The sequence below is a fragment of the Schistocerca piceifrons genome, chromosome 4 (genome assembly GCF_021461385.2).
Source record: "Schistocerca piceifrons isolate TAMUIC-IGC-003096 chromosome 4, iqSchPice1.1, whole genome shotgun sequence".
NCBI classification, from domain to species: Eukaryota; Metazoa; Arthropoda; class Insecta; order Orthoptera; family Acrididae; genus Schistocerca; species Schistocerca piceifrons.
This window is the reverse complement of record NC_060141.1, coordinates 711784437-711898683: the sequence shown is the minus strand read 5'-3', so window position 1 is coordinate 711898683 and position 114247 is coordinate 711784437. Positions and strand designations below refer to the sequence as shown.

Genomic DNA, 114247 nt, shown 5'->3' with positions numbered 1-114247 from the left:
CATGTAAGATTCCACCCCCTTTTTCTAATCAGAATGTTGTTAAGTTCTTCCAATTTTCTTCTTGTTTCATCTTCCACACTTCTTAAACAGTTCTTTAATGTATTCTCTGCTACTGTTTGGTACCCATTTCAGCTTTAAGAAAGTATACGATATGGATAGTAACACACATCCTCTGCTTTTGGTTCCTCTAATTTACAGAATCTCTCAAAACGCCTATCAAGACTTCCTTTAATAAATCCTATGAACACGCAACAATATGTAGTGTTATACTTTTGTTAGCTTCTTAGCACTCTCATCAGTTTTGGCAGAAGACATCCATAGTAGGCACCTTAATCCCTTCTAAATCCTTTTATGTCTTCTTTAGGCTGGTAATTTCGGATGCTGTTGTTCCTAAAGCAGTGTTTAATTACTTTTCACTAATTCCTCATTTAGGTGAGTGGACATTTGTGTGACCAACTACTTGTCATGTTCAGTCAAGGTATTATTTATTTGAGATGTCAGCACTGCATCTCTCTCATCTCAGTTGTAGGTTTTGAACAGACTACATATTCATTAAGAAATTATATTTCAGTATCATTAAAAGCTGCTGATTCGAGTTTCCTTAAAGTTTCATTATGAGTATCCTCGACTGTGGGTAGATCTTGAATGCAATTATATGAACTCAGCTGATGTCTGTTTTGCATTTAATTAATACACCTTAAATAATACATTTTAACCTGAATACATTTCACTGTGGTGTTTCTGTGTAGGTTGTTCTTTGTGTCAGATGCAGCCTAATAGTGACATCTCCCACACATAAGAGAGACTACAGTGTGTCCAATCCTCGGCGAACTTTATTTAGTGGGACTTGCAGAAAGGAGGGTGGGTGAGAGCACAGTGACATCTGCTGGGGGGGGGGGGGGGCGGGGGGGGGGGGGGGGGGCTTGTGGTGAGACAAACAGCAGCTCGTGAAACTCTCAGGCAGATCACCTGCTATGACAGAAATATCACGAGACATGAAATCACAGGCAACTTCCAAGCAAACTTTGGTGCTCAAGCTCAATATGGATTACAGTTCGCATGTGGAAAGAAGTCCCCCTCAGGCTGATAGGCAGATGCAGGATGAAGGGAAGTGTGAGGAAGCACGTTTACTCATGTACTGCCAACTTACATATGCATGTGCCTCATAGTGATCAACAGCTGTGGTATATATTAGACATGGAAGCAACAACTGTCCATGAAAACACTTTATTCAACTGTTGTCTTCAAACGTGGTACTAATTTGTAACACAGACTGTAAAACTAAATTAAAGCTGCTGTAATTCAACACAATGAGTAGAAGAAGAGCTGCTATTAAAGGGCCACTACCATCAGTCTGACTTCAGCATCACTTGAAAACCAAAGACAATCAACACCAAATGTTCCACACAGAGCCAACAGGGCACACAAAGAACTAGGGGGCAAGGTGATTTCTTTTCGTGTATGAGCTGTAGACAGACAATACCTAAGAGTGCTATAATACTGAGCTTCAGAAACTTTTATGGTACATTAAGCAGTTCATAAAATGTAGACTTCCAAGCAACAACAGGTACTCCAGATGATGTAAATTAAAAATTTTTAATATCACTTTACAAGTTACCAAACAAAAGTCGATTATGTTGGAATTTTATTTTAGATTAGATTAACAGATGTAAGTATATAATGTTGTTTAACAAGCTGACATTTACTTAAAAACAACATAACAATAATGTTTTAATTATATTTCATTTATTTAGATCCAACAAATAAAGAAAACTGAACAAAATCACTTAGGAAACAAACTATCTCCACAGTCAAATCATCGTCTGTGCTTACAATGTAGTGTTGGATAGACATTTTTAGTACAACAAAAGCAGCAAAATGATCAATGGCCAATAAAAACTATCAATAACAATCTTACCGAAGAACAGAAAAAGCAACTTTACAAGTACATAGATATAGACACTGTTTACAAAGGTATAGTTGTCACTGTCACATTTAATGAAATTTGTGTTGCTCTTGAGTAAACTCATGATCTCACAAATATGCAATAGTGATCCCACTCCCTCCTTCCTTCCTTCCTTCACTTTATTTTGAGACCACTAGTCATTGTCAGATGATTTAGGTATGTTTTAAATTAAACAAACAATAATGATAAATGTATACTGTGAACTCAAGTCTTACTGCTATTTCTAACAGTTACAGTCATGGTCTCATTCAACAGGCAGGTGCATAATACACCATCTGTATTTGCTGTGGAACTATTTTTGTTCAAACAAATGACTCATTAAATGGGAAACATGAAATTTAAAAAAAATCATTAAGAGTAGCATTTTATATTTTACAAATACAAAATATCTATAGTTTAAGCATTTTAAATAAAATAGAAAATGCTTTTTGCAAAATAGAGACAGGTATTTTGCATTTTGTATCTGCATTTCAAATATACATGTTTCACATAATTCACATCTCTGGCACCATCTTATGCATTCCCTCCTTCCTACTGTTCACCTTGAGCCCTTGGTGCCAGAGCATAGTCCACTTGTGAAGTGGGGAGGTAAGTACACAGCCAGGAACTGAACCAGTATATGCTCGTCAAGCCAAGATTGGATGCCACTTTAGGTCGCAGCATTTGCTGTAAATGAATGCACAGAGATTTATACTTGCTGGTCTCCAGCTGTTAAACCCTCTCACAACAAGACAGCTCCCCCACCAGAGTAGTCACAGAGCTCATGAACACTCACCAAGATAGTTGGGCAGTGGAGTTGCCAAACCTACGGTTTTCTTTGAACTGCTACAACCGCCACTAGATCATCTGGAATCTATAAAGAAAAGTGGGACTGCAGCCAGACACATGGTACTTGAATACAGATAACAAAACCAGCGAATTTATTTGAGTCTACCAGCATTTATTCTTTTTAATACATGCTACCAGTTTCAACACCACATGGTATCATCTTCAGGCTCTAGATTAATCTACTATGTACAACCATTTTCATATGCATTGAACAGAATTGTACGCAGTGGGCTTGTCATTGCCAGGGAAGATATGGAATCCAGTTAATTTTGGCCCACTGCATTCAGAAATACTCATGTGCTATTGTTTATGGTGCTTAACCAGTGAAGATAACATTACAATAAACAACTAACAAGAGAAACAAGAATGCTTCTGTCTCCATTTTCTCTACAGGAGAAATAACAGGAGATCCAGGAACTGGAGCTTACATGATAGAAATACAAAACACCAACTGCTCATGAGGTAATTGTCCCCCTTTCAAAACTCTGGCATACATTAACAACTTAGTAATGACCCCACATACAATTTCAAAATGTTTCCTGTGTGTTAGTAACCAGGCCACAGGATGTCTACATGAATTTGAAACTTTTTTCGTTGGTATACAAATTCAATATCGGACTGACTCTGCTTTCTGTCTTTCTTGCAGTCACACTGCACATTAAATCATACAAGCCGATTCTATCAAAACCCCCTTATTAAGTCCATATAATTCCAAATAATTTTACCACATCTCTCCAGAAATTTACAGATTACTCTAATTCCTGAGGCCATGTTGTATACAAATTGTAGTTTCATAAACCTTGAGGATTGTTAAGGAATAACACTTTTGGTTGAGGAAGACATTTTATTTTCAATTTTAAAAGCAAAATCTTTAACTAACACAAACTAATAAACACAGAAGATTGAGAATCAGTTGTTTTTCTCATTAGATTGTTTATTGGAACGAGCACCAAGGTGTTGCAGGACTTATTAGTGGATTACAAAAGAATCAGTGCCATACCTCTTACACCTCTCAGTACAAAATACAAAAACAGTCTTGACACTACACATATCACCACCATAATTTCATGAGCAAAATTATTACGTAACATTACATTCAATTTTTTAAATTTGAGGATACCATTCACTTCTTAATTAATGATAGTAACTTTTGAATCATGACACCAATTCCATCATGTATTTCATGGAATTTTCCATTGTACATAAAAGCAGGCGTTGTTACTATCAAATTCTTCTCATCAACACAGGCATCAGTAACATTCTGAAACAGAAGGATTCAAGTATGCCACATGACAAATTTTAAATTGAGAGTAGTTAGCAATACAAAATACAAAATGAATCGCAATGCAAGCACTGCATAAAATTTTTAAAAATAAATATGAGAGAGAGAGAGAGAGAGAGAGAGAGAGAGAGAGAGAGAGAGAGAGAGAGAGGAGTAGGAGGAGAAGAAGGTAGGTTTATCAACATGTTACCAGTTGCCTCTCCTTTTGTAGTTGGCAATGTATACCTCATTTAATTCATGGTCAATTTTGGATTTTCTGCATTTTGTGTAGTTTGCAAAGATGGCTACTTTCGTGCTGCGCGCAAGCAAGATGAAAACAAGAAACATTGGACTGTTTTGGTTTGAAGTATCCATCTTGTCATTTTAGTAACACAACAATTAGTACTAGTCAGTTTATGCTAATTATTCAGTGTGTGGGCATGAGATTTTATTTCAAAGTATATTTTCAATTTGTGTTATGACAAAGATAAATAAACATGGAAACATGGATTCCACACATGATAGTGTATTTGAAAATAAGATCAATTGTAGTACCCATAGTACTGATCTGACTGTGGCAGAATCCAATGCTCAAAAAGCTAATATGCAGGCACAATCAATTAAAAGTGTTGAGCAAATACCTCCTCCTGTCGTAGAGCCCTTTTCTGTATTATTCAATAAAATTAATTGCTTCACACAAATACAATTCTTGATGAGAGAGATGCAGTGCTGACATCTCAAATAAATAACACCTTGACTGAACATGACAAGTAGTTGGTCACACAAATGTCCACTCATCTAAATGAGGAATTAGTGAAAAGTAATTAAACACTGGTTTAGGAACAACAGCATCCGAAATTACCAGCCTAAAGAAGACATAAAAGGATTTACCTGATTCCATTTCCAAATGTGGAAACAATACAATCAGCACAGAAGACAATGGAAGATATGATGCGTGAATTAACGCAATGTGTCTACAGCCTGTCCATAGAAACAGAAGTAGTAGTGTTGAAAACCAGGCTAGATGGGCAAAGTTAAAAATTAAATACTGAATTCGCCCAGTGTCTTGAGCAGAAAGACAAAATGCTCACCGATAAAATTAATTTAGAGTGGAAAGGCCCAATACAATGTGCTGGGACTACCAAAGCCACAGAGAACTGTATACATTATGAACAATTTGAAAAGGCTTTTCTTGCTAAGTACTAGTCAGTGGGCATATAAGAACACCTTAGAAAACTGGTCTTCAGCCCATAAATTCACAACCCAAAACAGGATGGACTTGGGAAGTATTTCAACACATACATTAATTTAATGAGATATTGGGACAAGCTGGTTGCACACGAAGATGTATTACACGTCTTGAAGGCAAAGTTACCTGTGCACATAAGGGAAAGTTAATAACAGTCCCTGATTTTGACATTTAAAACTTTTTGTGACTGCTCGATACCACAGACCTAATGTAAGAAGATGAGAAAAGCAGCACTGGCAACAATGGCTCATAGTCAGCAAATAAGAATGGATACTGCCACAATAATAGCTATAACGGGAGGTCACGGAGTAACGGCAGCACATTGCAAACCAGTCACAAAAGTCAGAATGGCAACAATGGTAGTCCACAAAGTGGGCAGACATTCTTTCAGAGGCAGAGACAAAATAATAAGCAGTACCATCCCTGTTATCACAATAATCAAAATGGGAACTGACAAAACAAAAATAGGAATTAAGGCCACAATAATCACTGGTCACAAAATAATCAAGAGCGAGGTATGCTGGGAAACCAAAATAGGAGTAACTATAAACAGAATGTCCAGATAGTAGAGATGGTTGAAGCGCCACAGACGACAAAGTCCGGGGCGTCAAACTAAATGTGACTGTATCAAGTTCCCTGATGCCAGTCGTGGGATGGAAAGGGGGGGGGGGGGGGGGGGGCGGGCATAGTTTGAAAGAATGGATAAACATGCTCCAATATAACAATGAAACTGACATCCATCAAGAGTTATTTAATGAGGTAGACAATAGTACGGGGTGTTCAAAAAGTCTCTCCACAGTGCCATATGATTGTTCACCTGCCTGGGTTACTTCCCTTCACGTGGACACTCCCAGCATTTCACTTTTTCATTTATCTCAGCCATAAATGAATATTCAATAAATTAATAACTTTTATTTCACCGAGTTTCATTTCGGTACATTCACTGTAGCATCCGGCACACACGGCTACCAATCATACGGCACTACGGAGAAACTTTCTGAACACCCCATATTAAAAGTCCCTCAGAATACATACAAGCAGTTGTGGGAGGTATTCTCACGACATTGATTTTAGACACTGGTGCAAGTGTAAACATGATAGAAGCTAATTTCTTTAGAAAAATATAAAAGTCTATACAGATTCTGACTTTGCCAGTTCAAAACTGTGTGGTATCTGGTGCTACTGGTGCCAGAAGCCAGACTGTTACATTGCAGGAACGGATAGGTGTAGAATTCGAGAACGGAGCGGATCAATGCATGTTTCTCATCGTAAAAAATTTAACTGTGTCCTGTCTCGTAGCCACGGAATACATGTGGGAACACGACGCAAAGATCGACTTCCCGCATGGGAAATGCCATGTAAAGGTAGGAGGTAAGGAGTTTGTTTTGAATCTGATAAAGACAAAAGCAAAACACAGCAGACTATGCCCAGGAATACAAGTTAAAATTATTAAGAATAGAGTACTCTGAGTGCAAGACCATTCACAGTACATGAAGCTTGCTTCTGAACTAAAGAACAGCGGGTAGAACGAAACAGATTCTTCACTCATACAATGCAAATCCAATGAAGTGAAACCTTATCAGATGAACAGAAAATGTAATTATGTACGTTACTGGAGAAATACATCCAGGTATTTTCATTAAAGCCTGGTGTGATTACCGTATTAACTCGAATCTAAGCCGCACTCGAATCTAAGGTGCACCTGAAAAATGAGACTCGAAATCAAGGAAAAAAAATTTCCCCAAATCTAAGCCGCACCTGAAATTTGAGACTCGAAATTCAAGGGGAGAGAAAAGTTTTAGGCCGCACCTCCAAATCGAAAGAAAGTTGGTCCGTTGTAATATGAGACACAATTTAGGTCGAATGAATGACGATCCAGCTACAGTAGCTTGGTTCGAGTCGTAAGCTTACCAGGTAGCCATTGCTATGCGTCAGGCGCTCCATCCGTATTTATACGGGTACCTTTCCTTTTTCACGTGCTTCGTCTGGTTTGAATTGATTGCTTATTTTTCTTTGATCTGATAAGTGCCGTTCTCTTTGTTATAAGTGTTTACGTCACTCTAAGCTGAAAATGCATTACTGTACTGTGTCGTGCATTGTTTGTCGCATTCTGATTATGAATATTTACGACCTGTCACCGCTCGCTACACGGCTTGCTTTTGTGTGTGCTACCGCTGCTTAAAAAAAAAAAAAAAAAAAAAGGAGAGGAATCATCTCATTAGTGAAACAATGGCAAGAGAATGCTATTTGTTGTTACTTGCACTGATGCTTTCTTTGATAATGATCAACAGCACCAAATAACAGACTGTGTATGATAGATGTTCTGAACGAGAGTTTAGCGAAAATTTTTCTCTGTTTGAAAATCTTTGCAGACGCCTCTTTAGTACATTACATTCTGCACAAAAATTAGTCATCTTAGATTTAAAAATCTAGTCAATTGCCGTGCTTCATTTCTGACTGTATCACTATTAGGCATAAGAATAATACGAATATAAACATGACATGCTATGTATATTCTTCCGCGTTTGCTGTTGTCTCACTCTAGTTTCGTAGTTTAATAAGCAGACAGGATTTAAATGAGATAGCAGCAGCAAAGAATACATGGCAAAATGTTTATATTCATATTATTCTTATGGTGAAGAGAATACTGCATGTGATTCACAATTCATAAAAGTTCCTATTAGCAACCATCTCTTCTCACAGGTAGGAAAAAGTTCAGAATGTAGAGTTGGCCATATTGACAAACATCCCAAACAGTCTTGCCAGTCGGATTTTTGTAGTACATTGAAATGCTGCTACTTTCGAAGATGAACAATACGGAATTTGTATTTACTTCGTTGGATAATGTATGAAAATGCAGTGGTCGAAACTCGGGGCGGAGAAAAAATCTCTTCTTCCACTTTTTTTTTTTTTTAATTTATTTACTGACACAGCGGTTTTGGCACCAGTATTTATCTTTGTGCCTGTGTAGCGCTACATATATTCGACAGCAGAAGTTAGTTGTGGCGGCACCTACCAACATTTTTCAGAACTTCCACTTACTTTGCACTCGATTCTAAGCCGCAGGCGGTTTTTTGGATTACAAAAACCGGAAAAAAAAGTGCGGCTCAGATTCGAGTAAATACAGTATGGATTATGTTTACCAGATGGAATTCGTACCACATAAAACTTACTGTCAAGCAACCTATTCAGTGCCGTAGTCCAAAAACGAGGCTGTCAAACAGGAGCTCCAGAAGATGATACAGTGTCGTGTTATAGAGCCTTCACTTTTAACATAGAGCAGCCCATTATTAGCTGTGGGTAAGGCAGGCAGAGGGCTGCGCCTTGTTCTTGATGAACGATCTATCAACAAAATAACTGTTCTGGCAAGAACCAGGCCAGACGTTTTCGAGGAGCAGCTACAGGAATTCCACAGAGTTTGGTATCTGTCTTCGATAGACCTCTGCTATTCATACTGGCAAATGGCCCTCTCAGAAGAGTCGCAGAAATACACCGCTTTTATCTTTGCCAAAAGATCTTATCAATTTCGAGTGCTTTCCTTCAATCTGAATGTCAGTGCCAGAGTATTTATTTCAGCACTCGAAACAGTTTAGGACCCAAACTGCTAGACCAGGTCACGCTAAATGTGGATGACTTGCTAATCACAACAGCTACCTGGCAGGTACACCTGTGCTTGTTAGACAGGGTGCTCAGTAAGTTTTCAGAGTACAGAGTTACTGCCAACTTGGACAAATCTAAATTCGCAAGGAACCAGATCAAATTTCTTGGGCACATCATTTCACAGTCAGGAATTTTGCGTGACCCTGAAACGATTAGGGCCATAGAAAATTTTCCGCCTTGTTTAACTAAGAAGCAGTTAAAGACGTTTATCGGCCACGCTTCTTTCTTCAGAAAGCTCGTTCCTGATTAGTCTACAAACAATACTGATTAGCTGAAATTATGGAGAAAGAATGTGGTATGGCACTGGTCTGACAAATGTCTGGAGGCATTTAACAGAATTAAAAAGACACTGGTAAAGTAGAATGTCTTTCACTACCCAAACATGCAGAAGAACTTCTGCACTGTGACAGACGCGTCATTCTGGTTTGAGGGTGTGCCTGTTTCAGGAAGACGATGGCGAGGGGAAATACGAAATTAACGTGATTAGTTTTGCAAGCCACGTACTCATGGAATGTGAAAGATCATATTCAACCACAGAATTAGAGGCATTAGCCATGATTTGGTTCTTTAAAAAGTTCAACTACTATATTCATGGTAAACATATCAAAGTGTATTGTGACCGTCAAGCCTTGAGCTTTCTGCTGACGTGTAAGTTGTTACACCAGCGACTGGCCAAATGGACTCTCCTGTTACAGGAGTATGATTATGAAGTAGTCCATGTCAGTGGCAAGGACAATGTGGTATTGGAAGCTCTATGCAGAATTCTGCAAGATCTGCCAGGAGTATTCAGATCTTATAAAACAGATGTCACATTGCAAGGTACTTTTAATGAGAGATCCAATGCATAAACAGTATCATCTAAAAACGTGCAGAAATATATACACTACAGGATGCAGATACAAAATGGGCAAAAGTAAAGCACATGCTCACAGAACAGCCTAATCATTAGTTGTCACAGTACTATCAGGTGTGCAATAATGTATTGGTCCACATTCACAAGGAAGAGAGAGAGTAAAATACTCAGTCGGATGACTTATTTTCAAAATATGTGTGATTGTATGCCACCTAAATCTGCCACTGCAGCACCCATAATCAAACATATCAAGGAAGAGTATATTCCAAGATCCAGATAACCGGATGCCATATTATCCGATAACACACTAAATTTCACTGGCAGAAAATGGAAAAGTTTTTTGCCAGGAAATGGCATCAAGCAGATACGTAACTTTCATCACGAATCAAATCCTACTGAATAGATTTTTTGAGAATTCAACTGCTTCATTAGAATGTATGCAACTCTCAAGTTAACCAAATGGGTTGAATCTGTTACGTCATTTCAGCAAGTGGTAAACAATCTGCCACACAATTCCATACAGCAAACGCCAGCCTCGCTCACGTTTGATACGACAGAGAGAAATGAGGGAATGAATCCTTTTCCCCAGTTTACGGAGAGTAAATTGTCATGTGAGGGAAGAATTACGCAAGCTTTGGTTGCACTTAGTTCAGCAGCTGCTGTGAGAAAAACAACTTATGATAAGAAACTGGGAAAGATGCAAGAATTCAAAATTGGAGATAAAAATCTTGTTGAGAACACAACCTAAATCTTCTCGTTTACTAAGCAAAAACAAGAAATGGCAACTAATGTACACTGGTCCATGTAAGATTATCCAAATACCTCATGAAGGAAGTTACCTATTGGCCTATCCTGAATCACTGAAAGTTAAAGGACTTTATCACCAAAAGAATCTGAAATATTTGCACAGACGCCAAAGTATTTTGCCTTTCATATTTTTTCTACCACTGTGTATGGAAAATGTATACACTCCTTGAAGTTTTATGCTGAATCTGTCATACTATTAAAATCTATTGAACAAGGAAGAACATATACTAGTGTACCAAAACTAACTTACATAAATATTAACAATGATATGAAGTCTAGAAGTTTGGCAAGTTTATAATGGAAGATGATTGTGTATAGATCATTTAAAGTATAGGATAAGGGAAAGTGATAAACAAAAGCCAAATGAGAACTGAAGTTATGTTCTTATAATCTGCTGCCCAGTACAAACAAACACATTAACTGTTACACGCTACTAACTGTATAGTGTCCAGTGTAACTAGTTATCTTGCGGTAAGCATTTTTTTCAAATTTAATTTCTATATAATAAATATGTGATAAGCTTATACACTGAATACTACTAAGTAAAGGGCAATTAGTTAAACCTGGTGGTGAACTGTATGAAAACAGTACATTCTCTGGTCACACACGTGCCTATATAGGGTGAAACTAAATTGAGCTGATCATTTATTGAAAGGAAGATATACAAGCCATGCAATAAATATAATCAAACTGTAAATGTTAGTACAAAAGTAGCATGACAGATGGCATTTCTAGTTGATAAGTCAAGCAGAAGCTAGTACAAGATGCTACTGGATTGATATTTTATTTTGTATGTGAATATTTATGTGTATGTCAATCACTTACTTATCTATTTCATGTGAGTTGATATGAATTCTATTTTAAATTAGATAATTGCTATGCAAAGGTATACTGGCACAATTTGCTCTTTGCTGATCCGTATCTAGAATTATTTAATGGGTATATGGTAACATGATGATAATATAGGTAATGATACTCAACCTGTGAAATATAAAAATAGGGAAGTAGAATTTTATGACAAACAAAGCTAACATACCAAAAACACATGAGTGACACATTATTCGCGTAAAGTACGCCACTTGTTAATTAATTTGTATAAGAAGTAAATGCGATCCAGGGAATGAATAAACTTGTGTGAATAAGAGTGTTTTTATAATTGAAGAGTGCGATGTGAACAGTTTATATGTCAAAGTCACCGTTGCAAACTGCCCACCAGCCTGTGCAGTGAGAAGTCCTGTGCACATAATTTGTCTTCGATGTGTACATGCACATTGACACATTTATCTGCACACAAAAGTTACTTAGTGAACTTAAAGACATTACTGCACTGGCGAGTTAATGAACAAGTAAACAACCATCTCATCAATAAACAAACACCGCGTGAAAGCACGAATAATTGCTGCCACACACAAACTTTGCAATTATACACTGAGTGAATCTTTTTTTTTTTATGTAACAATTCTAAGCAGTGACTCTGCAGAGACGTCCTTGAAATGCCTGTGGTGAACACTAAAAAGTATAAACGAGTACTGTTTGTTGTTGAACTCAGCGGACAAGAATTCGAATGTTTGTTTTAAAGTATGCCATGATCTATACACAGTGGTGCCAAATACCAACTAGTAAACAATAAAGTTCCCTAAATATAGATCTGGATCACAAGAACAATACACACGAAAGACAACAATGAAAGTGAACTCTGCTGTACTAATCAAATTTTTCCCTACGGCAGCTCTGCGATATTTAACTAATTTTTGTAGAGCTGATAGAGTTTTGCTTTGATTTTCGTGTGTCAACGGCCACAGCCGGTTGTCATGTATGAAGCAAGCGGGGACGGGGCTGTGGTCAACTGCCAGAGCCATTTGCATGCGTTCCAGCTACAATGGGTGTGCACCTGGGCAGCAGGTTCCCTGGAATCTGCCGCCAGAGGTCACCGCGGGAGCCAACAGTTCTGCTCCTCAATAGAGTGCACCAAATTGCGAAAGTGTTGTGATGTATCAATCAGACGCGCCACTCATCAAACTCAGAAAGAACTTAGGTCGGTAATATTGTATTTCTGTATATTTACTGAAAGTTTATAAACATTTTCTACAAAGATAAATGTTGCTGTTGTTGTGGTCTTAAGCCCTGAGACTGGTTTGATGCAGCTCCTCCATGCTACTCTATCCTGTGCAAGCTTCTTCATCTCCCAGTACCTACTGCAACCTACATCCTTCTGAATCTGCTTAGTGTATTCATCTCTTGGTCTCCGTCTATGATTTTTACCCTCCACGCTGCCCTCTAATACTAAATTGGTGATCCCTTGATGCCTCAGAACATGTCCTACAAACCGATCCCTTCTTCTGGTCAAGTTGTGCCACAAACTTCTCTTCTCCCCAATCCTATTCAATACTTCCTCATTAGTTATGTGATCTACCCATCTAATCTTCAGCATTCTTCTGTAGCACCACATTTCGAAAGCTTCTATTCTCTTCTTGTCCATACTAGTTATCGTCCATATTTCACTTCCATACAAGGCTACACTCCATACAAATACTTTCAGAAATGACTTCCTGACACTTAAATCTATACTCGATGTTAACAAATTTCTCTTCCTCAGAAACACTTTCCTTGCCATTGCCAGTCTACATTTTATATCCTCTCTACTTCGACCATCATCAGTTATTTTGCTCCCCAAATAGCAAAACTCCTTTACTACTTTAAGTGTCATTTCCTAATCTAATTCCTCATCATCACCCGACTTAATTCGACTACATTCCATTATCCTTGTTTTGCTTTTGTTGATGTTCACCTTATATCCTCCCTTCAAGACACTGCCCATTCCATTCGACTGCTCTTCAAAGTCCTTTGCTGTCTCTCACAGAATTACAATCTCATCGGCAAACCTCAAAGTTTTTCTTTCTTCTCTATGGATTTTAATACCTACTCCGAATTTTTCTTTTCTTTCCTTTACTGCTTGCTCAATATACAGATTGAATAACATCAGGGAGGGGCTACAACCCTGTCTTACTCCCTTCCCAACCACTGCTTCCCTTTCATGTCCCTTGACTCTTATAACTGACATCTGGTTTCCGTACAAATTGTAAATAGCATTTCGTTCTTTTGAAACAGAGTATTCCAGTCAACATTGTCAAAAGCTTTCTCTAAGTCTACAAATGCTAGAAACGTAGGTTTGCCTTTCCTTAATCTTTCTTCTAAGATAAGCCGTAAGGTCAGTATTGCCTCACATGCTCCAGTATTTCTACGGAATCCAAACTGATCTTCCCCGAGGTCGGCTTCTACTAGTCTTTCCATTCATCTGTAAGGAATTCGTGTTAGTATTCTGCAGCGGTGACTTATTAAACTGATAGTTCGGTAATTTTCACATCTGTCAACACCTGCTTTCTTTGGGATTGGAATTATTACATTCTTCTTGAAGTCTGAGGGTATTTCGCCTGATTCATACATCTTGCTCACCAGATGGTAGAGTTTTGTCAGGACTGGCTCTCCCAAGGCCGTCAGTAGTTCCAATGGAATGTTGTCTACTCCGGGGGCCTTGTTTCGACTCAGGTCTTTTAGTGCTCTGTCAAACTCTTCACGCAGTATCCTATCTCCCATTTCATCTTCGTCTACGTCCCCTTTCATTTCCATAATATTGCCCTCAAGTACATCGCCCTTGTATAGACCCTCTATATACTCCTTCCACCTTTCTGATTTCCCTTCTTTGCTTAGAACTGGGTTTCCATCTGAGCTCTTTATGTTCATACAAGTGGTTCTCTTATCTCCAAAGGTCTCTTTAATTTTCTTGTAGGCAGTATCTATCTTACCCCTAGTGAGATAAGCCTCTACATCCTTACATTTGTCCTCTAACCATCCCCGCTTAGCCATTTTGCACTTCCTGTCGATCTCATTTTTGAGACGTTTGTATTCCTTTTTGCCTGCTTCATTTACTGCATGTTTATATTGTCTCCTTTTATCAATTAAATTCAATATTTCTTCTGTTACCCAAGGATTTCTGCTAGCCCTCATCTTTTTACCTACTTCATCCTCTGCTGCCTTCACTACTTCATCCCTCAAAGCTACCCATTCTTCTTCTACTGTATTTCTTTCCCTCATTCCTGTCAGATAAATGTATTTAAACAAATTTTAAGAAACAAGTACACAAAGACAATAAAGTGTAAACTGTATGTAATGAAAATTTTGCTCTAAAGGAACTGCCAAGTGGACAGTGTATTCTGTTTATGATTCTGTTGGAACACGATGTTTATTTACTCCTCAGTAACACTATGATACTAACCTTACCACAGCTGAACCCCCTGTTCTGTATTTCTAGAGATAAAATAAGAAACAAGCGCTCAATTTTAATTTTAACAGTGAACAGCCTCTGTTGCACCGTTTACCTAGAATTTACCTAGGTTTCAGTCGGGATACTGGAACAGTACAGCACTCGTGGCTGCCGCGTCGCGGTCGTGAAGTGGGGCCGAGGCAGTGCCAGATAAGTTTTACTATCTGACGATAATTTATGGATTTGTAGTTTTAGCTTGACGATGTCCACTATGGAAAAATAATAGATGGTGTTATTCTGAAGAAGGTTGGGTTAAACTAACTGAAACCCAGGTAAATTCTAGGTAAACAGCGCAACTGAGGCTGTTCATTATTAAAATTAATATTTATACAGTTGCTGACAGGGCTGCGAAATGTTGAAGATATTTAAACAAGTGTTCAACGAGGCACTGAAATGTTGCTTTTTGATTAATAAACAGAATATGCCCCAATCGTTTGATTAAGGCTAAAATACATTAAGACTAAATTTTCTCTATGTAAATAAATCTGTAAAATAAGGAGAACAGGTCATGATTTAATGTAGGAAATGCATTTTTGTGCTGTTCCTATAAAGAATATTCCACAAACATTGCCCTGTAAAACAAGTTGAAGACAGCTGCTAATTACAATTGCCTTGTTTGAATTAAGAACCTACTTTCCTTTTCCATTAATGCCACATCTCAATTTATTATGTTGCATTTTAGAACTTTAGGAATTTTGCCCATTTCCACATCATTCCTCTTTCCCTTATGCCATGCCTGCCACAATGGACCCATGCCCCATCTTCCTGCACCAGTTCAGGAAAGTATTCCTTTCTCTAGCTAGAACCTAGTCTCACATCATGTTTCTTAAATGCTGCCTAAATCATTTACTCACCCCAATGACTAAATGTAAAAATTCCTTTCTCTGTTTTCCACCCCTCCTTCCAAAATGGCCTTCACCTTTTCAGATTCTGCCACTCCCTGGCCCTCAGAAACCTGGTTTGCAAAAACACATCTTCATGACACCTCTGTTCCCTCTGTGAGCTACAACAACTGTGCAATCCCTACTACACATATCACATCTCTGAAACTGAATCCCTTGCACTCCAGCATTCCAGATACTACTTCCATACATAATCCAACCTGATGACATTCTACTGCAACCTCAAGGCATCACTATCCTACCCACAGTATTTCTCCTTGTCAACCCCTCATTGTATCCAAACCATACCTAGCTGACCTTTTCAGCTTGCCACATCCCTCAAAACTCCCTACCAACTCCCCACCAAGTCCAGAGCCAAAACATTCCCACAACACTATTAACCAAAACCTTCAGCCCACAGAAGTCTTAGTCCTACCCAAAGGCCTCACCTTTAGCCATACACCCAAATTAAACCACGCTTGACTTGACAAAGACCTACTCCCCGTTCCCTGCAATGGGAACACTTCTTTGAAACCAATCTCTCCAACCAACGCCAACCTAATCCCAATACTTAACACCAAGTCTCCTAGTTCATGCCACCATCCAACTGTGAACCACCTCCCCCTCTCCCTGCCACCTAACCACCCACTGGGTCACCCTCCAGGAATTCCTTACCTCCATCTTGTCCTCACCATCCTCAGAACTTCAACTTTTCAGCAGGAGGAGGGACACCGTATACAACCTCAAAACAAATCCTGACATAACCATCCTACCTACAAAGGTTCCACCACTGTTGTTATGAATCCCAGGGACTGCCTGGCAGAAGGCCTCTGCCAATTACCTGACTACTCCATATATAAACTCTGCCAGAATGATCCCATCCCACAAGTCCAACATAACCTCGAATCCCTGCTGAAAGCCTTAGGCTGTCTCCAAAACCTCTCCCCTGAATCCATTTGCCTCCTCACCCTTATAACATCTCACATCCCACCTTTTACAAGTGCCCCAAAATCCACAAACCCAACAATTCTGGACACCATTGTGACTGGTTATTGTGCACTCACTGCAAGAATTTTGGCCCTCACTGACCAACAACTCCAACCAACTGCCCATAAACTAGCTTTCCACATCAAAGACACCAACCTCTTCCTTCACCAACCCTCCACCATGCCCACCCATTTAACTCCTGGACCCCTGCTCATCACTGTTGGTGCCATCGCCCTGCACACCAACATCCCTCATGCCCATGGTCTTACCACTATTGAATGCTAACTTCCCCAACATCCTTCAGACTAGGCACCTACTACTTCATTCCTCATAACCTTAATAACTATATCCTAACTCACAACTACTTTTCCTTTGAGGGGATGTATACTAACAAATCAACAGCACACCCATGGGCACCCACCTGGCACCCTCCTATGTCAACTTCTTTATTGGCCATTTAGAGAAGACATTCCTAGCCTCCCAAATCACCAAATCCGTAGTCTGTTTTGGGTTCCTTGATGAAATCATGATCTGGACTCAGGGCCAGCACATCCTACCTTCATTCATTCTCTCCCATCCACTTCACCTTGTCCTCCTCAACCCAGCATGTCACCTTCCTGGACGTTGACCACCTCTTCTCTGATGGCTCCATTCACACCTTTGTCCATATTAAACCTACCAACCACCAAAAGTATCTGCATTTTGACAGCTGTCATCCCTTCCACACCAAAAAATCCCTCCCATATCGCCTGGCCAGGAGGTGTTTTTTTTTTTAGGGTGCAAAACTGCTATGGTCATTATAGCGCCCAGTCTGTGACTTAGGAAAAGGTAAAAAACAAAAATGGAAACCAGCAGCAATGGGAGCGAAACTAAAAAAATTGGAGAAACTAAAAGCAGAAGGAAAGCTTAAAAAACCACTACAGAAAGGGGTTGGTTGTCCCCAAAAAGAGCTTCAAATGACTGATGTCATCTCACTGGCACTAATAAACTCGAGAACGCGATCGGCTGAGCATGTGTCATCTGCTGAAACGGACGATATTTCAGGCGACAGCTGTAGACGGGCGCGTAACGGAGTAAAATAGGGGCACTCAAGTAAAAGGTGTCTTACCGTCCACAGCTGAGAGCAGTGGGGACAGAGTGGGGTAGGATCGCCGCTTAAAAGGTGTCAATGGCTAAAAAGACAGTGCCCTATCCAGAGTCTAGTTAAAATTACCACCTCCCAACGACGCGTTCGGGAGGAAGAGGTCCAAGCACAGGGAAGAGATTTCATGTCCCGCAATTTATTATGGGGAAGTGTCAACCAATGTGCATGCCATAAAAGAACGACACGACGACATAAAACACTCCGTAGATCGGCGAAGGGAATCGTGCGAATAGCTGGCCGAAGAAGAGAGACTGCAGCCTTGGCCGCTATATCGGCCGTCTCATTTCCACAGATACCAACGTGTCCTGGGATCCAGATGAACGCCACCGAGATGCCCCCCAAGTGGTGCAAGTGTAGGCAGTCCTGAATCCGGTGGACCAGAGGGTGGACAGGGTAGAGAGCTTGGAGACTGAGGAGAGAGCTGAGAGAATCTGAACAGATAACATACTGTATCCGCTGATGGCGACGGATGTATTGGACAGCCTGGAGAACAGCGTAAAGCTCCACAGTATAAACCAAACACTGGTCGGGAAGCCGAAATCGATTTGGGGTGTCGCCAACAATATAGGCACTCCCCACACCAAATGATGTTTTTGAGCCATCAGTGTAAATAAATGTGGCTTCCTTCATTTGTGCACATAGAGCAGAAAATGCCCGACGATAAACAAGTGAAGGGGTACCATCCTTGGGAAACTGACAACGGTCACGGAGCAGGCAGGTCTGGGGACGGAGCCAAGGCGGTGCTGTACCCCAAGTTGTCAAGAAAGTTTTAGGAAAGCGGAAGGAAAGAGAATGGAGCAGTTGACGGAAGCGGACTCCCGGTGGTAGTAGGGAGGAAGGGCGGCTTGCATACCCTAAATCCAAGGGGGCGTCGAAAAAAATGTCATGGGCCGGATTAGCAGGCATGGAAGACAAATGGCTAGCGTAACGACTTAGAAGGACAGCTCGCCGATTGGACAGTGGAGGTTCAGCAGTCTCAGCATAAAGGCTTTCCACAGGGCTGGTGTAAAAATCTCCAGACACTAAACTTAATCCACGGTGGTGGATAGAGTCGAGACGCCGAAGAATAGACGGCCGAGCAGAGGAGTAGACTATGCTTCCATAATCCAATTTCGAGCGCACTAAGGCGCGATAGAGGCGGAGAAGGACCACTCGGTCCGCTCCCCAGGAGGTACCATTCAGGACACGGAGGGTGTTGAGGGATCGCAGACAGCGAGCCGAAAGATAGGAAACGTGGGAGGACCAGCACAGTTTTCTGTGAAACATAAGACCCAAGAATTTAGCGACGTCCGAAAATGGAAGGTTGACAGGTCCTAGATGTAAGGAAGGTGGAAGAAACTCCGTACGACGCCAAAAATTAACACAAACGGTCTTACTGGGAGAAAAGCGGAAGCCTGTTTCGATGCTCCACGAGTGGAGGCGATCGAGACAGTCTTGAAGACGTCATTCAAGAATGCTGGTCCGTTGAGAGCTGTAGTAGATCGCAAAATCGTCCACAAAGAGGGAGCCCGAGACATTAGGAAGGAGACAATCCATAATTGGATTTATGGCAATGGCAAACAGTACAACACTTAGCACGGAGCCCTGGGGTACCCCGTTTTCTTGGGAGAAAGTACGGGAGAGATTAGTGTTCACCCGCACTTTAAATGTGCGCTCTGCCATAAATTCGCGAAGAAAAAGGGGCAACCGACCGCGAAAGCCCCAAGAGAACAGTGTGCAGAGGATGCCTGTCCTCCAACAGGTATCGTATGCTCTCTCCAGATCAAAAAATATTGCTACTCTCTGGCGTTTCCGGAGAAAATTGTTCATGATACAAGTGGAGAGAGCAACAATATGGCCAACTGCAGAACGATGCTTTCGGAAACCGCATTGGGCAGGTGTTAAGAGACTGCGGAACTCCAGCCACCAAGCTAAACGTCAATTCACCATACGCTCCAAAACCTTACATACACTAATCGTGAGAGAAATGGGGCGATAGCTAGAGGGGAGATGTTTGTCTTTTCCAGGTTTCGGAACAGGAACGACGATAGCTTCCCGCCGTCGTCTGGGAAAAGTACTGTCGGTCCAAATTCGATTATAAAGGCGAAGGAGGTAATGCAGACTATGGTATGATAAATGCAGCAACATTTGGATGTGGATACCATCCGGTTCCGGGGCGGAGGAGCGAGAAGAAGAGAGTGCATGTTGGAGTTCCCGCATGGAGAAAACAGTATTGTAGCTTTCGCGATTTTGAGAGGAGAAAGCAAGATGTCGCACTTCTGCTGCACGTTTCTTCAGGAGAAACTCTGGCGGGTAATTTGAAGAGCTTGAAATGTCAGCAAAGTGTTGACCCAATGAGTTAGAAATTGCAACGGGGTCCACTAATGTATCATGCGCGACAGTGAGCCCAGAGACCGGGGAGAAACTAGGCGCGCCTGGTAACCGTCGAATCCGACTCCAAACTTCCGAGGAGGGAGTGAAGGTGTTAAATGAGCTAGTAAAGAAGTCCCAGCTTGCCTTCTTGCTATCGCAGATGACGCGACGGCACCGCGCACGGAACTGCTTATAGCGGATACAGTTGGCCAAAGTAGGATGGTGTCTGAAAACGCGAAGAGCACGTCGCCGCTCACGTATTGCGTCACGGCATGCCTCGTTCCACCAAGGAACTGGGGGGCGCCGGGGCAATTCGGAGGTGCGAGGTATTGAACGTTCCGCAGCTGTAAGAATAACCTCTGTAATATGAGTGACCTCATCGTCGACGCTAGGAAAGTGACGTTCATCGAATGTCGCTAGAGACGAAAAAAAGTGTCCAATCGGCTTGGGCAAACTTCCAGCATCTCAGGCGCATATATGGCAGTTGTGGCTGCAATCTAAGGACACATGGAAAGTGGTCACTTGAGTGTGTATCAGCAAGGGCGAACCATTTGAAGCGCCGAGATAGCGGAACAGTACCGACCGAAAGGTCCAAATGAGAGAAATTTGTCGTGGAGGCAGACAAAAATGTAGGGTCCCCAGTGTTGAGGCAAACAAGATCCGCTTGGTGGAAGACGTCTAGCAATAGTGAGCCACGCGGACAAGGATGTGGAGATCCCCAAAGCGGGTGGTGGGCATTGAAGTCCCCAACCAGCAAATAGGGGGGTGGAAGCTAACCAAGAAGATGAAGGAGATCAGCTCGTGCCATTGGTGTGGACGATGGAATGTATACAGTACAAAGAGAGAAGGTGTATCCAGAAAAGGGAAAGACGGACAGCGACTGTTTGGAAGGAAGTGTTTAAGGGGATTGGGTGATAATGAAGAGTATTATGGAGAAGAATCATGAGTCCTCCATGTGCTGGAGTGCCTTCAACAGAGGGGAGATCAAATCGTACTGACTGAAAATGGGGGAAAACAAAGCGGTCGTGGGGACGCAGCTTTGTTTCCTGAAGACAGAAGATGACCGGCGAGTAGGATCGTAAGAGGATCGTCAATTCATCCCGATTGGCTCGAATGCCGCAGATATTCCAATGGATAATGGACATAGGGTGGACAGAAAATGGAAGAATGTGATCAAGGTTGCCGTCAACTCAACGACTGCTCAGAGCTTGCGACCGACAGCGTGGAATGGCACTCAGCCGAAGGCAGAAGATACTGATCCATAGGTTGTTCAGGAGCAGCTCCTGCCACCAGCGATCGACCGGTTGATCGGCCGCCAGCAGTGCGCCTCGGCGACACAGAAGACGGACGAGGGCGGTTACCGGCAGGTGGTGCTGTAGATGAGACACGCCGTGGCGGAGAAGGAGAGGAACTGGGTTTCTTATTAGCCTTCTTGGAAACATGAAGTTTAGATGCAGGAGGAACCGATGGTTGTGAAGTTGGGGTACATAAAAAATCTTCATGAGTATGCTCTTTTTTGGAAGTCCGGGTGTCTGACTTTTGGGATCGAGATTTAGCAGAACCCGATGAAGGGTGAGCCATAGAGTGAGCAAGCGAAAGTGTGGAGGTCGAACGGGCGATCTTCGCACTGGCCGATCTGACGACCGTGTCACTACAGGTGAGATCACAAGTCTGCGTGGCCGCCTCCTTTGTTGGCCGAGGAGAGGCAAGGACAGTGCTGCATTTTCCTGTCTGGGGCACAGTGGGCTTTGGACTGGCGAATAATTTTCGAGCAGCAAAGGTCAATACCTTTTCCTTCACTCTGATTTCCTGAATGAGCTTATCGTCTTTAAAAATGGGGCAATCTCGAGAGGAGGCAGTGTGGTCACCCATACAATTGAGGCAACGAGGGGATGGAGGTGGACAAGCACCCTCATGGGCATCCTTGCCACACGTAACACATTTGGCTGGGTTGGAACAGGACTGGCTGGTATGATTGAACCACTGACACCGATAGCAACGTGTAGGGTTTGGGACGTAGGGGCGAACGGAAATTATCTCATAGCCCGCTTTTATGTTTGATGGGAGTTGAACTCTGTCAAATGTCAAGAAGACAGTATGGGCTGGAACGATGTTCATGTCAACCCTTTTCATGACTATGAACAGCCGTTACGCCCTGGTCAGACAGGTAGTGTTGAATTTCCTCGTCAGACAATCCATCGAGGGAGCGTGTATAAACGACTCCACGTGAGGAATTTAAAGTGCAGTGCGCTTCCACCCGGACAGGGAAGGTGTGGAGCAGTGACGTACGCAGCAATTTTTGTGCCTGGAGGGCACTGACTGTTTCTAACAACAAGGTGCCGTTTCTTAATCGGGAACAAGACTTTAAAGGACCTGCAATTGCGTCGACACCTTTCTGAATAATGAAAGGGTTGACCTTAAAGAAGTCGTGACCTACGTCAGACCGAGAAACAACAAGGAACTGTGGCAACGATGGAAGAACTGTCTGTGGCTGAGACTCAGTGAACTTACGCTTGTGAGCAGACATAGTGGAAGATGAGGAAACCATTGCGGAAGAATCCCCCATGATTACCGGCGTCTCTGATGGCGCGCTCCTCCCTTATGGGGGCCCTCTCTGAGGGCACTCCTGCCTTACGTGATTGTTCACACCTCAGGTCACATCTCCCGAGAAACGGATGGAAGGACTAATCGGCACTTTCGGAAGGTATCAGCTCGGGTAATCACTCCTCCCTGGGTCTGGCCGTTATCAGGGGGTACGTACGTGTCCTACCTGTCTACCCGGGGCGGGGAATTACGCGTTACCCCTTACCGGCTATGCATGAAAATGCATGGGTCGGCCTTCAGACACGCGCAGGGAGGAAAAAAGAGAAAGGGAAAAACAAAGAATGGGAAAGGAAAGAAGAGAGGTCTCAAACGCCGCAGCGGAGAAAAGGGTAAAGAGAAGAGGTGAGTAAAAGAAAGAGGTGAGTAAAAGAAAGAGGTGAGTAAAAGAAAGAGGTGAGTAAAAGAAAGAGGTGAGTAAAAGAAAGAGGTGAGTAAAAGAAAGAGGTGAGTAAAAGAAAGAGGTGAGTAAAAGAAAGAGGTGAGTAAAAGAAAGAGGTGAGTAAAAGAAAGAGGTGAGTAAAAGAAAGAGGTGAGTAAAAGAAAGAGGTGAGTAAAAGAAAGAGGTGAGTAAAAGAAAGAGGTGAGTAAAAGAAAGAGGTGAGTAAAAGAAAGAGGTGAGTAAAAGAAAGAGGTGAGTAAAAGAAAGAGGTGAGTAAAAGAAAGAGGTGAGTAAAAGAAAGAGGTGAGTAAAAGAAAGAGGTGAGTAAAAGAAAGAGGTGAGTAAAAGAAAGAGGTGAGTAAAAGAAAGAGGTGAGTAAAAGAAAGAGGTGAGTAAAAGAAAGAGGTGAGTAAAAGAAAGAGGTGAGTAAAAGAAAGAGGTGAGTAAAAGAAAGAGGTGAGTAAAAGAAAGAGGTGAGTAAAAGAAAGAGGTGAGTAAAAGAAAGAGGTGAGTAAAAGAAAGAGGTGAGTAAAAGAAAGAGGTGAGTAAAAGAAAGAGGTGAGTAAAAGAAAGAGGTGAGTAAAAGAAAGAGGTGAGTAAAAGAAAGAGGTGAGTAAAAGAAAGAGGTGAGTAAAAGAAAGAGGTGAGTAAAAGAAAGAGGTGAGTAAAAGAAAGAGGTGAGTAAAAGAAAGAGGTGAGTAAAAGAAAGAGGTGAGTAAAAGAAAGAGGTGAGTAAAAGAAAGAGGTGAGTAAAAGAAAGAGGTGAGTAAAAGAAAGAGGTGAGTAAAAGAAAGAGGTGAGTAAAAGAAAGAGGTGAGTAAAAGAAAGAGGTGAGTAAAAGAAAGAGGTGAGTAAAAGAAAGAGGTGAGTAAAAGAAAGAGGTGAGTAAAAGAAAGAGGTGAGTAAAAGAAAGAGGTGAGTAAAAGAAAGAGGTGAGTAAAAGAAAGAGGTGAGTAAAAGAAAGAGGTGAGTAAAAGAAAGAGGTGAGTAAAAGAAAGAGGTGAGTAAAAGAAAGAGGTGAGTAAAAGAAAGAGGTGAGTAAAAGAAAGAGGTGAGTAAAAGAAAGAGGTGAGTAAAAGAAAGAGGTGAGTAAAAGAAAGAGGTGAGTAAAAGAAAGAGGTGAGTAAAAGAAAGAGGTGAGTAAAAGAAAGAGGTGAGTAAAAGAAAGAGGTGAGTAAAAGAAAGAGGTGAGTAAAAGAAAGAGGTGAGTAAAAGAAAGAGGTGAGTAAAAGAAAGAGGTGAGTAAAAGAAAGAGGTGAGTAAAAGAAAGAGGTGAGTAAAAGAAAGAGGTGAGTAAAAGAAAGAGGTGAGTAAAAGAAAGAGGTGAGTAAAAGAAAGAGGTGAGTAAAAGAAAGAGGTGAGTAAAAGAAAGAGGTGAGTAAAAGAAAGAGGTGAGTAAAAGAAAGAGGTGAGTAAAAGAAAGAGGTGAGTAAAAGAAAGAGGTGAGTAAAAGAAAGAGGTGAGTAAAAGAAAGAGGTGAGTAAAAGAAAGAGGTGAGTAAAAGAAAGAGGTGAGTAAAAGAAAGAGGTGAGTAAAAGAAAGAGGTGAGTAAAAGAAAGAGGTGAGTAAAAGAAAGAGGTGAGTAAAAGAAAGAGGTGAGTAAAAGAAAGAGGTGAGTAAAAGAAAGAGGTGAGTAAAAGAAAGAGGTGAGTAAAAGAAAGAGGTGAGTAAAAGAAAGAGGTGAGTAAAAGAAAGAGGTGAGTAAAAGAAAGAGGTGAGTAAAAGAAAGAGGTGAGTAAAAGAAAGAGGTGAGTAAAAGAAAGAGGTGAGTAAAAGAAAGAGGTGAGTAAAAGAAAGAGGTGAGTAAAAGAAAGAGGTGAGTAAAAGAAAGAGGTGAGTAAAAGAAAGAGGTGAGTAAAAGAAAGAGGTGAGTAAAAGAAAGAGGTGAGTAAAAGAAAGAGGTGAGTAAAAGAAAGAGGTGAGTAAAAGAAAGAGGTGAGTAAAAGAAAGAGGTAAGTAAAAGAAAGAGGTAAGTAAAAGAAAGAGGTAAGTAAAAGAAAGAGGTAAGTAAAAGAAAGAGGTAAGTAAAAGAAAGAGGTAAGTAAAAGAAAGAGGTAAGTAAAAGAAAGAGGTAAGTAAAAGAAAGAGGTAAGTAAAAGAAAGAGGTAAGTAAAAGAAAGAGGTAAGTAAAAGAAAGAGGTAAGTAAAAGAAAGAGGTAAGTAAAAGAAAGAGGTAAGTAAAAGAAAGAGGTAAGGAAAAGAAAGAGGTAAGGAAAAGAGGTAAGGAAAAGAGGTAAGGAAAAGAGGTAAGGAAAAGAGGTAAGGAAAAGAGGTAAGGAAAAGAGGTAAGGAAAAGAGGTAAGGAAAAGAGGTAAGGAAAAGAGGTAAGGAAAAGAGGTAAGGAAAAGAGGTAAGGAAAAGAGGTAAGGAAAAGAGGTAAGGAAAAGAGGTAAGGAAAAGAGGTAAGGACAAAGGAAGGATGAAGACGTGCAAGCAGAGAAAGTGAAGAATGTGTTACATTTTCGAGCATCCGTCTCCGGACGTAGGCACAAAACATACTCCCAGAGGGGGAGAAAGGGAAGGAAAGAGCTGGAGGTGAGGGGAGGGGGCGCGAAGATGGGGGATAGTGAAGGATGCGGAAAAGGAAGGTATGCAGCCCAGAAAGGAAGGAGGGCCACATTAGCTTGGGGTCCCGTGCTCGCTACGCATGTATCCACCACAAAAGAGTTGCGGACCCCCTGGGGGGAGGCCAGGTGGTGATGGTGTATCTCCAGTGACAAGAACTTCCTTGCCCAGTATGCTAAGGGTCTCACTTAATCCTTCACTGGGACACTATCTCCAGGCCTATTCCACAAACAGATGCCTTGTGCCATTTCTCCTCACACTCCCTATCCTTTCAACACCCCCAAGAACCCACCACACAGGAGTGCCCCTTCTTTCTTCCAATGCCACCCTGGACTGGAACAACTGAACCACATCCTTCACCAGGGCTTTGTTATGTATCATGCCATGAAATGAGGGACCTCCTGCCCAATGTCCTACTCATACCTCCTACAGTGGTCTTCTGTCAACCAACCAACCTCCAGAACACCCTAGTCCATCCCTATGACACTCCCAATCCCAAACATTGGCCACAAGGATCATATCCCTGTGGAAGACCCAGGTGCAAGACCTGCCCAATCCACCCACCCAGCCTTTCCTATCCCAGTCCTGCAGTATGCTTATCATACCCCCATCAGAGGCCAGACCACCTGTAAAAGCAGCCATGTCATTTACCAGCTCTGCTGCACTCATTGTACAGCTTTTTATATTGATGTGACTAGCAACCAGCTGTTCACCAGGATGAATGGCCACTGACAATGGTGGCCAAGAGCAAAGTAGACAGCCCTACAGCACAACATGCAACTGAATGTAACATGCTTAATTTCAAAGACTGCTTCACTACCCAAGCCATATGGATCCTCCCATCGACCACCAGCTTTTCTGGACTGCGCAGATAGGACTTATCCTTACAATGCATTCTCCACTCCAAAAATTATTCAGGCATCAATCTATTTTAACATAAAAACCCCATACCCTCCACCCAACAGTTTCCATCGCCTTCTATCCTAGAACCACCTCCCTATTCTCATTTCCCACCACTTTGTGTGCCACCCTCTGCCTATGTACCTGCCCATCTTCCCTACATCTACATTTATATTCTGAAAACCACCAGGAGGTGCATGGCAGAGGGTACATCCCATTGTACCAGTTATTAAGGTTTCTTCCCATACCATTCACATATGGAGCGTGAGAAGAATGATTGATTTAATGCCTCTGCGTGTGTGTGTGTGTGTGTGTGGGGGGGGGGGGGGGGGGGAAGGGGGGGGGCAGGTAATTATTGTAATGTTATCCTCAAGATCCACATGTGAGTGATACTTACGGGGCTGTAGTACATCCCTAGAGTAACCACTTAAAGCCAGTTCTTGAAACATTGTTCAAAGACTTTCCCAGGATAGTTTACGTCTGTCTTCAAGAGACTGCCTGTTCATTTCCTTCGGTATCTATGTGACACACACTCATGGAGTAAACAAATCTCTGACCATTCATGCTGCCTTTCTCTGTATGAGTTCAACATCCTCTTTTACTCCTAGCTGGTGCAGGCTCGACACACTTGAGCAATATTCTAGGACCAGTCACACGAGTGATTTGTAAGCAACCTCTTTTGTAGACTGATTGCACTTCTCCAGTACTCTACCAATAAGCCAAAGTGTACCACCTGCTTTACCCTTGAGTGAGCTTATGTGATCATTCCATTTCATTCCCCTACAAAGTGTTACACCTTGGTATTTGTATGAGTTGGCCAATCCCAACAGCGACTCTCTGATGATATACTCACTACGTTTTTTCATTTTGTGAAGTGCAAAATTTTACATTTCTGAACATTTAGAGCAAGTTGCCAATCTCTGCACCATGTTGAAGTCCTATCAAGATCTGACTAAATATTTATCAGCTTCCCTCACATAGTAAATCATTACAGACATCTGCATTATCTACAAAAAGCCTGATTTGACGATTAGTGTAGTCTGCAATGTCATTAATGTACAACATGAATAGTAAGGGTCCCACCACACTTCCCTGGGGCAAACCGAAGTCACTTCTACATCTGACCATGACTCTCCATTCAAGACAACATGCTGTGTCCTCCCTACCAAAAAGTCCTCAATCCAGTCACAAATTTCACTTGATACCCCATATGAATGTTCTTTTGACGATAAGTATAGGTGCGTTACTGAGTCGAATGCTTTTCAGAAATCAAGCAACACCTGGTTGACTTGATCCAAAGCATTCAGTATGTCATGTGAGAAAAGTGCAAGTTGGGTTTCACATTATTCATGTTTTCAAAATCAATCCTGGCTGGCACTGAGGAAGTCATTATGCTCAAGATATCTCATTATGCTTGAGCTCAGAATGTGTTCTAAAATCCTACAACAAATTGATGTCAAGGATACTGGATGGTAATTCTGTGGATCACTTCCACTACCCTTCTTGTAGACAGGTGTGACTGACTTTTTCCAACAACTGGCCATAGTGTTTTATTCAAGGAATCTAACATAGGTTATGGTTAGAACGGGCTAACTCAGCTGCAAATTGGGGCCTGGAGCTTCTCTCTTCCTCTGTCCACTTCCCCCTCCCCCTTCCTCATCTTCCTACCCTACAGCCTCCCGATGCTGGATCTGTTGGCAGTCTAATCCCTGCACACTCCACAAGAAATCTCTCTTCTCTCCAAGATACAGTACCCAAAAAATTCATTATAATCTAGTTCTTGGTAGATCAAACAGTCCAAGGGTTACTGCTGATTCATAGTGTCTGACAGGCACAATGCTTCGGCAATCAGTTATGTCCCATCAGCAGGTGTGCTGATGAGCTGATCTCCTGGGGGCACAGGGAATGGCAGTCTTCCTTCTGTCTGAGTCTCCATAATTAATTTTATGTTGAAATGAATGGAATTAAGATGTGTGAGGAAGTAATGAAGTTTGTCCCTTTAATGAGGAAAGCTGATGAATGTGTCCACATAATGGAAAAAAAAAACAAGTGGGTTTCCATTTGGATGTTGTCAGGGCTTCAAGGAAGAACTGCTCCATATATAAATTTGCAACTATAGTCAAGAATGGGCTGCCAGTTGGGATTTCCCTCCATGGAAGGGACAAACTCCACGACTTTTTTGCGTATCTGAATTCCATTCATTCTAACACCAAGTAACTATGGAGACAGGGGTAGAAGGGAGACTACAGTACCTTGACATTGTGGCCAGGACAGGAGCTGACAGCACCCCGGGCCATGGTGTTCTTTGGAAGAAAATGCACAGTGACCTACACTCTCAAGAGACAGATGCCACCAGGCTGTGCAGAGAATGGGATACTAAAAGCTCTACTACACAAAGAAAGCATCATCTTAACATGCAGAGAATCTACCCCAGGATTTTTTTTGTTTTGTTTTAGGGCACAAGAACAACTAGGGTCATGCGCATCCATGTCAGAACCACCGAACATGAAGATGAAAAAGGAGTTAAAAATGACTACACATTAAGCCCAATCGACAGAAGGAAAGAGAGCTATAAACATGGACATGGAGGAAGGACAATAAAATACTCCATAGAGACAATGGACATTCTGAACTAAAGAATAAATTTCCTTCACCATATTGCTACAAAGGATAAAAAGTAAAATGTGGTTAACAGCCCAAGTGTCATTCGCTAAACTGGCCAATAACTCAGACAGCAAACATAAATGAGACCATAATTGGTTAAATAAAGGCATTCCATCAAAAAATGGCAAACTGTCAATGGTTGAGGGCCATTAGCACAAAGTCGTGGGAGATCACCACTTAACAAACGATGATGGCTAAAAAGACAGTATCTAATACGCAACCTAGCTACAATGATCTTGCGGCAAGAAGGCCGAGAGGTGGTCGGCCAAGCCACTGGGAGAGATTTATTTCTGCAGAACTTGTTCCCATGAAGGAAAAACCAGTGGTGATGCCAAAGTGATGCCACCTGCTGATGGAGGGCAACACAGATCATCTGAGGGAATGAAAGAACTAGCGGGCTAAGATTCAAGGACTGCAGCCTTGGCATCAGCGGCCTCATTGCCCATCAGACCAGCGTGACCAGGGACCCATACAAATATCACAGTGACTCCATCCAGAGTGAGCAAGTGAAAGCTTTCCTGGACCCATTGGGCTAAGGTATGGACAGTGTACAGCACACAGGCTCTGAAGGGAACTGAGAGATTCGGAGCAAATGACACAATTTAAAACCCTGTGTCACTGGATGTACTGCATGGTCTGATACAGGGCAACGAGATCTGCTGTAAATACTGAGCAGTGATCCGGAAGCCGATACCGAAAAGTGTCGGAATCAATGATGAAGGCACATCCAACACCACAGTTAGTCCATGAGCCATCAGTGTACACAAAGGCAAAATCGCGAAGTACCCTAGGAAAGTTGAGAAATCCCAGAAATTGGAACACCTTGGAATTAGTTACTTGACAGGGTACATTAGGAACTCTCTGCACTTTTCTGCTACAGCACAACCTGTGGAGATGGATGAAAGCACAGAACGAGTCAGCCACTGCTTTTCTACCGTACTCTGGCACACTATTGGGAAAAATTGGGTGCATACTGAAAAACCACCAGTAACAACTGCCTTTGGCCTAGCCAATAAAACAAGGGCAGTATTTAAGAATGCCAAAGACGATCTTGGTTTACAGAGGGCTGGGGTATATCAGATTAAGTGCCAATGTGGCAAGACATTGAACAAACAGTGTACACCATCTCAGATTGATTCTGAGATACCAGTAGCATACTTGAGTAATGTGTCTCAACAAGTCAGTAGTTGCAGAGCAGTATTTGTCCGAGACTCATGCAATGGAATACGAATATACCAGGATTCTAGCAAAAACTTAGAAATACTGGGACAGCATCATTACAGCATCTATAATCTCAACAAGGCCTGGAAATCAGCATTGAGTCTAATTAAGAAGATACTAAGCAAACAACTTTCCATTGGCCATGACACATGGAACAACTACACCAATGCCACTACAAATGGGGCACGTCACTGGGCTTTGCCGCCACAGGTGTAGATACATGTCCTCAGTTGTGGACCACCTACAGAAAGACTCAGGGGACTTTAAAGAGGTCGTTTCATCAGGGCACCTGATGATGGAGACCAATCACTGAAATATTGTGGCGGTTTGGCACTATGAACCAGCAGTTACCTGCGGACTGTTCGCTCAACACATACAATGGGAGAAACTGAGAAATTAATCTTCGGTGATTTAAAGAACAGGTTGCGCATTTCAGAGAACCTTAAAATTTGTACCATTTTCATCTCATTGTCTCCAAAACTATAGGTCAGATCTGCAGATAATAAGACCTGCACGTAATAACTCTTCTCTGCCCTCTTCTCTGAAATGAGAACACTATCAGTTGAATTGTAGCTTACTGCGGTCTGTACACCCTACCGCAGCACAATGGAGTGTCCTCTCACCAGAACAAGAAGCTAAGCATTATCCAACTTTATCTCATCAACAGATGATTGAGAGAGACTTTATTTCATGTTTCAAAGTGGGTATGACATGATCAAGTAATTGACTTTACCAGTCATCATTAATTTTGTCACTTCCAACCACTTTGCTCCCTCCAAACGGATTTTTATGTATCTTAACAGACATGAGTGATCATGTAAGGGACAGAGCCAGTGGATTTTTCTGAACACTTTCCTTGGCTGTCACATCCACTAATTTGTTTCCATGGAATCCCATTAAGCTCCAATGCCCAACAGAGTGATACATTATTCTCCAACCTTCAATGGTGAAAAAGGCTGTTCTGGGTGTTCTGACTGGGTACAAGTATACATTGAACTGCACTTTGTCAGGGCAGATGAAAACTCTCTCAGCACACATGTCATATCTGTCCCAGTGTTCTTGAGACAGCGTGTAACTTTGAACCAAACACTAGATGTTTAGTTGGCTCCATAAGTAAATCCTGCAGGCACATTCAGCCACTGGAATCCCACAAATAATGATCACTGCATGGAACTCCTTACTGTGGATGTTATACTACTAATGCCAGTGGCAAATATATTAACACTTCCTTGAAGGACATCTTACATGTTTAGAGTTAAAAGCAAGACCAACAATCTCCACAACATTTTTCACAACATATGTTTATCTCTCAAGCCTAAAACAAAAACAATGACACTTTACTGATACATCAAAATACATACTGAAAATTTTAAGAAAGACATGCTCATAGAGGACTATATGCTAAATTTGAGAGCTATATTCCTCAGATCACATGGATAATAACCTCAACTTCGCTCGCAAAATTATCATCATGAAATTACATACCTTAAATTCAATATTGGCACCCATTGCCTTTGCAGCATCAATTGCTCCAGCATGTGGCCAGCTGCCCTTGCCGTCATCTGATCACAGAAAATAAGAGAGGCAAACATTCACAATTAGTACTGATGATTCTAAGCAACCCACAACTGTTTCATAACATTGCAGTTTTATCAGCGTATCGACTGAAAAGAAAACTGTGAAGGTATGGCACAATGTTTTGCAGCTAAAAATTTAAATGCACACTAGCAAATCGAACACACTTGCTTCTTCACAGGGCTTCATTGGCATAAAAATACGTAAATAAAATGATGATCTGTAACAAGTTAAACGGAATTAACACATGCAAATTTTGGAAAATGGGGAGCTTACCTTGTTTTCCTAATGTTACTGTAACACCTTTCAGAACTTTTGCAGCAAGGACAGGAGCTATGCAGCACAAAGCAATTGGCTTCTTTGCCTTGTGGAAATCCTGAAGTACTCTTGCCACATCTGGATTTACACTGCAGTCTGCTCCTTTCACAGCAAAGTCACATCTGGGTAAGAAGTGAAGAAGCGATTTATAACATTGCACTAAAATTGAACTCACCTCTAGAAAATTTACAAAACAGTGGACATTAAAAGAAACATGTGAACTGTGTTGCAAACACTCCCATTATGATGCCACAGATACACAACACTGAGCACATGAAAAATTCAAACATAACTGCTAACACACAGCATGAGAAGGAATAAATTACACAAATAAATAACAGAGTGAACATCAAACTGCTTCCTTGTGACTTGTTACTGTAAAATCAGGCATTAATATCAACTATGCAGAGCAGACATTCTCAATCTTTTTTAGAGGTGGAACCCTTTTGGAACACTTAGTATGTTACAGATCCCTGAAATAAACACATTATACTCTACTGACATCTACAACAATATACAAAACTACACAATACACAAAATAACAATGTACTGATTTCACTGTAGATTGATAAAATTGCTTTTATTTAATGAGAAGAACTAAGATTTATTTTTTTATTTTTTAACCAATTGTTTAATGTCAGGCTCGAAAGAAGAGAGGAGAAGATACATGTAAGGTTCACCATTCTGTCTACTGCGGTATTTTGTTTTGCAGATGCACATGCTGAGAATCCTGTTTCAAGCAAGATGTTGTTGGAAACAGTAGAAGAACAGTCACAGCCTGTGTGACAAATTGTGAACATTCACAACAAATCCTGCACCAGAAATCATCAAGTGATATTGTTTTGAACAATTATCCCATGCTTGAATCTGATGCTATTTCTACAAATTATTCATAAGTTTGACATACTTTCTGATTTCTGTAAATTTGACACAAAATGGTTCTGAACCTATGCCTTCATTTTCAGTTTTGTATTCTGATCTTCAAGAAAACATGCCTCAAAAGTTGTGTACAGATCACAGAGACACTGGACCAATTATTCAAATATTTCATTTAGTAATTCTGCTGTCTCACCCATCAACCTTCCAGTGTTAAAAAGTTTTCTAGTTCTCTCTTGCCAACACAAACGATCCAAAAAATTTAATTTTGTTAAGGTTGTTAACTTGTTATCAGTATTGAAAACTGCTGTTTATTCCTATTAAAGACAGATTTACCTCATTAATTTTTCCAAACGTTGTGGTTGTTGTGGTCTTCAGTCCTGAGACTGGTTTGATGCAGCTCTCCATGCTACTCTACCCTGGGCAAGCTGCTTCATCTCCCAGTACATACTGCAGCCTACATCCTTCTAAATCTGCTTAGTGTATTCATCTCTTGGTCTCCCTCTACGATTTTTACCCTCCACACTACCCTCCAATACTAAATTGGTGATCCCTTGATGCCTCAGAACATGTCCTACCAACCGATCCCTTCTTCTAGTCAAGTTGTGCCACAAACTCCTCTTCTCCCAATTCTATTCAATACCTCCTCATTAGTTATGTGATCTACCCATCTAATCTTCAGCATTCATCTGTAGCACCACATTTCGAAAGCTTCTATTCTCTTCTTGTCCAAACTATTTATCGTCACTTCCATACATGGCTACACTCCATACAAATACTTTCAGAAACTACTTCCTGCCACTTAAATCTATACTTGATGTTAACTAATTCCTCTTATTCAAAAACGCTTTCCTTGCCTTTGCCAGTCTACATTTTATATCCTCTCTACTTCGACCATCATCAGTTATTTTGCTCCCAAAATAGCAAAACTCCTTTACTACTTTAAGTGTCCCATTTCCTAATCTAATTCCCACAGCATCACCCGATTTAATTCGACTACATTCCATTATCCTCACTTTGCTTTTGTTGATGTTCATCTTATATCCTCCTTTCAAGACACTGTCCATTCCATTCGACTGTTCTTCCAAGTCCTTTGCTGTCTCTCACAGAATTACAATCTCATCGGCGAACCTCAAAGTTTTTATTTCTTCTCCATGGATTTTAATTCCTACTCCGAATTTTTCTTTTGTTTCCTTTACTGCTTGCTCAATATACAGATTGAATAACATCGGAGAGAGGCTACAACCCTGTCTCACTCCCTTCCCAACCACTGCTTCCCTTTCATGTCCCTCGACTCTCATAACTGACATCTGGTTTCTGTACAAATTGTAAACAGCATTTCGCTCCCTGTATTTTACCCCTGCCACCTTCAGAATTTGAAAGAGAGTATTCCAGTCAACATTGTCAAAAGCTTTCTCTAAGTCTACAAATGGCAGAAACGTAGTTTTGCCTTTCCTTAATCTAGTTTCTAAAATATGTCGTAGGGTCAGTATTGCCTCACGTGTTCCAACATTTCTACGGAATCCAAACTGATCTTCCCCGAGGTCAGCTTCTACCAGTTTTTCCATTCGTCTCTACAGAATTTGCGTTAGTATTTTGCAGCCATGACTTATTAAACTGATAGTTCGATATTTTTCACATCTGTCAACACCTGCTTTCTTTGGGATTGGAATTATTATATTCTTCTTGAAGTCTGAGGGTATTTCGCCTGTCTCATACATTTTACTCACCAGATGGTAGAGTTTTGTCAGGACTGGCTCTCCCAAGGCTGTCAGTAGTTCCAATGGAATGTTGTCTACTCCCGTCGCCTTGTTTCGACTTAAGTCTATCAGTGCTCTGTCAAACTCTTCACGCAGTATTATATCTCCCATTTCATCTTGATCTACATCCTCTTCCATTTCCATAATATTGCCCTGAAGTACATCGCCCTTGTATAGACCCTCTATACATTCCTCCTACCTTTCTGCTTTCCCTTCTTTGCTTAGAACTGGGTTTCCATCTGAGCTCTTGATGTTCATACAAGTGGTTCTCTTATCTCCAGAGGTCTCTCTAATTTTCCTGTAGGCAGTATCTATCCTACCCCTAGTGAGATAAGCCTCTACATCCTTACATTTGTCCTCTAGCCATCGCTGCTTAGCCATTTTGCACTTCCTGTCGATCTCATTTTTGAGACGTTTGTATTCCTTTTTGCCTGCTTCATTTACTGCATTTTTATATTTTCTCCTTTCATCAATTAAATTCAATATTTCTTCTGTTACCCAAGGATTTCTACTAGCCCTCGTCTTTTTACCTACTTGATCCTCTGCTGCCTTCACTGCTTCATCCCTCAAAGCTACCCATTCTTCTTCTACTGTATTTCTTTCCCCCATTCCTGTCAATTGTTCCCTTATACTCTCCCTGAAACTCTGTACAACCTCTGGTTTAGACAGTTTATCCAGGCCCCATCTCCTTAAATTGCCACCTTTCTGCAGTTTCTTCATTTTTTATCTACAGTTATTTTTCCAAATATATATATATATATGTGTGTGAAAAAGCTAGTCTAAGCAACCAAGCCACATTGTTCACATGGTCTTCTACATTAAAAGAAATTCAGTCATAAAAAATTTTAATTCAACTCTTAGTTTAAAGTGTCTTGTTAAAGTTTTACCTGAAGACAAACATATAAGCTGTGTAGAGCAGACATGCTTTATGCCTGCTCCCATAATCTTCACACAATAACAAAAATAATCAGCACTGAGGAGGGCAAGAATTAACGTAACTGATTTTTTTTTTTTTTTTTTTTTTTTTTTTTTTTTTTTTTTTTTTACAGCTTCATTAAGAACACGTTTAGATTTGGCAGAATCATCTTTATTGCTCAAGTGCTTATCTATGCAGGGTACAATGGCTGGAACTACAGTTTGGTATTTTATTTTTTATTAGTGACACTATTCCTAGTGTTTTACCAGTCACTGTCTTGGCCCCACCTGTACCAATACCAATGCAATTATTTCAGTTGAGATGATTTATTTCAAAAAATGGTTTATCATGTTAAAAATTTCTTTTCAGTGGTGGTAGTTGGCTGTGATGGACACATGTGCAAGCAAGTAAGTCATTTGTACTCAGCTTTAGGTAAATCACGTGGCAGACTTAGGTTATTTGGAATCTAGCTATAGCGCACGTCATTTATGACGTGCGCTATAGCCGAGTTTAGGTTCATTCTGCGCATCTGACATCACAAAACACAGTCAGCCAATGAACAGAGAATGACGTTGCCAGAGCTCGACTGCAGTGCAGAGCATGGACGAGTGTCTTCAGTTTTAGAAACGTTCAGTCATAAATAAATTAATTGAACAAAAGCAATGTCTTGATAGCAGACTTTCTTTTACAGAAAGTTTGGAAAAAGCATTCTTTATACCAACTGCTTCATATTCTATTAATTAATTAAACCAAACAAGCAATAAGCCTCCTAATTCAGGCGATAGCAAGGAAAGGTGTTTGTATCATTCTCACTAACTGCTTTTTCGCAATAAAGAACAGCGGTAATTGTTATTTCCTATTGTATTTCGACGAAACGTGAGTAATTCATAGTCATACCAACAGTGTTTGTCGGTATTTTGTGTGATATTTTAAAGTCCTCCAGGAGATGCATTGAATGAAGAGCTGCGTTAGTGTAATGGTTAAAGTGTATGGCTCCTAAACGAAAGGTGCCGAGTTCAAACATTGTTCGGTGCTTAATATTTTCTTTATTTAAAAACAATATCGTAAGTGTCTTACTTCATGAATTTTATTCGTTTGAAAGTAATTTTTTGAAATTTCTAGTGGCAACTAAAATCGACCATATGGAAAGTATACGCTATGTACTTTTACCTCTGCAAACTCTTCAAAACTTCGTGCAATGGTTTACTACATCTAATGCTGCACAATAACTGTGTTGAACATCAAAACAAAATTAAGTCATTTATGGGGGAAGGTATCAGTCAAGAAGATGTGTAAAAATCAAATTTTTGGGCCAAATAGTTTTTATGAAATCGAATGATAAAGTGTATCAAAGCAGTCGAAACACCATGTGTCTACACAGGCGAGTAATGCAAATGATGACAAAATCACGCACATCGCGGAATGCGGGGAGCACGTCTCTGTAGCAGCGAATGGGTGCGGCTGTGGTGGCTTTACTTCATAAACTGCGTGCTCCCCCCTAAATGTAAGTTTGCGAACTATACTATGGTGCTGCTTCTCTTGGCGCGTACAACTGGAAACGCAGCAATCTCCCGCGTCTGGGCGGGCATGCGCGAACCGCCAAGATAAAAGAATTGAACTATAGTCTACTAGGAAATTGTGAACCAAACTTTTGGGCAACCCATATTAGAATGTTGCCCAAGTGTGGAGGACCGATACCAAATAGGACTGACAGGAGATATTTAACATATACTAAACAGAATAGCATCAATGGTGGCAGGTTTTTCTGATCCAGACTAGCAATTTTTGTGAATAGAGGCCTGCAATCCGGCTAAAGTTTTCTTAGAAAATCTCAGTCACCATAATTAAGTGAGGAATCTAAGAATATGCTATTGCCTCCTGTCTATCATACCCTCTGGGACTACAAAGACCGAGATCAGACAAATTACCATGTAGTGGTATTGTGTTTAAAAGGTTTAATCTCACCTCAGCTACAAATAGGCCAGACCTTATCAACAATGTCAGTATAGAAACCGGTATTAGCAATTGTGATGTCGTAGCAACTATGATCAGACAAGAAGGCTTGGAGACTGTTTCTGCTAGACAGAGCAGATAATCAGTTATTAGCATCTCGCTTAGAAAGTGGATCAGCAGTCAATCAGTTCCAGTATGATGGATGACAGGAATTGTGAGCAAATCTGAAGCAGATTGTAAATCGTGGTCTGGCAAGTTGTGTGTCTAGGAAGTGGACAAAGGAAGAAAAAGACCCACTATGGTTTAATAATGAAATTCAAAGGATGCTGAGGAAGCACAGGTTGTTGTCCTCTTTGGTCAAAAGGGAATGCACAAATAATGACAAGCAAAGTTTAGTAGAGATTCGTGCACCTATCTAAAGATCTATGCATGAAGCATAGTCACACCTTACGAAAAGATTTGGCAGAGAACCTGAGAAAATTCGGTGTTACGTAAAATTGCTATATGGGTCTAAGGATTCCATTCAGTCCCTTGTTGACCAATCTCGTGTGGCAGTTGAAGACAGCAAAACAAATGTCAAAGTATTAGATTTAAATGAGTGCCAAAAGTATTAAATTTTACGTTCAAGAAATCGTTCACATGGGAAAATCATACAAACATACCATCATTTGACCATTGGACAGACTCTCACATGGACAATATAGTAATAAGTGTCACCGGCATAGAGAAACAACTGAAAGAGTTGAAAGCAAATAAATCGGCAGGTCCGGATGGAATCCCAGTTTGATATTACGAAGAGTACTCCACAGCTTTGGCCTCTTACCTAGCTTGCTGTTATCTTGAATCTCTTGCTTAGCACAAAATCCTGAGTGATTGGAAAAAAGCACAGGTGACTCCAGTATATAAGAAGGGTAAAACCACAGATTCGCAAAATTTTAGATCAATATTCCTAATTTCTGTTTTCTGCCAAATCCTTGAACCTATCCTCAATTTGAAGAAAATAAACTTTCTTGAGACTGAGAAGCTTATATCCATGAATCGATATGGTTTTAGAAACCTTTGCTCATGCGAAACTCAGCTTGCTCTTTTCTCACATGATATACTGAGAACAATGGATGATGGGCAGCAGGCAGATTCCATATTTTTAGATTTCCAGAAAGCATTTGACATGGTACCTTATTGCAGGCTGTTAATGAAGGTACACACATATGGAATAAGTTCACAAATACACAAGTGGCTCGAAGACTTCTTAAATAATGGAACCCAGTATGCTGTCATCGACAGCGAGTGTTTATCAGAGACAAGGGTCTCATCAAGAGTGCCCCGGGGAAGTGTGATAGGGCTGTTGCTGTTTACTATATACAGAAATGATTTGGCTGACCTGCTGGGCAGCAGTCTGCAGTTGTTTTGCTGATGAGGCCATGGTGTACAGTACGGTATCAAAGTTGAGTGACTTTAGGAAGATACCAGATGACAGGCAAAAATTTCCAGTTGGCCTGATGAATCACAGCTAGCCCAAAATATGGAAAAATGTAAATGTGGATGAGGAGGAGGATCGAACCTGTAGTGTTCAGGTACAGTATTAATAGTATCCTGCTTGACACAGTCAAGCTGTTTGAATATCTGGGCATAAAGTTGCAAAGCAATATAAGATGGAACAAGCATGTGAGAATTATGGTAGGGAAGGCGAATGGTTGACTTCAGTTTATTGGAAGAATTTTAGGGAAGAGTGGTTTCACCTGTAAGGGAGACCACTGGTGTGACCTATTCATGAGTACTGCTCAAGTGTTTGTGGTCTGTACCAGGTCGCATTGAAGGCAGACAACAAAGCAATTCAAAAGCGGTCTGCTAGATTCGTTACCAGTAAGTTTGAACAACACATGAATGTTATGGAGATGCTTCATGAACTCAAATGAGAATCCCTGGAGGGAAGGCGACATTCTTTTCAAGATACACTTTTGATAAAATTTAGAAAACCAGTTTTCGAAGCTGACTGCCGAACAATTCTACTGCTGCCAACATACATTGCACGTAAAGACCACAAAGATAAGATACGAGAAATTAGGGGTTGGGTTGATTTGGAGGAGGAAACCAAACTGCAATGTCATCAGTCTCATCTGATTAGGAAAGGATGGGGAAGGAAGTTGGCCGTGCCCTTTCAAAGGAACCGTCCTGGCATTTGCCTGAAGCGATTTAGGGAAATCATGGAAAACCTAAATCAGGATGGCCGGACGGGGGATTGAATCGTCATCGTCCTGAATGCGAGTCCAGTGTGCTAACCACTGTGGCACCTCACTCGGTGAGAAATTAGGGCTCACATGGAGGCATACGGACACACACTTTCCCTCACTCTATTTGCAAGTGGAACAGGAAAGGGAATGACTAGTAATGGTAGAGGGTATCCCCAACCATATACCATACAGTGGCTCGTGGAGTATCGATGTAAATGATGTGTACAAAGCCATTTGAGCAGTCCTCCTTTCCACACCCCATTTGCTAACGGCATGGAAAGGAACACTAATACATGGTACTATGGAAGATTCCTTCTATCATGAACTTCACAGTGGTTTGCAGAGTATGGGTGTAGATATAAAAATGTGAAATCTTACTCTAAGTTGCTTTCCGGTGAAGAGAGAGATCCAACGGTGATTCACAGAAGATCACTAAATAGCACTATGAGAAATGCTCACGCAATACAGAGCACAAGAGAGAACTAAAAAGGTTAAGACAATTTTTTCTTGTTTTCAGAAAAAACATTTTTGCCAAACAATTTTAACAAGTGGCAGATGCTTACTGGCTTCACAGCCACATCATTTATCTGCAAATATGCTTCTCAAATCTCTAACTGTAATGCACCCTACAGTAAATTGTAATCTGGAGACAAAGTGGATACAAATTAGCAAAAATTTTTCAGATCCTTGTACCTGAAGTGGAATTAATGTCTGTTTGCTAGAGAGAGACCCATGAATATAAGACAGTGCCAAATATTCTCAGCTTTCTGGGGAAACACTCAGTAACTAGTCGTAGACACAGATTTCATTTCACTCTACAGAAGCTTTGTTTGGATTTCTGTTCTAAGCTGACATAGCTTTGAACTTTATAACCACCCTCAACCGAAGTGTCAAACATTATTTACTTACAAGTTCTTTGCTGCACCAAATCCACCAGGGAAGACTACAGCTGATGCAGAATCTACAGTAAGTTCTGACAATGGCTTAACAGGGCCACGGGCAATTCTGGCCGATTCACTCAGAACACTCCTGTTCTCTCCATCAACTGGAGACCCCTGAAGAAGATAAAATGTTCACAAAAAATAATAGTAGCCTACTTCATACTTGGAGGTTGTCACAAAATATAATCACAAATTCATATCAGCACTGTTCTGAAGAGAATTACACTATCACAGAAAAAAAACCTGAAGAAAAACGACTATTTGCAACTAAATTGACCACACAGATCACAAAAACAAATCCAAAAATTTCTAACTTTCAATGTGTGTGTGTGTGTGTGTGTGTGTGTGTGTGTGTGTGTGTGTGTGTGTGGTGGCAGAAGTAGGTGTATTGCTAAGGCATCTTCAAATCACTGGAAGATTACCACTTATGGTGAAATTAGACAGTTAAACAACAGAGAATTAAAAAAAGGAGTGGAATGCTCTGATGAGAGGCATCTAAACAACAGAGAATTAAAAAAGGGAGTGGAATGCTCTGATGAGATATTTATTAAGGTGAACTAGAACAGTTGCATCTAGTTTATGAAGTGTAATTACCTTGATCAGCAGACATTAATTTTTTATCATCATCATAAAATTAAATTAAACAATGGAAAACCCAGGATAGAATGTAACAGTATGATGAAAAGGACAGCTGTTACTCACCATATAGCAGAGATGCTGAATCACAGATAGGCAACACAAAAAGACTGTCACAAAATAAGCTTTCAGTGGACAAGGCTTTTGTCAGTGTGTTTTTGAAAAAGCCCTTGTTGGCCGAAAGCTTATTTTGTGACAGTCTTTTTGTTGTGCCTATCTGTGACTCAGTATCTCCGCTATATGGTGAGTAGCAACTATCCTTTTCATAAAATTAAATTAAATTGATACTTTGCAGTAATGTTGGGGTTTTATTGCCAGCTTTGTAACTTCAATCACAAAATCATTAGTAGGAGATTATTCTCGAAGTCATCAAAATTAAGCTTAAAAGTTGTCTGCCTAGGCACTGCAAACTCATTTTTGATCCATTATGCAGTCTGTATGAAGTAAGTGTTATGCAGTGTAAATTCTGACAAGTTTAATACACATATTTCCTAGGAATTCAAATGTGTTGCATGATACTTGGTTTGCAATAAGATGACACAAAATACTGTTGCTTCTTGCGTCCAGACAGTTTTGCCACTGTTTTTTATCCCTACAAACAGAAAGATTAGAATACATTTCAGTCAACTTTGAACATACAACAAAATCAATGAACCACTTGTAGAGCCCAGTAGTTTTATTCCTGGTCTTTGCATAAAATAAGACAAAGCCACTGAGGCTAATTAATAATTATTTTTGAGAGAGAGTAATGCGTTGAAGAATATAACTATTTTCCATGTTGTTGAACACAGGAACAATATCAAAGTCAATATTTATAAAAAGAGATGGCATAGCACTAGAACAAAACCAAAGAATAAACACATCGTAAATAACATTCTTCACAGAATAAACACCAAAGTCCACTGTGTGATTTCGTTGTGTCACCAGGTGGTTCCTACACAGTCCCCCCTTTGTAGAGCAGAGCTCCGGGCACAAGGATACTTTTATTTTATAATTCTGCCTGCCCTAGAGTGCTTCTCTGAGAACGGTGGGTCTTCCGGTGTGGTTTCCTGCTTCTGGCTTGGCGTGATGAGCTCTGTGGGCAACACCTCTTCCTCATATTGTGTAGGTGGCGGTTCTTCACTGGTGTCTTGATTTTGTTCTTCAGCTGGTGGCCACATGTGCGCCGGTTTAACTATCTCAATGGAAACTGTTTGTTGTTTCCCATCATGATTTATCTGCAGCGTATGTTCATCTCTCCCAAGTACTTTATACGGTCCAGTATATGGTGGCTGAAGAGGTGTTCGTACAGCATCTGTCCTCAGCCACGCATAAGGGTAATCATTAAGCTGCTTGTGAACAAATAGCATGTCGGTCCCATGTCGAGAACCAGGTGTTGGTCTGCTGTGTCACGTGGTTGCGGACTGGTTGTAAGATGTAAGGCATGTCACCCACTGTCGCTTCCGTCAGTCCAATGAAAAATTCTGCCGGTAGCCTAAGGCTCTCTCCGTAAACCAGTTCGGCCATGGATGCACCTAGGTATGATTTGCAGGCAGTTCGGAGACCTAGCAGCACCACTGGCAACGATGAAGTCCAGCTGTCCTTAAGGCACAACAATGCTGTCTTTAATGTCCTGTGCCACCACTCAACCATGCCATTGCTCGCTGGGTGATAAGTGGTGGTGTGGCGATGGTGGAATCACAGAGCTTGGCTAATTGTTGGAATAAAGTGGATTCAAACTGTTATCCTTGATTAGTTGTCACGAATAGTGAACATCCAAAATGGGAGATCCAAGAAGCCAAAAATACTTGAGCTACCGTCTCTGCTGAAATGTCCAATAGTGGAGAAGCTTCTGCCCATCTTGTATACCGATCCACCGATGTCAACAAATACTCGTAGCCTTCCGAAAGTGGTAGATGGCCCACAATGTCCAAATGAACGTGGGAGAACCTCTTTGTTACTGGGGGAAAATCTCCAACTGCTTTACGTACATGCTGTCCAATCTTGTTCCTTTGGCACAGCACTCATGTTGTTACCCAACCATGGCAATCCTTCCTTATACCTGGTCGGACAAAACATTCCAAGAGTCGTTTGATAGCTGCTCTGCTACCCAGATGACTGAGTCCATGTATGCTGTCGAAAACCTCTTCGTAGTTGCCTTGGGACGAAAGGCCTGGGTTTGTTCGTAGCTACGTCGCACCATATCTTCACATTCGCATCCACCAGCTGGATTAATTTTAACTGAAGTCTGGTTGTTACGTCCTGTAAGTACTATTGGAGTTCTGCATCATTAGCTTATGCTGCGGCTAATTTATCATAGTCTATGGTTTGTGAAATAACTGAGACCCACGACAGTAAATCAGCGACTATGTTTTCAACTCCCTTGATATGCTTGATATCTGTAGTAAATTGATTGATGTGTTCTAAGTGGCGAAATTGACGTGGAGAACAGTTATCCTGCGACTTACTGAATGCAATTTATGGTCGGTGTACACAGTAAATACCCTTGCCTCTACATACGGCTAAAGTACTGGATAGCTTCATATATCGCTAACTGTTCTCTGTCGTATGCACTCCATTTCCTTTGTGGTTCTGTAATTTTTCGTGAAGAAAAGCCCAAAGGCTGCCATTTGTCGTTTACTTTCTGGTGCAGTGCAGCTCCCAACGTGTCTTGGCTGGCATTGACTACTACTGGCAGAGGTGCTTTTGGTACCGGATGAGGAATAAGTGCGGCTTTTCGTTAAGTCTGCCTTTATGTGTTGAAATGCTCTCTCCATGTCCATGTTCCATTGCTCATTTGCCATTTGCATTTTTACCTACGAGAGCGTCTGTCAAGGGCGCTTGTACCGGTGCAGCTCACAGCAAATGCTGTCTATAGAAATTTACCACGCCTAAAAATTTTCCGAGTTGATAGTAAGTCTCAGGGTGGATCATAGTCTCTATTACTGCTACCTTGTCCTCTCACGGGCGTATGCCCTCCATCGAAACTTCATACCCTAGGAAAGTCACTTGCCATTTTCGCAGTTCACGTTTTGCTTTGTTGACTATTACTCTGTACTGGTTTATGTGGGTGAACACTGTGGACAGTTGCTTCTTGTGTGCTGCTTCTTGTGTGCTTCTGCCGTCGATGAGATTAATATGTCATCAAGATACGTGAAGCATCCTATCAACCCGCGCAACACTTCATCAATAAATCGTTGCCATGTTTGAGCTGCGTTCTTTAACCCAAAAGGGCATTTGTTTGTTGACGCCCGTATGCTGAGTCTTCGGTACGGCTGCTATCACTTCTGACGCTTCTTCCCCATTAAAGATTGCCATGCAAGCCATCTGTGGATTGCCTAGGGCCGCATGGACTTTGTCTGCTACCTCCAAGAGGTTCTGCATGTTGTCTTTCCCACGAATTACTAGTGCGGCTTTTACTGTGCTTGATAATCGATCTAGCTAAATGTGTTTGAGCGTCACATCTGACAATTCTACTGCATTGACAATATCATGCAAATGCTTCCAAAATTCTGATGGTGTGCTGTCCCCTACATCTTCTTGTTTAAGCACCTGGCATATGCGTTGATTTAACAGTTTATGCATTCTGATGAGTAAAACATTTTTCAGTGTTGCGTATGGTCATTGTGCTGGAGGTCGGAGTACTACATCTTCTGCTGCAGTTGCTGCTCTAGCATCCAGCACATTCACCGTTATCGCTAACTTCATCTGCTCATCATGGATCTTGCTTTGGGCAAACGTGAGCTCAATCATTGCAGACCATAGCAGCAGTTTGTCCGGTAGGAACTTTGGTGTTCAAATTTTTACGTGCTGCATGTTTTCCATCGGGCTGTTGGTTTGTACGACCGCACGTGTGTTTGACATTGGAGTAATAGGCGTCTCCAATGCTAACTTCAGTGCTTCAAGTGGTTCATGTATCTGTTCTTGAAGGTTCACGAGCTGCATCTCTGCATTCCTCCATGAGCTTTCTGAAGTTGCTGAATTCTCTTGTTTGTACATCGTAATTTTCTTTATGTTCAGTGTTTTGGGTCACCAGTAAAGCCACTGAGGCGAATTAATAGTTATTTTCGAGAGAGTACTGCATTCAAGAATATAACTATTTTTGCATGTCATTGAACACAGGAACAATACCAAAGCCAATATATACAAAAAGAGATGACATAGTGCTAGAACAAAACCAAAGAATAAACACATCGTAAATAACTTTCTTCACAGAATAAACACCAAAGTCCACTGTGTGATTTCGTTGTCACCAGGAGGTTCGTACAAGACCTTATGAAAAGTTTTGGAAAGGTCGTGAATATGATTAGGAATGTAATTTTGAATCTATGTACAAACCTTGTACATCTAAATGTAGGAAAAATAAACGAGAAAAGGAGGAGGGACAGTTACTGATTTTCAGATAAGCAAGCTGTTCAAGGATAAAAATCTCTATGACACTGTTGTAAGTGGTGTTAAGTTAGCTTGTATGTCCTTTTTTTCCAGTTTTCACCTGTTTCCTTCAATTCATGATAGCAAGAAACTTAAGACATAATGGAAATAATTATTCTGTAATTTGAGAGACTGAGATGTACCTTGTACTCTAAGTTGCACTTCTTAGACAGTAAAAATGTTGGTTGTCAGTCTCTCATTATGCTAGAAATACACTTAAAAATGTGAAATGAGAAAATGGGAATTGTCACTTCCAGGGTCTGTGACCACCTTGTTGTGGTTAAAAATTTGGATGACAGACATCTGACTTAGATGATTAAAACTGAGATAAAACCTAGGCAGCTAAAAAACTATCTGGTCGTTGAAGGACGCGCCAAGAAGGTTATCACTGCCAGTACTACTAAGATGGGATGAGAAAATGAAGACTACATGGACTAGAGTGTCAATTATCTTCTACCAATGTAACTGGATAGATAAAAATTCTACTCAACAGAAAGTGGTGGGAGAAGACATATAAAAAAAAAAATGCTTCTTGTATGCAAGTTTTCAGAGCCAGTGTTTCCTCCTTCCAGCAGAAGGGTTGAAGGAGAAGGAAGAGGGGTGAAGGAAAAGGACTGGAGACTTCTGGTAAGACTCCCTTAACCCGGGGTTCTGGGTAACTTTTCCACACTCTAACCCTTTTCCTAAACATCTCCAGTCCTTTTTCTTCACCCCTCTTCCTTCCCCTTCAGCCTTTCTGCTGCAAGAATGAGCCAATGGCTCCAAAAGCTTGCAAATTAGAACCTTTTTTTATATGTGTGTTCTCCTGCCGCCACTTGGTGAGTAGATTTTTTATCTACCAAATTACATTACATTGTCAAAAATTGTGTATTTTCATAATTATCTTAAACTATTCGATAAATAAAATATACACACAAAAATTTAAAAATGAACAAGAGTTCAGAGGGAGAAAGTAGCTGGAAATCACTAACGGCACATACCACAGTGCGAGGTACTCCCCCCCACTTCCATTCCAATGCAAAACATTGAGGTGAATTAAATTTTATTATAAAACGCACTTTTCTCCCAAAAAGTATGACTCTTACCGTATTTTGAAATGAACTCCCTGACAAATTAGCTAAAAAACTGACCACATGGGACTAACTTGGAGTACGGGTCTCAGCCCTATGATTTCTACTGTGACGTCAGGTTTTGAAAACCTGTGATTTGAAATGGCAGGCTACCACGATCTCAACAAGCTGAGGACACTCGAGGTGACTGCAGAGGCATGGAATACTTCTCTCCAAGCCTCTTGGAAAGATGCCACCATGTTGTGGCAGCTATGTACATCAGATTTAACTATGAGTTCCCTTTATATCAAGAAGACTTCCCTAATACAGCTGTGGTAGTCTTCTTAGGCTCGCCCACATTTTCACAGCGAGTGCCCCGCTGGCTGATCTGAGACGAGCTGTTGCCTTGTCTCCCTCCCTAGCCCGTATACTTGCAGATGATGGGATAGCAGCTACTGTATTTACTCGAACCTAAGCCGCACTTTTTTCCGGTTTTTGTAATCCAAAAAACCGCCTGCGGTTTAGAATTGACACTCGAAATAAAAATTCCCAAATCTAAGCCGCACCTGAAATTTGAGGACTCGAAATTCAAGGGGAGAGAAAAGATTTAGGCCGCACCTCCAAATCGAAACAAAGTTGGTCCATTGTAATATGAGACACAATATAGGTAGAATGAAAGGCTATACAGCTACAGTAGTTTGGTTCGAGACATAATCTTAGCAGTTAAGCTTTACCAGGTAGCCATTGCTATGCATCAGGCGCTCCGTCCGTATTTATACGAGTACCCTTCCTTTTTCACGTGCTTCGTCTGGTTTGAATCGATTGCTTATTTTGTTTTGATCTGATAAGTGCCGTTTTCTTTGTTATAGGTGTTTACGTCACTCTAAGCTGAAATGCATTACTGTACTGTGTCATGCATTGTTTGTCGCACTCTGATAGTGCATGTTTGCAGCCTGTCGCCGCTCGCAGCATGGCTTGCTTTTTTGAGCGCTACCGCCGCTTTTTAAAAAAAAAAAAAAAAAAAAAGAAAGAAGAAGAAGAAGAAGAAGAAGAAGAAAGAGAGAGAGAGAGAGAGAGAGAGAGAGAGAGAGAGAGAGAGAGAGAGAGAGAGAGGAATCGTCTCATTAGCGAAACAATGGCAAGAGATTGCTATTTGTTGTTACTTACACTGCTGCTTTCTTTGATAATGACCAACAAGAACCAATAACAGACTGCGTATGATACAACATGTTCTGAACGAGAGTTAGGTGAAAATTTTTCTCCGTTTGAAAATCTTTGCGGCGGCTTCTTTAGTACATCAAATTCTGCACAAAAATTTGTCATCTTAGATTTAAAAATCTAGTCAGTTGTCGTGCTTCATTTCTGACTGTATCACTATTAGGCATAAGAATAATACGAATGTAAACATGACACGATACGTATATTCTTCCGCATTTGCTGTTGTCTCACTCTAGTTTCGTAGTTTAATAGGCAGACTTGATTTAAATGAGATAGCAGCAAACATGAAAGAATACATGGCAAAATGTTTATATTCATATTATTCTTATGGTGAAGAGAATGCTGCATGTGATTCATATTTCATCAGGTTCCTATTAGCAACCATCTCTTCTCACAGGTAGGAAAAAATTCAGAACGTAGAGTTGGCCATTTGACAAACATCCCTAACAGTCTTGGCAGTCGGATTTTCGTAGTACATTGAAATTCTGCTACATTCTAAGATGAACAATACGGAATTTGTATTTACTTCGTTGGATAATGTATGAAAATTCAGTGATTGAAACTCGGGGCGGAGAAAAAAAATCTCGTCTTCCACTTTATTTTGTTCTTTAATTTATTTACTGACGCAGAGGTTTTGGCACCAGTATTTATCTTTGTGCCTACAAAGCATGCCTGTGTAGCGCTACATATATTCGACGGCAGAAGTTAGTTGTGGCGGCACCTACGAACATTTTTTCTGAACTTCCGCTTGCTTTGCACTCGATTCTAAGCCGCAGGCGGTTTTTTGGATTACAAAAACCGGAAAAAAGTGCAGCTTAGATTCGAGTAAATACAGTAGCTGCTATCCCATCATCTACAAGTATACGGGCTAGGGAGGGAGACAAGGCAACAGCTCGTCTCAGATCAGCCAGCGGGGCACTCGCTGTGAAAATGTGGGCGAGCCTAAGAAGACTACCACAGCTGTATTAGGGAAGTCTTCTTGATATAAAGGGAACTCATAGTTAAATCTGATGTACATAGCTGCCACAACATGGTGGCATCTTTCCAAGAGGCTTGGAGAGAAGTATTCCATGCCTCTGCAGTCACCTCGAGTGTCCTCAGCTTGTTGAGATCGTGGTAGCCTGCCATTTCAAATCACAGGTTTTCAAAACCTGACGTCACAGTAGAAATCATAGGTCTGAGACCCGTACTCCAAGTCAGTCCCATGTGGTCAGTTTTTTAGCTAATTTGTCACGGAGTTCATTTCTTAAAATGCCCATGTGTCTCAGTGTTCAGAGGAATGTTACAGTGGAGTCGGAACTGTGAAGGTCAACTAACAGGTCTTGAATGTTAGTGGCCAATGCGTTTATGGGTTAGCACTAAGATATCCTTTTAAGTAGCTCATGGAGTTTCTGTAAACCAAGAAGTCAGTGGTGAGAGCTTTAATGTACTGCAAAGCCCATGATATGGTGACCAACTCTGCAGGGTATACACTGCATCCACTTGGCAGAAAATACTTCTTGTGGCCCATTATGTCCACAAAAGCTTAGTCAAAAATATCTACTTTCAATTCATCTTTGTAGATGAACGTCGAATTTGGCTAGTCACGTATAACTGAATGGAATAGGTGTTTGAGAACGGTAGAATCAGAATTTTCCTCAGTGCTACAGGCGAGGTCCAACCAAATTATAGGACTGGGCAGACACCAGGACAGCATGCTGAGAGGAAACTACATACCCAGACTGGAAGGGACAGCTGGGCTTCCGACTGGTTCGATGCAGCCCACCACGAGTTCCTCTCCTGCACTAACCTTTTTATCTCTCAGTAGCAATGGCAATATACATCCTCAATTATTTGCTGGATGCATTACAGTCTCTGTCTTCACCTACACTTTTCACCCTCTTACAGCTCCCTCTAGTACCATGAAAGTTATTCCGTGATATCTGAACAGATACCCCATCATCCCTGTCCCCCCTCCTTGTCAGTGTTTTCTATATATTCCACTCCTCGCCAATTCTGCAGAGAACCTCCTCACATCTTACATTATCAGTCCACCTAATGTTCAAGAGTCTTCTGTAGCACCACATCCCAAATGCTTCAAATCTCTTCTGTTGAAATTTTTCCACAGCTCATCTTCGACTACAAATACAATGCTGTGCTCTAAGGATACACAATCTCAGAAATTTCTCCCTCAAATTAAAGCCTATGATTGATACTAGTAGACTTCTTTTGGCCAGGAATTGGTTTCTGCCAGTGCTACTCTGCTTATGTCCTCCTAGCTCCATCTGTCATGGGTTACTTTGCTTTCTAGGTGGCAGAATTCTTTAACTTCATTTACTTCCTGATCACCAATTTGGACATTTAGTTTTTGCTGTTCTCACTTCTGATACTTCTTATTACTTTTGTGTTTCTTTCATTTACTCTCAATCCTTATTCTGTACTCACTAGACTGTTCATTCCATTCAAGAGAGACTATTATTCTTCTTCATTGTCACTAAAGATAGCAACATAAGCAGCAAATATCATTGGCATCCTTTCACCTCCCATTTAAATCCCACTTTTGAACCTTTCTTTTATTTCTTTCATTGCTTGTTTGATGTACAGATTGAACAGTAATGGCAGAAGACTACATCCTTGTCTTACTCCATTTTTAATCCAAGCACTTTGTTCTTGGTCTTGCACTCTTATTGTCCCCACTTGGTTCTTGTACATATTGTACATTGCCTATCTTTCCGTATTACTTGCTACTATTTTTCTCAGAATTGCAAACATCCTGCACCATTTTACACTGTTAAGCACTTTTTCCAGGTCAACAAATCCTACAAATGTGTCTTGATATTTCTTCAGTCTTACTTTCATTATCAACAGCAATGTCAGAACGGTCTCTCTTGTGCCTTCACCTTACCGAAAGTAACAAGTATAACTGATCGCCTAACAGACCCTCAGTTGTCTTTTCCATTCTTCTGCATATTATTCTTGTCAGCAACTTTGATGCATGAGAGATTAAACTGATTGTGCAATAATTGTTGCTTTGTCGTTTCTTGCAATCTTTGAAATTGTGAGGATAGCATTTTTCTGAAAGTCTGATGGTATATTACCCATCTCATACATAGTTCGCTAAGAGTTACTAGCATCTGGCCCTTAGTGGGGGGATATCAGCTTCTGTCAGGAAGTTGTCTACAGGGCTCACATGAAAGGCTCCATCTGCCAATCATACACCACCGTGGTGGAGGGTCTAACAAGCTCAGTACCAATGGTGCTGCAGGCCCCTAGGCAACATACACAGTCCTGGAGGGATAGATTCAAAGCATTGTAGAATCACTGAAGGACTCTGCTGTCTGTACAGCAGGAGGTGCTGCTGACAAATCTGAGGGTATCAAGTTTCCTCAAGCAGTTTCCTTGAGCTTGCATACAATTGGTAACCACATAACTTAATGTCAAGTAAGAGGGCCAAAACTTTGAAAGTTTCAACAACTAGTTGCTGAAGTAAAATTCTGGGTGTGGTTGCATACTCCTGAGTTGACAAAAGTGTGCGACATGAATTTTAATGGGAGAAAATTGATATCCATGATCCAGGGTCCTGTTGTGCACCTTCTTTGTGGTCTTCTGAAGTAGGCTCTCTGTGATTCACAATGGTTTGGTTTGTTTTGTTTTGTTTTACGGTGCAAAAACAACTAGGCTCATACATGCCCATGCCAGAATTGTAGAACATGAAGATGAAGAAAGGAGTTAAAAATGACTACACATTAATCCCATGTGACGGGACAGAAGACAGCTAAAAACAGGGATGTAGAGATGGTCTATAAAATACGGAGGTCATGAACTAAAAATTAGATGGCCTTCAGCATATTGATATGACACATACAAAGTAAAATGCTGTCGACAGCCCACGTATCATTTGCTAAAACGGCCGATAAGGAAATAGTGGGCTGTCAAAGGTTCAGCACAATGAGCACAAAGTGGTGGGGGAACAGCACTTAACAAATGGTGATGGCTAGAAAGACAGTGTCTGATACTCAACCTAGCTAAAATGATGATCTCACAGTGAGAGGGACAAGAGGTCCTGCAAGATGCTGGGAGAGGCTTAATAATCCAGAGCTTGTTCTCTAGAAGGGAGGTCCTCAGGTGATGCCAAAGTGACTCCTCCTGCTGACAGAAGGCAACACAGATATCATTGGGAGGGAATGTAAGAACATGCAGGCTGAGGTACGAGGACTGCAGCCTTGGCACAACGTCAGCGGCCTCATTTTCTGTCACACAGACATGACCGGGAACACACACAAAATGTCACAGTGGCGCCATCAAGAGTGAGCAAGTGACAATTTTCCTGGACCTGTTGCACTAAGGGATGGGTGGTGTACAGCACACAGAGGCTTTGAAGGGCATTGAGAGAGTCAGAGTAGATGATGCAATTGAAAAGCCTGTGTCGCCGGATGCATTGCCTGGTAATACAGGGCAAAGAACTCTGCTGTAAATTCTGAGCAGTGTCCCGGAAGTCAATACTGAAAAACATCGGTGCTAATGATGGCACACCCAACACCATGGTCAGTCAGAGAGCCATCAGTGTACACAAAGGTACTATCGCAAAGTTCCGTGCAAACTTCGTGAAAATGAAGGTGATAGAGCGAGGCTGGAGTAGTGTCCTTAGGAAGCAAATGAAGGTCAAGGTGAGCATGGTCACCACACGAAACCAAGGTGGTGAAGGGTTCACACCCACCAGGGAAGTTGCAGGTAGTGTGAAGTTAAGCTGCCAGAGCAAGAGCTGAAAGCAAACTCCAGGAGGTAACAGAAGAGGGACATGCCCCATACTGTCACTCAAAGGAGTCATCGAAGAAGGAGGCATAGGATGGGTGGACATGTATGGCAGACAAATGGCATGCATATCTGCTGAGGAAAAAGTCCCTGTGATAGGACAGCAGTGGTTTGGCAGTTTCTGCATACAGACTCTCAACTAGGGTAGTGTGAAAGGAATCAGTGTCCAAGTAGATGCTGTGTTGGTGGATAGTATTGAGACAGCATAGGAATGTCTGATGTGCAGATGCATAAACAAATCACCCGTAGTCTAGTTTCGAATAGACAAGGGACCAGTACAAATGGAGGAAGGTGGTTCGGTCTGCTACCCAGGAAGTAGGATTGTGGACACGTAAGACACTGAGGGACCACATACAGGGGGCTGCCAGATAAGACGCATGGGAGGATCAAGAAAATTTCTTATCGGGCATGAGCCCCAGAAATTTTGCAGTTTCAATGAATGGGAGAGCAACAGGCCCAAGATGTCAATGTGGTGAAAGAAAACAATTGCACCCTCAGATATCCATACAAGAGTTTTGTCAATGGAAAAACGAAACCCACTGTTGATGCTCCATGAGTGAAGACAATCGAGATATCGCTGAAGACGCCACTCAATGTGACAAACCCATGGAGAACTGCAACAGATGGCTAAATTGTCAATGAAAAAAGAGCCAGAGATGCCCCGGGGGAGACAAGCCATTATAGGGCTAATGGCGATAGCAAAGAGGATGACGCTCAGGACGGAACCCTGAAGCACGGTTTTCCTACAAAGGGTGTCCGACAAGGCAGAACTCACACATACCTTGAAAACTCGGTCTTTTAAAAATTCCTGAAGGAAATGGGGCATGTGGCCATGGAAGCCTCACGTGTAGAAGTACAGAGAATACCAGTCCCCCCAGTGTCATAGGTTTTTTCCAACTCTAAAGACATGGCCACAGTTTGGGATTTCTGCAAGAAGCCATTCATGACATGGGTGGACAAATTGCGGTGATGTGTTGGGGGAGGGAGGGGGGAGTCAAAACAGACCAAGAAGAAATGCGAGAGCTCGAAGTGGCTGCGAGAACGCAATTTTGTTTCTGGGAAGCAGAGAACAAGAAGACGCTGTGATTTGAGGAGCGGCCGTAAGGCCATGAACGTTCCATTGGAGGAGAGTTATAACGAGGTAGGGGGAGGAAGGAAAAAAATGAAAGGTTGTCACCTCAGCGGCTGCTGAGTGCCGGCCTTCGAAGACTCACTGCAACAGGGCACAGAGACTTTAGGATCTTGCTTCATGAGATCTACAGAGGCATCGGCATTCCATTTCTGTTGATCTGCGGAGTCCAAGGCAGAAAAACAGCTGGCGGTGTGCATCGGTGACATGGAGGTCGGCTGGCTGAAGATATCATGGGGCGACACTGTCGAAGATAATCTCCAAGTCAGCGAAGGAGAAGTCCATTTGCCTTTGTTTGATTTCTTGGAGACTTTTCTGTTGGCAAAGGGAGACTCAGATGTTTGTTGGCTGGAGGGACGTAGGAACTTTTTGTGGAAGAATTCCTTCTGTCCTTTCTGGCCTGCCAGTTGTGTAGCAGGTGACTACACCCTGGGAGGCACATGTTTGGTAGCTTGTTGCACAGCTAGACGAGGAAACGACTATGCTACCATGACAATGGGCAATTTCACAACCGCAGTGCTGAATTTGAGATCACATGTCTGTGTGGCCATGTCCTTCATGGAGTGAGATGTAGCAAGAACAGTAAAGTAAATGCCAGACAGTAGAACGCAGGGTTTGCGACTAGCCAATAACTTGTGAGCAACTGGGCAAGGTACTTTGTCCTTTACCTTTGCCCTGGACAGCCCGCTCATCAAGATACAAAGGACAATCTCAAGAGGAGATGGCATGGTCACCATTGCAGCTCATACAGCAGAGAGGAGGAGGAGGAGGAGGAGGAGGCAGACAATCGCCCTTGTGCAATGACATCCTGGTCAGACAGATACATTAGGATCTCTGTCTCAATCAGACCATCGAGCAGCCTAGTGTAAATAACATCACAGGAAGAATTCAGAGCAGGATTTCACAGGGCCAGCAATTACATCAATTTCTCAATAAGAAATAGATTTACTGTTGCAAAGGATTGACTGTCTTCAGTAAGTGAAACCACAAGGAACTGTGGTGCAGCTGGGAGGGTCTTTGAATCGGGACCTTCATTCCGTTTACACTTGGTAGACAATGACTGCCAACAGAATGATTGGCTCATTGCAAGAAAATCCCCATGATTGCCAGTGTCTCTGATGGTGCACTCCTTTCAATTGCCCTCCCCCTTCTGAGGGGTGCTCACCTGCCTTAGGTGATTGTTCACACCTCAGGTCACACCTCCCAAACACCTGACAGAGGGTCCAATTGGCAGTTTTGGAAGGTGGCAGCTCAGGCAATTACCCCTCCCTGAGCCTGGCCTGCACCAGGGGGTACATGCAAACCCTACCTGTCAACCCGGGACTGGGAATTACACGTTACTCAGTCAACTGTTATGCATCAGACATGTGAGCCAGCCTTCAAGAGTGCACAGGGAGGAAGAAGAAAAAGAGGAACCTCAAGCGCCAACATGTAGGAAGGATAGGAGAAGGTGAACAAAAAAAGAAAAAGTAACAAAAAATAATGGTGAGACTGCTCTGATTTCAGCATCTGAAAATGCAGAACACATTCCGAAAAACACCCAGGCATGTTCCCCAAGGGGAGGGAAAAAGAATAGCAAGAGGATAGATATGCAGCACAGAAGGGAAGAGATGCTGCAAAGGTTGGAGCCCCATGGTAGCCAAGCATGAACCTGCCAAAGAGTAGCAAGCTTCCTGGGGGGAAAGGGGGGGGGGGGGGGGAGGGTTCACAATGGGGGGAGAACTGAAATACAGGTGAATATTATTATCTACATCAATGACAGTTAGACCACCATGGGTCAAACTGCAGTCATTGTGCAACTGACAGCAGTTATGCTAAGAACCAATCCCTGACCGACCCCAGATACCTGTACTGTTAGTTGCTGAGGGTTGAACCTATCCAGACCTAGACTCACAGGGATAGGAAATTCTGGATAAAAGTGGGTAGAGAGCAGAAGCTCCACTCGTGCAGTGCATCCAAGGTGTGAGGGAGTCAAGTCATACCATATGCCTTCTATAGGAAAAAGAACACAACAATCAATTGTCAGTGATTCACAAAACCATCACACACTGCAGATTACAGACTAATCAGTTGGTCTATGAAGAACTGGAATGCCAAAAAGTCACTTTGAAATTGCAATATACATTCTCTGGTTTTCATGACCAACACAGTTATTGGTTGAAAACTCCTCTGAATAATTTGCACAGCATCTTTATTAAAGAGATTGGTCAATAATTATTCAAAATTTGAGGGTCTTTTCCCCATTTTAGGATACAAATAATAATACCATCCCACCAGACGGAGGGAAACCCCCCCTTTCCTCACCAAATATGATTGATAAACCAGAGGATGTTTGTCATCCGGAGATTGATAAGATGCTTATGCATTTGGTTGTGGATTTCGGCAAACTCTGCCACAAAAGATTCAGCAATGCCCACATGAATAGTACAGATGTTGAAATTGAGGAAGATGCCAGGAACTACAGTTGCCAGCTGGTGGCCCAAATGCGGTGGAGTTACGTCCATCCTTGACACAGTGGAGTGTATAATCCCATAGATGATACATACTGTTCCCAACACTCCTCCTCTCTCTTTTTTATTAAATATTGTTCCCTCGTTCAAAGTCTCTTGAATGCTTTTAAATGTTCTGTAGCAGGATGGCACTTATGTTGGTGAAATGCTCTGCGACACTGACAGCTACAGCTAATTCTTCAGACCACCTTGGCACCGATGCTCATCAGAAAGAGCCTAACAATAGAGTTTCACTGCTTCGGCAACAAATATAATTGTGTGTATAGCATCTTTTACAACTTGTTCTGTATCCTTCCCTCGAATGCTTTCAAAAATTACTTTGGAGGTGAAAGCTTGCCAGTTGGATTTCCAAAGTGACCAACATGGTGCATGTTCCATTTGTCAATTGTCTGCTACATGGTGCCTACTGGTTGAATGCCTGCCAGAGGAGATAGACCTCTATAGCTAACAGAGAACGCTGCAACCACACTGCGCTCACATGACAAGTGCGCCACCATCTCACCACGCGAGTGCACTGGCCAACACTGTTCCGCGCACGGCAGCCACATGGTGCACAGCCAGTCAGTTCAATGCTCACACCTGATACCTATGGATCAACCTTCACTGTACTATAAGTGTAGGATAACTACCTAGCGTGTTACCTAGTTACTCTCTCTCTGGTTGCACCTTTGATTTGTCTATCTGATGCTCTTGATTTTGTTGTCATTGTTGTGGCGACTGCTTTACATGGAGCCTCATTGTCCTAGGATTGTTTGTCCTTGTCCTGGTCTGTTGTCCTGTCTATAGTCCACCTGTCACATTTCATTCTCAGTATTGTTGGCTTGGGTTACTCTTTCACAGCAGCTCTCCCACCTGGCGACTCCCTCTGTTTCTGCATTCATCGATGTGCGCACCAACATCTGGCTACCGCAGACATAGCAGATGGGTCACAAAAGAGAGTGATAGGAAGGTGGTCACTGTCACAGAGGTCATCATGGATGGACCACTGGATTAAGGGTGAAATGCTTGGGCTGCAGACTGTAGTATCTATGGCCGAGTATGCTCCATGGACCATAATCAATTGTGTTGCAGCCCCAGTGTTAAGGAGGCAGACTTCCAGTTCTGAAATTAACTGCACTATTACTTGCTGCCTGCTAGACGTGGTTTGACTGCCCTGCAGAGGGTTGTGGGCACTGATGATCCCCAGTGGGAGCAAGTGTGGAGGCAGCTGTTCCACAAGCTCCACGAGCTAATGATATGGAATAGATCTGCCTTGAGTGGGCAGATATTACATACTCTTACCGAAACTGACTGGTTGTCTTGAATTGCCACAGTTTCTAATGCAATGGTTAACAACACATGCTCACTTAAAGTGTAAGAGCTTGTGAGTGTGCTCATAAAAGTTACTGCCAACAAAGATGGATTTTGATGTAAACTGGATACATAACAGGTATCTTGTTCATACTCAAAGATGACAAAATAGAACATTTACGAAAATAACAAATGTTATCCACATCAAATGCACCAACCAGTAACAGAACATAGCTTATAAAGATAATAGTGGAAAAACTGTGGCATTTGCATGTGCTTTTCAGCAGATACTGGTAACAGTGTCATGTGGGTGTTTGAGTTGGATACTACACTTGCCACGACCTCTGTGATTCTGTAATTTACTTGCCCGTGTACCAAAATTACTTTGCACGGTTTATATTTCTTACGCCATTTAAGGTGTTACGTTAGATAATAATTCATTGAAAGTGTAGGGTTGAAGAAAATTAAAGCAATTGGTTCTGTACAGTTTATTTGGATAGAACATGAACTAAAAATAATACAATGATACGTAACATGACCTCTAAGCCTATATATGTACGCTTATTTGTGAGTTTCTTTAAGTAGCTTAAGATTATTCTTTCTGATTAATGAGACAGAGGTATCATTTTTCCTATGTACAAATGCTTTGGATTTTTTGCAAACAAAAAGCAACAACTCTTACACATTACTAATTTGGCACAGTCATTCATGAGTAAGCAAACCATGTTGCTTCTCACCCCGTATGTGCTTTCAATAACACACTTACCAAAATTATGTCTAAAACTCTAAGCACAAACATTGGGGAAAAGCATTTTGTTTGAGTCATGTCTCTTCCACTGTAAATGTAAGTTGACAACTTCATGCTCATTATTATATGTTGCCAGAGCCAATTCACATTTTTTATGTTCCAACCCACTGAATGCCCAGCCCATAATATAATTCCTGGCATTTGTTTCAACAGGCCTACCTTCATTGATACTGTTATCAGCATACAGAGATAAATAAACATTGTCTTCAGCAGGCAAATCACACACAGATGCAATGAAAGGCAGTTTTTTCAGTTCATTAATTTTACTAGGAATGCTGCTGCTTCTACCTCCTATTTACTGTTTTGAGGAGGAGTTGCTGTTTGCAGTAATAATAGCCATATATAGCACATGTACTCCGCTTCCAACCATTTCATAGTTCTATAAAGTAAGGGGACGCATCAGATAAGCCTTCTGTGTCTCAATGTAAATCAGCTGTTCACTCCCAGTTTTAGTTTCCAGCTCAAGCTGGTAGAAGATGCTTGGGATAACTGTCATACATTTTAGGGACGAGTTTCCATAGTTAAGTTTATAAGCTATTTGGTAACAGTACCTTCATTTTCAAAAGTGTCAGCCGTTTCCATAACAAATGGGTCCTCACCTATAGCCCTTAGAAGCAGGAGTTAAAGAATGTGCTGATATACCGGCTACAACCTCTATGAACAGGAAATTTCCTGTCTGCTTAATCCACAAGCAGACTCCACTGTTTCTTCTTCAAGTAACCTCCCTGTATCCGGAGATGAGGTACATCCAATGCAGAATCCTATCCTCAGCTCTCAAAGCGCTGTTGTGTTGCCCACCCAAACTATATAACATCCTAGACCGTCTATCAGTCTTGCTCCCAATTCCTTACACCTCAAACGTCAATCTCTTGTGGTTGACCCACATGCAAAGCTTGTCCAATGTAGCTGCATAAACTGGAATTCATATGATATTTACGTTTATTATTAGCTACAAACACAGAGGAAGCATTATTATTTGTAGAAATTTCCATTTAAACTTTTTGTCACCTATTAATTACAACACTTATGTAAGTAACTTTATGAATTCTGCTGGGTCTTAAATCACAACTGCTGAAGTAACATGACCACCAGCCTTGGCCACAGGAAGCTCTACAGTTCTCTCACTTTTAATTAAAACATCTAAATTCATATGTAACCAAGACTCTGGCACCTGACTGCTTGGTATTAGTTCTGAGAAACAATGAAACAGTGAAACTAACTCGGTATACATGCCAATAGAAATAAGGTATTTGGTAAATAAGCAGACCCTGACTACATTTAAGGTTCATTTAGATGATGGCAACTAGTTTGAGAATATTCAATTGATAAGAAAGTTTATGACTTCTAGTTACTCTCTCCACTATTGTTAATAAGCCCAGAGAAAAATACAACTAGATTCAATGAAGTGTGTGATTGAGAGATGGTGATAAGAGTGTTTGATTAGTGTTTCATTTCTGCTGCAGAAGTCAGGCTCTGATGTAATAACAAAATGTTCAACAATGTAGGAAAAGGTAGACTGCTACTTACTGTAAAGACGACATGTTAAGTTGCAGATGGTCACAATTTTGACACTTCATAAGTGAAAAGGGATTCAGCCAGGTCTTAAAAGAAATGGAAAGTAAAAAGAATGATTCTACAATAATCACATCTGAAAACAAGATTAAGCCATGCAGAAGACATAATAGTGTGTGTAACAGCAACAGACAGGATGTAGTCATCTGCATGATACACAGTGTGATACTTTCCTTAATGGTAAGGTACAGGAAATAAAGAGGACCAATACTCATAACATAGCCACTGGCAATAAGTATTTTGTGCAAAATAATACAGAGACACTAAGTCCATTCAGTTTTAGACTGATTAAAGTGCTAGATGAATCTAATATGTTGAAAGATATTTACAGCTTCAGTAGTAATATTTATGGATTGAATACACCAATGTTAAAATCATTTCATCTAGCAGGACTAATGACACATGTACGCCCTACATGGTTGACTTACCTTCTGATGGTCAATGACATGCATCTGCTTTACATCAGGAGCATACACGATAGGTTCAGCCCCTTTCCTTGTAATATGGGCCAGTACAGCAGTTGCTTCATGGATTTCTGAGCCATCATAGACACCACAACCAGACAAGACCTGCACAAAAGTTCACCACAGTGCTGATCTAGTTTGTACAACAGAACCTCTTAAAGATAAATAAAAGGAATGTAAACTGTGTTCCAGAATTTACAAGACAAAATTCAGATATTTTTTTTAATTACTGCCCCGAGGTTGGTAACTTTTTAGGGGCTGATGATTTGCTTGAAATGGACAGGTACTAAGACAGAAAGCAAACAAATGGTAAATTTCTGGACAAATATAAGTCAAGATTTTAAAACCATTACATTAAAATAAAAATACAACTAATTATGACTGTGGTATATAAATTTTTATTTGCAGCTTTTCATCCCAGAAACAAACACAGAAAGAAAAATATATTGACAGAGGTATATTTTCAGGCATTTACTGATTATCCTCCACATAAATAAAGCAAATGATATGTTGAGAGCACAGCAATTACGTACATGTAGTTCATGAATTGTGAAAAGCACCTGGCTCTGTACTATGCCAAACACTAATTAATGAGAGTACAATCACATGGGGTTTCAAACAGAATTTATGACTGGACCGAGGATTTTTTGACAAGTAGAATGCAGCATATGTTGGATGTAAAATTATCGGCAGACATAGAAGTAAATTCAGATGTGCCTCTGGGTAGTATATGGAAACACTTGCTATTCATGGTGTCTATTACTGCCCTTGGCGAGAATATTAATAACAACTTCAGACTGTTTGCAGATGCAGTTATTGCTAACAAAGTGCTATCAAAAAAAGCTACACGAATATTCAGTCCAATCTTGATAAGATTAAGTGGTGCAAAGATTGAGAATTTGCTTTGTATGTCAAGAAATTTAAAACTTTGCACTTACCAAAATGAAAAAAAATGGTATCCTATGACCACAACAATATCTATGAGCCACAGCTGGAATCAGTCAACAAATACCTGGTATAACAATCTGAGGACATGGAATAGAACAAAAACATAGGCTCAATTGTAAGTGAATCAGGTGCCGCACTTCAGTATATAGGGAGATTGCTTAGGAAACACTTGTACAGCTCATCCCATAATTTTCCTCAATATTCAAGTGTGGGGAACCCATACAAAAACAGGACTACTAATGGGTACTGACTCAGCTAATACAGATATGTCAGCATGTTTTCAAATGGTGAGAAGTGGCATAATCACTGTTCCAAAAATGGATGATGATGACAATAATAATAATAAACCCCGTGGAGGCCCGGGAAAAGAATAGGCCTCCGGTATGTTCTGCCAGTCGTAAAAGGCGACAAAAAGAACAAACCACTAATAGGGCTAACCCCCCTTTTAGTGTGATTACTTGGTTCAGGACAGAACTAAAGAAGCCTCGGACAAGCGCCGTCATGGTCGGGGACGACGCTTGAACCCTATGCCCGCCCACAATGGTAACGACACTGCTAGCCAACTGGAAAATGATTTAAATCCAAATAGAGGTGTTTTGCAGGATATGCTTCCTGCAACCACCCTAGAAGGAAAACAAAGACAGAGGATGAGATGGTCAGATGAAGTTAATCGACACCTCATGTTCTGTTATTACCAAGCAACAAACCTAGGAACCAACACAACTGGATACAGATCACAAATATACACAACATTTATTACCAGATACCCAGAATTAAAATTTTTAACAGAACAATGACTAGCTGATCAGATCCGTGTAATAATAAAAAATAACAGGATACCCCAGTCAGAATTAGAAAACATCAAACAACAAGTACAACAAATACTGGAACAAAATTATGTGCAATCAGAAGAAGAAGAAAATACAGTAATGGACTCAAACATCCCAGAGAAAACAAACAAAGAACAAAACACGTCAATTACACAATCATAGGAAAACGAAATCTTAAGACAGCCACCAGAACAAGCACAAATAGAACACAAAGTGACACACATATTAGATATAGAAGAGAAATTTCAGCTGACATATATAGAATACAAAGACACAAATACAGACATTAGACCAATCTTGCATAGACCACCAAATAACCCACAAGTCGAAACAACAATAACAACTATCAACACAATCATACACAACAAAATAAATGAAAATACAACTATGGAAGAGTTACAACTACTGGTTTATGTAGGAGCACTCACTACACTAAATATACACACTAGGCAGAGATCAGAACCAACCAACACACAGAAGAAACCCACAAAACCAGCATGGCAACACAGGCTACAGATCAGAATAGAAAAACTGAGAAAAGACATCGGACAGCTAACACAATTTATAAGAAATGAAATATCAGACAAAAAACGAAAAAGATTAGGTAAAATCTCACAACAAGAAGCAACAGAGCAATTAGATGAAAAGAAGCAGAAATTACAAGCATTGGCCAAACGACTTAGAAGGTACAAAAAAAGTGAAAATAGAAGGAAACAAAACCAAACATTCAACACAAACCAAAAGAGATTTTACCAAACAATAGATAACACACACATTAAAATAGACAATCCACCAAACATAACAGACATGGAACACTTCTGGAGCAACATATGGTCAAACCCGGTACAACATAACAGGCATGCACGGTGGATACAAGCAGAAACAGACTCATACAAGATGACACCACAAATGCCTGAAGTGATAATTTTGCAACATGAAGTCACCCGAGCAATTAATTCTATGCACAATTGGAAAGCCCCTGGAAATGATAAAACAGCAAAATTCTGGCTAAAGAAGTTCACCTCAACACATTCACATCTAACTAAATTATTTAACAGTTACATTGCACACCCATACACATTCCCTGATACACTTGCACATGGAATAACTTATCTGAAACCTAAAGATCAAGCAGACACAGCAAACCTAGCTAAATGTCGCCCCATAACATGCCTACCAACAATCTACAAAATATTAACTTCAGTCATTACACAGAAATTAATGACACATACAACACAGAACAAAATTATAAATGAAGAACAAAAAGGCTGCTGCAAAGGAGCACGAAGATGTAAAGAGCAACTGATAATAGATGCAGAGGTGACATATCAAGCTAAAACTAAACAAAGGTCGCTACACTACGCATACACTGATTACCAAAAAGCTTTTGATAGTGTACCCCGCTCACGGTTACTACAGATATTGGAAATATACAAAGTAGATCCTAAATTGATACAGTTCCTAAACATAGTAATGAAAAACTGGAAAACCACACTTAATATCCAAACAAATTCAGATAATATCACATCACAGCCAATACAGATTAAGCGTGGAATATACCAAGGAGACTCATTAAGTCCTTTCTGGTTCTGTCTTGCTCTGAACCCACTATCCAACATGCTAAATAATACAAACTATGGATATAATATTACTGGAACATACCCACACAAAATCGCACATTTGCTATACATGGATGATCTAAAACTACTGGCAGCAACCAATCAACAACTCAACCAATTACTAAAGATAACAGAAGTGTTCAGCAATGATATAAATATGGCTTTTGGAACAGACAAATGTAAGAAAAATAGCACAGTGAAGGGAAAACACACTAAACAAGAAGATTACATATTGAATAACCACAGTGACTCCATAGAAGCGATGGAAAAAACAGATGCCTATAAATATCTAGGATACAGACAAAAAATAGGAATAGATAATACAAATATTAAAGAAGAACTAAAAGAAAAATATAGACAAAGACTAACAAAAATACTGAAAACAGAATTGACAGCAAGAAACAAGACAAAAGCTATAAATACTTATGCTATACCAATATTGACCTACTCATTTGGAGTAGTGAAATGGAGCAACACAGACCTAGAAGCACTCAATACACTTACACGCTCACAAATATAGAATACATCACGTACATTCAGCAACAGAAAGATTCACATTAAGCAGAAAGGAAGGAGGAAGGGGATTCATAGACATAAAAAACCTACATTATGGACAGGTAGACAATTTAAGAAAATTCTTTCTAGAACGAGCAGAAACTAGCAAAATACACAAAGCAATCACTCATATAAATACATCGGCTACACCACTGCAATTTCATAACCACTTCTACAACCCTTTAGATCACATAACATCAACATATACGAAGAAAGTAAATTGGAAAACGAAAACACTACATGGCAAGCACCCATATCATCTAACACAGCCACACATCGATCAAGACGCATCCAACACATGGCTAAGAAAAGGCAATATATACAGTGAGACGGAAGGATTCATGATTGCAATACAGTCTCAAACAATAAACACCAGATATTACAGCAAGCATATTATTAAAGATCCCAATACCACAACAGATAAATGCAGACTTTGCAAACAACAAATAGAAACAGTAGATCACATCACAAGTGGATGTACAATACTAGCAAATACAGAATACCCCAGAAGACATGACAATGTAGCAAAAATAATACATCAACAACTTGCCATAAAACATAAACTAATAAAACAACACGTTCCCACATACAAGTATGCACCACAAAATGTACTGGAGAATGATGAATACAAATTATACTGGAACAGAACCATTACAACAGATAAAACAACACCACATAACAAACCTGACATCATACTCGCCAATAAAAAGAAGAAATTAACACAACTAATCAAAATATCCATACCCAATACAACAAATATACAGGAGAAAAAATTGAAAGATACATCCAACTGGCTGAGGAAGTCAAGGACATGTGGCATCAGGATAAAGTTGACGTTATACCGATTATACTATCAACTACAGGAGTCATACACATAATATCCACCAGTACATCAATGCAATACAGCTACATCCAAACGTATATATACAACTACAAAAATCCATAATTATTGATACGTGTTCAATAACCCAAAAGTTCCTAAATACAATGTAACATATACCATACAGTTAAAAGGAAGTCACGCTTGATGAAGGTCCGCGTCACTTTCCATTTTTAACCAGACCTAAGGTCTGAGAAAAATAGAAATAATAATAATAATAATAATAATAATAATAATAATAACAATAACAATAATAACAACAACAATAATTTGCAATGCAACCATGGAATAAATCACTACCACAAAACAAAATGGTAATTAGTTTGAATGAGTGAAGTGACTCAGTGGTTAACACACTGCACTCTCATTCTGGAGGGCAACTGTTCAAATTCCCGTCTGGCCTTCAAGATTACAATGGTTTGCCTAAACTGCTTAAATCAAATGCAGGGATGGTTTCTGCTGCCAATATCCTTCCCCCAATTCAAGCATTTGTTACATCTCTAACCACCTCGTCACTAGGATGTTAAACCCTAATCTTCCTTTTAATTTGTTTAGTACTTATCTAATTCACGCCAGAAAATTGACGCCATCTGCTTCACTATTCCACTCCAGAATTTGAATCAGATTTATGAAGATTTGTAATGATAGCACCCATAAGAGTGCCCCTGCTAATTTCTCATCATTTATCTTCTGCTTTATGTCCCTTCAGTTTGTCCTTGCAGAGACTGAGAATTTGCTTTAAATGTTAATAAATGTACAAATTTGCAATAACAAAATGAGAATGCGTCTAAGATGTTCCTGTTTGCTTTGTAGGATCAGCTGAACTTACTTGGCTTTGTCTCATAATATAATGGTGTGGAATGTGATATCACACAAACACTAACAGAAATCAACAACAACACTGACAATATTTCTCTTGTGAGTGTATCAGTTCTTTTGAAATGTTTGTTACTGTGACAAGACTGATCTGTTGTACACACTGAGGTCTAGGGTAAGCCGGACTGTGACACTTTGGTTGAACGCTGGTGAAGCCTTATCAAAAACTTAAGTTAATCCACTATTTTAAACGTGTTTTTCTCCATTACATAATTTTACCTTTACCCATGTCAATTCAAGTGAGACTGTAATGACATACGACATATGACATGTCATATGGTATAATATTCTGCAGCATTGCAACAAAGGCGAAAAAAGTATTTATTCTACAGAAGCAAGCAATATGACTATTCTACATTTAATTTACATCCAAATTCCTGAAACCACAAAAGTGCATGGCAGAGGGTGTTTTCTATCAAATACCATGCATTGGGGTTTCCTCCTGTTCCATTCAAAGTACGGAACCTCCATGCACAACATAAATATAGGGGGGCACTCGTCACACCAAATAGAAGTTTATTGTATAGATACAACTGAAAACAGATGTCCAGCACTCCTTGTTTCCTCAGTCCAGTCACAAAAAGATATTTTAATATTCTAGAAGAACTTATTTTCATCAAAAAGCATCAGTGTCAAATGCTTTTTGAAAGTAAAGAAATAGTGCCTCTACCTGACTGTCTTGATACACGTCTTTCCGGATACTGTGTGTGGAAAGAGAGTTGGGCTTTGCCTGAAAAGATTACAATCCATGCTGGTTGACATGAAGAAGACAAATTCTGTTTGAGATGTCATGTTTTAGGTCAGAATATGTTATAAGAACCCAAAAAAGACTGATGTCTTTGCAATTTTATGAGAGCTTTTTTGAGTCACTTCTACTACCCTTCTTGCAGATGGATGTGATCTGTGCTTTCTTCAAGCAATTGAATACACATTTTTTTGGGTGATCTATGTTATATTATGACCTAAAGAGGGGCTAACTCAGTTTCAAATTTTGTATTACTTCTGACGGTCATTCAATTGATCCACGTGCAGTTTCCGTTTCACTACCACTAACATCAATGTCTATATCATACACCTTTGCATGGTGTGAGAATTAGAGTTGGGTAGTACTTCCCTTATCTTCCTTTGTGGAGGAAGATTTGGAAAAAGAGTTTAGGTACTTTTGCATTTGATTTGATACATTAACTTTCAATTTCTGTTTCCATGACTGTAAATTATGTGTCCCATTAATGTATCTTCGACTTACTGATAGCATAGCTTGCCACCACATTCTTCTTAAAAAAAACACATTGTTTTACCTATAATAACTGAGGTTGAGCTCTTTGGCTATAGATTAAATTACTGGAAGGGATACAGAACTCAGATGCATCACATAGCTTTATTCATGGAAATACAGGTTTTGGATTTTCATTGATCAATTGTACTCGCTAACTGATGCCGGGTGAAAACCAGAAATACATCTCAGCCTAAATAAAAGCTAAATAAACAGTGGTTGGTGGCTATACTTCTTCAAGTAATAAAAAATATTACTGATGATGATGTCACTCGTTAAAAAGTGAATCAGCTTTAGCATTTATTTATTTATTTAGCTTTATTCATCCAATGCTCATCTCACAATGATATAGGACTTGTGAAGCTCATCATGCTTTATGAGAATAGAAAAAGGTATCAAGTGATGTCATGAATTATAGTTTAAGTGTTATGTAGTTGTCTCAATTCATATAATCATTTTGTGAGTAATTATCAAGATCGCATAGGAGAGACTGGAATTGCGTCTGTTGGGTCATGTTATGAAGATCTTGGTAAATCATTTTCATAAATGGTTTCAAATTTTGAGTAAGAAGATATTGCTGGGTTAGCCACAAACACAAGGGTTGTGGGTCTAAAAAATTAATTCTGGGACTCATTTTTCTGTGAGCCAAATTACAAGGAATCTGCCACCTACAAGCAGAGGCTTGTCTGCATGCTGGCAACAGTGCTCCCAACCCCTTATACCCCTGGTCACAGCGATTTGTCAATAGGCAAGATGGTTTACTCGACATACATAGTGCAATTTTTCTAAATGAATAAAAACCTTAGTACTTACCACAGCAATGGTCTTGGATGAAGCAGCAGATGAAAACGCTGCAGTACATCCGTACTGCTGGAAAACTAGCTTATTGACGTTTGGTACTATGAAACGCAGCATGTTTCTCCCGTGTCCTACAAATGCGATCTTGTGTAAATACAGTATCATATGAAAATGTATGACTGCTTCACATTTAAATATACTGTTTTAATGATCACCATCCACACACATCTGTCTAAACATTTTAAGATAATATTTACATAAGGCATGTAAACTATGATGTGCAATTTAATTTAATGAATGGTTATCACATTATGTTAATCCTTTTTCCGTAGATCATGAATATGACATTTCGTATTGATGGGTATGTGTTTAACATAAAGTTATACTTCTTATCTAAAAATTCATGAATTGAGTAGGAGTTGTCATTCATAAATTCTTTTAATTTGATTTTAAATGACGATTGGCTGTCTGTCAGATTTTTAATGCTATTTGGTAAATGACCAAAGACTTTTGTGGCAGCATAATTCACCCCATTCTGTGCCAAAGTCAGATTTAATCCAGAATAGTCAAGATCATCCTTTGTTCCAAGTGTTTTACTGTTGTTTTTGAACTGGGATGGGTTATTAATAACAAATTTCATAAGCGAATGTATGTATTGCGAAGATACTGTGAATAACCCAGGTTCTTTAAGCTGATGTCTGCAAGGTGTTCTCAGGTGGACTCCAGCTATTGTTCTGATTACATGCTTCTGTGCAATGAATACTTTCTCTCTTCATGATGAATTACCCCAAATAAGATGCCATATGAATGCAATGAATGAAAAATAGGCATAGTAGGGTAATTTACTGATATTTGTAACACCAAAATTTGCAACAACACTAACAGTGTAAGTAGCTGAACCTAACCGTTTCAGCAGTCATCAGTGTGTTCCTTTCAGTTCAGTTTCTCATCAATGCACACACCCAAAAATTTTGAATATTCTGCCTTAGCAACAGACTTCTGTTTACACTTTAATGTCTGTATTTATAAATGGCGGTGGGCCACTTACTGTACAGACCTGTATATACTGTGTTTTCTCCAAATTTAGTGGAAGTCCACCTGCAAACAACTACTTAAAAATTTTCTGAAAGATATTATTTAAAATTTCCTCAGTTAATTCTTGTTTTTGTTGGGTGTGATTGCTATACTAGTATCATCAGCAAAAAGCATTAGCTTTTCATCTGTGTTAAAAAAAATGAACCGGAGGCATAATTACAGAAACCAGTACCTGTATGTAACACGTATTGACCCTGGCTGTTGAGACACTTGTCCCACTGTGTCACAACGCAGTGAATCCCTGTCTCATAAAATGGCTGGGGCTGCAGTGTTAACCAGTTCTGCACGTACAGCTGAACGTCGTCACCTGATGTGAATCGTTTGCCCCTCACAACCTTTTTAAGAGGGCCAAAAGTGGCGTAATCACAGGGAGAGAGGTCCGGACTCTATGGAGGGTAGCTGAGAACCTTCCATTTGAATTTCTGCAGGAGTGTCGTGACTCTGTTGGCCATATGAGGTGTTGCATTGTTGCAGAGCAAAATGACCCAACGGGTGAGATTGCCTGGTCGTTTTGATTTGATCGCTCGGTGACGGGTGGTCAAGGTTTGCGAGTAATGCTGGGCATTCACTTGTCCTGTGCTGCAGGAAGTGAATCAGAAGGGGGCCATCTTGGTCAAAGAAGAACGTCAGCATAACCTTTCCTGCACTCATGTGGACGACTACGTCTAGCAGTACAGGCGGAACTGGTTAACATCGCAGCCTCGGAAATTTTATGAGACAGCCATTCACCGCCTTGTGTCACAGTGGGACAAGTGTCTCAACAGCCATGTCAAAACTTCTAACGTACAGGTACTGGTTTCTGTAATTATGCCTCTGGCTCATTTCTTTTTGAACATCCCTTATATTAAAGACAATATGGGACCCAAGACTGAACCCTGTGGGACACCTTCTTGATACCTCCCAATTAGAGAATTCCGATTTTTTGCAGACCATCTGCACTGTTCATTTCAACGTTGTCCGTTCTTCCAATTAAATATGAATTAAGCCATTGGTGCACTGTCCCATTCATACCACAATACTTATCTAGAAGAATTTCATGAGACAGTCAAAAAGCCTTTGAAAACCCACAAAATATTGCAATGGGTGATGTTTGGTTATTCAGAGCATTTAATATTTCATAGGTGACAGTCTTTTCTATTAAAAAGCCTTTCTGAAAACCAAACTGACATTTTGTTAATACTTTCTTTTTCCAAATATGTGAAGCTACTTCTTAATGCATTACTTTTTAAATAATTTTGGATAAAGCAGTCAGAAATGAGATTGGGTGGTAGTTGCTAGCATCAGATCCATTCCCTTTTTTATACAATGGTTTTAACAATAGAACATTTCAGTTTATCTGGAAAAATGCACTGTTTCAGTGAGCTACTGTATATGTAGGTGAGAATCATCCTTATCTGTTGTGAACAAGCTTTTAGTACTCTGTTGGAAATGCCATCTATTCCATGTGAGCTTTTGCTTTTGAGTGAATACTATTCTCCTAATTCACTAGAAGAGGTGGGGGTGAGTTTCTGTTGTATTTTCTCTACAACACTTAAAAAATGATTATTAAAATATTTTATATTTCTCATTTTTTGTTAGTAAATTTTTCATTGAGTTTGATAAAATACAGTCTTCCTGTGCTCTGGGTTGCCCTGTTTCCCTTTTAAAGATACATCAAATTCTTTTAATTTCACTGTCAGAGATGCTAATTTCAGACACAATACACATACTTCTGGATTTTAATTGTTAATTGAATGCACTACTTTGGAGGACTGTTTTGCGTTATTGTATGGCACTATGTCATATACTGTAACCAGTTGTGCATCATGATCAGACTGACCATTCTTAACAGGGAAAGTTTAAATTTTGTTAAATTTATCTTGGTCTATAAAAACATTATCTATCAGTGTGCTGCTTTCCCGTACAAGCCAAGTAGGAAAATCAACAACTGACATGAAATTGAAAGAAATAAGTAATTTTCCGAGGTCAAGCTTTCTATCAGACTCTTTCACAAAATCTGGATTGAAATCCCCACAAACAAAGATTTGCTCCCCATGTCTGACAGATTGCACAACAAAGAATACAAGTTTTCTCAAAAATTGCTGAAAATTTCGCAATGGGGAATACACAGCTAGAATTAAAGTACCATTATTTAGGCTAAGCTCACACACAACAGCTTCTCTAAGTTGCTCTACACAAAAACTTTTAGATTCTAAATTTTTCGCACTATGATAACTTAACATGTATGACAACAACTCCTCCTCCTCCTCCTCCTCCTCCTCCTCCTCCTCCTCCTCCCGGGTGCTGAAAGCTTATATCCACCTACATTTATCTTTTCCTTTGCTGTGACTATACGATGTTAAGACAGGAATGGTACATCTATTCCACTCTCAGTTTCTACGTCTTCAAAACAAACAAGATGCTCGCCTACTTTTTTTAATCCCCTGATATTCGGATGCAATATACTAACATTTTTTGCACTTTGTTTTTAGGAGACTCTTCTGATATTTTAACGTCTCTAGTACCTGCCCGTCTGAGCGTCTCATTAAGCTTAATTTCATTCGATGTTGAATCACTGGACACCGATAAACGTTTAAAAACGTGGTAAAATAATGCGAAGTATCATAAACCACGTAGAGGTGCACAAGACATCCAAAACATCAAAAACTAAGAACACACTAGTATTTCGTGATCCGAGGGGGGGGGGGGGGGGGGGGGGGAGGTCGTATATTCGTAGGACGTGCAATACAGTTCTGAAATATCGGGCAAAACTGGCCTTACTGAGTCAATCCTCGCCAATTTTAGGCGAGTCCTGGGAAGCCTTGGCAGTCCAAATCGACAGCACTGGGCCCTAAATCGCAGTCGACGATTAGTGTCACACATGACATTAGGGCAGACACGATCTCAGTTTAGAAAATGGATATTCAGTTTTTAAAGTCAAGGGGCATTACTTGTGTTGTCACAGAGCTCGCTAGCTGGTGCTACGTTTTAGGTTGTTTTCGAATGTAGAATGTCATAATTTCACGCTATATCCATATGCTCAAACTAAAACAATAACAAACGCCTTTTAAATATGCGTATATATCTCAGGTTTTCAAAGGAATGTCAACACCTAATTTTCTCACCTGTCAATTACCTTGTCCTTGAAGACTTAAGAGATACTACTGTGCAGCTAGTACAATCCACACATAGCACACGCCGGTAATTACGCAATGTCAACAAATCAGTACTACCCTATAACACACTGCACATTGGCATTCCAGTTGCACAGTCGTCTTATGCTACCGATTGATCGAAAGATATATCGAAATTGAGCTTGCCTTCCTGTATCGTTCAAGATAGCCCGAGAGTTTGAAACAGGATTAATCAACTTACTTTACCTAAAGCCTAGTTTTATATCTCTATCAATAGTAAAATTTTGTAAACACCCATCGTTTCCACAGTAATGGTGATTTATAAAGTCTGAAAGTAACTTTACTTCCTAAAATTTATAATGCGGAGTCACAGCAGTTTAAGTATATTATAATAACAATTACTTACCAAACCAACATTTACGAATACCTGAGGATGTTTTTAAAATTCCTATCGCCTGCCGCCGACCATGAACGCTGGAGAGTCCACTAGTAGGAGGTGCCGACCAGGTTGACTTCCACTGACCAAAAAGTTTAGCGCGAAGCTTTGAACGTTCTATAAATATGTTAGCACAAAGCTCTAAAATAGTTGATTACTTTTCGTAAGGCTTCAGTCTCTCGTGATGCTAATATCTGAACGAGTCTCTTTTTCATATACTGCGTTCACTGAACAGTAGAGTACAAATAGTAATAATAATGATTACATAAGGAGCTAAGTCCTTGATGTTATTATCGTCCATAGAACGTTATCACTTAAGACCCCTTCATACCTAACATAAGCGAATTAGCATTCGAGAACAATGCGTAGGGGAAATCGCTTTTGCTCCTTGCAACTTGTACTTGTGACTTTTGCAATGGACCGAAAAGAAGAGAAAATGATGGAGGGAACACCGAAGCATAAGCATGATAAGCTGTGTATTGTTTTTTGTTGCTTTTAAGTTCAAAAAATCGCTCTGAGCACTATAGGACTTAACTGCTGTGGTCATCAGTCCCCTAGAACTTAGAGCTACTTAAACCTAACTAACCTAAGGACATCACACACATCCATGCCCGAGGCAGGATTCGAACCTGCGACCGTAGCGGTCGCGCGGTTCCAGACTGTAGCGCCTAGAACCGCTCGGTCACTTAGGCCGGCGCTGTGAAGTTGCTTCCTCATTCCGTTCAGTGCATTATACTCGCGATGGAGAACAGAAACGTAAGCCTTGCAACTTGGCGTAGGAAAGGAAGAATTTAGGTGTCTCAGTTTGCGCGCAAACTTTAAATGCATGAAGGTAAAATATTTAACATTGTATTGCAACTCCGGCTTTCCTTAGTATTAGTTCAACACTATGTCGGTTGACACTTTTCGCTAGCTTTACATTGCGACTAAGAAAGAAATTTAAAAGCAAAACTCTTATTACCTACGACGAACATAACCGAAGAAAGACTACACTCTAGTTATTAGCAACTGGAGACATATTTCAGTAGCTGCTTATCAGACAGTTTCTGATCTCTCCAGTGACATATGCAAGGCACTTCAGATTTCACTGAAGTACCTATGGAGAGAAAAAAAACATGATTAATGAAAAGTGAAATATACATACGACCTGCTACAAGCGAAATCTGCTATACCGGTATTGTTTGTTAAAGGGCAGATCGTTATCCCGGGCAAACAGTTTTTAACTACCAATGTGTTGTTCCGTTTCATATAAAGATTTACCAAGCTTAAGCTTATTCGTTCTGTTCCCGCCTATTGGAAGCACCTAAAAAAAGTTGGGACCGAGCCGAAGAAGAAGTTCTGAACAGCGTGGCGCCGCCTTTGTGGACATCAAACGGCGCCGCTCTGCGCCGAGCAACAACTAACAGTTACTGCGCTGTGTCGATGCATCAGAGGAAACGGTTCGTTTATACGAGGTCGGTCTCGACGACGTCTCTATTTTCCATGTTTATTCACACACACACACACACACACACACACACACACACATACTGGAACATTGCTGCGCACCTACAAACACTTGTGTTCCATAATGAGATTTTCACTCTGCAGCGGAGTGTGCGCTGATATGAAACTTCCTGGCAGATTAAAACTGTGTGCCCGACCGAGACTCGGTTTAAAAAAAAAATAAAAAAAGATCTTCAGGTTAATATTGATGTTTCACATTTATCAAGGAATAAATAAAACTTTTTTGGAAACTTGGCTTTATTTATATCAAAAACATACTGTCCACTTTTACCCCATACAATTCCAGTCAATGACCGTGTTTCTCCCACCATGGGGCAAATGTGGACAGATTGCAGACATCTTGTTTATTTTATTTTATTTATATATTTATTTATTTTTTTGGCTTGTGGTCAAAATGTCGAAGATACAAAGAATTGCTTTAATGATTCTGGTAGTGTTAAAATTGGTGAATCCAAAGATACTGAATTTAAAAAATTTGCCTCAAATGGTTTTAGGATAAAGCATGAAACATAACAAATGTTCACACTAGCCCCACCTCCCCATCTTTCTCACAGAGGATTCAAGTAGCATCATGCAGGCACTTTCATTGGTGACTCAAAAGTCTAATGCAAGAGCTCAAGTGTATATCAGCCTGAAAGAATGGTCGTCAGTGGCGCTTGTCTACATGCTTGTTATCCAGCAGAATTGTTGAGACAGGTGCCATCTAGGAACTTGTTGCCATCCTTGATGAGTTTTCTCCATCTGCTGCTGTCTTCACCAAGCTGCTTCCTTTTGTCACAGTTAATATTAAATGCTTCCATTTTGTGCTTGAATCAATCTTTAAAGCACAGTGCAGGTCTTCCAGGTGGTCTCTTGGCACTAAGCAGTGTGCATCAGGGAAGATGGAAGTGGTCCATGCGATGTAAGTCTTCTAGCTGCCACAGGTGATGTTCTTTGAGAGCAGGGGCAGTATTCATAATCATCTCATCTGTCACATGATCTGTCTGTGTTATGCCTAGATTGTTTGCAAGCACTGCAGATGAAAGGTGTTGAGCTAAAGTTCGTATTTAGCACCATACAGTAAGGGTGTTTGAGGCAAATGCTTGGTAGATGTGTATATAAGGGGTGTACCAACAGCCCACTGGCATTCATACCACTCAACAGTGACCAAGGAATGCTTGGCCAGAAGCTCATGTAATTTTAATCACTTGGCATGGCTGGAAACCTGAGAATTTTTTATTCAATGTCACCACCATGAGATTCTGCATTCTTACGAGTATTTTTGTAATCACAGTAAGGTGACTGTTGTTCCATACTCTTGTGCAGACCTTTCAGTAAGTATTCGCCATTTCGCCAGTTCTTACATTTGTTTCATGATCCAGAGAAAGATCTTGCGATATTTGTGAGCCAAGGAAGCAGAATGTGTTGACTACATTCAACAATGAGCCATCTAATCCTATGGCAGGCATATTTGTGTGTCCTTGTGCCATAACTACATTCTTCTTTACATTCGCAGACATAGAGAAGAGCTTGCATGGAGCAGCAGATCTGTACCTAAGTTCATTTTGAATGTGCTGTAAATGCTGCATCATTAGTGCATAATAGGTTGCTGACAAGTGAGACCTCATGATAGCACATGGACCAGAGTAGTAAAATGTTGTAAAGTTTGCTGTTAGCCCTGGTATGTAGGTGGATGCCAAAGTTTGTTTCACTGAAAGCAGCTGTGAGAAGTAACGAGAAGAAAATACTAAACAAGGTGTTTCCCAGTACACTGTATTGATGAACTCCTCACTTCACTAAAAAAAATGATATGCTTCCTCCAAAGATCACAGCACCTCCATGCCATTGTGAAAAGCCCTGATTATTTTCAAAGGTTTTAGAGGACACACTATCTTCTATAGTAAAGTGTACAGTCCCTTCCTGCTGATTGTGCCAAATGCCTTCTTTACAATAATGAAAGCAATGAACAAGGGTATCTGCCATGCACACAATTTTTCCTGGATTTGCTGGAGCAAGAAGGTTATATCAGTAGTTAATTGCTGAGTTCAAAACCCGCACTGAGATTCATGGTACACATGCTTGTCAAGTTTCTCCAGTCTGCCCAGCATCATACAGATAAACGCTTTTCTGATGATACTCACCAGTGAAATTCCATGGCAGCAACTGCAATCACCTTTGCAATTGTACAGAGTGATGATGTTGGCATCACACATATTGTGTGGCACAGTACATTCAGCACTTTTGAATACAAGGTTGTAGAGTGATTGGAGGAGTGAAGACAGTTTGATAACTTCTGTATGAATGTTCTCTTTACTAGGAAATTTCCCACATTTACATGGTGCAACAACTCTCTGAAGCTTCTCCTTAGCAGACATGGAATCCAGTTAGTGGCCAGCTGACTACTGAGAATTTTTTCCAATTGCTTTTGGGCTGATGTTGACCAGATGCAAGAAGAGGTTGGAATAGTGTTCCGCCCATTGTAGAAGTCGTTGATTGCAATCTGTGATGACTGTTCCCTTGATCTCCTTAAGTGGGGCATTCTTCTTACAAGGGAAACTCCCCATCGTACACCCCTTAGATTTAGTGGTAAGAATGCCCAGTGGAAGCCCAGCCAAAAACTGAACACTTATAAAGCACGAAAACAAGAAGAAGGTATAGTGAATTGTGAAAAAAGAAGCAAAATCAAAACAATGAATGGTCCACACTCAAGATGTGCAGCAGCAAGTGAATTTGTACAGCCACTGCCTCGTACTTATGTGGTCATGGTGCTGGATAGTGAAAGGAGAGGTTCACATTCAAATCTCCCACGTGCCCCATCCCCCCCCCCCCCCCTCCCCAAAATTATGAACTGAACATCCAGTCACTTACATGTGGGTTCACTGTATTCAAATCTGTGTCTGCATCATGGCATCATGGTGTAACGCCCTTTTGCAACAGCGAGGTGTAAGAAAGGGATCTCCAGACGTTTGTACCTCCTATTTGTTCTAGACAAGTACCTCATGTTATGACTCCTGTGTTCCATTTTGGAAGATTTGACCCCTGAATTCCATTGTTGCTACATAGTTCATACCCGTCTGTTTGTTATGTTCATTTCTACAATGCAGGAAAAGAAAGATCGCTACTTACTGGGCAGGAGACACATCAGTTTGTATACAGGCACAATACACACACTCACACACACACACACACACACACACACACACACACACACACACATAAAAAAAACAAGAATAGTTCATGCACATACGATCGCCAACTCCAACATCTTTGGCCAGAATGCAACATCATGTGGGATGCAAGTAGTAATCTGGAGAGGTGGGGAAAAGGAAGGGGATAAGTGTGGGGACAGAGATGAACACTGTCTGGTGGAGTGTGGACAGACTAGACTGCCAACAGGCACAGCATCAGTAGGTTGTGGGTCAAGGAGGTGGGGAAAAAAGAGCAACAAAAGACAGGAGTGGGGAAAGACGAGCAGATATGTTGGCAGAGGGCTGCAAATAAACAGGGTCGAAGATCGAAATGAGGAGGAAATGACAAGACAGATGAGGGTAGGAGATGATGTCCTATCATCTTCTCATTCTCATCTCCCACCCTGTTTATTTGCAGCCCTCTGTCAACACATCTGCCCGTCTTTCCCTGCCCTTTTTTACCCACCTCCCTGTCCCACAAACTTTCAACGCTATGTCTGTTGGCACTCTATCCCTGCACACACCACCAAACAGTGTTCGTCTCTCTCCCACTCGTTCATTACTATACCTTCCCTGCCACACCCCCTCCAGATTGCTGCTTGCATCCCAATGAAGTTGCGTTCGAGCCTGAGATACTGTGGTTGTAATTGTGCCTTTCTGCAACTTGACATGTCTTATTTAGGGTAAGTAGCAATCTGTCTTTTCCTACATTGTTGATATTCCTACCTGGAGTTTTCGTTTTTTTTAATTTTATTTTCATTTCTGTGAGAGATCTATGCGGCATCTCGCCTGCTCTCACTATTCATCACATTTGGTTATGACAGTAATATATTCTTACCGCATGACTGTTGTCCTGTAACCAATGTATAGTATGATAATTTCCAAGACTACAGAAGGAAAACAGGCACATCAATGACTGGATGGACAGTTCATAATTATGGATGGTCCATTTATAGTGACAGGGCCAAATAGCTCATGAAATAAGCATCAAATGGAAATACTACAAATAACGAAACTCGTCTAGCTTGAAGGGGGAAACCAGATGGCGCTATGGTTGGTCCACTATATGGCACTGCCGTAGGTCAAACGGATATCAACTGCGTTTTTTAAAATAGGAAACCCCATTTTTTATTACATATTCATGTAGTACGTAAAGAAATATGAATGTTTTAGCTGGACCACTTTTTTTGCTTTGTGATAGATGGCGCTGTAATAGTCACAAACGTATAAGTATGTGGAATCACGTAACATTCTGCCAGTGTGGACGGTGTTTGGTTCGTGATACATTACCCATGTTAAAATGGGCCGGTCATGATCAATCAACACACACACACACACACACACACACACACACACACACAAGAACTGACTAATGTCACTGCATTCTGATCACTGCAACTGCTTGACATTGCCAGATGGTGGTTGTTATACTGGTACTGAGGTGGCAGTTAAATACAAGCAAACATCTGGAAGAAAAAAAAATTAATAGATGTATTTGTACTGTGTACAAGTAATGACTGAATTATACAAAACTTTTAGTGCTGGAGGTTCTTCTGTGGTGCTGATTAAATATAATTAGAGTAATGTTCTTAATAACTAATAGTCTCCAATGCTGATACAGTTATCTATTTGACAGACTATTAGTAATACTTAGTAGCACCATGCTACTTCAGTGTAATGTTCCTCATTGCAATCTTCCACACTAACGTTGACAGATCTATAGATGCTCTCGATCTGAGGCTGTGCTTTGAGTTCAAATTGCTTAAAATTGCAGCCTGGACAATCAGAGCTTCGTGCAATGTGGTCATGTCATTTTTGCATTCTCTGGTGTGATGTATTGTGGGTAGCCAATCCTCAGGTAATGGTGAGCAAAAGAAAAGTGAGCTCACTTGTGGCATGCTGGCAGGGGGTTAAAAGTGTCTTCTCTCTCATAGCTGTGAGCAGTGCACAGAGTATGGTTGATGGAGATGCTGTCGATACCAGAGTGGCTGTTTGTTACTGCTGGCAAGTAGCAACTATATGTATTCATTCGACCTGGTGAAGACAATAATACATCATGAAGTAAAGATACATCAAAGAACTACATCACAATAATACATCACAAAGTGAAGATACATGAAGCCTACCCAGCTAGACACAAAGATTAACATGCTGCTTCCTGAGCGGGAAGGTGTGCCAGTCCCCGGCACAAATCTGCCTGGTGGATTAGTGTCGAGGTCTGGTGTGCCGGCCAGCCTGTGGATGGTTTTTAAGGTGGTTTTCCATCTACCTTGGCGAATGCGGGCTGGTTCCCCTTATTCTGCCTCAGTTACACTATGTCGGCGATTGCTGCGCAAACACTGTCTCCATGTATGTGTACTGCGTACACCATCATTACTCCACCATGCAAACATTTGGGGTTACACTTGTCTGGTATGCGATGTTCCCAGGTGGATGGGGGGGGGGGGGGGGTCCACTGGGGTCTGAACCCTGGGTTTGGTGTGGGGCGGTGGTTGGTGAGGTGGGTGGACTGCTGTGGCCTGTTGTGAGGTTGTGAACCACTGAGGGCTACAGCAGGACAAAGCCTCTCTGTTGTTTCTAAGTCCCTGGTTTAATACACAATACCCAACATACATCACAATAATACATAATATAAAAAAGCATGAATCATTATAAACCAGATAACATATGAAAGTCTATTAATGTGGTAAGATGTAGATTATACTCAAATAGTTCCCTGAAGGTGGCTCCGCCACTGGAGGGATTCTCTGGAGATATTTTGGATGTTTTTAAGTCCTCCTCCTTTGAAACTAAATTACACAATTTAAAATATGGTCCATAGTTTGAAGTTCACTGCACTCAGAGAAAGGATCATTTGCAAGATCTCACTTTGCGGCTGAGCTTTCACAGTGACCTGTTCCATTCCTTATTCCGTTTAAGCTTGTTCAAAGTCTTCTTGGAAGGTAAAAATCAGGAACTGTTTGGTCACTTCAGCAATAAGGGATCCATTTTGTGGGGTGTTCCTTCACGTGTTTCTGCCAGATTGTTTCTTCCTCAAAAACTTCAAATCTTTGGATGGCTTTCCAGAGAGGCATCTACAACTTAAGTCAGTCCCTTGTGCGTAAATGATGATGAATTTGGGGACTGCATTGGTTTTACATCTTCTTCCACTCCTTTTTTATTGCAGTTTTGCATCTGATGTTTGATGGTTGGATATTGGCTAACACTGGTAGAAAATTTGTGGGGCTCAGTGTCAGTGAGCCAGGTGATCCCCATCAACCCATCAATTCATTGAGCTCCACATAAATCTTTTTTTCTGTGGACACTCATTGCCCATACTGGACAGTATTCTGCAGTACTATTCTAGTGCCAATGCTGATGTGTGCTATGTGTTTGCGTTGCTTCCCCTGGAGCTGCCTAATAGTTTGGCTAGTATACTGTTTCTGAATTTCAGTTTTTGCTTCACTTCTTCTAATTGGTGCCTATATGAAGTGTAAGTTCAAGTTTAACTCTTTGTTGTAAGTTTCTATACTTAATTGGCTCTCTGTTGAGTTTAAGGCTCATCTTCCTGTTAGCTTATTTAAAGTTGAGATTTATTGTGATACTTCCAGATTTGGAATGATTTGGTTTTAAGTGCCACTTGGTATAATACTCATAAAGAGTAAGCGGATCACTATTCAGTATAACTCCTAGCTGTTTAAATGACTTTGATTACATGGAAATTGCTAAATACGAGGGCATTTCGAAAAGTGAAAATACAATGGCTCACAGTCCTTAAATAGAACATTTATTTAGAAAACGTCAGTTACATCTTATAAACTGAATTATTTGTTACTTTTTGACATAATCACCCCCATTATCCAAACATTTGTTAAGTCGGTGCACAAGATTTTGTATCCCACAGTCATAGAAGGTTGTCGCCTGTTGTCGGAACCACATTTCAACTTCATCTTTGATCTCTTCATCGTTGTGGAATGATTTTCCACCAAGATGTGGCTTCAGGTAATGGAAGACGTGGAAGTCGGTGGGCGCAAGGTCCGGGCTGTATGGTGGATGGTCCAATACATCCCATTTGGACTGTTTGAATAGTGCTTTGGTTATGAGCGCTGTGTGAGGCCGAGCATTGTCATGAAGCAAGCGGACTCCACTTGTCAGCATTCCCCTGCATTTGTTTTGAATTGCCCTTTAAAGACGTTTCAAAGTCTGGCAATATGCAGCAGCATTAATTATCGTTTCAGGAGGCATAAATTCCAACAGAAGAACGCCTTGTCTGTCCCAAAAAACAGAAGCCATGATTTTCTTCACTGAAATCGACATTTCCGATTTATTGGCTTTTGGTGAATTCGAATGGCGCCATTACATTGATTGTTGCTTGGATTCAGGTGTATGGTGATAAACCCACGCCTCGTCACCTGTCACAATGTGATCAAGGAACTCATCACCTGCTTCAGCATAGCGTGTGAGGAAGTCGAGTGCAAAGCCCATCCTTTTCTTTTTGTGTTCTTCCATTAACAGTTTTGGAACCCAGCGCACACACAATTTCCTGTACCATAACTTGACAGTCACAACATCATAAAGAGTTGTCATTGACACGTTGGTATGATCTGATGCAATTCTTTCAATGTGAGACGTCTATTCGCATGAATTGCTTCCTCCATTCTTTGAAGAAGAACACTGCCAGTCCCAGGCAATGCTGTGTTGACTTAGCCATTTGTAATGATATATAAACGTACCACTGAAAGTCCAGTCGGTGTCTCAAAAGGCATTATGACTTTGCATCTGTCAACTAGCAGCAAACCAGTGACACTGATAGCTGTATACATGCCAAGTGTTTCTAAAACACCTAGCAGAATCAAGATCAATCTTTACAAAATTAAAGACACCGCAACAATAGAAATATTTGGTGGTAGAGTTCAGAAAGAAGTTGACACCTGGTACCTAAATGCACCCATTGCTGAAGACTAGCTGAAAACTGAGTCACTTCTTATCATTACAGCTGGCAGTACATTATGTACTTTGAAACTGAAATCACAGAATTGGTTCTTCAAAAATATTGACATCTTGAAAGGATCAATTTTACGAAAATCTCAGCAAGTTGGTGCAGGGAGTGTACCCTGTGGATTGTTTGTGCATTCTAGGTGCATTCAGTGCCACTATTGAATGTGATTATTATGCTTGGCCAGACTGCCTAGGCACTCATGGAGTGGGTAAGATGAAGACAAGTTTACAGCTGCTTGAATTTTGTGTCAAGTACCAAGTGTTCATCACTGACATGTACTTAAAATGCAAGATGAGGCACAAGGTTTCCTGGGTGCCTGCTTGCTCCAAACACTAGCTTCAACCAGATTTTATTTTAACTAAGAGGTAATATTTCTAGAATGAAATTTTAACTCTACACCAGAGTGTGCACTGATATGAAACTTCCTGGCAGATTAAAACTGTGTTTCATATCAGTGCACACTCTGCTGTAGAGTGAAAATTTCATTCTAGAAACATCCCCCAGGCTGTGGCTAAGCCATGTTTCCGCAATATCCTTTCTTCCCGGAGTGCTAATTCTGCAAGGTTCACAGGAGAGCTTCTGTGAAGTTTGGAATGTAGGAGATGAGGTACTGCCAGAATTAAAGCTGTGAGGACAGAGTGTGAGTCGTGCTTGGGTAGCTCAGTTGGTAGAGCACTTGCCCGCGAAAGGCAAAGGTCCTGAGTTCGAGTCTCGGACTGGCACACAGTTTTAATCCACCAGGAAGTTTCAAGAGGAAATATCTCTGCCATTTTCTCCACATGTTTCTAAAACACCTAGCAGAATCAAGATCAATCTTTACAAAATTAAAGACACCGCAACAATAGAAATATTTGGTGGTAGAGTTCAGAAAGAAGTTGACACCTGGTACCTAAATGCACCCATTGCTGAAGACTAGCTGAAAACTGAGTCACTTCTTATCATTACAGCTGGCAGTACATTATGTACTTTGAAACTGAAATCACAGAATTGGTTCTTCAAAAATATTGACATCTTGAAAACCCTCCTTGATTCTAAGCATCAGGCAGCTATCAACTGGCACTCAACACCCTGCAGTGCTACCCACAGGGATCTAAGCAAAGCAAAGTGCACCACATATGAATGTGTTAACACATACTGGGAGGAACTTTGAGCAAGTATACAGGAGTGTATCAATTGATGGAATATTTAGGTATCAAAATGGTTGTTGGACCCAACTCTAATAAGGGAAACTCCTCATTGTACCCCTCTCAGATTTAGTGGCAAAATGGTCCAATGGATAGCCTGTAAAAAGCTAATTGCAGATCGAGCATGAAAACAGAAAGAAGTTGTCTGAACTGTGAAAAAGGAAGCAAAATCGAAACACTGAATGGTCCACGCTCAAGGCAGGCAACATCAAGTGGGTTTGAGTAAACTCAGTTTCATGGTTATGTGGTCATGGTGTTGGACCACCCAGGGAGAGGGTCCATGCTCAAACCTTTCCTTGTGTCCCATATACATCACACACACACACACACACACACACACACACACACAAGAACTGACTAATGTTACTGCATTCTGATCACTGCAACTGCTTGACATTGCCATTGCCATATATATCACACACACACACACACACACACACACACACACACACACAAGAACTGACTAATGTTACTGCATTCTGATCACTGCAACTGCTTGACATTGCCATTGCCATTGCCATATATATCACACACACACACACACACACACACACACACACACAGATCTATATAATTCAATAATATAATTCTTTAGTTTGTGGATACAATGGCAGCTTGAGGAGAGCAACCCCTCAATTCACTTGTTCAGTTTCAGAGTCAACAAATTACCTCCTAGCTCACTGCTGTTGGAAGACTGATGGATGCACAAGATTCAGCCAGCTACAGTGACTGAAGAACAAAACTCCAGGGCCCAGGTGCCACCTTCTCCACTTTTCCACTCTTCTAATGCACAGTTGGAGCAATGGATGGAATACTGCCAGCAGTTGGAGTTGCATTTTCAAACCTACAACATGTCAGGCAAATCACAATGCTCATTCTTTTTTCATGTGTGGGTAAGTATGCAGGTTGTGTCAAAAGCTGTTCTTTCAGTTGGAGCCCCACACTCTACCCATTTGAGACATTATTTGAGCATTAGATGACTATTTTGAAGCACAAATTTATGTCATTGCTGTTAGTTTAAGATTTTTTGTACACTTCATCAACTTATTCAGTTTTACAAGGAATGGATCCTTGAACTTGAGGGATTGACTAGGAATTGTAAATTTAATTGTGCTCATGGAGCCTCATTTTGAGACAATATGCTTCATGGTACAATAATTCAAAACCTTGCTGAATGTGACTTTAATGTGCCTGTTGTAGCAATGCTGAGTGTGGACGTCTTGAAGCAGCCCAGTTTGATAGTGTACATTACAGCTACCATCATGAGCAACAGTGTAAACACAACATGAAGTGCTCAGCCATTTCCTCTACATCTACATCTACATCTGTATCAACACACTGCAAACTACATGACAGTGCCTGGCGGAGAGTACTTCTGGCATCAGTAACTGATCCCCCCCTTCCCTGCTCCTGCTGAATAGCATGTGAGAAGAATGATAGTCAAAAGCCTCTGTATTAGGTACTAATTTTTAAAATTTTCTCATTGGAGTCATTTCATGAGATGTATATGGGAGAACGTAATAAGTTGGCTGACTCTTCCTGGAAAGTACTCTCAGTAGCGAGTCTCTCCATGATGCACACTCTCTCTCTTGTAGCATATGCCACTACAGTTCGCTGAGCATCTCTATAACACTTTCACACTGACTAAACGATCCCTTGAAGAAACATGCTGCTCTTCATGGGACCTTCTCTGTTTCTTCTATCAGTTCTACCTGGTTAGGGTCCCAGATTAATGAACAGTGCTCAAGAAATGGTTGAACAAGCACCTTGTAAGCTACTTCTTTAGTGGATGAATTAAATTCATTAACATTCTTCCTGTGAATCTCTGTCTCACATCTGCTGTTCCTACCATTTATTTTATATGATCATTCAAGATGGGTATTCCTACATATTTTATTGTGGTTAGTATTTTCAGCACATTTTTATCAATAGTACAGTTGTACAGTAGTGGATTTCTTTTCCTATGTATAGGCAGTATGTTACATTTATTTACATTCAGGATCATTTGCCAGTCCATTACTGTCTTCTGGCACTGCCACCTTCTTAAAGACAATTGCATCTACAAACAGCCTCAAAGAGCTTCTGATGCATTCTATTGGAACATTTGTAAACACTGTAAACAGTAACAGTCCTATCACATTTCCTTGTGGTGCCCATGAAATTACCTTTGCAACTACATCTACACCTTCATCTATACTCTGCAAACCATTGTGAAGTGTATGGCAGAGGGTGCATCCCATTGTACATGTTGTTAGGGTTTTTTCCCATTCCATTCACTTATGGAGCATGGGAAGAATGATTGTTTGAATGACTCTGTGCTCACATTAATTATTGTAATCTTATCCTCATGACCCTTATGTGAGCAATACAAAGGGGGTTGTAGCATATTTCTACAGTCATCATTGAAAGCTAGTGCTTGAAACTTTGTTGGTAGACTTTATAGGCATAGTTTACATCTATCTTCAAGAATCTGCTGGTTCAGTTTCTTCAGTATCTCTGTTACACTCACACATGTATCAAACAAACCTGTGATCATTCATGCTGTGCTTCTCTGTATACATTCAATATACCCTGTTAGTCCTGTTTGGTATGGGGCCCAAACACTTGAGTAATATTCTACATCTGGTTGCACAAGTGATTTGTAAGCAATTTTCTTTGTAGGATGTTTGCACTTCACCTGTATTTACCAACAAACTGAAGTTTATCACCTGCTTTACCCACAACTGAGCATACGTAATCATTCCATTCTACATCCCTACAAAGTGTTACAGCCAGGTATTTGCATAAGTTGGCTGACTCTGACAGTGATTCATTGATGTTATTGTCATAGGGTACTACATTTTTTTTCATTTTGTGAAGTGCACAGTTTTAATTTTTGAACATTGAACATCTGTCAGTTTTCTTCCATTAAGAGTGATGTGTTGTGTTCTGTCTACAAGGAAGTCTTGAATCCAGTTACAAATCTGATCTGATACTCAGTAAGCTCATATTTTTTTCACTAAATGGCAGTCCAGGACAGAGTCAAATGCCTTCCTGAAGTCTAGGACGATGGCATTAACTTGAAAGATGATATCTGCGACTCTGTGGATTTCACTGAGGAACAGAGAAAGCTGCATTTTACAAGATCTCTGTTTGCGGAATCCATGTTGATTTTTGTAGAGGATATTTTTGTTCTTCAATAACATCATAATATATGAGCATAAAACATGTTCCACAATTCTACAACAGATTGACATCAACGATATAAGCCTATAATTATGTGCATCTGTCCTATGATTCTTCTTGAAAATGGTAACTACTCACATTTATTTTCAGTCACAATGGACCCTTCATTGCTCCAGTGACCTACTATGAACTGCTGCTAGAGGGGGAGCAAGTTCTTTCAAAGAATCTCTGTGGCATCTTACAGGTATCTCACTTGGTCCTGATGCCTTTCCACTACAAAGTGATTGTAGTTATTTTTCTATTCATTTCTCCAAATCTTCCAAAGTCTTGTGTGAAATTTTATGTAATGCTTGACTGCGAAAACTATTTTCTCCACCATGTGGAATGCCAATAGTGCCGTACATAGAGACACACAAAACAAGTGTGCTTGCAAAAGAAACAAAAAATAAATTCTGACCCACACAAATTTTGATCTGAGAAAATGAAAATAAATATGATCTTCCATTCTGAATCTTTACCCCTCTCCTGGCAATCCATACAGGAACTGTGGACAAAAGTGACATAATCACCCAGTAAAACATTCAGTGCAAAACATGCCTCATTCTAACTAGTTCTCCTCTAATAGACATAAAGCTAAAAGCTTTATCAACCACAATTCAGACAAAGATAGTGTGCTGCAAGTCAGAACAGATAGTGACAGTCAGAGGATGAACCACAAACTGTTCATCTCTATGCAGATTTACAATCACTTTGTACCATTTCAGTTAGATACTGATACTTCAGTCACTCTGATTAATCAAAATACTTATGAGCAATTGGGACACACTCAACTCCAATAATCCCAACTGCAGCTCACAGTCTACAACAGCAAAAGTATCTCTGTTCTTGGATTGTGCACTTTGCAGTCAAAATATAGAAATATGACTACATCTGTGGTTTTCATGGTAGTTCAGTCACATTCTGGCCCCAAAACTGTTTGCATGGGTGCTTCCAGTTTATTTGGTTTAGATATTCAGGACAAGGGGCAAGCTATTGATATGCAACTTTCCCATGCCGGCATTACCCAGTTGTGTGAAAAGTATGGACATTTGTTCGATGGTACACTGGGACATCCAAAGACTTTTCACTTGCATATTAAACTCAAGTGCAATGCAAAACCTAAGTTTTACCATACTCATCTAGTATCCATTTCTGTAAGTCAATGGGCATCTTCCCTTCTGATCACAAGAAAAGTGAATGGAAAGATCAGACTCTGTGATGGCTTTAAGGCCACTGTTAACACTCAGAGAGTGACTGATTCATTCCCACTTTAGTGAATTGATGAGCTTACGGATTGTCTAGAAGGTGCATGATTCCTTTCAGAAATTGATCTAATCGGTGCTTATCTTCAACTTCTCTTGGATGAGGAAACAAAAAAATTATGATGATTAACATGCACATTGGCTTGTATCAGTACTAGCACCTTCTCTTCAGGAGTGCCTCCGTTCCTGGATTATTTCAATGCTTTCTTGAACAAGTGATATTGAAAGTTACATCTTGTTCTTGATTAGATAATACAATTGTCTTCAGACAAACACTGGAACAGTATCTCGAAAATTTGGAGTATCTTTTTCACATTTTAACTGACACAGTATTCAAGTGTATTTGACAGAAATCTTTCTTTTTGAATACTAAAATTCAGTATTTGGTTTATGTCATTGACACCTGCAGAACTTGTTACTTGGCTAAGCTTTTAGAGGCCATGTAGAGATTACCTTCTCTCGAAAATGTATGAGAACGTCAAGCTGTTCTTGGCAGCTGATGTACTGCTTCAAATTCATTCGGAAAGCAATGCAAATGGGAACTCTTTTGCTTTGTCCATAGTATAGAAATGTTTCCTTTAAATGGACTGGAGAATGTGCACAATCTTTTCAGAAACTAGTTGCCCATGACCTGCGTATTTCGAAACACAAAAACCAGTAACGCCTGCAGTTGATGCATCATCACATGGAGTAGGGGCTGTTTTATCTATCAAGGTTGGCAACATGAAACACCCTATAGAATTTGCATCTACAATGTTGAACAAGGTACAAGTCAACTACAGTCAGTTGGAAAAGCAAGCTTAACTTATAATTTCTGGTGTCTCAAAATTTCATAAATACCTGTATGATAGAAATTTTTTCCTTGTGAATGATTATAAGCCAGTGACTGCCCTTTTTCATTCAGTGAAAGCTGTACCTTACTGTACAGCAGAGAAGCTACAACATTGTTCACTGCTTCTTTCCAATTATCAGTACCTCATTCTTTATCACCCTATCACACAGCAAGCAAACACACTTGCCTTTGGGAAACAATCCAGGTTTCAATGCAGCTGAGGTATCTTGTCTTCGCATTGATTGTTCTGATTTACAAGTACTGCAAGCTTTTCCCATTGATTCTCGGCAGAACACACAAGCTATGAACACAATCAGTCACTATGATTGCTCAAGTACTACATTCAGATAGGTTGGCCTCATAATCCTAAATCACTCTCAGATACGAAACTTCCTGGCAGATTAAAACTGTGTGCCGGACCGAGACTCGAACTTGGAACCTTTGCCTTTCGCATGTACATGCTCTACCATCTGAGCTACCCAAGCATGACTTAAGACCCGTCCTCACAGTTTCAATTCTGCCAGTACCTCGTCTCCTACTTCCCAAACTTCACAGAAGCTCTTCTGCGAACCTTGCAGAACTAGCGCTCCTGGAAGAAAGGATATTTTGTAGACATGGCTTAGCCACAGCCTGGGGGATGTTTCCAGAATGAGATTTTCACTCTGCAGCAGTGTGTGCGCTGATGTGAAACTTCCTCAGATACAGTAGTTCACAAGTATGCTGCACAATGCAACAGCCTTTCTCTGCAGAAAGGTGTAGTTTTATTGCATATTCCTAATGAAGAAATGCAAGTTCTGTTGCCTGCATCTTTGCACCAACTGTGCTGAATCTATTACATAGAGACCAATGGGAATCATTAGAATGAAGCAGCTGGTGTTCCAACATTGTACATGGGTTGGGCTTAATAAACAAATAAAAGAATGACCACCACACAATGCCATGCATCCTCAGATAACCAGGCAACACCATGACAAAAATTGTTCAATTATCTTTGACCTGATGGGCCAATGTATTCGTATTGATTTTGCTCATTCTTTCTGGATCATAAGGTGGCTCATTATCATCAATGCATACAGTAAATATCCTTTTGTCATTCCTATGCAAGTGACTACAAGCATTAGCACTATCAAAGCATTCACTTCTCTCTTTCACTTAGAAAATTTGCCACAAACAATTGTTTCAGACAATGATCTGTAACTTTATTCATTGGAATTTCAACAATTTTACCAACAAAATGCTATTTATTGTATCAGAATGGCACCATTCTCTCCTCAATTGAATGATGAAGTCAAATATTTCATTCTCACTTTCTAGGTTCAGATGCCCATACTTAGTGCTTAATTAAACAATGGAAAATTCAGGATGGAATACTAATAATAATATTATGAAAAGGATAGACCACAACTCACCATACAATGGAGATGTTGAGTTACAGATAGGCACAACGGAAAGACTGTTAGACAAGTAAGTTTTTGACTAAAAGGCCTTCTTCTAAATTAGACAAAAAACACACACACAAATGTAACACATACACACATTAACACTGTCTCTGGCTGCTGAAGCCAGTTGTGCTACAGTGGGAACGGAAGGGCACAGGTGGGTGGGAGACAATGACTAATGAAGGTTAAGGCCACGAATGTTGTGGGAACAAAGCAAATATTTCAGGGAGAGTTCCCACCCATGCAGTTCAGAAAAGCTGGTGTAGGTAGGAAGGTTCGAGGTGGCACAGACTGTGAAGCAGTCATTAAATGAAAAAAGTTGTTTTGGGAAGCATGTTCAGCAAATGGATGGTCCAGCTGTTTCTTGGCCTCAGTTTGTTAGTAGCCATTCATGCAGACAGGCAGCTTAAAACACAGCACAGTGGTTGCAGCTTAGCAGATCACATGGTTGGTTTCACAGGTAGTCTGTGCCCCCCCCCCCCCCTTTTGATGGGATACTTGATGCATATGACTGGAGTGGAGTACGTGGTAGTGGGAGAATGTATTGGACAGGTCTTGTTGCATCTAGGTCTACTACAGGGATATGAGCCATGAGGCAAGGGTTTGGAAGCAGGGGCTGTGTTGAGATGCATGAGGATACTGTGTAGGTTTAGTGGGCATCTGAATGCTACTGTGGGAGGGGGTGGAAAGGATGGTGGGTGGGACATTCCTCATTTCAGGGCACAATGAGAGGTAGTCAAAACCTTTTCGGAGAATAATGTGATCGAGTTGCTCCAGTCCTGGGTGGTACTGAGTCACGAAGGGAATGTTCCTCTGTCGCCAGACAGTGGGATTTCAAGAGGTTATGGGTGACGGGAGAGATAAGACACAGGAGATCTGTTTTTGTACAAGACTCTCTCTCTCTCTCTCTCTCTCTCTCTCTCTCTCTCTCTCTCTCTCTCACTCACTGGTCATAAAGGACTCAAGAGTCCATTATGCAGCAACGTATTTTTGCCATCTGTCCCTGTCTTGGGCTATTTCCTTCCATTCACCTTCAATACCTAGGTTCCTCAAACCAGCCTTCACATTGTCCTCCCATCTATGCCTCGGTCTCCCCACCGCATGTTTTCCCTCTAAGTGCCCTACCAGTACTCTGTGCGCTGCCCTGCTCTCATCCATTCGAGCTACGCGACCCGCCCATCGCAGCCTACATGATTTAATAATACTGACTATGTCAGGGCATGAACAGAGTTTGTGAACCTCTTCGTTATGCAGTTTTTGCCACTCTCCGCTAATGTCATCCCTTTTTGCTCCAAAAATTTTCCTCCAAATTTTGTTTTCAAATACTCGAAACGGCTTTTCATTTTGCACAGTGAGAGACCAAGTCTCACACCCATGCAGCATAACTGGTAGAATAATACACTCCTGGAAATGGAAAAAAGAACACATTGACACCGGTGTGTCAGACCCACCATACTTGCTCCGGACACTGCGAGAGGGCTGTACAAGCAATGATCACACGCACGGCACAGCGGACACACCAGGAACCGCGGTGATGGCTGTCGAATGGCGCTAGCTGCGCAGCATTTGTGCACCGCCGCCGTCAGTGTCAGCCAGTTTTCCGTGGCATACGGAGCTCCATCGCAGTCTTTAACACTGGTAGCATGCCGCGACAGCGTGGACGTGAACCGTATGTGCAGTTGACGGACTTTGAGCGAGGGCGTATAGTGGGCATGCGGGAGGCCGGGTGGACGTACCGCCGAATTGCTCAACACGTAGGGCGTGAGGTCTCCACAGTACATCGATGTTGTCGCCAGTGGTCGGCGGAAGGTGCACGTGCCCGTCGACCTGGGACCGGACCGCAGCGACGCACGGATGCACGCCAAGACCGTAGGATCCTACGCAGTGCCGTAGGGGACCGCACCGCCACTTCCCAGCAAATTAGGGACACTGTTGCTCCTGGGGTATCGGCGAGGACCATTCGCAACCATCTCCATGAAGCTGGGCTACGGTCCCGCACACCGTTAGGCCGTCTTCCGCTCACGCCCCAACATCGTGCAGCCCGCCTCCAGTGGTGTCACGACAGGCGTGAATGGAGGGACGAATGGAGATGTGTCGTCTTCAGCGATGAGAGTCGCTTCTGCCTTGGTGGCAATGATGGTCGTATGCGTGTTTGGCGTCGTGCAGGTGAGCGCCACAATCAGGACTGCATACGACCGAGGCACACAGGGCCAACACCCGGCATCATGGTGTGGGGAGCGATCTCCTACACTGGCCGTACACCACTGGTGATCGTCGAGGGGACACTGAATAGTGCACGGTACATCCAAACCGTCATCAAACCCATCGTGCTACCATTCCTAGACCGGCAAGGGAACGTGCTGTTCCAACAGGACAATGCATGTCCGCATGTATCCTGTGCCACCCAACGTGCTCTAGAAGGTGTAAGCCAACTACCCTGGCCAGCAAGATCTCCGGATCTGTCCCCCATTGAGCATGTTTGGGACTGGATGAAGCGTCGTCTCACGCGGTCTGCACGTCCAGCACGAACGCTGGTCCAACTGAGGCGCCAGGTGGAAATGGCATGGCAAGCCGTTCCACAGGACTACATCCAGCATCTCTACGATCGTCTCCATGGGAGAATAGCAGCCTGCATTGCTGCGAAAGGTGGATATACACTGTACTAGTGCCGACATTGTGCATGCTCTGTTGCCTGTGTCTATGTGCCTGTGGTTCTGTCAGTGTGATCATGTGATGTATCTGACCCCAGGAATGTGTCAATAAAGTTTCCCCTTCCTGGGACAATGAATTCACGGTGTTCTTATTTCAATTTCCAGGAGTGTAGTTTTGTATATTCTAATCTTTAAATTCCTAGACAATATCCATGATGAAAGTAATCTATTCAGTGAGAAGTAGCACGCATTTCCCGCCCGTAATCTCTTCTTCAGTTCGGATTCAATCTCATTTCTCGAAGTGATGTCCACACCTAGATACTTAAATGTGTTCACTTTTTCAAACTGCATGGCTCCAACTCTTAACATTTCCTGATCTACTGCTGTTGGCATTCTAGTAGTAACCAGGTATTTAGTTTTGTCTTCACTTATCCTTACACCTAGTGGAGCCAGCTTGGTAATCCCCCACAATTTCATCCGCATATGGTGTAAGCCTGCTTAGCAGAATATTTGAGAAAATTTTGGAACATACTGGTAATAGCGATATCCCTCTATAATTACTACAATCCATATTGTCTACTGCTGTTGGCATTCTAAAGTGCGCGTCATTTATGTTGGCGGCCGAGTTTAGGTTCGTTCTGCACATCTGACATCACAAAACACAGTCAGCCAATGAACAGAGAACGACGTTGCCACATCTTGACTGCAGTGCAGAGCATGGACGAGTGTCTTCAGTTTTAGAAACGTTCAGTCATAAATAAAGTAATAGAACAAAAGCAATGTCTTGATAGCAGACATTCTTTTATAGAAAGTTTGGAAAAAGCATTCTTTATACCAATTGCTTCATATTCTATTAATTAATTAAACCAAACAAGCAATAAGACTCCTAATTCAGGCGATCACAAGGAAAGGTGTTTGTATCACTCTCATGAACCGCTTTTTCGCAATAAGGAACAGCGGTAAGTGTTTATTTTCTATTGTACTTCGACGAAGCGTGAGTAATTCATAGTCATACCAAGTGTTTGTCAGTATTTTGCGTGGCGTGTTATAGTCCTCATGGCATTATGTAGTCAGATGAAGTGCGTTAGCGTAACGGTTAAGGTGTTGGGTTGCTACGCGATAGGTATGAGTTCAAACCTTGTGCGGTGCTTAATATTTTCATTATTTAAAAACAATAGCAAAGTGCCTTACTTCACGAATTATATTGGTTTGAACGCAATTTTTTGAAATTTCTAGTGCTTTGTCTCTTCATTAACTCTTTCGCTGCTGCAGATACGTGCTTCCCGCATTCCGCCCTGCACGCGATTTTGTCATCACTGCACTGCTCGCCTGTGCAGACACATGGTGTTTCCACTGCTTTGACACACTTATCATTCGATTTCACAAAAACTATTTGGCCCAAAAATTTGATTTTTACACATCTTCTTGACTGATACCTTCCCCCCATAAATGACTTAATTTTGTTTCGATGTTTAACGCAGTTATTATGCAGCATTAAATGTAGTAAACCATTGCACGAAATTTTGAAGAGTTTGCAGAGGTAAAAGTCCATAGCGTATACTTTCCGTATGGTCGATTTTAGTTGCCACAATGTGGACAAGATACCTAAATTTCATATAAAATTTACTGTATAACAATATCTCATTTAATTTAAGTACGACATAGGTGTCGTATGTAATATTGAGAAATATTCCGGTGTCAAAGCAGTCGGAACACGATGTGTCTGCACAGGCGAGCAGTGCAGTGACAAAATCGCGCACAGCACGGAATGCAGGGAGCACGTCTTTGTAGCAGCGAAAGGGTTAATGCAGCCGTGGTGGCTTTAATTCAAGAACTGCGCGCTCCTCCCTACACGTAAGCTTGCGAACTATGCTATACTATGGTGCTGCTTCTATTGGCGCGTGCGTCGTGTGCAACTGGCAACGCAGCTATCTCCCACGTCTGGGCGGGCATGCGCGAGCCGCCAAGATAAAAGAATTGAACTATAGTAGTAACCAGGTATTTAGTTTTGTCTTCACTTGTCCTTAGACCTACATCTTCACTAGCCTTGATTAACGCATTCACATTTGCTGTTACAGATTCTTTCCTATCGCTAATGATGTTTAGATCATCTGCGTATCCTAATATCTTAATATTTCCATTTAACTCCACACACTCTGAATTATCTGCTGCCATTTGTACAATATATTCTAGGACTAAATAAAAAAGTTGCGGAGACAGGGCATCTCCCTGCTTAAGTCCATTCCTTATTACAAATTCTTCTGACTCCAATTTCCCCACGCATACTCTACCTTTTGTGTTTTTCAAACTCGCTTCTATAAGTCTAACATACTTCTTCAGTATTCCAAGTTCCAAAAGAATTCTGTACAATTTTGATTGCAATATTGAATCATATGCTTTTGTAAAATCTATGAAAAGATTATAAACTGGTTTATTGTATTCCCATTTATTTTCCAAAATTTGATGCAGGGTGAATATTTGGTCTATAGTTGATCTGTTCCTCTGAAAGCCAGCTTGGTAATCCCCCACAAGTTCATCTGCATATGGTGTAAGCCTTATTAACAGAATATTCGAGAAAATTTTGGAACATACTGGTAATAGTGAATCCCTCTATAATTACTACAATCCATTTTGTCGCCCTTCTTAAAAATTGGGATCAGAATCGACTCCTGTACAAGACTGAAGCCTCAGTGAGACCCTTGGTATATTTCAAGAGGGACTGCTCGTAACTGCAGATGCAAAGGCCACAGGTGGCTAAGCTATATGGAAGGGCCTTCTTGGTAGGGAATGAGAGGCAGCTATCAAAGTGGAGGTATTGTTGGTGATATGGATGGAGGTACTGATGTTGACATCTTTGAGGTGGAGGTCAACATCATGGAAGGTGGCTTGTCGGGTTTGGGAGGATGAAGGTGTTGAGATTCTGGAGGAATGTGAGTAGGGAATCCTCACCCTCAATCCAGATCACGAAGATATCAATGAAACTGAACCAGGTGAGGGGTTTGGGATTCTCGGAGGTTAGAAAGGATTCCTCCAGATGGTCCATGAATAGGTTGGTATAGGATGGTGCCATGTAGGTACCCACTGCCGTACCCCATATTTCTTTGCAGGCGATGCTGTCAAAGGAGAAGTAATTGTGGTCGAGGATATAGTTGATCATGGTGACCAGGAAGGAGGACGTAGCTTTGTAATTTGTTAGTTACAGAGAAAGGCAGTATTCAATGGCACAAAGGCCATGGGGAGGGATGTTAGTGGATCTATAGTGACGAGCAGGGCACCATGTGGTAAAGGAACAGGAACTGTGGTGACTGGGTGGAGGAAATGGTTGTTTCTTTTATATAGGAGTGTTGGTTGGGGGTAAGAGGCTGAAGCTGTCAAGTCTATGAGAGCAGAGATTCTCTTACTGGGGCACAGTAACCGGCCACAATAGGGCATCCTGGATGTTTGGATTTGTGGATTTCAGGAAGCATGTAGAAGGTACGAGTGAGGGGAGTGGCAGGGGTGAGGAGAGAGATACACTCTGGGGAGAGATTCAGGAATGGACATAAGGATTCAAGGAGAGACTGGAAATCCTGCTGGATTTCTGGAATGGGGTAACTGTGGCAGGGCTTGTAGTGGGTGAATCTGACAACTGGCAGAGTCCTTCTGCCAGGAATCCTTGCAGTTCAAAACAACAATGGTGGATCCTTTGTAGTAGGTAGGCCTATAAAGCTGGGATCAGTTTTTAGGTAGTGGGTTGTGGTTCTTTCTGTGGATGAAAGGTTATCTTGCACATTGAGGAATTTGGGGAATGATGGTGAGGCAAAGTTCAAGGTTATGCAATTCTAGAAAGTTAACATGGGGCAATCTGGGGGTGTGGGGGTGGATCAGGGTTGGATGGAGGAGTGAACATAGTCAGGCAGGGTTCAACATTGGTCTTTGCTTGAGTCTGATTGGTAGGGTTGGTGGCAAAAAAGTGTTTCCACTGTAGGGACTGAGAGAAAGAGAGAACGTCTTTAACAAGTCCTGCATGACTCAATTTAGGAGTGAGGCAAAAGGTGAGCCCTTCAAAAAGGACTGATACCTCTGTGGGGCTAAAGGTTTTGGAAGAAAGGTTCATGACTGTTTTGGGTCTGTTTCGGTTCTGAATTCTGTGTGGTGGTGGGGGGGAGGGGGGGTTTGATGGTGGGGTAAATGTAGCAGGTCTGGGAGGTAGAGTTCTTCAACTATGAGGGGATGTAGTGGAGGTTTTGAGATTGTTTTAGAAGTGGTGGATGTCGGTAGTCCAAGGCAGGAGAGTTTTTTGAGGTGCTCTGCTCTAGTTTTTGGAGGGCAAGAGTTTCAATGTGTGATGGGATCCAGGAATTTGGGATTGCAAAGCAAGAGAATTTTACAGATGTAAGGAGATCTGGGCCTGACTGACATGGTTTTGCAGGACTTTATTGGTGAGGTTTAAGGACTGGTGGACTCTGAACAAATGGAGGTTATTGTGGAAGGAGGAGTTGCAGCTGCAGATGGGTAATTTGATGGTAAGGCCATTTGGAGGGATTCCATGAGCCAAGCAACAACACAGGAACAGTATGTGGGACTGGGTTCTGGCTAGCGATAAGAAAACACTTCTGTATTAGTGACGATGGAAGGTGCAAGGATCCATGTTGGAGGATAAAAACATGTAAAAATATGCAAATAACACAGAAATATGTGTGAAAAAATTTGCTAAAGTACACGAAACTACATTGGAAAAAATCACAAAAAGGACGGAATAGATGAAGTATAAGGAAACAAGATGAAGTCTGAGGAAGCAGGCTGATAGTGAGAGGAAAAAGTCAACTGAAATCGATGTGAAAACACAATGATAAAAGAAAATATAAATAAAAAGATTGTGTTTTGGGTTGCAGGTCTCTTGGCGAATATGTACAAAGGAGGAGGACAGCAGATGTGGCTAGATTAGGTGAGTTAAGTATGTGCGAACTGGAATATGAGAAGAGAAGGAGTAGAGGGGTTAGCCCTGGCCAAAGCTTACTTGTCTAACAGTCTTTTTCTTGTGCCTATCTGTGAACCAGCATCTCCACTACATGGTGAGTAGCAATCTATCCTTTTCATATAATTGCCATAATTAGTGCTCCACATTCAAGGGAAGGTGTTTTGATGTTATTTCTGAGCACCGGCCACATTATATCTGCTCATGATTCTTCACCAACAGAACTCTTACATGATCATTGCCACCACACTCTGCTGCATCTTTTTCACCCTCTCCACCCTGTTCCCAAAGTGAACTTCACAACAAAGTTCTGCACAAAGGACAAAATTTTCTATAAAGTCTTCAACAAGCCTCATAGGGCTAAATCAGGTATCTGTCTGTACTCATTATACCATTCACAGCATATCTGGCACCGACAGACAGTACTAAAATCAACTTCATTCCAGGGTTATAGTGATCCTGCCATAGAAAACTGCCTGCAATCCAGCCTGCTGTCTCTGTCTCCTAGCAGCCCTTGCTGCAGCCTGGCATATGGGTGCATGGGTCTTCCAATGACAGCCACTGCTGCCATTGCATCCGCTGCCCAGACGATACACCTCTCGCCATTTGCTGTGGCAGACATCATGGAGATTAAGCCTGCAGAAGCTGACAATTGCTGCACCCACCCGTGCCATTGGGTGGAAGTTCTACCTCTGGTTTCTTGGCAAATGTTCTTCGTGTGGTCTACAGGACAATGGCACAGACCCCGTCCCACCCCCCTCCCCCACTAGCCATTTCCCATACCCACATTATGTCAGCACGATCATGCGCAATTTCTTTCTTCTTTTTTGGGGGGAGGGGGAGGGTGGAATGACAGCATGTCATGTCACCAGAGGACATGGAAATGACATGACCTCACTGCATACAACTCTGATTGGCTGGTGCATAATTTTAAGCAGCGGGAATTCAGAGCTTGGCCCCAGATCAAGTGTGTCTATAGACATGAACATTAGTGTAGAAGACTGCAGTGAGGAATATTACATCAAAGTGGCATGACACTGCTACATATTACTAATAGTCAAACAATGGAAAATGGGCTAATAGTCAGTGACTCATATAACTGTATCAGCATTCCAGACTGCTCGTTATTATCAAGAATATTACTCTGGATATAACACAGCACCACAGAAGAACCTACAGCATACAATGTTATGTATAACTGAATTGTTATGTGTACATGGAAAATGGGAATGAAGTCCCATGCTTTTTGACAGAGCATAGACGAACGATGCGGGAGACCCGCACCACAGTACTAGGCGAGGTCCTAATGGAGGTGGTTTGCCATTGGCTTCCTTAGACCATAATGAAGATGAATGATGATGATGAAGATGACACAACACCCAGTCATCCCAGGGCAGGCGAAAATCCCTGACCCCACTGGGAAACAAACCCGGGATCCTGCACTAGGGAAGCAAGAACACTTCCGCGACACCATGAGCTGTGGACTTGTGTGTTGGTTGGTTGGTTGTGGGTGTTGAAGGGACCAGACAACTTATGTGTACGTAGTGTAAATAAACATATTAATATGTAGCATTTTTGCAGATGTCTGCTTGTATTTAACTGCCACCACACTACTGAAACAACAGCCACCATTTGACGATGCTGAGGTGTTTCCTCAAGAAAATATTTTAGGATACACAAAACATGATCTGGCAGAAGACCCAGGAGTCATATTTTTAATGGTAATAGTTGATAGAATGAAAACTATTTTTTGTACCACTGTTTTGGGCTTTCTGTCCTATTTGTGATGTATTGGACAATGTTGATTGATGTTCTTATGGTGTCTCTTTCAACTTTGCAAATTAAAGTGCAGCGCAAAATCATTTTTGAGGAAGATTTCACACACTTGTGCAAAAGCAAAACCATGTCCAATGAAAAGTTCGATAATTTCAGTGTCTGAACTCATAACTTATTATCTGGAGTGAAGCAGACTACATTATCATGAATTAACAACTGTGTGTCCAAACACACACTGTTTACATTTTTCAAATTCAAATTTGCAACAATGCCACAGGCTTTTGAGATCTGCAAGCTTCCTACACATCAAAAATTCCAAGTGAGAAGCCAATGCAAGTCTCTCTTTAAAGAAATGCTCAGACAAGCTACTGTAGATACACACACAATTTAACTTGTTGGAATCACTTAGCTGATTCTACTTACAAACAAAATCAAACATTTTCAGATTATAAGATGAATGAAATCATGTAGTTCATCAGAGGCAGAAATATTATGGGCTAGGAAATGCATTTACAGTCACAACATGTTTGTTTGTGTGGCCATCCTCTGCAGCAAGCACAGAAATACTTGTTTTGTAAATACATTACTGGCCATTAAAATTGCTACACCAAGAAGAAATGCAGATGATAAATGGGTATTCATTGGACAAATATATTATACTATAACTGACATGTGATTACATTTTCATGCAATTTGGGTGCATATATCCTGAGAAATCAGTACCCAGAACAACCACCTCTGGCCGTAATAACGGCCTTGATACGCCTGGGCATCGAGTCAAACAGAGCTTGGATGATGTGTACAGGTACAGCTGCCCATTCAGCTTCAAGAGTAGTGACTGGCGTATTGTGACGAACCAATTGCTCGGCCACCATTGACCAGACGTTTTCAATTGGTGAGAGATCGGGAGAATGTGCTGGCCAAGGCAGCAGTCGAACATTTTCTGTATCCAGGAATGCCCATACAGGACCTGCAACATGCGGTCGTGCATTATCCTGCTGATATGTAGGGTTTCGCAGGGATTGAATGAAGTGTAGAGCCACGGGTCGTAACACAGCTGAAATGTAACGTCCACTGTTCAAAGTGCTGTCAATGTGAACAAGAGGTGACCGAGACGTGTAACCAATAGCACCCCATACCATCATGCTGGGTGGTACGCTGGTATGACGATGATGAATACACACTTCCAATGTGCGTTCACCGCAATCTCGCCAAACACGGATGCGAACATCATGATGCTGTAAACAGAACCTGGATTCATCCAAAAAAATGACGTTTTGCCATTCGTGCACCCAAGTTCGTCGTAGAGTACACCATTGCAGGCACTCCTGTCTGTGATGCAGCATCAAGGGTAACCGCAGCCATGGTCTCCGAGCTGATAGTCCATGCTGCTGCAAACGTCGTCGAACTGTTCATGCAGATGGTTGTTGTCTTTCAAACGTCCCCATCTGTTGACTGAGGGATCGAGATGTGGCGGCACGATCCGTTACAGCCATGCGGATAAGATGCCTGTCATCTTGACTGCTAGTGATACGAGGCCGTTGGGATCCAGCACGGCGTTCCGTATTACCCTCCTGAATCCACTGATTCCATATTCTGCTAACAGTTATTGGATCTCGACCAACGCGGGCAGCAATGTCGCGATACAATAAACCGCAATCGCGATAGGCTACTATCCGGCCTTTATCAAAGTCGGCAACGTGATGGTACGCATTTCCCCTCCTTACACGAGGCATCACAACAACGTTTCACCAGGCCACCCCGGTCAACTGCTGTTTGTGTACGAGAAATCGGTTGGAAACTTTCCTCAAGTCAGCACGTTGTAGCCTTCGCCAACCTTGTGTGAATGCTCTGAAAAGCTAATCATTTGCATATCACAGCATCTTCTTCCTGTCAGTTAAATTTCATGTCTGTAGCATGTCATCTTCATGGTGTAGCAACTTTAATGGCCAGCATTGTAAAACGACCTTTTCCTGTAGCCACTTAATTTATTTTTCCCAGACACATTTCGCCTTTTTCTTGTTCTAAGGCCTCATCTGTGGGATCTGTAATGATGCAGTTTTGTTACTTTTAGGTTATCAAAACAGTGCACATCATGATTTTTTATGTAAAAAAGTAAATATGTATGATTTGCTGTGATCTGCATTTCCTCTCATTTGGTCTGGAGGTCGCACTACCACTTTATTACTGACATATAAGCAGAATTTTGAGTTCTGACCTTTTTCACACTGTTCACGATGTCTATTCTTCTTTTTTGTAGTGTACTATTGTTCTATTGCCACTCAATATAACTATTTATCCAAACACTGTGCTTTAAACAATGTAAATAATGCAACTCCATTACGTGTTTCCTCCTCTTTGGTGAGTTTACCCACTTGTTGCCAATGGATAAGTGAGTGTAAAGATGTTGGATGGTATTATTCTTTTATTTCATCTATTAGTGTAAACAATGAATTGCTTGGCATTTGTACCTGATCATTCAACAGGGTTTTCCTTTCTGCTTTGATTTTCTGTATGTGGTAATTTTCTTGCAAGGTTAGGAGATGTTTTTTTATTGATTCTAATTATTTTCATGGCTCCTTCTATATCTGATGTCAGATAAAAAGAACACACGAGAACCTGGAAATATGGGACAAACCACTCCACACTTGCAGAACACCTAAGAGAACATGACCATAAACCAACCACTAGAGAAGAAGACATGAAAATAATTAGAATCAACAATAAAAAATACCTTCTAACCCTTCCACTCCAAAGAGGACTAATATAATAACACCATCCAGTATAATAATAATACCACCCAACATCTTTACACTCACAACATTTTTCCACCATTCAGTCATCCAATGTTTGAGGTGTCGTTTGGTGTTTACTGGCATGATATGTGGCTTGTGAGCAGCCACTTGACAATGAAATCCAAGTTTTCTCACCTCCCACCTAACTGTCATAGTACTTGCAGTGAACCCCGATGCAGTTTGGAATTCCTGTGTGATGGTCTGGATAGATGTCTGCCTATCACACATTATGACCCTCTTCAACTGTCAGTGGTCTCTGTCAGTCAACAGACGAGGTGCTTTTGTGCTGTATGCGTCCCTTCATGTTTCCACTGCTATATGACATCAGACACAGTAGACTTTGGGATGTTTAGGAGTGTGGAAATCTTGTGTACAGACATATAACACAAGTGACACCCAATCACCTGACCACGTTCGAAGTCCGTGAGTTCCGCAGAGTGCCCCATTCTGCTCTCTCACGATGTCTAATGACTACTGAGGTTGCTGATATGGAATATCTGGCAGTAGGTGGCAGAACAATGAACCTAATATGAAAAACATATGTTTTTGGGGGTGTCTGGATACTTTTGACCACATTGCGTATACTTCCTTATGTTGGCAAGAAGTAGGTAAACACACCAAAGAGGAGGAAGTTGCAATATTTACATCGTTAAAAGCACAATGTCCAAAGAAATAGTTATATTGAGTGGCAAAAGAACAATAATAGGCTACAAAAAAAGAAGGATAAACATCGTGAAAAAGGTCAGAACTCAAAATTGTGCTTATCTGTCAGTAATAAAGTGGTAGTGCAATCTCCAGATCAGATGAGAGGAAATGCAGATCATAGCAAATCATAAGTAATTACTTTTTTACATAAAAAACTGTGACATGAACTGTTTGATAATTTAAAAATAACAAAACTATATCATACAGGAGCCCACTGATGATGCCTTAGAACAAGTAAATGCAAAACGTGTCTGGGAGAAATAAATTAAGTGGCAACAGGAAAAGGCAGTTTTATTTACAAAACAAGCATTTTTTGGTAAATTACCCACTTTTTCAAATGCATATCAAATGATATACCAACCAACATGGGCAGTGGAAAAAATGCTGGATTGGAGCCCTGTAGCAAAAGCGAAGCTGTTGTTCTTGTTCTGCCAGCAGGACCATTTGCTACTGATTCTGTTATGTCAGTTGCAGCTGCTGTAAGTTTATCCCCATTAGGATGATTGTCAGTCAGTGGTGTTATGTCCTAGCCAGTAATGCCACCGAGCCCGCTGCCAAAAGGTTGGCAGCATCAAAGTTCGGACGCCGTCCGCATAAGCAGCGCCAGCGAGAGAGGAAATCGCCGCAAGTCTGCGCGCGCCACCGCTGGCTTCTGGCTTCTTAAGCGCTGGAGTCGCGAGCGCTAGGACAGTTCTGTATTCGCCGCTCAGTTGTATACTCGCCACCGAAGTGTGTACCTGCTAGACAGTTGTGTGTTCATCGCAGCAGAGTTGTTGTTTGTCGTCAGCCGACGCTGACCTAGCCGCTCCGACTCGAACTAGATAGATTTCTGTAGACACGGAGTTCACTACTGTTCTGTATCTTCTTTAATAAAGATAAGTACCGACTTTTATTTAATCAGAGTGTTTGGGGTTTCATCTTTCTGTTTACTGTTCCAGCGGACCGGTCGGCCCGCTATTAAAAGTGTGGCGGTGACTTCGTAAGCCATTTCTACAGCCAAGTGTTTGTCGCTACGAACACCGCCACAAAAAGTGGTACATGTGCTTTTGACGGGAGAGGGCAATTAAGCTGTGGACAGGGCTAAATACAGTGAGCTGAAGGCTGTGGGAATTTGTATAGGGGTGGCACGCTATTACACGTATATTTGTTAAGTTCCTTGAAGAGCCCAGCCGTTGAAATTGGTATAGCATCTGGTCACCACACAACTCCCTTTGCTAGTTGCTGTATGCAAACTGCAGAATATCGACTGTAAAAATTATCACCATGTTCTCACCAACAAACAGTAAAACAAAGTATCACAAACTCTTTGTGTTGAAGAGATGAATTATACTGAGAAACAGCTATGGGTATCTGACATGATTTTTACTTTTTCTAATGTAGTTTTTTATGCTGATTTCACATCTGAAGACCATTTTGCTCTGTCACATCAGGCTTTGAAGATATTGACAAAAATTGATTTTCATGGAGCACCTGCCATCACTTTTTTACCTCCACGTTTTTAGTAATTTTTCATGTAATGCTATATAGTATCTTCATCATCAGTGAAAATTATATTTGAGGTAATAATTCAAAACATTTGTGATATTGCATTACTACACTTTCATTTTTCTTTTTTATTTTCAGTTTAAATTGATATTATGGCATCCAGAGGTTGCATAAATTTACACAATCTTTTTACAGCATAGACTTTTATTTCCATTTGGGATCTAAAGTACGCAGATGTTCCCTAGTTTCTAAACCAATTCAACATTATCCCATTGCTTGTTTAATACGGATAGCACCTACAAAATAGACATTTGAAGAAACTCTAGAAGAAAGTTCTCTTTCATCTTCCAACAATTATCAGACCTCGACTACCAGTATGGAGAAGATATTCATTTAATGAACAAAGCTGATATTTGTTACCATGGATGAGACCTGACACTAACAAAAGGTCAAGCTGAACTGGTTAGTTCATACCTTAAAATATTTAATTTGCTTGCATCAGGTACAACTTCACATTTTCACTACAGACGCAAAGAGTATGTGAAATTCTTTGGAGGGAGTGACATTATCTCATATCAAGCCTAGGGATGGAACACAACATTAAAGCTTGGCAATTGGCTATTGAGTAATGCAGTATTATTACACAATGGAAATAAGTATGCATCAGTACTAGTTAAATATTCTACCCACCTGAAACAGACATATGAAGCCATGTCACTACTTCTTGGAAAAATTCATTATCACAAGTATAAATGGTTTATCTGAGTGATTTAAGAGTTATCGCCATTCCCATGGGAATGCAGGCAGTATACACAAATTACTGCTGTTTTATCTGCAAGTGGGACAGTAGAGATAGAAAGCACCACAGCATAAAGAGAAGTTGGCCAATTGGAAACAGAATGCAGCAAAAAAAAAAAAGGGTCCCTCATGTACCATTGATTGACTATGACAAAGTTATCATGCCACTACTTCACATTAAGCCGGGACTTATGAAGAATTTCAAGAAGGCACTAACCGATGACTCAGATGCTTCTCAGTACATGTGCAACAAATTTCCAGAGATGAGTTATGCAAAAGTAAAAGAAGATGCAGTCATATATCCACAAACAAGAACGGTAATTTCTGATACCCACATCCAAGACTTAGTGAAGGATACTGAAAGAAATGCATGGGTGGAATTTGAATCAGTTGTAGCCAATTTCCTTGAAAATTATAAATCTGCTGACTGTGTAAATGTTGTGAAGATGGGCATCATTGCGTACAAGCAATTGGAGGCCACCATGCCCTTCAAAATTCATCTCCTCAACTCACAACTTGACTTCTTCCCTGAAAACCCAGGTATAGTAATTAATGAACATAATGAATGTTTTCACTTGAACATCTTAGTAATGGAGTCACAGTATCAGGGTCAGTGGAGTGTTGACTATTGTTAGACACTTCAACATGTCAGCACAAACGCAAGTTTACAGCCAAGAAGTTCAAGCCAAACCTGCCCCACATTAAGAGAAAAAATCAATTTTTTTGATAATGTAACTGGCTAGATTAAAAAATCTACTCACCAAGCAGCAGCAAGACACGCACATAAAATAAGGTTATAATTAGGCAAAGTTTCGGAGCCAGTGGCTCCTTCTTATGGCAGAAGCACTGAAGGGGAAGGAAAAGGACTGGAGTGGGGAAGGAAGAGTGATGAAGGAAAAGGACTGGAGTGTTCAAGGAAACAGGGTAGATTTCAGAGAAGTCACCAGAACTGCAGGTCAGGGGAGACTTACCAGGCAGGATGAGAAGGAAAGACAGTGTTCTTATTTGTGGCCATGGACAAAACTTGGCACTAACAGAAAGTCAAGGAGGTATGAAGGAAGTATTTTCACGGTGTATGGATTTTGTGTGTGTATTACATCTTGAACAAGATATTATTGTGTAGTATATGTGCTGTGTGACTCAATCTCACTATTTTCTTAGCTAATGCCATGTTCATTAGTGCTCCATGTAACAACAATCATTCTAGTGAAATATAAATGGGCTAAGGAGTATATCTAAAAAGTGGTGATTGACAGAGATGAACAGTTTACATATTTTAAATTAGCATGTGTCACTTGTCTTCGAACAAGTGTTGGAGATCAAGATATCCTGCAATTTTTAAAATTTATTTTTCAATGTTATTGCATCTTCTAATTCAACCATAAGACCAGATTGCTGAACCTGGGCTATGTTTATGATACAAAAATTATCCAAAAATACTGTACAAGCACATGCAGCTACAGGCAAGATCCAAATGGCGATTGGTCAGGTAGTTGCAGCAGAGCTTACGTGAAGCTGCATGTTTCTACAATGTCTAGTTCTGATGTAAAAGTCATTTCAACTAGCATGAATCAATTAACCATGCCAGAAAAAATACATACATCAATCAACACATATTATGGAAGTAGATCTGCTTCTGCAAGTTCAGACATTACAAAACTTATTTTTTTCTGTGCAGGTTTATCAATGATCTACCAGATCAGCACTGCCATGTTAGTGTAGCTATCAGAAATATGTCTGCGATGCTGCAAAACTTTTGGACAGAAGTGGAAAACAGATAAGATGTCCATCAAACAACTAATGGCACAAATCTCAGAGTGTATTCGGTGCATAAAAAAAAAGTTACCATACTTGTAGAAACGTACTGCAATAAATATCTCAATTAAGTACTTCTCAAATTATTACATTTTATATTATTTTTGTATCCTGGACACCCTGTATTTTTGTGTGTTTCAGACTTTGCTGAATTCACAGGTCAACTGAACCTACCAATACTTGATACTGGCTTTGTCCTGTAACATAATGGTGATGTAGCATGTAACACCGTATGGGTACAAACAAAGTGAGAACACAACACCAGTAATATTTCTTTTAGTCTGTATTTGTTTTTAGGATGTAGGTTGTGATGACAGACTGATCTGTAGCATTACCAAAGCTCTGGGTTAACTTGGAAGGTGCTAATTTGGTTGTGAGATGGTGAAGTCAATGAACGTAAATATAAAATCTTAGAAGAATATGTCAACAATTTGACTTCACATTTTGAGGTGAAAAGAGCGCACTTGTGAGATATTAGCCCCAGTTATTGATCTCGCATGAAAATTTGGGCCATAATTCTGAAAGTACAGCTTTTAACATTTTGTGGGCGCTGCTTGTTTGTCGCTTCAACCATCCCACTGCAGCCGCTTAATGCCCGTGTGTGACTGTTGGGACAACCGGAGCTTTCTTATTCATGTAATGTTGAAGATGAGTGAAGAGGAGAGAGGTACACACATCTGCCCAACGTGAATTGAAATCTTGTCCAAGAACTGATATTCTACACAAAAAATTGTAAGTAGTGTGAATGTGTATTGTGTTAGTCTCACTCAAATACACAGTCAATATTATTTTAACAATAGTCTCATATTGATATTCTGCAACTATATATGTGCCTCCAAATCAATATTAATAAATCTAAGCAACTTAAGAATTATTATGAAATGAGCTTAATTATTTTGGATTTGTAATTTAATCATGCCATCTATGTTTAAGAATAGCACATCTCTTGCAAATGTATTTTACATTAACACTATCAGCTTTAAAATTCACAGAAAATAATGTACAACAGCGATGTTTGTAACCACGCTACTTCTGTAATGATGCACTAATTTGTTTACTTCATTCAGATTGCATTTGTGAATCACAACAAACGTATGTTCAAAGCAGAGACCTTTAGAGCCAGCTACAGTTTAGTAACTGCACACTTTAACACAACAAACAATGCATATTACCAATGTCAAAAGAGCAATTCAATTCACAACCTTTTACTCGCTTTATTACATAGTGCTTTGTGCTTGGGCATTATTGGTAGCAGTGGGGCAGAACAAGTGACAAATGGCAGGTGCATGCAAAAATTCAATAGCTGTACTTTCAAATGGTCATAACTGCACACTTTCACAATTATGACCAAAATTTTCACACAGGATCGATTTCTAGGGCTGATCTCTTGGAAGTGGGCTTTTTTTTCTTCTTAAAATATAAGGTCAGATTGGTGATGTTTCCTTGTTAGATGTAGTGATACATTGATCTGTAGCATAGCTTAAGGTCTAGTTTGGTCAGAAGGTGACAGTGTGGTTCTGAATTGGAAATTTGGTATCATATACTTCAGTTAATCTGAACTTACTTCTGGTTTTCGTGACTGAAAATCCTGCCTGCAATTTGGACTGTTAACTTTGGAAGACTATTAGGCAATCACTTGAACTTTTATCTCATTTTATTACATGACTGCATGCCTTACCATAATTGGCAATATTTCATTGTGTTTAATTATGTTGAGTTAAGGCCCATCAGCATTTTGTATTTATGTGCACATCATGTTAATTAAGGAGAGAGGTTCTACACATGTTCTGAAATACTTAACATCCCTACACGCCAATTCAGTTCTGGCAATATATAGTTCAATTCTCATCCACTAATAATTTAATTTTTTATGCTTACCAAATAAACAGCATGTTATAATTTAATTTTGCATTACCTTTCATTCAATAAACATTTTTATATTTTTACTAAAAGCAATTATTAAATTTCACGCCCTATCTCTGTGCAATTATTTGGTGCCAAACAGGGTTTCACATTTCCCCAGTTCCTTGTGGAAGCTGTTAGAGGATTTCTGTCTCAACAATTTCACCTTGTAAGGATGTGGCTCAAATCACATTTAGAACACAAAAGGCAGAAGGTAGTATTGAATAGACCTGCAATGGCATCTGCCTGCGGCACAGTAAAATGTGGAGGGCCACAGGGCTCAGTTCTTGGTCCCTTACTTTTCCTAATCTTTATCAATGATCTGCCATGCTGTATGACACAAAAAGCACGCTTCACCCTGTTCGCAGGTGACACAACCATTACGATTGGCAAATTATCAAACTGCAATCTTGAGAACACTGACTACCGTATTCAAAGCAGTTCTAGATTGGTTCACTTCAAATGGTCTGACGTGACTGAATTTTCATGCACAGGGGAAGTGTGGTGACAAAGAACTGTTGAGATTTGAGTCTTCCAGTTTCCTAGGATTACACATAAACAACTATGTAAACTGGTCACTTCATATCAACAACCTACGTAAAAGACTGAATTCAGCAGCATTTGCCATTTGCTCAATTTCATCTGTTTGTGGCTTGGAAACAATTAAAGCTGCATACCTGGGGAATTTCCATTCACTTATGACATATCGAATCATATTTTGGGGTAGCCAGTCAACAGCAAACAAAGTATTTATTGCACAGAAAAAGAGTCCTCAGAATTATGGCTAAGTGCACCCCAGATGCTCTAGCAGAAACTTATTCAAACAGCTCAGGATCCTCACCATGCCATCTCAGTACATTTTTTTTCACTAATGTGCTTTATGAACAATAATCATATAATTTACAAAACAAACACTGAACATCACGATCATGATACAAGAAATAAATGTGATCTTCACAAAGATATCAAAATCTCTGTATGGAACAGAAAGGAGTACATTATTCAAGCAAAAAAGTCTATAATAAACAACTTCTTCATGTTAAATCAGACATTGGGGATATGACTAAATTAAAAGAGAAACAGCTGAAAAGTTTTCTTTTGAATAGTTTGAATGTTCTTTACACCAATTTTTTGACAGTGTGTAACAATTAATACATTTTGTGTAATTTTAAGCTTCCCTATAAGAACTGACTATGTAGCATTGGCACATCAATTGATGACAATACTTTTTATACAGATTACAATGTATAATCATTATTACTACTGTAATCTGTGTTGTTTAAACACTTGAACCCCGTGCATCTGTTTATATGTGAAAAAAAGCAAAGTAAAAACTCTCTCACATAAAACAAAAATCAGATGAGGGAAATTTGGGATTTCAAGCTGGAAATCTCAAGGAAATATTTTAATGAAACAAAGTCACTACCCTGTTGATTAATGATTCGATAGTCTACTACATAATTATGCCTGTGTTAATGTAACTTTATTTAACTTTCAAACTACTAGCAGAAAGAGGTTATTAAATATTTTATATAATACTAGTAAATGAATAACAGATTCATTTTATAACTGAAGTTTTGTACTATTCTGAGCTTCTGCATGTATACTTCTTTTACAACAGAATAAAGGTCTTCATTTTACACATGGAGCCCCTTATTTTCTAATGGGTAATATCTAGTTTTAGCCCGACTGATGACATTCGTCAGTATGAGTTGTAGTTAGTGCCTGTAACTGAGCCATAAATTTCAATATTATGACACAGCTACAGTTTTCTTCGACATAACATTCTAATGGTATTAATTAAAAATATGGTTGCTTATTAATATAGCATTTATGTTTAAAATATACCAATGTAAAAGAACTTTCAAAGAAAGCAATGGTCTGCTGAATTACATTGCACTTGTCTTACATTTGTCATTCATGTTGTCAATATTCTAGAATCCTTCAAGGTGTGTCTTCAAATGTCTCCATTCCAAACTGACATCCAATTTGGTAAATATTTAGGATATCATTACGCCTTTATAACTTTCAGCGCTAAAAATTAAAAGTCATAGTCATACAGGCCCTTTTGTCCACAGTGTACCTCTGAACTAAAACTAAGAATGTATGTATTACTGTTACTGTACTGCTTCAGTGTGTTCCACTTCAGAAGTATGGTGTCAGATATCAAAATTTAAAACTGAAGGCAATGAAGCATTTTTTTTTCCTCTGATAAAACAGTCGAAAGGTAATTTTGAGATCCTTGAAGAAATTAAATTTTTTTCTTCGGGAAAGCCTATCACAGGGACAAATTTGGAGACACAAAAACTTTTGTGGTCTGCCCTATAATTGCTGACTACCACAGTTGAAACATTTTTCTTGAAAATTTTAACAACTCTAAGAATATTAGTTCTGAGCATTATTTTGATGCATCAGTCATCTGAATGAAACATGACATTTGATATAAATGGTCACACTTCTATCTGCAATGACATTCACTTCTAGAAATAAGTTAAAATGTATCCTCCTTTAAGAGCCGTTAATCTATACTGTGTGTCAATGATTCTCTGACCAAAGTAAAATGGGTAAAAATCGTCTCCTCTCCATTATGCAACCTATGACAGCCTTTTTTCCTTGTGAACTTCACTGAATTCCAACAGGAGCAACATGCTATCATTAGAGATGAGACTGGTCACACTCTAAAGTTTCTCAAAGTAAATGACAAAATTCTCGAGAATCTACTGAAGCATCTGGATAACATGTAATTAGTGTTACACATTCTTAACCACACATGCAAATCTTGTTAGAGGTGCTCTCTTGACATAATTTATTTCAAATGATGACAGTTTCCACTCTTATCATGTCTCATGCAATCAACTTAATATCAAAAAACTGCTTACTTCGAAAAAGGAGTGAAAGAAAAAATCCTCTTGTAGATTTTATTCAGGAGCAAACACAATTTATTGTTTACCACTGAATAAAGTTATAGAGCAGTTTCCTTGAGTTGTCATTTGTTTTATCTTGTGTTTATTCTAAACTATGTATCTGGAACTATAATTATTTAGTTACAAAATGAACATAAACATAATGAACATTATAATCATGGCTACTAATGAAAACCATACCATAAAATTACCAAATATGCAGCAACCAGTCGCAAAATCATGTTTTATTTATTCACTTTTGCAAATCGATTTCAACTGATTAACAGCCATCATCGGTGCTTTCAAGCAATATGTGCCCTGAGTAGTAATACTGTCTTAAGCAGAGGTCTAACATGAAGTCAAGTTATGTTTGACCTCTGTTTAAGACAGTGTTACTACTCAAGGGCACATATTGGTTGAAAGCACCAATGATGGCTGTTAATCAGTTGAAATCGATTTGCAAAGTGAATAAATAAAATATGATTTTGTGACTGTTTGCTGCATATTTGGTAATTTTATAGTTTACGGTCGCTGCACAACTTGGGAACCACATGGAGCCCACCACTCAAAACCATTCCAGTTTGCATAATTACTAGTGTCTTTTTCCACAACACAAAGAACAAGTTTATTAAGTTCACTACAACACTGCAATTTTTTGGACATTGTGAAGTCCATGATATCACCGAGTGCCACATGCACAAGTATTGTATTCAACAAAAATAGCAAGGCGCAAGCCTTCATTTTGATACCAGTCAGTCTGAGAGGTAATTTAAGTGATCACTTTCAAAAACAGTTTCTTTTCAAGTGTCAGAGAACAAGGTGGATTCATTTTAGACTTTCCTCACAACTGAAAATATGAAATGTTCTTCTGGAGTCACTTTTTGTTTATGCATTAGTTAGTGATGTTTAACAGTTAGTCTGTGGAGGCATTCATTGTACTCATCACAATATTTCTCATTTACACCGGCTGAATCACTAAACTAAAATGAAATGAATATTTTGTTCCTAACGCACTGTATGGTGTTGTGGACTTCTGCCTAGTGGCATGTTTACTACTCGCTGTTTGTAGGAGGCCAAACTGTTGTTCATCAACTAGTTGACTGCTCCTTTGGGAAAGAAATCAAAGTTGATTTTTCTTAGTATGCTATCTTACATGTATGCTTAGTATACTATCAGGCTCTTCTCTAGAATCGCAAGTTTTACTATAAAGAAAAGCATTTGTGTGTGTGTGTGTGTGTGTGTTTGTGTGTGTGTGTGTGTGTGTGTGTGTGTGGCGGGGGAGGGGGGGCTGTGAAGTAGGTACCATAGCAGTTGATGGCCTTCCAACTTCTATTTGTTTCATTCAATGAAGGATTGTCTTCACGGACTACACTCTG

General features: G+C 40.6%; 1 protein-coding gene across 4 annotated transcripts; it reads right to left on the bottom strand.

The window, feature by feature from the left end:
* Positions 1 to 1724: 1724 nt before the first annotated feature.
* LOC124795284 (ES1 protein homolog, mitochondrial-like) lies at positions 1725 to 73226 on the bottom strand. Of its 4 annotated transcripts, none has more exons than XM_047259237.1 (7): positions 73068 to 73226; positions 68884 to 68999; positions 61054 to 61194; positions 41181 to 41326; positions 32494 to 32657; positions 32128 to 32204; positions 1725 to 4055 (listed from the first exon to the last, which is right to left on the bottom strand). In XM_047259237.1, the coding sequence occupies exons 2-7, from the start codon at positions 68983 to 68985 to the stop codon at positions 3918 to 3920; spliced, it is 768 nt and encodes a 255-aa protein (XP_047115193.1). In that variant the 5' UTR covers positions 68986 to 68999; positions 73068 to 73226; the 3' UTR covers positions 1725 to 3917. The 4 variants fall into 4 exon arrangements, with proteins under 4 accessions (XP_047115193.1, XP_047115194.1, XP_047115192.1 ...); XM_047259238.1 differs by having other exon boundaries at positions 73079 to 73222; XM_047259236.1 differs by having other exon boundaries at positions 68884 to 69033; positions 73068 to 73219.
* Positions 73227 to 114247: the final 41021 nt, after the last annotated feature.

Bases quoted from the DNA above. Each gene is read 5' to 3' on its own strand.
- LOC124795284 (XM_047259236.1), bottom strand. From the start codon at position 69,033: ATGATACTGTATTTACACAAGATCGCATTTGTAGGACACGGGAGAAAC. The intron at 61,195-68,883 runs GTAAGTACTAAG...ACTTTTGTGCAG, and splicing joins CATCCAAGACCATTGCTGTG to GTCTTGTCTGGTTGTGGTGT. The intron at 4,056-32,127 runs GTATGTAATTTC...CTTCTGTTTCAG, and splicing joins GTGCCAATATTGAATTTAAG to AATGTTACTGATGCCTGTGT.